The 140,839-nt window shown below is 56.6% G+C and overlaps 4 pseudogenes; 2 read left to right on the top strand and 2 right to left on the bottom strand.

Annotated features, from left to right (window-relative positions):
* Window positions 1-20,269: 20,269 nt before the first annotated feature.
* Window positions 20,270-24,525, top strand: LOC135325546 (class I histocompatibility antigen, F10 alpha chain-like; annotated as a pseudogene).
* A 9,573-nt stretch (window positions 24,526-34,098) lies between these two features.
* Window positions 34,099-116,357, bottom strand: LOC135325545 (class I histocompatibility antigen, F10 alpha chain-like; annotated as a pseudogene).
* On the bottom strand, window positions 34,768-36,662 carry LOC135325530 (class I histocompatibility antigen, F10 alpha chain-like; annotated as a pseudogene).
* On the top strand, window positions 101,071-103,633 carry LOC135325590 (class I histocompatibility antigen, F10 alpha chain-like; annotated as a pseudogene).
* Window positions 116,358-140,839: the final 24,482 nt, after the last annotated feature.

The raw sequence follows: 140,839 nt of genomic DNA, 5'->3' as shown, positions 1-140,839 counted from the left end.
CGGTGTGGGGCGGCGGCTGTGGCTGGGTTGAGCTGGGCCAAAGCCTTTCTGAGCGCGGAGGGGATTCGTCAGAGCTGGGGGCGACGGCGCGGAACCGGCCCGTTTCTGCCTTGCTCCGCTTCTGCCGTTGCTGTCTCGGCAGCCTGTGCATTTCTGGAAGGCAGGTAAGGCCTGGAGCTCCGCGAGCCCGCGAGGTGCCCGTGGGCAGAGGCCTGTCCTCTTGCCAGGCTGGGGACGGAGGGGCAGTTTTTGCCAGGAGAGGGTCCGGCTTTGCGAGGAGGCTGTGAAAGGACAGGAGTGCTGTTGGCAGAAGGCTGAGGTGTCCTGGTGCTGCTGCTGGGCTCTGGAGAGGCTCTTGGAAATGCCTGTGTTAGAGCTGGATCGTTTGCTTTGCCAGAGCCTGTGATTCCTGCTGCTGAGCTTGGCTTTGTGTTGAGAAGCGCAGTCACGGCCCCTGGTTTCTCGCCCCTGGTTGTGCTGGTGTCTGCAGAGCGGGGAAGAGGCTCTGCTGTCGGAGACGCCTCGGCCTCCTGGCTGGGAGGAAGCCCTTGTGGCAAGCCTTTCTTCTGCCCTTCTTTTGTCTCCAGAGCTCTGGTGGGGCCAGCGGAGGGCTTCTGGTTGGATGTCAGTTAACGTGTCAGCTCTGCAGCTGCCCGCTGTGCAGGTTCTCTTGGGATTGGTGGAGGTGGTGGTGGTGGGTGCTGCCTGTGTCTGCTTGGTTTGGAGCGGGTGGGATGGTGGTGAGCTTGTTGACTTCAGGCAGAGCCCATGTTTTTCTTGCTGCCCAGATGCAGCTAAAGTTTGGGAGAGCGTGTGTGAGTGCTACTGCCAAGCGCTGCTGCTGAACGAGGTGGGGCTCATGTCCTCCTTGTCCCTCCGACCTTGATGAGTGCTGGCTTCTGCTTGCATGCTGCCACTGAGCAGCCTTCTTCCTGCCTGCCTTGGAAAGCAGCAGCCAGGCCCCAGCAGGAGCCTGCAGCTGGCAGTTTTGCCCCAGAGCAAGCTCTCCCTCACCGGAGAGCAGAAGCAAAGCGCAGCTGGAGAAGCCGAGTGTGGGGTTTCTCCTCTGGGGCCCTCTCTAGCTGCTCCTGGCAGGGTGGAACAACCCGCCAGAGATGGTGGCATGCTGTGGAGAGTTTCTGCCAGGTGTGGTCCCTCCTCGGAGGTTCTGAGGCTCCAGGGGTTTTTCCCTGCTTGTGCGTCAACTCTCAGCTGGTGGGAGGTGAAGGAGTGGGAGAGGGGGAGACTGGAGAGTGCAAGGCTCTCCTGCAAAGCGCCCCATCTTGCCCCTTTGGAGATCACCCTTAGTGTGCCCTGACAAGTCTAGTCTTCGTTATTGTGTGTGTGAAAGCCCTGCTTTTGTTCCTTTGTTGCTCTCCTGTTTTCAGCCTGTCCAGCTAGCAGGCGTGGGTAACATGTCCGTTCCGGAAAACTACTTGCGTGATGTGGATAAGAAGAGTTTGCATGTTTGGAGACGAGTGTTTCGGGTGGACAAGGTGTTTCTGCTGGAGAAGAATCTCAGCTCTGAGAAGAGCCCGTGGCCTGGTAAGAAGCGAGATTCAAAGCTGGGCTTGCCCCTGTGTCGTAGCGAGGATCTGCTTCACGATTAGTGAAATACAGCTGCATCTTTGGCAGAACTGCCTCCCACTGCAGAGGCAAGAGCCCAGCACGGGCGCACGGGACGCAGAACAACGTCCCGCTGTGCTCATGCCAACTCCTCCTGCTATCTCCTTGTAGTCTGCTCCCACCGTGTCCAGGCAGCTCCCCCAGGACCAAGGAGGCCGGCAAGCAGCACCCACCTCCTCCAGCCAGGTCCACGGCTGCTCTCGCTGTTCCTGAAGGCTGTTGGAGACTATTGCAGGTACATGCCCTGGGTTGCTGTAATGACTGTGCTGTTGCAAACGGTGCCAAAGCCCCATTGTGCACATACCGACTCTGCCAAGAGCCCTTAAGCACTCTTCCATTTGTTGTCCGAAAAGCGGATTCGTTGCCCGGTGTGCAGTAAGCCAATAATTACACACTCAGGAGAGACATTTGTTTATTTATTTTCAGAGTTGCGCAAGCCTGGGTGCTCGGTGGTTTTCCACAAATCGAGCACACCCCCCCAACTTTTCAAGTAGCATTTATACACACAAATTGCCAGATTTACGACTTTCCCTTTTACACTGATTGGTTAGTGATTTCTTCATTCCCTGGATCCCACCCCTGCTCCTCAAGGTCCTGGTCAATTAACACTGCCCCAGCTGGCTCAGTAGGTGTTATCTGCCAAGGCCCTGAGGAAGAAGACATAATCCAGACCCCTTAATCAGCACTGTTTCAACAGTGAGAGGAAGCTTTGCTTCCCAAGGTCCTGGCGCCCAAACAGGCCTTATTTCTCAGCCTTGGCATCCTCCCTTTCGGAGAGTGGGGCACAGGAATGCAGACTGCTTGTAACTCCCTTATCTTTCCAGCCTGCACCAGCTCTGAGGCCCTTTCTTACCGCACTAGGAGCGCGGCCTAAGGCTTCAGCAAATTTAGCTACTCATGCTAAGCAAGTGTGCGGCTACTCATGTTAAGCAAATTCTGTCTAAGATAGAAGTTATCCAAATCTACCTACTTCAAACATTCTTTCTGAGCTTCTCAGGGTTGTCTTGTAACAGTTCCCCCCTTTGAGACTTATATGATCATTTTCATATTAGTCTCACTCTTTTAAAATCTTTCCCATATTAATTTTGTAAAACACTTAGAAATGCATTGAATCACTACATAAACGCATACAAAAACTACTAGCACCATTCCCTAAATTGTTAAACATTTTTTAACCCATGAACTCACATCAGGGAAACAGGAAGTCAACCATTTCCATGTTTCTTCAAATCCAAAAGAAGTATCATCTTTCTGAACCCCATGTAAGATTTCAGTCTGCTTCCAGATTTCATTTAGATCGGTAGAAATTCTCCTACTTTGATCCACATATACACAGCAACTAGTATTTATTACTGTACATATGCCTCCCTGAGATGCCAATAACATAAAGCTGCAATGGCATCAGAAGTTTTATCACTCACTCCTAATTGTGGAAACAGCTACCTTACAAATGACTGAAACCTAGTAGGTCGATCTGTTAAAGGATTATTGACCCTCTTTTGTCTCCTCATGAATGTTCTTAGCCAGGATTTTTGATACTTATTACTCAATTCTTTTCTTATAGTAACATTAGGGTTATTGCCCCTAAAGTACACGTCCCTGACCAATTAGGAGGTAGCACTTTTCGTGCCTTGTTCCCACACAACCAATACCATCCACTACCTTTCGGAACACGCCACCCATTTAGTTCCTTACTTGGCTACTTACAACCTATTTCAGGTATATGAGAGCAATTTTTATAACCTCCTATCTTAATGGCTCCAGTACAGTTGATCGGTTGCTTTCTATAAAGTACAGTTTTCTCCCACCATCTATTACTATTATTACATCTTCGGATACATTGATAATAATCTCCTGTCACACTCTGGACTTCCCATTCCTGTTTGGTTGTTTCATCATATTTCGTTTGATCACTATCATTTCTTATCTGTTTCATAAATTCCATAAAGGAAAAATTAAGAGGCACTCCAATTAGTGGGAAGCCCTTGTTGGAATGTTCAGGGAAGTGGGTACACACCCAGCAATCCCTCTGGTTAACTATCTTCATAGATTTTGTAATTACTTCCAAATGGAGATTGTGACCCCAAAATCCTTCCTGATTCCCTTTAATTGTTTGGCTCAGGCAACCTAGAAAAGCTAACCACCACATTTCTCCCCTGGTTGTTAAGGAGAACATCATTTTTACACAGATACCATAACAACAATATTAACCCTATTCCTAACAAACAGATTAAAGCAATTCTTCCCTGCGTACAATCTAAATTTAAAACCAATTCGCTTCCAGTACAACTCATATATCTTTATATATTTTTAACTTTAAAGGGTGAACTTGTTCAGCTTTCCACGTCTCTCGAGGTACTGCTTTCACTCGGGTGTAGTGGATCCAGGAATCAATTCCCTGCAGTTTCACAGCAGTATTTGTTGTTAGCAGTACAAGATACGGTCCCCTCCACTTTTCTACCAATGGCTCGTCCTTCCAGGTCCGAAGATACACTTGATCTCCTGGCTGGAATGAATGTACAGGTGAATCTAAAAGTACAGGAGATCTTAACTGGATGTACCTACGGAGAGAAGTAAGAACCTTTGCCATAGACAAGAGATAATCACTTAAAATTTGATCGCCCTTAACGTGCATTTGAATTTCATTTCCAGTTAGATTTACAGTGTAAGGTTTACCATACAGAATCTCAAATGGACTAACTTTCTCTCTAACCCTTGGGGTTATTCTGATTCTTAATAATGCCAGAGGTAAAACATCAGTCCATTTCATCTGAGTCTCCTGACACCATTTTCCTATCTGTCTCTTAATTGTTTGATTCATTCTTTCCACTTTTCCACTGGATTGTGGCCTCCAGGGGGTATGTAAGTCCCATTTAATTTGTAGTATTTTTGAGATTTGCTGTACTATTTCTGCTATAAAATGAGGTCCCCTATCTGAAGAAAACCCTTCTGGTACCCCAAATCTTGGTATGATTTCTTTTAATAACATTTTTACTACTTCCCTGGCTTTATTAGTACGACACGGGAAAGCCTCAGGCCATCCTGAAAAGGTGTCAACAATTACCAATAAATATTTATATCCATTACATTTTGGTAATTCAGAAAAATCAATTTGCCAGTAATCCCCAGGCATGAAGCCCCTTTTTACTTCCCCTGGGGGGGGCTTCTTCTGAATCTTGGGATTATTTCTAAGACAGATTTCACATTTCTGTGTAATACCCTTTGCAATTATTAGCATACTGACTCCCACAGCAAATCTTTTAACTGTTTCAACCAGTGACTCGGCTCCCATGTGGGTGCTATCATGTATTTGCTTCATCAGCTGCTTCATTATCGGCAAAGTTACCACACATTGTCCAGTAGATGTCACCCACCATTCTTCGGGAGTTTTTATGCATTTCAGTATTTCTGCTAATTTATTTTCTTTTACAGTGTATACTGGAATTTCCATTTTTAACATTCTTTCTGGAACTAAGGCTGCCACCGACACGGATAATGCTGCCCTTTTTGCAGCCTCATCGGCCCTTTTGTTCCCTTTAACTATGTCAGTCTGTCTGGACTGGTGCGCTTTGCAATGCATTACTGCTATTTCTTTGGGTTTATTAACTGCTTTGAGTAGTCCCATAATCTCCTTACTGTATTTTATAGGATTCCCTTGAGAAGATAGCAATCCTCTTTCCTTCCAAATTGTGCCATGGGCATGTATAACCCCAAAGGCGTATTTTGAATCTGTAAACACATTAGTCCGTTTTCCCTCTGATAATTCCAGAGCCCGGGTTAAAGCAATCAGTTCTGCTTTCTGGGCGGATGTATTTGCTGGTAGCAATCTTGCTTCGATTTCTCCTTCCAAAGTGACAACAGCGTATCCAGCCCTTCTTTCTCCCTTTATTATAAAACTGCTCCCATCGATAAATAATTCCCAGTCCGGATTCCGCAATATCTCTCAAATCTGGACGGCTGGAATATACCCGCTCAATAGTTTGCAGACAGTCATGAGCCAACCTCCCCTCTTCATGAAGTGGTAATAAAGATGCACCTTACCGGTTTAGCTCCTTGTTTTAATTCCACCTTTACCAGTTCTGCACATCTGGCTCTTCCAGGTTGCTCCGTTGCCCACACAAAAGGGACTACTGCGTCCATTACTTCAGAGGGAATTTCGCTTGGTCCATCCTCCAGCTGTTCGGAATCCAGTGCTTTCTGCAACATATATGCTTGTGCCTTCCAGGCGTTACTTTGTGGAATGTGCACCTTAACTTTGTTTTGATCAAAGGTTATCTGTGCCCCCAGTTTATTCAGTAAATCCCTCCCCATTAGGGGTAATGGGCATTCTGGCATATATAAGAATTCATGTGTTAACACCCTATTTCTTATTTCACATTTAATTGGTTGAAAGAAAGGTTTGACCTCTCGCTTTCCCGTGGCCCCAATTACTGGCATAGAGAATTTACTCATTGGTCCCTTACAGCTATTTAGTACTGAATATGTTGCTCCAGTGTCTACTAAAAATTTAACTGTTTCGTTCCCCAGCTTTACTGAAACCAGGGGTTCGGCTGGGGAATCCAATTCCTCAACCCCCGGTCCCCATCAGTCTGAATCCTCTGTACCAATCATGAGCAAATCTGCCTCTGGAACAGATGCAGACTGAGGTTTCCAATGATCTGTTTGTCTCTTCGGGCACTCATTTTTCCAGTGCCCCTTCCCCCTGCAAATTGCACACTGATCTCTCCTTAGCGGAATTCTATCTCCCAAATTCCCTCTTACTCTATACCCTCTTCCACGTCCTTGTCCTTTCGGAAAGCCCCTTCCCTGAGAGGGAGTTTGTGCCCGGGCAAATGCAGCTGCCAAGATTGCAGCATTTTGCCTCTTATCTTTCAGTTTCTCCTTTTGTTTTTCCTTTCTCTCTACTTCTTCCCTGTTATTGTACACCTTATATGCAATTTCTATTAATTGCGATATCGACATCCCCAACATACCATCTACTTTCTGAAGCTTTCTCCTTATATCTGGTGCTGACTGTCCTACAAATAATGTAGTAAAAGTCATTTTATTTGCTTTGTCCTCGGGATCCAAGTCTGTCCATTTTCGGGCAGTTTCACATAACCGCTCGTAAAATGCAGAGGGATCCTCATTCTTACCCTGTGCGACTTGATATAGTTTTGCAATATTTTTGGGCCTAGGTACTCCATGCTTTACCCCATATAATATTAACTGTTGGTACTGTTTAGTCATTAACCTGCCTGCCCCTGTGTTTTGATCCCAACCCGGTTCCCGGGCCGGCATAAAACGGTCTGGTCCGTCTCTGGCATTTTGTCTTTCATTCTCCTCTTGAGCTTTGTCTCATACCATTCTTTTCTCCTCAGGTGAAAGCAAAGTATTTAAAAGCACCTGTAAATCCTGCCAATCTGGATTATGATTTTCAATTATCATTTTAAAGGATTGATACATCTTTTCTGGATTTTCTCGGTACGACCCGGCAGACTCCTTCCAATTCATTAAATCTGTAGTTGAAAAAGGGACCTTCACATACACAGGCATCCCATCTGGTCCGACTGCTTGACGCAGCGGGGCCTGAATCACGGGATTTTGTTGAGCCCAAGTAGCCCGAGTTCTGCCTGCAATCGGGCTACATGCCTCACTTCCCTCATTTCTGCTATCGACACTGTCTTGATCTCTTTCCGGAGAGACCAATAATTGTACATCCTCTTCCTCATCACCCACTTTTAAACATCTTTTCCCAATGCTACAAGCAGAGCAACACCGAGACATTTTCTCTTTGTTTCCCATCATCATTAACACATTTGAGTCAGAGATCAATAGCTTACATTTTTTTCTAGTTTCATGATCATTTCTCAGAGAGAAGAACAAATCTACATATGGGACCTCATCCCATTTGTTCTGTCTTCTGCAAAACAACATAAGTTGCAAGATTGTATTATAGTTTAGCGTTCCCATTTCTGGCCATTTTTCCTCATCCTCCAGTTTAGACATTGGCCACCACTGAGTACAGTATTCCTTTAGTTTTCTCCTTGTTAAAGGATTCCCACCAAACTTACTCCAATGTTTCAGGATGCATCCTAAAGGAGAACAGGAGGATACCCCCACAGATTGTCCTGTTCCCATATTATTACCCTTAAAAGAACGTTCTTACCAATTACGCTTTCGTACACTCCAGTTGTCACTGTCCAAACGTGTACAAAGCTTACCTTTGGTTACCACAACCAATTACCCTTGTATCATACGCTCTATGCAATGTCTCTTAATAATTACTGCGTTGCACCTTTGAGTCGCTTACCTGTTCCGACCAGGGAGGGTGCTCACGGAGTCCCCGAACAAAACGGTCGGTGTGCGCTGGAGTCCGATGAGCAGCGTCTCCCCGCCGGGAACTGGCAAGACGATCCGGGCAAGGCTTTACAGTGAGAGTCCCACCTGGGTTGCCAGAAAACAGTTGTCCGAAAAGCGGATTCGTTGCCCGGTGTGCAATAAGCCAATAATTACACACTCAGGAGAGACATTTGTTTATTTATTTTCAGAGTTGCGCAAGCCTGGGTGCTCGGTGGTTTTCCACAAATCGAGCACACCCCCCCAACTTTTCAAGTAGCATTTATACACACAAATTGCCAGATTTACGACTTTCCCTTTTACACTGATTGGTTAGTGATTTCTTCATTCCCTGGATCCCACCCCTGCTCCTCAAGGTCCTGGTCAATTAACACTGCCCCAGCTGGCTCAGTAGGTGTTATCTGCCAAGGCCCTGAGGAAGAAGACATAATCCAGACCCCTTAATCAGCACTGTTTCAACAGTGAGAGGAAGCTTTGCTTCCCAAGGTCCTGGCGCCCAAACAGGCCTTATTTCTCAGCCTTGGCATCCTCCCTTTCGGAGTGTGGGGCACAGGAATGCAGACTGCTTGTAACTCCCTTATCTTTCCAGCCTGCACCAGCTCTGAGGCCCTTTCTTACCGCACTAGGAGCGCGGCCTAAGGCTTCAGCAAATTTAGCTACTCATGCTAAGCAAGTGTGCGGCTACTCATGTTAAGCAAATTCTGTCTAAGATAGAAGTTATCCAAATCTACCTACTTCAAACATTCTTTCTGAGCTTCTCAGGGTTGTCTTGTAACACATTGACCATTGCTCTTCCTTCCTTCAGATCTCCTTGTGGGCCAAAGGCCTGCTCTACCTTTCCAGTGTGTCCTTGCCTCCTGTACATGCAGGAAGCAGCCACGGACACTTCCCCAGGGCACTGTTGGCTCTAGCAGCAGGACCTGCTGCATTCTGAGGCTGTGGCAATGCACAGGTCTTTTCTAGACCCTTGGTAGTTGAGATCATTGGTCCTCCCAGACCGCTCAATGGTGTGTGCAGTGAAGGGAGGAGCCGGGCGTAACTTCAGGCCTGCTCACCTTTCCGGAGCCAAACTCTGGTGACAGGCCGGCTGAGGAGAGAGCCCAGGAGTGAGGGTACGACCTGCAGAAAGCCATGCCCTGGCAGCAGCTGAGACTAATCCTGTGTGCTGTGGCGTTTCTGTGGCCCTGCAGGAAAGCGGCGAGCTGTGTGCGCAGTGGGACCGAAGGCAGAGCCTGGGCTCCTTGTACAGAGAGCGGCAGGAACAAGCAGAGGCCGAATGGGCTGCGTGGGAAGCCTGGTGTACAGGGGAGGCTCCAGAGCTGGCTCAGGTACCGGCCCCATTGGACACCCTTCGGAACGACGGCCATCCTCTCCGTCACGGAGCCGAGGGCGGGAGGTCCTCTGGCCTTGGGGGCAGTGTTGCTGCTCAGTCAGTGGGACACTTTGCAACTGCAGCACAACTAATTACCACCCATGGTCTTAGGACTCCCACCCAGCTAGTACTGGATTACAATTGCATCTCCCTTCCCTGCCCAGCACTTAGTGTCTAGGGTGCAGTTTGTTCCCTCCCTACTTCGCACAGCCCCTCCAAGGCTTTTGCGCATAGACTGGTGGAGAGTCTGCTGGCTTTTCCGAGGCTGTCAGCATGAGCTTGGGTCTGCAGCTCAGCCTCACTGCCATGTGTACACATCCACACGCTCACTGTTGGAAGATACCCCCGCTGCAGTTTCCCCTGGCCCCTCCTTTCTTCTTTGGAGTCCTCATGCCTCATTTGCTCTCTTTCTGCAACCAGCTTCTCACCTCCTCTCTACCTGCCTCTCTTGCTCCACGCAGACTCCTGCCAGACAAACAGCGTACACCTCACTGCTTTTTTCCTTCTTGGTCCCAATCGTGCTGCAGTCACCTCAGGCTGCAGATGCTGCGGAAAGCTCTCTTCTCACCTGCCTCCAAAAGGCAGGGCCTCTTTTTGTTCTTTGCCTAACAGTTGGCCCCAGAGAAAGACCTCCACCCCAGGGAAGCTTCTTGCAGCATTTGGGAGGATCCAGAGCTGCCCAGAGCTGCCAGGAGCAGAAGTACAGCTGAGAGCAGAGCACACCTGGTAGGAGCATTTGGGGAAGGAAAGCAGTAGTTCCCGCCCCACTAATGGCTGTGTGAATCCTGCCGGGTGTTTTTCCATGAGTGCTGCAGCAGCCAAAGGCCAAGCAGCAGAGGGGTGTCCTGCTGAGGAAAAGTCACGCTGTTATCAAATCCCCCTTGCTGGGCTGCCGGGGGTTGGGGAAGCAGCCAGTGGGGCAGTGAGGCCTGAAGCTGTGGGTAAAACCTGAGTGCAGAAGGGTTTGGATCGCTTGGTGTGCCCTGCCAAACCTAGGGAGGAGCTCATTGGAAGTTCCTGCCCTGCAAATGGCAATTCCCTCCTCCCCATTTCCCATGCTCTCAGTGATGTCAGCAGGAAAGCAGAGGGCCAGCTGGGAATTGCAGTGAAGCCCTGCTCCCACCCTGCCCTTGCCCTGGGGGCCTGTGGTGGAGAGGTTCCTGGTTGCCCAGCTCCTGCTGCCGGGTGCTTGCCAGAGGGCCTCTGGGAAAGGGCTCCTCTCTTCCCAGTCTGGTTTGCAGACAGTCAGTCGCTCCTTCTTGGCAGAGCTTTGGCCGTAAAGAGACTTGGGCTCCCCACCCTCCCGCCCAGCCCAGGAGAAAGGAGCACAGGCAGAGGTGGAAAAGCCTCCCCCCACCCCGTGGAAGAGAAGAAAGCAGCAGCCAAGCTGGAGACAATCCAGCCCCCCAGTAAGTGTGTGCTGAGCCTAGCCCCAGCCTGGGGCGGTCGAGTGTCCCTGACCCCCACAGGGTGTTATGGCTCCAAATCCCTGGGGCCTGGGGTTGCGGACAACACCCTTGGCATTCTGGTGACATGGGAATGGCCTAGGTTACACCTCCCTCCTCCCAGGTGTTATGGAAATTAGGCTTGTCAGCCACCATAACAGGGCCCGACCCTAGGTTCCCACAGAAAAGTTCAGAGCCAAATCAAAGCAAATTAAATAATTAAATTTTAATGACGCGCATGCAGTCATTACAGCTCGAGCTGGGTGCCTCCGAAGAGGGACCCCGAGCAAAGAAATCCCTGGGCAATTATACTTTCCAATCTAACCTCTCCACCCCTCCCGCGGTAGTTTGGACCAATAGTAATATTTTGGTCTGGGGTCTCCTGCTCCTTATTGGGTCTCATCCCTGTCTCTAGGCAGGCTGTTTATCTTTACTGTTGCGGTTTCTGCTGACAGATGTGTCTTAATTCTTCGGGTCCCGCCCTTGTCTCTTAAGGCCCTGACAGAGAGGTGTTGTTCCAGCAATTAGCACTGCCCCAGCAGTGACAGTAGGTGTTATCTCCCAGGGTCCTGATGAAGGGGATATAATCCAGACCCCAAGATAGTCCAGACCCCCCAAATTAACACTGTTTCAGCAGTGAGAGGAGGCGTTGTTTCCCAGGGTCCTGGCACCCAACGAGGCCTTATTTCAGAGCCTTGACATCCTCCCTTTCGGAGTGTGAAGCACAGGAATGCAGACTGCTTGCAACTCCCTTATCGTTCCAGTTTGAACCAGCTCTCAGGCCCTTTTCTTACTGAACTAGGTAAAAGTTCCTTATTTTATCTAAGTGCGGCCTAAGGCTTCAACAAATCTAGCTACTCATGCTAAGCAAGTTTTAGAGAAGTCGTGCTAAGCAGCTACCTCTAGACAGTTTCAGTTTGCTATTCCTTGACACAAGGATCCTGCCTGGAAAGTACCAAGTGTGATGACATGGCTCTAGGCCTGGCAGGGCAGGTGGGGTTTTTCCTGCATGCTGCCAGTGAGGGGAATGGGCTTGAGCAGCAGTGCTTGGATCCAGCAGGTCAGCCCCTGGGCGTGCAGCTGGTGTTGGCAGCAGGGCTTTGGTTTCCTGAGCGTGGGCCCCTCTTTGTGCATGAAGGCTGGCGTGGAGAGATGGTCCCCACGTGCCCCCGGGGGCAAAAGCAAGAAAAGCCCAAGCCCCGTGAGTAGGAAGAGGTGCACAGGTGAGGGCAGGGCCTGCTTGCCCCGGTGGCCTGGCGGTCCAGCAGCTGGACGTCCCAAAGGCGAGCCAGCAGCGAGGCACCAAGGCTGGGGGGTGTCACGCTTCATCAGGAAGCAGAGTGTGCCCGTGTGCTGCCGTGAGGCTCAAGCCGGTGGCCAAGCTGGTGAGGAGAGCCCAAAAGTCGGCGCCCCTGAGGGGAGAGGAGGATGCACGGAAGAGTGAGGAAGCGATGGTGTGGGAGGGCAAGGCAAAGGTGCAGGGTGATGTGGAGCAAAGAAAGCCTGGAGGGGCCCAGCGCAGTGCGTGCACGCCAACAGGGAAGTGCTTAGAGAGCAGCAGTCTGGAGAAATCAATCTCTGGCACCTTTTGTGGGAAATCTGCAGAGCCGGGCACCTGTCTCAGGGGTCTGTCCGCTAATGCCTGCAGCCTGGGGACCAGACAGGAGCACTTTGCAGTCTGTGTGCAGCTGCGGGCCTGCAGCGTGGCATGCCTGGAGCGCTGCGGTGGATGGCTGCAGCCTCTTTGGGAAGGCCCGTCTGGGAAGGGGCGGAGGGGCAGTTGGCCTTTCTGTGAGCAAGCAGCGGGAATGCAGGAAGCTCTGCCTAGGGCTGGACGGTGAGGCATATGGGTGAGGCTTAGTGGCCCGAGCAAGAGGAGTGGTCTTGCAGTGGCTGGCTGTGTGCTCTAGAGGGCCTGAAGAAGGGCAGCATCTGCACGGTGTAGGAGGCAGAGAGGTGGGGAGAGGAAAATCCCTGCTGCGGCACAGATGGCAGCTCGGAGCTGGGCTCAGAAGCTGGCACCAGAGGCTTGGAGGCAAAGCCGTGGTGCTGGAGGTGCCCCCGGTGAGCAGCAAGGCCTTGTGATGTCGGTCCTAGCACGGTCACCACAAGGCCTTGTGATGCGGGTGCCCTGGTCACAGCAGGAGGTGGTCACGGGGGTCCCCATGGCAACGTGCAGGGCTTTGTGATGGGGGTGGCATCGTGCCCCCAAGGCCATTGTGATGGGGCGGTGCCCGTGGTGACCGAGTCCGTGCTGGGAGCAGAGCCCCTGGGTGTGCCCTCTGAGGAGAGCAGCTCGCTGAGGAGGGAGCAGCTCTCTTGAGGGCCAGAGTGGCAGGTGCGCAGGAGAAGCTCCTGCAGATGGACAAGGGGCGGCAGGCGAATGCCGGCTCCCAGCCCGTGGATGGGCTTTCTGTGAGGCCGAAGCGCAGAAGCAAGGTGAGCGGTGGGGCTGGAGGGAGAGGCAGGCAGCAGGGCCGGGAGCCGCACGGAAAGCGTGAGGACGGTGGGGAAGAGGAGGTGGGGCAAGCGAGCCAGGCCTGATCTTCTCTGGCCAGGGGGTATTTCTTGCTGGTGCTGGGGATTTTCTGGTGCACAAAGCACACCGACCGGGATGCTCCAAGGCCCAAATGGAGCCTGTGAGCTGTGCTGAGGGTCAGAGAGCACCTCTGGGCTTAGCGCAGCTGGGCCGTGCTCGGCCTTGAGCTTCCCTTCGACGTGGGGCCGGGCTTTCCTGTGCCTGAGGGGCCGCTTGTACGAACGCAACCGCCTCCATCATGGGCTTCCTTCTCCCTGCAGGGGGGCCAGCGGGAGCCGCGCGCAGCGCTGCAACGCATCCCGACCCCGACTTCGTCGCACCGAAGGGACAGGCGGCCGTTGCTGCCCGGCCCACAGAGCTTGCAAGGCCTCGAACACCTCATTGCAGAGGTACCGAGCTGAGCAGCGATGGTGGCAAAGCCTCTGCCTGCCTGGCTGCAGCTGCGGAGAAGCAGGCGGGAAGCGGTGGGAGAGACCAGGAGGTCTCAGGCTCCTCAGGGGAACTGCCTTTGCCCCTGTCCTGCGCAGTGCTGATGAGCCCTGTCCCCATGCAGCCTTTGGGAGCAGGGTGGGAGCTGCCTGCGTGGCAGAGCGCTGCCGCTGTTGAGGGCATCAGAGGTGCTGGAAATTGTGGGAAGGATGGAGAGCGGGGGCGGGGGCTGGGGGGGAGGAAAGGGCTGCAATCACTTTCCTATCTCCTGGGCTTGGATTGCAGACGGTGAAGGACACTGCCAGAGATGTTCTCATCGCAGCGTTCAAGAGAGAAACGGAAACACTCCATCTGCCCAGCTTAGCACCTCGTGCACCCAAGGCAGCTAGGCAGCTCCTTGGAGGCCTGGAGGCCTCTGCAGCTAAAATGGCAGGATCTGCCCGTGGAACCAAGCTGCCTGCTCTGGAGACATCCTGCAGATCTTCTGCAAGAGGCAGGGCCAAAGCCAGGGAGCAGCTGCCGCCTCTTAGTGCTGCTGTGATGTGTCTGGAGTGCAGGAAGAGCCTGGCAGAGGAAGGTCTACAGGCAGTGCCTCTTCCTTTGCCTGCCCTTCAACAAGGCAAGCGGGAAGCTGGGGCTCTGCCCCGGGCACTTCAAGCTCCTGTCCGCTGCTTGCCTGAGGCCAGGGCTGGGTCTTCCGCGCTGGGAAAAACAAGGCTGCTGCGAGCTGATGGTGCCAGGACAAGACTTCCTGTGCAAAGCCGGCAGCTGCCAGGAGGCACCTCCTTTGTTGCGGGAGCACAGAGCATTCCTCAAAGGCAGATGCGAGGCATGCCAGCATGCAAGGAGCAGCATGAGCCGTGGCCAGGCTGCCTGACAGAGCCAAGGCTGCCACCGTCGCCGCTGAGGGTGGCTTTTTCGAGAACTGTCGAAGGACTGTGCCAGGAGCTAGGCAGCAAGGTGCTGGCAGCTCCCAGAGATGCCTGTGCGCAGGAGACCAAGGCACAATGGTTGGAGACGATGGCGCACAGGCAGGACTTGGTGCGGAGCAAGGCCTCAGCGTCCCAAGGTGTTGAGCTGCAGCCTGCAGAAGGGCAAGTTTCCCCCGCTGAGAATCCCCAAGGAGAATCAGCCTCTTCTGGCGTGGGGGAGGTCCCACAGTGGGAGACAATGGCCAAAGGTGTTTCACAGCAGGTTGGGCTCAGCAGCCCCCGCTTCGCAGAGGTGCCACCCAGCTCTGCCAAAGCCGTTGCTGGCAGCTGCCCCAGTGACATGGTCACAGCAGAGTCCTCCTGGCCTTCCTGGCCTGAGCCTGCTGGCCTTATTCAGAGCATCCTTGCAGATGCGTGCATGGAATTGAGGGCTGAGAGCCAGAGACTTGCTGCACACAGCCCTGTAGCACCTGCCGCAGCTCTGGAATCCACAGGCCTTGAGCTCGTGTCTGCAGCCTGGAGCTGTGCTGATGACATGAGTCTTGGACGTGACCGGCAGCTGGTGCAGCCTGATGTGGACAAAGGCACAAAGGAGCTCAGTGCAGCCGTGCCACGGAAGATATCGGCACACGCCCTTGGTCCAGCAGCAGTGGCAAAGAGAGCCCAAGAGGAGAGCAGCGAGCATGGCAAAAGCACAGCTGCCACAGCTCTGCAAGGGCCTGATGCCCACACTCGTGATGGCAAAAGGAAGGTCACAGGGGCCGGTGCACCAGCTTCCCCGGGCAGGGGCCATGGACTGGTCACACTAGGATGGCAACTTGCAGTGCAGAGGCCCAAACAGCAGCCTCTGGGCATCATCTGTCGCCTTCGAGGCACGCCGCTGCACATACACCCCGACAACCCCGCGCAGTATCTCGCCGTGCTCTCAATCAAAACAGAGACGCTGGAGGAGCTCGACAGGAGCTGCGTGGCACGCACCGGGCAGAGCTTGGCTCAGCTGCGAGAAGCCTGTCTGGAGAGGAAGGAGCCGAGGCCGAAGGAGAGGGAGGTCGAGGAAGAGGAGGGCAAGGGGAAACGTTTCTCCCTGACAGCATCGGGATGCCTCAATGTTCGCCCCAAGGAGGTGAGTGCAAAGGGTGGGCCGGGGCAGATGGTGACCCTCCGTGTGCTGGGGCCAGCCGCTGCGCCCTGCTGCAACAGCGTGATGGTGGCAGTGCTGGCAGGGCTGCGGGGGGCATTGCTGGTGGGAAAAGCAGCTGCCTTCACAAATCTCCCTCTCTGGCTTCAGCTCTGTGCCAGAAACTCCTTCTATAACCTGTGGCAACCGGAGGTGACGCGAGTGGAGCTCCTGAAGGACGCCAGGTCCAAGTGGGAGGTGCAGGAGCGGCTGTACGCCCATGCGCCCAGGAGGGAGCTGGGAGCTGGGAAGAGAGTCCGGGGAGTGCCAGAGGATGCTGGCGTGGAGTGGAACGATGAGGAAGAGGACGCTGATGAAGAGCCTTTGCAATGGGAGGAGCTGGAGAAAAACACGGCCTTGGTCATGAGCTGGGTCAGACCGAGCCTCAGGAGCCTCTTGGCAGACCCAGAGCCGTGCCCTGAGGAGGTGCCCTGCTCACCCGTTGTGAAGGGCAGAGATGCTGCCAGGGAGGCAGCTGGTGACCTGCAGAGCACGCCTCTGGCCCCAGCAGTGCCCCGAGGAGCCGAGGCAGCGGCATCTCCTTTGGCAGGAGGCTCCCAGGATGCGGGGGACAGTGTGCCTCTGTCCCCATCGGCCAGCACAGAGACAAAGGCGGAGGCCTCCCCCGCAGCCAGAGACCCTGAGGATGCAGGGGAAAATGCTCCTCTGCCTCCATTGCTTCCCGCAGAGGCTGCGCCAGAGGCCTCCCACTTGTGCGGAGGCCCTTGTGGGGAGAGCAACAGCCTGCCTCTCCAACCACCGTTCCCTGAAGAAAGTGCAGCAGAAGGCTCTGCCCTGGCCGCAGGCCTTCCTCACCAGGTGAGCAAGGAGCATGGCGTCGGCACCCACCACCCAAGGGAGGTGCGGTGTGAGCAGTGTCTGGGGTGTGCAGGGTGGGTGAGAAGAGCTGCCCCATCGCATGGGTCCCCCGCGGCCGTGGTGAAAAGCTGTCCCCCCAGCCCTTTGCCCTCTGCACTCTCTGCCCTGGGGAAGATGCCTGGTGCTCTGCGTTTCCAAGTGCCAGAGGCCCAGGGCTGACGTGCCCTCCCCGGCCTGCACAGCACCCAGCCCTGGGGCATGGATGCTGAGCGAGGAGGGCAGGGGCAGCCCCAGCAGCAGCCGCCTCCCACAGCCAGCGAGCCAGCCCCCTTGTGCCACGCACCCGGCCACCTCCATCCCCCGCTGCCCGCTGTGGCCCCCGGCCCAGCCCTGCTGCTATGGCCCCAAGACAAGCCTTGTGCCACTGCCCAGCCAGCTGCATGTGCCTCCCCTTGGGGCTCGCGGCCACTCACAGCATCCCCCCACCCCAGACCCTTTCCCCCCTCACATATCCCAGGGCACCAGGATGCTGAGCATGGCCAGCTGATACCACACAGGGGTGTGTTGCTGCTCTCCCCATGCAGGTTGCCTGTGAGCCCAAAGAGGAGCACAAGTCGTCGTCTTCCCTCCGGCCCACGCCAGAGGTGGACTCAGGTAGGTACCCAAGTCGAGAGCCGCTCTGGGGACGGCACAGCGAGCGGCACTGAGGCTGGCAGCAGGAAGCACCCAGGGGCTGGCCATGCCGAGGCCAGGAGCCCTCGGGAAAGCCCTTGGTGCCAGGGACAGGCGGGTGCTTGCCCTGCGCCTGCCCAGCCCCTCGCCCACGGCTCTCCTTCCTCCACAGGCATCACCGCCCTCCCGCATGCTGCGGCTTCCAGGCGATGGCCATCGCGGCTCAGGGCAGCGCTTCGGGCTCTGCGCAGAGCTTTTAGCTGCCGCTGTGTCTCAGGGCAGTGAGAGGAACAGCGCGAGGATGCAGCTGCCAGACAGGTCGCCCGAGATGGGGCATGGCGCACAGCAAAGAGGCAGAGCGACGGAGGCTCTCTCCTGGCTGCTACAGCAATGCTGCCGCATCGTGTCCCACTGCACATGTTCTGCTCCAAATAAACCCTCGGCAGCTGTTCCCGCCGTGTTACTTGGTGTCAGGGAACTGTCAGGAGAAAGACTAGTGCAGGCGCTGCCAAGGAAGGCAGTCAGGGCTGCAGAGAAAGCCCTACAAGCAGTCACAGAGTGAGAGAGCAGCTGGGGTGGGAAGGGTCTTCCGGAGGTGTCTGCTGCAACCTCCTGCTGCAAGTGGAGGCAAGAAGAGGAGGTTTCGCAGGCCCTGTCAGGGTCGAGCTCTGACCGTCTCTGGCGATGGATTCCCGCACGGCCCTGGCACCCTGCTCCAGTGTTGCACCACCATTCGGCTTCCAAGGCCATTTGCAGTCTCTGAGGGGAATTTTCCCTGCCGCAAGCTGTGCCGTTGCCCCTCGTCCTGTCCCCAGGCCCCTCAGGACGTCTCTGGCTCCATGCTCTCTGCACGCTCCCGTTAGGCTCTTGCAGGCAGCAGTGAGATTCCCCCTACGCCTTCTCTTCCGCCAGCTGCACAAAGCCAGCACCCTTGGCCTCTGCTCCTGTGTGCTGTGCTGCAGCTGCCAGGCAGCTTGGGGGCCTGCGCTGGGCTTGCTGCAGTGTGGCCCCATCTGCGTGGGGCAGGGGGCTGGGGATATGGTGCAATGGGGCGGGGGCCTGGGGATATGGGTGCAATAGGGCGGGGGCCTGGGGATGTGAGTGCAATGGGGCAGAGGGCTGGGGATATGGGTGCAATGGGGCAGGGGTGCTGGGGATATGGGTGCAATGGGGCGGGGGGCTGGGGAGGTGGGTGCAATGGGGCAGGGGGCTGGGACCATGGGTGCAATGGGGCGGGGAGGCTTGGGATATGGGCGCAATGGGGCAGAAGCCTGGGGACGTGGGCGCAATGGGGCAGGGGGCTGGGACCATGGGTGCAATGGGGTGGGGGGCCTGGGTCCATGGGTGGTGGTGGGTGTTGATGTGACCTCACGCCTGCGTCCATTGGTGGTGGTGGGTGTTGATGTGACCTCATGCCTGAGTCCAGGGGTGCAATGGGGGTGGACACCTGGGTCCATGGGTGGTGGTGGGTGCTGATGGGGTGGCCACCGGGGCCCATGGGTGACAACACGGGTGCAATGGGGCTGGACACCTGGGTCCATGGGTGGCGGACGGTGCTGATGGGGTTGGACAGCTGGCTCCATGGATGGGTGTGGGTGCTGATGGGACTGGATGCCTGGCTCCAGGGGTGCAACGGGGCTGGATGCCTGGGTCCCCGGGCAGCTCCTCACCCATGGGTGCCACCTTGGGCAGGTTTCCACATCTTCCAGTAGACCTATGGGTGCCGGGGGTGGGCCGGGGGCCACCTACCAGCACTCGGCCTTCGATGGGCGCCACTCCCTGAGCTCCCACTGCTGGCCCCGTGTCCCCATCACCATGTCCCCGTGGTCTCCTGTCCCTATCCCTGCCCCCGTCCCTGCATCCTCGGGTCCCCATCTCCACCGCTGGGTCCCCGTCCCTTGGCCGAGCCAAACTCCATCCCCGGAGCTGACCCCTGTCCCCACCGTGTCCCCCCGTCCCTGTGACAGAGCCAACTCCATCAGCATCCCCACAGCATCCCCGTCCCCAGGGTGTCCCCATCCCCACAGCATCCCCATTCGCCTGCCGTCCTCGTCCTCACCATGTCCCCATCCCCGTGGTGTCCCCGTCCCCCTGCCCCTGCGACAGAGCCAACTCCATCTCCAGCCCCACGGCGTCCCCGTCCCCACGGTGTCCCTGTCCCCACCACGTCCCCCTGCCCGTGACAGAGCCAACTCCATCCCATCCCAATGGTGTCCCCGTCCACACATCGTCCCCAACCCCACATCATCCCCATCCCCAGTGTCCCCCTGCCCCTGTGACAGAGCCAACTCCATCTCCATCCCCACATCGTCCCCATCCCCACGGCATCCCATCCCCACATCGTCTCCATGCCCATGGCGTCCCATCCCCACATCGTCCCCACTTCCACATCATCCCCATCCCCACATCATCCCCATCCCCCCAGTGTCCCATCCCCACATCATCCCCATCCCCACATCATCCCCGTCCCCCCAGTGTCCCCGTCCCCACATCATCTCCATCCCCACATCGTCCTCGTCCTCCCACATGGCCTCCGCGCTCCCGCCCACCACGCGCTCCGCGGAGATCAGCCCGGCGCCCGGTGGCGTCACCACTGCCGCGCCGCGCCATTGGCGGGCGGCCGCCGGCGGGGCCAATGGCTGCGCGACAAGGCGGGGCGGGAGCCGCGGCTCGGCCCTGTGCAGCGCCCTCCGCGCGCACCCTCGCTGTCGCTTCTCCCAACCTGCCGCACCGGGATCTGCCCAGCGCCTGGTGACGCCTGGGTCGACACGAGCCGCTATTGGCGGGTGGGACAGAGCGCAGCCAATGGCGGTGCGCCGCAGCGGAGCCAATGGCGGTGTGGGGGCGTGGCCCCCGTGAGCTTCGGCGCTGCGTGAGGGCGACGGCGATGGCAGCGAGGAGGCGGTAGCGGGGCGGGCGATGGGGCCGGGGCTGCTGCTGCTGCTGCTGGGGGGGGCGGTGGGGCGGCGGCGAGTGGTGAGTGCGGGCGGGGACCCCAGCCCCCCTCTGCCCTCCCCCGCCGCCGGGCTCCCCGTCAGCGGCCCCACGGACCGGCCTGCAACCGTCCCCGGGAGGTGCTGCCCCCCCGACCTGCCCCCCGGGACGTGCTACCCCCCTGGACCCACCCAGGATGTGCTGCCCCCCCGGAGCCCCCCAACCTGCCCCCCCCGGGACGTGCTGCCCCCCCGACCTGAACCCTGGGACATGCTGCCCCCCCGACCCGCCCGTCTTGTCCCCCCGGGACATCTTGATCCCCCGGATGCCCCCCAATGTGCCCCCCCCAGCCCCTCACCACACCCCATGTCCCTGCAGGCCCCCACTCCCTGCGCTACTTCAACACCGCCGTGACGGAGCCCAGCCCGGGGCTGCCCGCCTTCGTCTCCGTGGGCTACGTGGACGGAGAGCTCATCGATCGCTACGACAGCGAGACGCAGAGAGTGGTGCCGGGCGCGGCCTGGATGGAGCAGGAGGGTCAGGACCACTGGGACGAGGAGACCCGGATCAATCAGGACTGTCAGGAGACTTTCCGTGTGTACCTGGACACGCTGCAGAAGTGCTACAACCAGAGCGGGGGTGAGCACGGGCCGGGGCTCCCGGCGGCAGCTGCTCGCCATCAGCGCTGGGGGCTGCGGGGCTGGGGTGCCCCCGGCCCTGCACTGGGTGCCGGGTCCGAGCCCCTCTGCTGCCCCTGAGCCCCCGTCTCCCTGCTTGTGTCTCAGGGTATCACACAGTGCAGCGCACGTACGGCTGTGACCTCCTGGAGGATGGCGGGACCCGGGGGTTTATGCAGCTTGGCTACGACGGGAAGGACTTCATCGCCTTCGACAAGGACACGCTGACATTCGTCACGGCGGATGCTGCTGCGCTAATCACGAAGAGGAAGTGGGAGGCTGAGAATGAGCCTGAGCGCTGGAAGCACTACCTGGAGAACAGCTGCATCGAGGCGCTGCGGAGATACGTGGAGTGCGGGAGGGCCGCGCTGGAGAGGAGAGGTGAGGGCGAGGTGGGACCCCCCGGACACGGGGACGGGCCCCGGGCTCGGCGCTGGGCCCAGGCGCCCGACGGCGCTGCTGGCGGCACAGTGCGGCGTCTGCATCCGGGCCTGGGCGCGAGCTGCCTGACCTCCCTCCCTCGCGCCGTCTCCCCAGAGAGCCCTGCGGTGAGAGTGTCGGCCAAGGAGAGCCACGGCTTCGTGACCCTGTTGTGCCAGGCTCACGGCTTCTACCCGCGGCCCATCAGCATCAGCTGGCTGAAAAAGGGCCGCGTCCAAGCCCAGGAGACCAAGCAGGGCAGTGTCACGCCCAACAGTGATGGCACCTCCCCGCCTGGGCCAGCTTTGAGGCCCTCCCCACAGAGAAGCACGAGTACCAGTGCCGTGTGGAGCACGCCAGCCTGCCGGAGCCTGGCCTCTTCTCCTGGGGTGAGCGCAGGCGGCCAGAGCTCGTGGAGTGCCCGCTGGGGGCAGCTCCCAGCCCCTGCTCCCGGCCCCGCTCTCTTCCAGAGCCACTGAGCTCCCTGCTGCCCGTTGTCCTCGGGGCGGTCGTCGCTGTGGTGGTTGTCATCGCAGTGATCGCCGGCTTTGTGGTCTGGAAGAGCAGATGGGGTAAAGCACGGGGGCTGAGGAGGCGGGGGGAGGGAGGCTGGGAGGAGAAGGGGCCCGAGCCGGAGCCCTGGGGCCGGAGCAGAGCCGGGCCGTGAGGGGCCGCGTGGCCTGATGCCTCTTTCTTCCCTCAGGGAGGAAGGAGCAGGGGTATGTGATCGCCAAAGGTGAGTGCCGGGGCCGCTCCGTCCCAGGCCGCGCCTGGCAGCGGGGCAGCATTTGCTCTCTGGTTTCTGGCGGCTGCGGGGCTGGCGCGTCCCGTCCCCCGCCTGCCCCCATCTCCCCTCTTCCGTGCCCCACAGCTTTTCCCCGGCTGCAGGGCAGGGAAAGGGTTGGCGTCCCGCCGCTGGAGGCTGAGGCGCCCGGGCGCTGCCCTCTGCTCCTGGTGCCTGTGAGGCGGCTCCAGGGCCGGGTCCTGGCCCAGCGGGCTCTGCCCTGGCCCGGCTTTGCCCGCGGCTGGTGCGGGGCCTGCAGTGCCACTGGCACGGGGCCAGGGCTCACTGCCGCTCCTCTCTCACAGGCCACGACGGGGCATCCAGCAGCTCCAGAATGGGTCAGAGCTGGTGCTGGGAGCGGGGCGGGGGGCCCTGGCCTGGCGTGATACCAGGCTGGCACCCGCCATGGGGCTGCCGGCTGGCCGGGTGCTGCGGCTGGGTTCCTGGGGGCTTCTGCCTGCTCCCCTGGCTCTGGGAGGGGGGATTTAGCCCCGCAGCGCAGCTCCCATGGGGGACGGCGATGTGGGGCTGGGACCTGCAGGACAGGGCGCGCACGGGGGTGCGGGGGTACCCCCTGCCCCCCACACCTCTGCCTTTATTGATTTTTTCCTCTCTTGTCTTTGCAGGAAGCAATGCCGCCATTTAAGCGCTCCATCCTGGTAAGCAAGGAGCCGCGGCCGGACCCGGCAGCGTGGGCAGCGGGGGCCCAGCCCGCCCGAGCGCCTGCCGTCTCCTCGCTGCAGCTTCCGGGACGCCGCCAAGTCCCCTCGGCTCCCACAGCCCGGGAGCAGCAGCACCCAACGCCCCGCTCGAGGCTAAACCCGCCCCGTTTGGGTGCTCGGGCGCTGCAGGGTGCAGGTGGGCACCCGGGGGCAGGTTGGGGGGCTCAGGCTTTTGTCTCACTGTGCCTTGGATCTGCTCCCTGGCTCCGACGTGCTGCAAAAAGCTGTGAAGGTGGCGTGAAGCCCCCAGAGAAGAGGAGCGCTCGGAGCCTGCTCCTGCCGTGGTCCCAGCTCTGAGCTGGGGTAAAACCAGTTTTATCAGTGTGCGAGGCAGGGTTTCCATCTGCCAGTTGCCTGGGAAATAGAGAATTTGCTGGATTTTTTCAGCACTTGTCCTGGTGGCTCTCTTCGAACAAGAATGCTGTTTCTGTGGTGGGCCTCTTCAAACAAGAATGCTGTTTCTGTGGTGGGCCTCTGAACAAGAACGCTGTTTTTTTGGTGCGTCTCGTAGCACAGGAACGTTGTGTTTTTAGGTGTGTCTGTTAGGACAACAATGCTGTTTTCTGACTGTACTGTTATGGAAATTAGGCTTGTCGGCCCCCATAACAGGGCCCGACCCTAGGTTCCCGCAAGTAAAATTCAGAGCCAAATCAAAGCAAATTAAATAATTAAATTTTAGTTACACGTGTGCAGTAATTACAGCTCGAGCTGGGTGCCTCCGAAGACAGACCCCGAGCAAAGAAATCCCTGGGCAATTATAGTTTTTTCAACTTAAATTTCTCACCCTTCATGCAGTAGTTAGACCAATAGTAATTTTTAGGTCTGGGGTCTCCTGCTCCTCATTGGATCTCATTGTTGTTCCTAGGCAGGCTCTTTTTCTTCCTCATCTTTACTGTTGTGGTTTCTGCCGACGGTTGTACCTTCGTTTCTTGCTGGGTCTTACTGTTGTCTCTCAAGGTCCTGAGGAGGAGGAGGAGGTGATTCTGAATCATAACAATGAACACTGCCCCAGCAGTGAGCTAAGGCTTTGCCCCTCAAGGTCCTAATGCCCTGCACTGGTCTTATTTCAAAGCCTTGACACCCTCCCTTTGGGAGTGTGAGACGCAGGAATGCAGACTGCTTGTAACTCCCTTATCTTCCCAGCTGGAACCAGCTCTGAGGCCCTTTTCTTACTGGGCTAAGTAAAAGTTCATTATTTTCTCTAAGTGCGGCCTAAGGCTTCAGCAAATGTAGCTCCTCATGCTAAGCAAGTTTTAGAGAAGTTGTGCTAAGCGGCTACCTCTAGACAGTTTCAGTTTGCTATTCTTTAACACAAGTGGCCGTGTCCCTCCTGAGGTGCCAAGAATCCCAGTCCCTGAGCCATGGGGCTGGATACGACCTCCTTGGCTTATTCATGACATGGGCTCATGACACACACCCCAGAGTCAAATAAATTTCTGTGGGAGAATGGGAGGAAGAAAGTAGAAATGAATCAAAGGAGGGGGAATACAGGCAAGGAGGCCCACCGGTAAACATCTCCAAATACAGGTGGATTTTGCCCCCACTCTGGCAAGGGCGTTCTTCCACAACCAGCAGCACCTGGGGGACGGAGGGTCTTTTCCTGATAGCCCTCATGGCACACAGGGCATCAGGATTTGAGACAGCCCTTCCAGCCAAGGGGCAATTTCTGGGGATCCATGGGATCTCTTCTTGCTTTCTCCGCAGGTCTCATTACTGATTACTTGCAGAAGAGATGGCTTTGGAGGGATCCCAGGGCAGCCTTCCAATGGCTACGAGGAGGTCATCAAGAAGATGGTGCCCGGCTCTTCACCAGGGTGCATGGGGGGAGGACAAGAGACAATGGGCATAAGTTGAGAGAAGAGACATTCGTGCAGGACATAAGGAAAAGGTTTCCACTGCAAGGATGGTCAAACATTGGAAATGGTTGCCCAGAGAGGCGGTACGGTCTCCTCCCTTGGAGGTTTCCAAGACCAGACTGGATGAAGGCCAGAGCAACCTGGTGTGACCCCAGAGCTGACCCTGCTGTGAGCAAGGAGACTGGGCTAGAGACCTCCTGAGGTCCCTTCCACCCTGAAGGAGTCCGTGATTCATCCCACTCTCGATCTTCTCTTGTTGATGTCAGGGAAACATGCAGGTTCCCTGTGACGGTGGAAGTAGGCCAGCTTTCTTGTGCTCCTCCAGGCAGAATTGTTCAGATGCAGGGCTTCTTGGCAGGAATCCCCAAGACAGCCATGACCAATCCTTTGCTTCGCTTTTAATTTCCTTGTTTTTTTCTTTTCCCCCTTCTAAGTGTGTCTCTCTTACCATCCTAATCCCTTCCCCTACAGTCAGCCCACTCCTGATTACCCTTAACTCTTTGGTGCTGGGGATTTCTTTTTTTTTATTTTGGTGTGTGGGGGGTGTTTTTTTGTTTTGACACAGAGGAGCTTTTGTCCAGAAGGATCTTGAGAAACTTGGGTGATTCGGACAACAGATACCCTGTGAAGATTTACAAGAGAAGTGTCAAGTCCTGTGCCTAGGCAGGAATGACCCTGTCCATGAGTAGAGGTTCAGGGACCTGGGCTTCTTTAGCCTGCTGACGTGGAGGCAAAGGGCAGTAGAGTAGGAGCCTGTGACTGCTTGAAGGGTGGTTTCAGAGATGATGGAGCTTTTCTTGGTAGTGGGGAACAGCATGAGAAGGAGAAAGAGCCACAAACAGCAGCTTGTAGAGTTTAGATGTGACATTAAGAAAAGAAAATGTCACTCGTAGGGCAGTGCTGTGGTGCAACAGGACACCCAGAGGGAGTCTGAGTTCAGCCCCTGGCTTTGTGTTTTAAGGAAAAGCAAGTGAGGACAGGAAGACATCAGGAGATGTTGGGAGATCCCAGGGTGAGAACAAGGTGGGGAAGCAGGTTGGGTGTCTACATTCTGCAAGGAAACAGACACAGGCATGGGAAAGCATAGGACAGCCTGAGGTGAAGATGGCCAAAGGCACTGCCAGGGTTGAAAGCTTCTAACAGAACTAGGTCTTTGTTGTCTTGGTGATACCTGGGTGCCTCTGCCACTGAGGCCCACAAGATGTCATTCCTTAAAGCACTGTGGCCTTGCTGCCTCCTTGTCCCCTGGGAGCCCAGGAGGTGCCGTATCATGGTCCTGCACTCAGCATTGTGCACCCCCACCCGCACACTGCCCCCAGGAAGAGCCCTGAGCAATGCATGATGGAAAGGATCACTCTACCCAGGGGCTGGCTGTCAGTGCCTGGCTGCTCTGCTTGATAACACACATCCAGGTTGACTTGGCCTCAGAGCCACCTGCACATTGCCTTTGCCTACCTGCAATCAGGGCCTCCAACTTTCTGCTTTAATCAGCCCCCGGGGAGGCTTTGTTGTTAATGACCCTCAGTGAGACCTGTTAACTCTCCAAGAAACTTGGAATTTTCTTCTGTATTTAACTTCTTGAGAGGTTTGTTCAGTCTCCTCTCAGCATCTGCGGTTTGCAGGCTGAGCACCAAATACAGCTGAGGGGTCATTAAAATGCAAAAACACCTAAGGAACCATGCATCTTTCCATAATTTTCCTCATTTTGTCAATTCTTGTGTGGCTAATTGGGAAACTTTCAGGAGAGTATTGAAATTAGGCAGATTTCAATGAACACCTGAAAAAGACAGATGTCTGCTTCTGAAGCTTTCTTTATTCTTCAGTTTTCAGAATAAGCGATACTCATATTCCCCAATTCACACTGACCCACTGGGTCTCCAGATGAAGTCTGGACATGTAGGACAAGCAGTATTTTTGATAGGAGACATGTATGGACAACCTTCTCTCCCAGCTCCCCAGCCCTGCCATTTCTCTCATCAGCCACTGGGGACTTAGATCACTCTTGTTAAAATCTAACCTTTTTCCACTCAAGGCTGTAGCTGAATGCTACAGCTCCTGTGCACCAGTTCCCATCTGCTTTCCTTAGAGAACTAGCTGCAAGCAGACACAGAAGGATTTGTCTTAATTGTGATCAAACGAAAATAAACATCATCCAGTTTCATAAGAAATAAAATACAGTCCTCAACTTTATGTCAACTCCACGTTGCCTGTACTGATGTCTAGAGTCTACAAGGAAATGTTCTTGACAAATAGATAGGAAAGGCTGGATAGACACACAGTGAAGGAGTTTGTTTAAGAGACAATGAGCCTGCTGAAAGACGAGGCAAGCTTCAGACGCCCAGAAGCTCTGAGCAGCAACTGGAGAGTTGAGAGCTATCTGAATGACAAAGAGCAAGGGGAGGAGGAAAATTGGGAAACTATGGAAAGTGCATATGTCCAGATCATCTGATGAAAAGATGCCTTTAGAAATGATCAGTTTAATCAGGATGTTACGGAAGTTAGGCCTGTCAGCCACCATAACAGGGCTCGACCCTAGGTTCCCGCAGAAAAGTTCAGAGTTTCCCCAAGTGCATCTATTATCAATTGGTGATCTTTTTCATTCATTTTTTCCCACTGAGGTAATATCTCGGATGAAAGCCATTGGTTAGTTCCTAATGCTAATAAAGAAGACCTCAATGGATGTTTTAATCTGTATAAGTCACTTGTTGTGCTCAGTTTATTTACGAGTACTTCAGCATCTATACTGTTTAGGACTCCCAATCCTGTTCCTATGATACCGGTCACATCTCTCCTTGTTCGTTTTGGAGAGGTGAGAGTTCGCCTATGTAACCACGCTGTCCATCCCACATAGGACGTACCTAAGAATGGTGAACAGGTCGGTTTGATTGTAGAGATATTAATTTGCATTAATAGCTCTACTCGTTTGAGAGACCATGATGTATTAAATAATACTCGTTGTTGGCCTGTATTTCTAATCACATACGGTCCAATTTCAAAAATTTGTGGGGATAAGGTTTTCTTACTCTTCATGGTAACAGAGTTATTTATATTGGTGGAAATAATTGTAGTCGGGGTAGGTATTGCTGTGCTGGGCTCAATAATGTCTATTTTAAATTTAAATGATAGTCCCACATTGTGGTGAGCCCACAGACAAACTGTTAAAACAAGCTGTTCTAAGGTAAAATTGTACCAACAATCCAGGTTTTCAGTGGCACCAATTTTCCTTTCTTTTTCATTTGATTTGATTTTAGTGAGAGAGATTTGAGTCGCCTTCTCATGGGTGGACCCGTTGATCATTCGACACCCTATCTTTATTTCCTTTCCTGTCCCTCCCAGGAGTTGGGGAAGTTGATTAGTATTATCCCAGCTCCATTCATTTTCTGAGTATACTTCAGTTCCGTGCATGACCAGGGTTGAGAGGTTTAAGTTTTTAGTAGAATTTAATCCCATACTTCCGGTATACTTAACACGGGCCTGGGACCATGGCCACTCTAAGGTTCTTTGACCACAGGTTAGGGAAAGTAGCATTGCCAGGGTTTGAAACAGCAACATCAGCACGGCACTTCTGCCTGCCATCCTGCACGGTGCAGTAAAGGGAAAGAGATTTGTGTTAGTGAGGCGAGTCCGAACAGATTACCCTGGGGAAGTTGTGTATCCCATTGAGCTTTACGTGGTTGTTTTCACTGTTCTGCTGCAACCTCTGCTGTGCTTGCTTCTTGGACTGTCACTCGTTTTCCTAGAATTTTAACAGCGCAGTAAGAACTTTACAATACAGTACAGGGTCCTTCCCATTTTGGTTCTAATTTTGTTTTTCGCGAGAATACCTTTATCAGCAGTTTATCTCCAGGCTGTATATCATGTGCCTGAATGTCTGATGGCACCGGCTGAAACCACTGAGCCTGATTTTGCAAGGCCTTAAACCGTTCTTGTAAGGCTAGTACATATTGTGTTACTCGTTCACCTCCATCTAATAGGCTGGTCTTAGCAGGGATATAAGTCCCTGGTATCACCAAATGTCTCCCAAAAAGAATTCCTGCTGGTGTTAGTCCTATGGGTTGCCGTGGAGAATTTTGAACATCCCATAGAGCTAAGTTTAATGCCTCTGGCCATTTTAGGCTAGCATGTGTGCATATTCTTGCTATTTTCTCTTTTAATGTTCTATTCATTCTTTCTACTTGTCCTGAAGATCGTGGGTGATAAGGAGTATGTAGGTTTCTTTTTATTCCTAACGATTTACATAACTGATTGATTATGCTTGCTGTAAAATGGGCACCCCTATCTGAATCAATGGCTTCTGGGACCCCATACCTGGGTATGATTTCTTTCAGTAAGGCTTTTACCACTCCCCCTGTGTCGGCCTTTCTTGTTGGGAAAGCTTCTACCCAGCCTGATAACTGATCTACTATCACTAACAAGTGTTTGTATCCATCGACAGATGGCATATGCGCATAATCTATTTGCAGCTTCTGGAAAGGGACGTAAGCCCATGGTCGTCCCCCTAACTCTGAGCTTGATTTGCTACTTGAAAAATTCTGGCAGGTCGGGCAGCTATTTGTTATTCTTTTAGCAGCTGCATAAATTCCTGGAGCAGCCCATACTTTCTGTACCTGCTTAGCTATTGCCTCGGCTCCCCCATGAGCTTTATTGTGAAACCACCTAGCTATAGTAATTAAATATTTTTTGGGTAGAATTGGTTTTTCCCCAATTATCCATATTCCATCATTATTTTGTTTTGCTTCCTACTGTTCCCATTGTTTTTTCTCTTCCACTGAGCACTCTTTTTCATACATAGTTTTGGGGTCTATTAAGTTTGGCCACTCACTCTGGTCCATCCTTGGAACTGCCCCCATACATTCTCTCAGAGGTTGTCAAGCTGCAGCCTTCACAGCTGCGTCGGCTAAAGCATTTCCTCTGCTAATTTCTGTAGTGTCTTTAGTATGGGCTGGGCAGTGTAATACCGCAATTACTTTGGGCAGTTGAACTGCTTCCAGCAAATTATGTATTTCTTCTCCATTAGCTAATTTCTTTCCTGATGACGAAAAGAATCCTCGTTCTTTCTATAACATCCCTGTTGCGTGACACACTCCAAATGCATATTTAGAATTGGTATAGATATTTACCCGCAAGCTCTTACCTATTTTTGCTGCTTGGGTCAATGCTATTAATTCTGCTCCTTGAACACTTACTGATGGAGACAAAGGATTGGCCTCGAGCACCTCAAAGACGTTAGTGACAGCATAGCCGGAGTGGTGCCTTCCGTCCAAATAATAGGATGACCCATCTGTAAACAGAACTAAGTCTGGGTTCTCCAAAGGTTCATCTTTAAGGTCCTCCCGGGGCTTGCTCGAGCTGACGACCACCTGCTCACAGGAATGATGTGGCTCTCCGTCCTCCGGCAGAGGCAATAGTGTTGCTGGATTCAAAATCTCGCATCTCTTTAAAGTCACATTATCTGCATGCAGTATTATCAGTTCATAGTGGTGAGCTCTCTGTGGGGATAGTGCTTGAGTCGCGTATTGTTTCATTAACAGTTCTACTTCATGTGGCACATACACAGTCAATGAATGACCCAAAGCTGCAGGTTATGTTTTTTTCAAGAAGAGCTGCAGTAGCTGCTATTGCTCTGATGCATCCTGGAGTGCCTTTAGCTACCTCATCTAGTTGCGTGGAGTAATAGGCCACTGGTCTACGGTGAGGGCCTAGTTTTTGGGTGAGTACCCCACTTGCTACTCCCTGTCGTTCATGGACAAATAATTCAAATAGTTTGCTATAATCTGGTAACCCTAGAGCAGGGGCTGAAACCAATGCTTTTTTCACAGATGTAAAAGCTTTCTCCCTCTCTGGGTCCCAGGCCAAAGGCTCTATCTCCTCCTTTTTTGTTGCCTGTACCAGAGGCTTAGTAAGTTCTGCTAACCCAGGAATCCACGGTCGGCATAATCCCACAGCTCATAAAAATCCCCTAAGTTGTTTTTTTGTTACAGGACGAGGCATATTAAGAATTGTCTTTACTCATTCTGAATCAACTAACCTGTGTCCTTCTTTCAAGATAAAACCCAAATATTTTACCTCTCTTTGACACAGCTGAAGTTTAGACAGAGATGCCCGATGCCCTTTTTCTGCAAGAGCGTTACATAGAGAAACAGTATCTTTCAAACATGTCTCATAATCTTTACTTGCTAATAACAAATCATCTACATATTGTATTAATACAGAATGTCCTGGAAGTTCGATATCTGAGCGGTCATTTTTAAGTATACGCGAAAAAATAGTCGGAGACCCAGTAAATCCCTGTGGCAGCCTTGTCCAAGTTAATTGTTGTCCCTTCCAAGTGAAAGCAAAGAGATCTTGTCTACCTTCAGCTATCGGTATACTAAAAAAGGCTGCTGTTAGGTCAATCACAGTAAAATAAGTTGCACAATGAGGTATTTGTAGTAAAATGGTTGAGGGGTCGGGGACTACTGGATGTGGAGCAACTACATGTTGGTTTATAGCCCTTAAGTCTTGTACAAACTGATACTCCGAATCGACATCAGAATCTTGCCTATTCTTTTTAACTGGCAGAATTGGGGTGTTGTACGGGGATTCACAGACTCTAAGGATACCCAGTTTCAGATAATGATCAATTTGTTTTTGGATACTCTTCTCTGCTTTCTTTGGGATAGGATATTGTTTAACTGCAGGAGGCAATCCCCCCTTTGTTTTTATCGAGACTGGACTAGCTGATTTCAGTAGTCCCGCATCCATTCCTGAAGAGCTCCATAATTTTTTAGAAACTGATTCTAAACCTGTTGGAATTTGCAGATTAGTTGACTCTGGTTCTGGTGTCTTAGCCAGAACACATGAACCCGTAATTATTAGCTTTATCCCTTCCGGCTGTAAGCAGATCTGAGTATCCAAGGCTTGCAGGAGATCTCTCCCTAAAAGGCACATGGGCGCATCTGTGGAAATTATAAAATGTCCCCACACTGTTTTACCCTCAATAGTGAGTAATAAGGTCTTAGATAACATTCGTTCGCCTTTTCCCATCACTCCTTGCATCACTATTTTATCTGATGACTTGCATCCTTTAGGCTCAAAATTTAAAAGGGAAAGGGTGGCTCTGGTATCTACTAGAAAGGGAACTTCTAAACCTTCTATATTTGCCATTACGTGACCCTCAAAATCCAAATCTACATCCCATAAATTTACTCCAATTTCCACAGTATTTTCTGAGTCTCCTATCTCCTGTCATTGTGGACTGCCTGGGAATTGCCTGGTCTCCTTCTCAGTATTTGATTGCCTCATGCTGGCCCCTCTATTCCTAAATACATGGGGCCTCACTGGGCATTCCTGCTTCCAGTGCCCTTGTTCCCCGCAACAATGACAAACATCATTAACTCTTAATTGTACACCACGTTCACTTTGATTCCATCTATCTCCCCTGGTTCTTCCGCGCCCCCTCCCCTTGCCAGCCTGGCATATGCTCTTTAAAATACTTTGGTGTATCAGGGGCTGCTTGATCTATAAAAACAGTAATTGCAAGGAATGCAGACTGCTTGTGACTCCCTTATCTTCCCAGCTGGACCCAGCTCTGAGGCCCTTTTCTTACTGGACTAAGTAAAAGTTCATTATTTTCTCTAAGTGCGGCCTAAGGCTTCAGCAAATTTAGCTCCTCATGCCAAGCAAGATTTATAGAAGTTGTGCTAAGCAGCTACCTCTAGACAGTTTCAGTTCGCTATTCTTTAACAGCTGCTCCGTATGGGCACCAAGGATCCTGCCTGGAAAGTACCAAGTGTGATGACATGGCTCTAGGCCTGGCAGGGCAGGTGGGGTTTTTCCTGCATGCTGCCAGTGAGGGGCATGGGCTTGAGCAGCAGTGCTTGGATCCAGCAGGTCAGCCCCTGGGTGTGCAGCTGGTGCTGGCAGTGTTAAAGAATAGCAAACTGAAACTCTCTAGAGGTAGCCGCTTAGCACAACTTCTCTAAAACTTGCTTAGCATGAGGAGCTAAATTTGATGAAGCCTTAGGCCGCACTTAGAGAAAATAATGAACTTTTACTTAGTCCAGTAAGAAAAGGGCCTCAGAGCCGGTTCCAGCTGGGAAGATAAGGGAGTTACAAGCAGTCTGCATTCCTGCGTCTCACACTTGGACAGGGAGGGTGTCTAGGCTTTGAAATAAGACCAGTGCAGGGCATTAGGACCTTGAGGGGCAAAGCCTTAGTTCACTGCTAGGGCAGTGTTCATTGTTATGATTTAGAATCACCTCCTCCTCCTCCTCAGGACCTTGAGAGACAACAGTAAGACCCAGCAAGAAACGAAGGTACAACCTCAGCAGAAACCACAACAGTAAAGATAAGGAAGAAAAAGAGCCTGCCTAGGAACAATGATGAGATCCAATGAGGAGCAGGAGACCCCAGACCAAAAAAATTACTATTGGCCTAACTACTGCGTGAAGGGTGGGAAATTTAAGTTGAAAAAACTGTAATTGCCCAGGATTTTTTTTTGTTGGGGTCTATCTTTGGAGGCACCCAGCTCGAGCTGTAATTACTGCACGCGTGTAACTAAAATTTAATTAATTAATTTGCTTTGATTTGGCTCTGAATTTTACTTGCGGGAAGCTAGGGTCGGGCCCTGTTATGGTGGCCGACAAGCCTAATTTCCATAACAGTACAGTCAGAAAACAGCATTGTTGTCCTAACAGACACACCTAAAAACAACGTTCCTGTGCTACGAGACGCACTAAAAAAACAGCATTCTTGTTCAGAGGCCCACCACAGAAACAGCATTCTTGTTCGAAGAGAGCCACTGCAAAAACAGGGTTCTTGTTCAGAGAGCCACTGCAAAAACAGCGTTCTTGTTCAGAGAGCCACTGCAAAAACAGCGTTCTTGTTCGAAGAGAGCCACCAGGACAAGTGCTGAAAAAATCCAGCAAATTCTCTATTTCCCAGGCAACCGGCAGATGGAAACCCTGCCTCGCACACTGATAAAACTGGTCTTACCCCAGCTCAGAGCTGGGACCACGGCAGGAGCAGGCTCCGAGCACTCCTCTTCTCTGGGGGCTTCACGCCACCTTCACAGCTTTTTGCAGCACGTCAGAGCCAGGGAGCAGATCCAAGGCACAGTGAGACAAAAGCCTGAGCCCCCCGACCTGCCCCCGGGTGCCCACCTGCACCCCGCAGCGCCCAAGCGCCCAAACGGGGCGGGTTTAGCCTCGAGCGGGGCGTCGGGTGCTGCTGCTCCCGGGCTGTGGGAGCCAAGGGGGCTTGGCGGCGTCCCGGAAGCTGCAGCGAGGAGACGGCAGGCACTCGGGCGGGCTGGGCCCCCGCTGCCCACGCTGCCGGGTCCGGCCGCGGCTCCTCGTTTACCAGGATGGAGCGCTTAAATGGCGGCATTGCTTCCTGCAAAGACAAGAGAAAAAAAATTAATAAAGGCAGAGGTGTGGGGGGCGGGGGTACCCCCGCACCCCCGTGCGCGCCCTGTCCTGCAGGCCCCGGCCCCACGTCGCCTTCCCCCATGGGAGCTGCGCTGCGGGGCTAAATCCCCCCTCCCAGAGCCAGGGGAGCAGGCAGAAGCCCCCGAGGACCCAGCCGCAGCACCCGGCCAGCCGGCAGCCCCATGGCGGGTGCCAGCCTGGTATCGCGCCAGGCCAGGGTCCCCCGCCCCGCTCCCAGCACCAGCTCTGACCCATTCTGGAGCTGCTGGATGCCCCGTCGTGGCCTGTGAGAGAGGAGCGGCAGTGAGCCCCGGCCCCGTGCCAGTGGCACTGCAGGTCCCGCACCAGCCGCGGGCAAAGCCGGGCCAGGGCAGAGCCCGCTGGGCCGGGACCCGGCCCTGGAGCCGCCTCACAGGCGCCAGGAGCAGAGGGCAGCGCCCGGGCGCCTCAGCCTCCAGCGGCGGGACGCCAACCCTTTCCCTGCCCTGCAGCCAGGGAAAAGCTGTGGGGCACGGAAGAGGGGAGATGGGGGCAGGCGGGGGACGGGACGCGCCAGCCCCGCGGCCGCCAGAAACCAGAGAGCAAATGCTGCCCCGCTGCCAGGCACGGCCTGGGACGGAGCGGCCCCGGCACTCACCTTTGGCGATCACATACCCCTGCTCCTTCCTCCCTGCGGGAAGAAAGGCATCAGGCCACGTGGCACCTCACGGCCTGGCTCTGCTCCGGCCCCAGGGCTCCGGCTCAAGCCCCTTCTCCTCCCGGCCTCCCTCCCCCCGCCTCCCCAGCCCTGGCGCTTTACCCCATCTGCTCTTCTAGACCACAAAGCCGGCGATCGCCGTGATGACGACAACCACAGCGATGACCGCCCCGAGGACAACGGGCAGCAGGGAGCTCGGTGGCTCTGGAAGAGAGTGGGGCCGGGAGCGGGGGCCGGGAGCTGCCTCCAGCGGGCACACCACGAGCTCTGGCCACCCGCTCTCACCCCAGGAGAAGAGGCCGGGCTCCGGCAGGCTGGCGTGCCCCACGCGGCACTGGTACTCGTGCTTCTCTGTGGGGAGGGCCTCAGTGCTGGCCCAGGCAGGGAGGTGCCATCGCTGTTGGGTGTGACGCTGCCCCGCTTAGTCTCCTGGGCTTGGACACGGCCCTTTTTCAGCCAGCTGATGCTGATGGGCCGCGGGTAGAAGCCGTGAGCCTGGCACAACAGGGTCACGAAGCCGTGGCTCTCCTTGGCCGACACTCTCACCGCGGGGCGCTCTGGGGAGACGGCGCGAGGGAGGGAGGTCAGGCAGCTCGCGCCCAGGCCTGGATGCACACGCCGCACCGTGCCGCCAGCAGCGCCCTCGGGCGCCTGGGCCCAGCGCCGAGCCCGGGGCCCGTCCCCGTGTCCGGGGGGTCCCGCCTCGCCCTCACCTCTCCTCTCCAGCGCGGCCCTCCCATACTCCACGTATGTCCGCAGCCCCTCGATGCAGCTGTTCTCCAGGTAGTGCTTCCAGCGCTCAGGCTCATTCTCAGCCTCCCACTTCCTCTTCGTGATTAGCGCAGCAGCATCCGCCGTGACGAATGTCAGCGTGTCCTTGTCAAAGGCGATGAAGTCCTTCCCGTCGTAGCCAAGCTGCATAAACCCCCGGGTCCCGCCATCCTCCAGGAGGTCACAGCCGTACGTGCGCTGCACTGTGTGATACCCTGAGACACAAGCAGGGAGACGGGGGCTCAGGGACAGCACAGAGGCTCGGACCCGGCACCCAGCGCAGGGCCGGGGGCACCCCAGCCCCGCAGCCCCCAGCGCTGATGGCGAGCGGCTGCCGCCGGGAGCCCCGGCCCGGCCCCTGGAGCCCCGGCCCGTGCTCACCCCCGCTCTGGTTGTAGCGCTTCTGCAGCATGTCCAGGTACACACGGAAAGTCTCCTGACAGTCCTGATTGATCCGGGTCTCCTCGTCCCAGTGGTCCTGACCCTCCTGCTCCATCCAGGCCGCACCCAGCACCACTCTCTGCGTCTCGCTGTCGTAGCGATCGATGAGCTCTCCGTCCACGTAGCCCACGGAGACGAAGGCGGGCAGCCCCGGGCTGGGCTCCGTCACGGCAGTGTTGAAGTAGAGCAGGGAGTGGGGGCCTGTGGGGACACGGGGTGCAGTGAGGGGCCGGGGGGGCACATTGGGGGGCATCCGGGGGATCAAGATGTCCCGGGGGGACAGGACGGGCAGGTCGGGGGGGCAGCATGTCCCAGGGTTCAGGTTGGGGGGGCAGCACATCCTGGGGGGGCAGGTTGGGGGGCTCCGGGGGGGCAGCACATCCTGGGTGGGTCCAGGGGGGCAGCACGTCCCGGGGGGCAGGTCAGGGGGGGCAGCACCTCCCGGGGGCGGTTGCAGGCCGGTCCGTGGGGCTGCTGACAGGGAGCCCAGCGGCGGGGGGGGCAGAGGGGGGACCAGGGTCCCCGCCCGCACTCACCACTCGCCGCCGCCCCACCGCCCCCCAGCAGCAGCGCCAACGCCAGCAGCAGCCCCGGCCCCATCGCCTGCCCCACTCCGGCCTCCTCGCTGCCAGCGCCATCGCCCTCACACAGCACCGAAGCCCACGGGGGCCACGCCCCCGCACCGCCATTGGCTCCGCTGCGATGCACCGCCATTGGCTGCGCTCTGTCCCACCCGCCAATAGCGGCTCGCGTCGACCCAGGCGTCACCAGGCGCTGGGCAGATCCCGGCGCGGCAGGTTGGGAGAAGTGAAAGCGAGGGCGCGCACGGAGGGCGCTGCGCAGGGCCGAGCTGCGGATCCCGCCCCACCTTGTCGCGCAGCCATTGGCCCCGCCGGCAGCCGCCCGCCAATGGCGCGGCGCTGCAGTGGTGACGCCACCGGGCGCCGGGCAGATCTCCGCGGAGCGCGTGGTGGGCGGGAGCGCAGAGGCGATGTGGGAGGACGAGGACGATGTGGGGATGGGGACGCCGTGGGGCTGGAGATGGAGTTGGCTCTGTCGCAGGGGCAGGGGGACGGGGACACCACAGGGATGGGGACATGGTGAGGACGAGGACGGCAGGCGAATGGGGATGCTGTGGGGATGGGGACACCGTGGGGACGGGGATGCTGTGGGGACGCTGATGGAGTTGGCTCTGTCACAGGGACGGGGGGACACGGTGGGGACAGGGGTCAGCTCCGGGGATGGAGTTTGGCTCGGCCAAGGGATGGGGACCCGGCGGTGGAGATGGGGACACGAGGATGCAGGGACGGGGGCAGGGATAGGGACAGGAGACCACGGGGACATGGCAATGGGGACACGGGGCCAGCAGTGGGAGCTCAGGGAGTGGCGCCCATCGAAGGCCGAGTGCTGGTAGGTGGCCCCGGCCCACCCCCTGCACCCATAGGTCTACTGGAAGATGTGGAAACCTGCCCAAGGTGGCACCCATAGGTGAGGAGCTGCCCGGGGACCCAGGCGTCCAGCCCCGTTGCACCCCTGGAGCCAGGCATCCAGTCCCATCAGCACCCACACCCATCCATGGAGCCAGCTGTCCAACCCCATCAGCACCGTCCGCCACCCATGGACCCAGGTGTCCAGCCCCATTGCACCCGTGTTGTCACCCATGGGCCCAGGTGGCCACCCATCAGCACCTGCGACCACCCATGGACCCAGGTGTCCGGCCCCATTGCACCCGTGTTGTCACCCATGGGCCCAGGTGGCCACCCCATCAGCACCCACCACCACCCATGGACCCAGGTGTCCAGCCCCATTGCACCCGTGTTGTCACCCATGGGCCCAGGTGGCCACCCCATCAGCACCCACCACCACCCATGGACCCAGGTGTCCACCCCCATTGCACCCCTGGACTCAGGCATGAGGTCACATCAACACCCACCACCACCCATGGACCCAGGCCCCCCACCCCATTGCACCCATGTCCCCAGGCCCCTGCCCCATTGCACCCACGTCCCCAGGCACCTGCCCCATTGCACCCATATCCCCAGCCCCCTGCCCTATTGCACCCATGTCCCCAGCCCCCCTGCCCCATTGCACCCATATCCCCAGCCCCCTGCCCCATTGCACCATATCCCCAGCCCCCTGCCCCACGCAGACGGGGCCACACTGCAGCAAGCCCAGCGCAGGCCCCCAAGCTGCCTGGCAGCTGCAGCACAGCACACAGGAGCAGAGGCCAAGGGTGCTGGCTTTGTGCAGCCGGCGGAAGAGAAGGCATAGGGGGATCTCGCTGCTGCCTGCAAGAGCCTAACGGGAGCTTGCAGAGAGCATGGAGCCAGAGACGTCCTGAGGGGCCTGGGGACAGGACAAGGGCAACGGCACAGCTTGCGGCAGGGAAAATTCCCCTCAGAGACTGCAAATGGCCTTGGAAGCCAAATGGTGGTGCAACACTGGAGCAGGGTGCCAGGGCTGTGCGGGAATCCATCGCCAGAGACGGTCAGAGCTCGACCCTGACAGGCCCTGCGAAACCTCCTCCGCTTGCCTCCACTTGCAGCAGGAGGTTGCAGCAGACACCTCCGGAAGACCCTTCCCACCCCAGCTGCTCTCTCACTCTGCGACTGCTTGTAGGGCTTTCTCTGCAGCCCTGACTGCCTTCCTTGGCAGCGCCTGCACTAGTCTTTCTCCTGACAGTTCCCTGACACCAAGTAACACGGCGGGAACAGCTGCCGAGGGTTTATTTGGAGCAGAACATGGGCTCTGGGACACGATGCGGCAGCATTGCTGTAGCAGCCAGGAGAGAGCCTCCGTCGCTCTGCCTCTTTGCTGTGCGCCATGCCCCATCTCGGGCGACCTGTCTGGCAGCTGCATCCTCGCGCTGTTCCTCTCACTGCCCTGAGACACAGCGGCAGCTAAAAGCTCTGCGCAGAGCCCGAAGCGCTGCCCTGAGCCGCGACGGCCATCGCCTGGAAGGCGCAGCATGCGGGAGGGCGGCGATGCCTGTGGAGGAAGGAGAGCCGTGGGCGAGGGGCTGGGCAGGCGCAGGGCAAGCACCCGCCTGTCCCTGGCACCAAGGGCTTTCCTGAGGGCTCCTGGCCTCGGCATGGCCAGCCCCTGGGTGCTTCCTGCTGCCAACCTCAGTGCCGCTCGCTGTGCCGTCCCCAGAGCGGCTCTCGACTTGGGTACCTACCTGAGTCCACCTCTGGCGTGGGCCGGAGGGAAGACGACGACTTGTGCTCCTCTTTGGGCTCCCAGGCAACCTGCATGGGGAGAGCAGCAACACACCCCTGTGTGGTATCAGCTGGCCATGCTCAGCATCCTGGTGCCCTGGGATATGTGAGGGGGGAAAGGGTCTGGGGTGGGGGGATGCTGTGAGTGGCCGCGAGCCCCAAGGGGAGGCACATGCAGCTGGCTGGGCAGTGGCACAAGGCTTGTCTTGGGGCCGTAGCAGCAGGGCTGGGCCGGGGGCCACGACGGGCAGCGGGGGATGGAGGTGGCCGGGTGCGGGGCACAAGGGGGCTGGCTCGCTGGCTGTGGGAGGCGGCTGCTGCTGGGGCTGCCCCTGCCCTCCTCGCTCAGCATCCATGCCCCAGGGCTGGGTGCTGTGCAGGCCGGGCAGGGCACGTCAGCCCTGGGCCTCTGGCACTTGGAAACGCAGAGCACCAGGCATCTTCCCCAGGGCAGAGAGTGCAGAGGGCAAAGGGTTGGGGGGACAGCTTCTCACCACGGCCGGGGAGGACCCATGCGATGGGGCAGCTCTTCTCACCCACCCTGCACACCCCAGACACTGCTCACACCGCACCTCCCTTGGGTGGTGGGTGCCGACGCCATGCTCCTTGCTCACCTGGTGAGGAAGGCCTGCGGCCAGGGCAGAGCCTTCTGCTGCGCTTTCTTCGGGGAACGGTTGTTGGAGAGGCAGGCTGTTGCTCTCCCCACAAGGGCCTCCGCACAAGTGGGAGGCCTCTGGCGCAGCCTCTGCGGGAAGCAATGGAGGCAGAGGAGCATTTTCCCCTGCATCCTCAGGGTCTCTGGCTGTGGGGGATGCCTCCGCCTTTGTCCCTGTGCTGGCCGATGAGGACAGAGGCACACTGTCCCCCGCATCCTGGGAGCCTCCTGCCAAAGGAGATGCCGCTGCCTCGGCTCCTCGGGGCACTGCTGGGGCCAGAGGCGTGCTCTGCAGGTCACCAGCTGCCTCCCTGGCAGCATCTCTGCCCTTCACAACGGGGGAGCAGGGCACCTCCTCAGGGCACGGCTCTGGGTCTGCCAAGAGGCTCCTGAGGCTCGGTCTGACCCAGCTCATGACCAAGGCCGTGTTTTTCTCCAGCTCCTCCCATTGCAAAGGCTCTTCATCAACGTCCTCTTCCTCATCACTCCACTCCATGCCAGCATCCTCCGGCGCTCCCCGGCCTCTCTTCCCAGCTCCCAGTTCCCTCCTGGGCGCATGGGCGTACAGCCGCTCCTGCACCTCCCACTTGGACCTGGCGTCCTTGAGGAGCTCCACTCGCGTCACCTCCGGTTGCCACAGATTATAGAAGGAGTTTCTGGCACAGAGCTGAAGCCAGAGAGGGAGATTTGTGAAGGCAGCTGCTTTTCCCACCAGCAATGCCCCCCGCAGCCCTGCCAGCACTGCCACCATCACGCTGTTGCAGCAGGGCGCAGCGGCTGGCCCCAGCACACGGAGGGTCACCATCTGCCCCGGCCCACCCTTTGCACTCACCTCCTTGGGGCGAACATTGAGGCATCCCGATGCTGTCAGGGAGAAACGTTTCCCCTTGCCCTCCTCTTCCTCGACCTCCCTCTCCTTCGGCCTCGGCTCCTTCCTCTCCAGACAGGCTTCTCGCAGCTGGGCCAAGCTCTGCCCGGTGCGCGCCACGCAGCTCCTGTCGAGCTCCTCCAGCGTCTCTGTTTTGATTGAGAGCACGGCGAGATACTGCGCGGGGTTGTCGGGGTGTATGTGCAGCGGCGTGCCTCGAAGGCGACAGATGATGCCCAGAGGCTGCTGTTTGGGCCTCTGCACTGCAAGCTGCCATCCTAGTGTGACCAGTCCATGGCCACTGCCCGGGGAAGCTGGTGCACCGGCCCCCGTGACCTTCCTTTTGCCATCACGAGTGTGGGCATCAGGCCCTTGCAGAGCTGTGGCAGCTGTGCTTTTGCCATGCTCGCTGCTCTCCTCTTGGGCTCTCTTTGCCACTGCTGCTGGACCAAGGGCGTGTGCCGATATCTTCCGTGGCACGGCTGCACTGAGCTCCTTTGTGCCTTTGTCCACATCAGGCTGCACCAGCTGCCGGTCACGTCCAAGACTCATGTCATCAGCACAGCTCCAGGCTGCAGACACGAGCTCAAGGCCTGTGGATTCCAGAGCTGCGGCAGGTGCTACAGGGCTGTGTGCAGCAAGTCTCTGGCTCTCAGCCCTCAATTCCATGCACGCATCTGCAAGGATGCTCTGAATAAGGCCAGCAGGCTCAGGCCAGGAAGGCCAGGAGGACTCTGCTGTGACCATTTCACTGGGGCAGCTGCCAGCAACGGCTTTGGCAGAGCTGGGTGGCACCCCTGCGAAGCGGGGGCTGCTGAGCCCAACCTGCTGTGAAACACCTTTGGCCATTGTCTCCCACTGCGGGACCTCCCCCACGCCAGAAGAGGCTGATTCTCCTTGGGGATTCTCAGCGGGGGAAACTTGCCCTTCTGCAGGCTGCACCTCAACACCTTGGGACGCTGAGGCCTTGCTCCGCACCAAGTCCTGCCTGTGCGCCATCGTCTCCAACCATTGTGCCTTGGTCTCCTGCGCACAGGCATCTCTGGGAGCTGCCAGCACCTTGCTGCCTAGCTCCTGGCACAGTCCTTTGACAGTTCTCGAAAAAGCCACCCTCAGCAGCGACGGTGGCAGCCTTAGCTCTGTCAGGCAGCCTGGCCATGGCTCATGCTGCTCCTTGCATGCTGGCATGCCTCGCATCTGCCTTTGAGGAATGCTCTGTGCTCCCGTGACAAAGGAGGTGCCTCCTGGCAGCTGCCGGCTTTGCACAGGAAGACTTGTCCTGGCACCATCAGCTCGCAGCAGCCTTGTTTTTCCCAGCGCGGAAGACCCAGCCCTGGCCTCAGGCAAGCAGCGGACAGGAGCTTGAAGTGCCCGGGGCAGAGCCCCAGCTTCCCGCTTGCCTTGTTGAAGGGCAGGCAAAGGAAGACGCACTGCCTGTAGACCTTCCTCTGCCAGGCTCTTCCTGCACTCCAGACACATCACAGCAGCACTAAGAGGCGGCAGCTGCTCCCTGGCTTTGGCCCTGCCTCTTGCAGAAGATCTGCAGGATGTCTCCAGAGCAGGCAGCTTGGTTCCACGGGCAGATCCTGCCGTTTTAGCTGCAGAGGCCTCCAGGCCTCCAAGGAGCTGCCTAGCTGCCTTGGGTGCACGAGGTGCTAAGCTGGGCAGATGGAGTGTTTCCGTTTCTCTCTTGAACGCTGCGATGAGAACATCTCTGGCAGTGTCCTTCACCGTCTGCAATCCAAGCCCAGGAGGCAGGAAAGTGATTGCAGCCCTTTCCTCCCCCCCAGCCCCCGCCCCCACTCTCCATCCTTCCCACAATTTCCAGCACCTCTGATGCCCTCCACAGCGGCAGCGCTCTGCCACGCAGGTGGCTCCCACCCTGCTCCCAAAGGCTGCATGGGGACAGGGCTCATCAGCACTGCGCAGGACAGGGGCAAAGGCAGTTCCCCTGAGGAGCCTGAGACCTCCTGGTCTCTCCCACCGCTTCCCGCCTGCTTCTCCGCAGCTGCAGCCAGGCAGGCAGAGGCTTTGCCGCCATCGCTGCTCAGCTCGGTACCTCTGCAATGAGGTGTTCGAGGCCTTGCAAGCTCTGTGGGCCGGGCAGCAACGGCCGCCTGTCCCTTCGGTGCGACGAAGTCGGGGTCGGGATGCGTTGCAGCGCTGCGCGCGGCTCCCGCTGGCCCCCCTGCAGGGAGAAGGAAGCCCATGATGGAGGCGGTTGCGTTCGTACAAGCTGCCCCTCAGGCACAGGAAAGCCCAGCCCCATGTCGAAGGGAAGCTCAAGGCCAAGCACGGCCCAGCTGCGCTAAGCCCAGAGGTGCTCTCTGACCCTCAGCACAGCTCACAGGCTCCATTTGGGCCTTGGAGCACCCCGATCGGTGTGCTTTGTGCACCAGAAAATCCCCAGCACCAGCAAGAAATACCCCCTGGCCAGAGAAGATCAGGCCCGGCTCGCTTGCCCCACCTCCTCTTCCCCACCGTCCTCATGCTTTCCGTGCGGCTCCTGGCCCTGCTGCCTGCCTCTCCCTCCAGCCCCACCGCTCACCTTGCTTCTGCGCTTCGGCCTCACAGAAAGCCCATCCACGGGCTGGGAGCCGGCATTCGCCTGCCGCCCCTTGTCCATCTGCAGGAGCTTCTCCTGCGCACCTGCCACTCTGGCCCTCAAGAGAGCTGCTCCCTCCTCAGCGAGCTGCTCTCCTCAGAGGGCACACCCAGGGGCTCTGCTCCCAGCACGGACTCGGTCACCACGGGCACCGCCCCATCACAACGGCCTTGGGGGCACGATGCCACCCCCATCACAAAGCCCTGCACGTTGCCATGGGGACCCCCGTGACCACCTCCTGCTGTGACCAGGGCACCCGCATCACAAGGCCTTGTGGTGACCGTGCTAGGACCGACATCACAAGGCCTTGCTGCTCACCGGGGGCACCTCCAGCACCACGGCTTTGCCTCCAAGCCTCTGGTGCCAGCTTCTGAGCCCAGCTCCGAGCTGCCATCTGTGCCGCAGCAGGGATTTTCCTCTCCCCACCTCTCTGCCTCCCAGACCGTGCAGATGCTGCCCTTCTTCAGGCCCTCTAGAGCACACAGCCACTGCAAGACCACTCCTCTTGCTCGGGCCACGAAGCCTCACCCATATGCCTCACCGTCCAGCCCTAGGCAGAGCGTCCTGCATTCCCGCTGCTTGCTCACAGAAAGGCCAACTGCCCCTCCGCCCCTTCCCAGACGGGCCTTCCCAAAGAGGCTGCAGCCATCCACCGCAGCGCTCCAGGCATGCCACGCTGCAGGCCCGCAGCTGCACACAGACTGCAAAGTGCTCCTGTCTGGTCCCCAGGCTGCAGGCATTAGCGGACGGACCCCTGAAACAGGTGCCTGGCTCTGCAGATTTCCCACAAAAGCTGTCAGAGATTGATTTCTCCAGACTGCTGCTCTCTAAGCACTTCCCTGTTGGCGTGCACGCACTGCGCTGGGCCCCTCCAGGCTTTCTTTGCTCCACATCACCCTGCACCTTTGCCTTGCCCTCCCATACCCTCCCTTCCTCACTCTTCCATGCATCCTCCTCTCCCCTCAGGGGTGCCGACTTTTGGGCTCTCCTCACCACCTTGGCCACCGGCTTGAGCCTCACCGCAGCACACGGGCACACTCTCCTCCTGATGAAGCGTGACACCCCCCAGCCTTGGTGCCTCGCTGCTGGCTCGCCTTCGGGACGTCCAGCTGCTGGACCGCCAGGCCACCGGGGCAAGCAGGCCCTGCCCTCACCTGTGCACCTCTTCCTACTCACGGGGCTTGGGCTTTGCTTGCTTTTGCCCCCGGGGGCACGTGGGGACCATCTCTCCACGCCAGCCTTCATGCACAAAGAGGGGCCCACGCTCAGGAAACCAAAGCCCTGCTGCCAGCACCAGCTGCACGCCCAGGGGCTGACCTGCTGGATCCAAGCACTGCTGCTCAAGCCCATTCCCCTCACTGGCAGCATGCAGGAAAAACCCCACCTGCCCTGCCAGGCCTAGAGCCATGTCATCACACTTGGTACTTTCCAGGCAGGATCCTTGTGTCAAGGAATAGCAAACTGAAACTGTCTAGAGGTAGCCGCTTAGCACGACTTCTCTAAAACTTGCTTAGCATGAGGAGCTAAATTTGTTGAAGCCTTAGGCCGCACTTAGATAAAATAATGAACTTTTACCTAGTTCAGTAAGAAAAGGGCCTCAGAGCTGGTTCAAACTGGAACGATAAGGGAGTTGCAAGCAGTCTGCATTCCTGTGCTTCACACTCCGAAAGGGAGGATGTCAAGGCTCTGAAATAAGGCCTCCTTGGGTGCCAGGACCCTGGGAAACAAAGCCTCCTCTCACTGCTGAAACAGTGTTCATTTGGGGGGTCTGGACTATCTTGGGGTCTGGATTATATCCCCTTCGTCAGGACCTTGGGAGATAACACCTACTGTCACTGCTGGGGCAGTGCTAATTGCTGGAACAACACCTCTCTGTCAGGGCCTTGAGAGACAAGGGCGGGACCCGAACAATTAAGACACATCTGTCAGCAGAAACCTCAGCAGTAAAGATAAACAGCCTACCTAGAGACAGGGATGAGACCCAATAAGGAGCAGGAGACCCCAGACCAAAATATTACTATTGGTTCAAACTACCGCATGAAGGGTGGAGAGCTCAGATTGGAAAGTATAATTGCCCAGGGATTTCTTTGCTCGAAGTCCCTCGTCGGAGGCACCCAGCTCGAGCTGTAATTCGAACGGAGTCAGCAGAACATCATCGGACTCGGAGTCGTGGTAGCTAGCTTCTTCTCTTCTTTTCCAGCTTTCGCTGTCTTCTCCCCTTACCCTCTTTCCCCTCCCCCCTTCACCTCCCCTTCGCCTTTCCCCACCTTTTCTCCCCACTTTGTGGAAAGTAAAGTTAAAAGGTTGTACGATATTTGACCGGTGTTAGCGTCTTAATCTCATCCTTGGGATCGTAACGAAACCCTCCCGATACTGGATCGGGACATGACCCCGATCCATTCTTTGGTTTCATTCCTTCAAACAGCAGAGATAATATCATGCCTCGGAGGAGAACGTATGCTAAAGCCCTGCTCAGAACTAGGTCTTCCAAGAAGCCGCAGCTGCTGCTTCCTCCCTAGGCAGAGGGCAAGAGTCAGTTCAAATACCAGATCAGCTCATACAAAGAGGGTTTTGCCTTGCAAACTCTTCTACTTGGGAGAAGTAGAACGGAGAGTGAAAGCACCTTCTCAGCTTCTTCTAGTTGCTTTCATAAAAAGACTAGGAAGCACCGTCACGGCTCTTAAGGCTTTCTTCAACAAAAGCAGGTCTTCTCAACTCTTGGGCTCCCAATCCCAGTTGCTGCTATCACCACTGCACTATCTCCCTTTCGTGTCAGGGCCACAAAAAGTCCCTACGACCTCATGGAGAGCCTTAACTTCACCTTCCAGAGACCACAGGCAAGACTTGCTGTTCAGATACTACTAAAGTCAAGCAGAAGGTATTGGGTGGGGGTAGGAGATGGTAAACGCAAATATATTCCTATCAAAATAGATGCTCATTCAGCAGAGTCGGCTAGTTCAGAAGGTAAAACTCAAGGAGGCAAAACATTGCTGTGTCCTCCAGTTCAGCTTTCAGCAAGACATAAGCTTCAGTCGAGATGGCTTCACTCACACCTTGCCACCATCAGCCTGCCAGCAGAGACAAAGTACAATGCAACCTTCCCCATGGCACGTTCAGAGAGAACTACAGCTTCGGTCCCGGGCGATGGTAACAACACCTGCTCTAAAACACAAGCACATCTTGCCACAGCTCCAGAGAAGGCTGGGCCCATTCGTGCCCATCCTTTCCCTTCCCTCCTCAGCAACGCCAGGAGAAGAGGAAGCTCTCAAAAAAGCGCTACAACTCCACCTGGACTCCCACACCTTCAGGCCTTCTTCTTTTCAAAGCCCTTTTTCTCCACGGCAGCGGTGATGGCAGCTGTGCAGGGCTCATCATTTTACGCTGCCAAGCCGAGACCGAGTCCCGTTCTCATCGCTTAAGCGAAACCTTTGAGAACGGCCCTTCCGCGCTGCACTACAACAGCAGCTAATGCCCATCGAATTCCCCGGCAGCTCCACCACCCTCACCCAGAAACAGACTAAAGTACAGTGTCCTTTTCCCACGAGAGGAGGAAACACAGCCTGGTGTGGCATCAGCTGGGGGGGATTCCCTGGCCGCAGGAAACGCGCCAGCTGCCCATGCCTGGGAGAAGGAAACTTCTCCTTGGGCACGGAGTGGAGTGCAGCCTGCAGAGCTCCTCAGCTGAGCCCAGGAGACATGTGTGATCCGCAGAGCTGTGTCTCTGCCTGGGCTCCACCACTGTATTTACGAGAGCTCCCTTCCTTTGGTGGCTTAGACACATGTCTGCGCCTGTGTTGTGGGCCCGTAAGGTGATTTGGGGCAGATACTCGATGTCGTGGCCTAAGCCTGCTGCTCCGGGGCCCCGTGAGATGCCGGGGTTGTCCAGCAGAAGCACCTACGGCTGGCAGGGACAGCAGGGGAGCTGCGAGTGGATGCTGCACAGACAGCGCGGGGCATCTGCAATGGATTTGGGGCCTGGTGCCACCAGCTGAGTCCCACCACAGCACCGAGCACAGACCGTGCTGGCTACACGCAGGGCTGCTGCAGGAGCGTCATAGGGGACATCCCGTGTGATGTCCTCTGCTGCGCGGCCCCGGCCCCTGCCCACGCGTCCCGGTGAGGCCGCGCCAGCCCAGGTGCCGGGGCTGCTCTTGGCCAACTCTGATGCCGGGAGGCCCCGAGCCCCGAGCAGGAGCTGCCAGGGGAGGCCGGGGCAGCGCTGGGGACAGGGATGGAGCTCCAGGACGCCGGCCCACCCAGAGCAGGACGTTTCTTTGCCTTGCTTTGCAGTGGCTGTGCCCATCTGGGCTGCTGTGTGCGACCACGTTCTGGAGAAGCTGGTGCTGAACAAGGTGGGTGGGCCATCCTCTTCCTCCCCTCCAGCCCCGGCGGCTGCAGCAGCCCTGACCCCTCTGTGCCATTGGGTGCAATGGTCCTGCCCCTCCTCTGACAGCAAAGGAAGCCCCCCTGGAGAAGCATGCTGCAAAGGACAGCTGTGCCCCGGACCAAGTTCTCCCCAAAGGGAGATGGCAAATGTCCAGTGCAGGGGCAGTTGCAGAAGTGTGGGAGGCTTTCTGGGCCTTCTCTGGTGCCCCCTGGCAGAGTGCAAGGCCAAAGCGAGAGCCTGGCACATTTCTCCAAGGTCAATGGGCCTTCTTGGAAACCCTTTGATGGATCTGCTGGAGGTGAGGCAGGCTTGCCTTGTAAGGCTGAGAGGGGGAGGAGGAGGGGGAGGGAACGATCTGCAATGTTCTTCTCAAGGACTTCTCCAAGGCTTCTCCCAAGCTCTCCAGAAGGCTCCATCTTGCCCCTTTGTACACCGGGTGTGGGCAGGGCACGTAGCACCATGGCCATGCTCGGAGAAGTCTTGGCTCTGTTCGTCCATCTGCCATGCTCCTAATGCTTCTCTCCTCTTCTCCTCTGGCTGCAGGACGTGAGAATTCCTCCCCTGGGCACCTTCAGTGTTGTTGCAGAACAACTCGTTGCTGGCAAGAAGGGTCTTCTGACTGTTCGTAGACCCACGTTTCGCCTCTGCAGCAACCTTGTGGATCTGCACGGCCTCACCCATGATAAGGCCACTGTTGGGGGTAAGAAGGGAGAGTGAAACTTCTGCTTCCCCTGGGGACATGGGTGGGGTGTGTCATGGGCCACGTCCTTCCAACTGCTGCTCCCTGTTTATGCCACAGCAGCCCTTGGAAGGGGAAAGAGCAGCGTTGTTGCTGGCTCTTGCAAGCTGCCTGTGCTTCGAAGTGGCTCCAAGCCATCTGCAGCTGCAGTGTGTGGCTGGGGATGGCTGTGGGGCAGCAGGAGCTCGGAGCTGTGTCTGGAGGGGGCCTTTCCTTTCCGATGACTCCGTCTTCTCTGTGCTGGGAACATCAGCCTGGGAAGGAAGCACTACTGTAGCCTTGGGCCAGGAGGTGGCAAAGTGCTTTGAATTTCTGCGGGGGAGGGAGGACATGAGCCTCCTTGATGGGCTTTGGCAGGGGGTTGAAGAAGACAGCTCTGTAGGCCTGTGCTGCTGGAAGGCCTTCGAGCTCCCAGCACTGGGTTGGAGGCTGCTGAAGTGCTCTGTCCGTGACGGTGCTGCTCTTTCGTTGCTGCCTAGGGCACAAGCAAGCTGCGACCCTGAAATATCCTCACGTAGCCGTGGCCATCTCCGTTCCTTGGAAAACAGTGGCAGCTTGTGAAGAGAAGACCATGTACCTTCTCTCCTGCTGCCTTGCGAATGGGCAGAATGTGGCCCTTGTTTTGGAGGGCGTTGGCATGCTTATCATCAAAGGCAAAGAGGTGAAGATGCGATTTCACAAAGGCCTTCTGCGCAGGCTGAACGGCTCTCCACAGCTGCTAGAAGCTCTTCTTGCCGTAAGTTTCCCATTTTGGCAGCGCTCCTTCTCACTCCTTGAAACCCTAGCCAAGTGGCAACGAAGAGCTTTCTCTTGGCCTGCCACAAGCTGTCTGGGTACGTGGACAGTGCTATCTAGCCTCAAGGAACGCTAGCTCCCTGCCCAGTTCTTCTTCTGTGTTTTTCCCTGCTAGGCTCCCTCCAGAAGTATTGCCCCGCAGCTGCTCTTCTGCAGAATTGAGGAGCCGCTGTGAGGAAGAGCGAGGCTTGTTTCCAAGTTTCGGAGAAGCAGCTTCTTCTCTGTCTTCCCCTGTGTCTCTGCCCTTTGCAGATGCCAGAGATGAGGGATTCGGTCCTCTCGGGCACCAAGACAGCTTCTTCCCAGATCCGTTCTGGCTCTGTCATTGTCTTTCCACTGTGAGTACTTTGGCTGGCTTCTTTGCGTCTTAGCCCCTGGCTCACCAAGGCAGCAGCTGCTCACCACAGGTTTGGTAAGGGCTGCCTTGCCAGGGCGTGTGCAGGCTGCTCAGGAAGTGCTTTGGGAGCAAGTCTTCCCAAGGGCTGGTTCCCAGTGCCCTGTGGGCATGCTCTTCCCTCCTATAGCCCTGGGTGTGTGTGTGGGGGGGTTCTGCCGAGCTCTGTGCTGGCTCCCACCTTGCTGAGGGCTTTGTTGCATTAAGGGCCTGGGGATGGAGGCTGTTCTTTGCACAGGCACCGCCCTGCGCGTGGGAGGGACTGCAAGGGCTGTGGAGGAATTTCCCCTGGTGGTGCAAAGCTGGAGGGAAGGAGCCTCCTCTGTTGTGCCTGGACATGAGCATGCACAGGGCTGGCAGACAGGCTCCAGTGGTGACCTGGAGGGTTTGTCTTGGAAAGCTGCAAAGGAGCTTTCCAACGAGAGGGAGGGGAAGCCCTGGAGCAGCGTGAGGAGGAAGCTTGTGGCCCTGCAGGCAGGCCTGTTGGGTCCCTGGGCTTCCTAAGAGAGTCCTGCAGGAGCTGGCCTATTCCGCACATTCCCCTTTGGGAAAGGGTCGGCTTCCGAGCAGCTCTGACATGTGTCTGTGTGCCCAGAATTGGCTTCAGTGGCAAAGGGCATGTGGAGCCCTTGCTTGCGAGTGGTGTCTTTCGTTGCTTCCAGGTACGTGCTGGAGACGGCCCCTGGGAAACCAGCTGTGCGAGCTGTGAAGCCCACCCGTGAGGAGGAGAAGGGGCAAGATGTGGGCAGCAGCAAGAAAGGTAATGGAGTGGCTGGCTGCTGGCAGGGCTTTGTGCCTTCTCCTTCGGTCCTCCTTGGCAGGGCATCGGAGCCCAGGCTGCAGCACCATGGCTCGGCTAGCATGAGGCAACAGACTGTGGAGGCAACAAGAGCTCAGGGCAGCTCAAGATTCCCAACAGCCCTTGGTCCTGCCAAGCTCCCCTTGGCCACAGGACCCCGTGCCCTAGTGTACACTGCAAAGTACTCCTCCATTTGAGGAGTTGGAGAAGAAGGGAGTGCAACTGGAGGACAGTCCTTGTGACTCATCACGTCTGCCCAGAGCAGAATGCAAAAGGAAGGAGGGCCCTCTCTCCTGGAATCCAGGGACTTTCCTCTCATGGGAAAAGTCCCCTAGAGTAGAGGGTCCAAAGTCTGCTCACACGTGCAGAGACTTCCTTGGGTTTTCAAAGCAGGCAGTTCTAGCCTTTTCTTGTGAGTTTCTCAGACACATTCCCAAAAGCGCTGCCCTTGGGTTGACTCTGTCACCAGAGGTAACGTAGGCCTGTGACATGTGTCAAAGGATCTGCACGCCACTCTGGTTCCAAGGGTCACTGTGATGCTGCTCTGAAGTGTGTTCTTGTCTCCTGCTTGCAGAGAAAGTGTCTGGCCAGTGGCTGCTGCTGCGAGAGAGGCAGCCGGCACCCAGGGTAGCGTTTGTGCCTATGGAGGAAGACGAGGGGGTGAAGGACAAGGGGAAAGAGCCTCCTGGCAGGTGAGAGCCTTGGAGCAAGGGAGGAGGGTGACCCTGTAGCCCTGCGTGTCTTGGAGGGAGAGGTTTCCCTTGGACCCAACGTCCCTCGGAGCTCTGGATGCCTTTGAAGCTGTGCCGTGCCGCAAGGACTAGGCATCCCTCGCTGGAATTCTGGGACCTGGGAGCCCTTTCCTTCCCAGGAAATCTCGTCTGGTGGCTGGCACAAGCAGGGTGTGGTTACACCCTGCTAGCAGGAGCCTTTCTGCGTCCCCAAAGGAGTGCCAAAAACTTGTGCAAAGTTGGTGGAAGAGGTGGAAGAGAGGGCTGCAAGTCAAGGAATGGTGTTGGAGGGGAGGAGCGCCTTGGGTGACTATCTGCCCAAAGGAGTGATGTTTCCCCTTGGGCAATGCCCTTCCTTTGCCTTCCATCAGCAACGCGCAAGGAGGGTCTTCTCCAGGCCGCCGTCAGGCGGTGTTGAGCAGCAGGTTTGAGAGGTGTGCCCTTGCCGCAGGCAGTCCTTAGAGGCCAGGGCTGGTTGTTTTGTCACTTGGAAGAGGATGTAACTGTGGGACATAAGAGCCTGAAGACTGAAGGAGTGCAAGCGACCGAGCAGTTATTCCCGTTTCAGTTTCCGAAGCTTCCAAGAAACCTGGCCATGGAGGAATGGCTAACAGAGTTGGCAGGATAGCAAGTAATGGTGTTTTTTGGAGCTGCTCCTTATAGATGGCCCTGCAGCTCTTCTTGTAGCATGGACAGACAGTCTGTCTGTGGGCACCCAGAGCTCTCATTCACGCATGTCGTGCAGCACTGCGTGTTTTGGCGGGGGGTGATCTCCGCATCCATTGATGTGACCCCAGTCAGTGGAACCCACATGCTTCTGCTGCAGAAGCAGGTGCCCAGCCTGCGAGCACAGCTTGGAGACCCTCCTCCCCCTGTGCTCATCCCACCTCCCCATGATGTGTGTATTTGCAGCATGCTCCCAGCAATCCAAGCGTGCTCTGCCAAGGATGAAGCACCCAGCAGGAGGAAGCAATCTCTAGACCCTAGAGCACGAGCTGCATGGGCTGTGAATGAAGGCCATGAGAAGGCAGGAGAGGTAGGTGCTGCAGACAGAGGTGCTTCTTGTGCCAGCCTGCATTCTGCAAAAGCATTGTGCTATGGGCGCTGGCTGTACAAGAGCTCTTCCAAAGACCACGGTCAGAGGAGAGGGTGAGCAATAAGCTCCCTAGGAAAAGAGACCTGCCTCAGCCCCCACTGCCCCCTCCCACACTCCCAGGCAGGATTGCACTGCAGATTGCCCTAGATTGTAGTGAGCTGCCTTCCCCTGTGCTTGCCTCCCTTGCCTTCTCCATTAGGCAAGAACTGGTGTGCTGGCTGAGCCTCTTGGCCTTTGCCCTTGCCAAAAACCCGCGAGGGCTTTTAGCCATCCTCCTGTATTGCCCTGCAGCTGCTGCTCTGTAGAATTGAGGAGCTGCTGTGGGAAACAGCGAGGGTTGTTTCCGAGTCTCTGAGAAGCAGCTGCTTTTCTGAACAGTGGAAATGTTGGGTGCCCTTGTGAGCAGCGAGACCTTTTTCTTGGTAGCATCTCACCTGTGCTTCTCACCTTTGCAGATGCTACCAGACTGGAATTCTACCTTCACAGCCAGCAAAAAACCTAGAACTGAGGCCCCTGCTCCTCCTGCTCATCCCGATATGTTTCTACCGTGAGTGTATTTGTTTGCTTCTTCACCCCTGGCTGACGAAGGGAGCATCTTCTCAGCACAGGTCTGATAGGGCTGCCTTGCCAGGGCTTGCGCAGGCTGCTCAGAAGTGCTTTGGGAGCAAGTCTTCCCAGCGGCTGCTTCCCAGGCACCTGCAGGCACGCTGTGCCTTCATAAGGGCTCTGTGGGGGGGAGGTTCTGCTGAGCTCTGTGCTGGCTCCCACCTTGCAAGTGGTTTGTGCTTTACTGCCTTGATCCTTTCCTCCTCCTTCGACACAGGGTGCCCAGCAACAGTCCCTTGTCTTTGGGGCCACCGAGCAGTGGCTAATGGACTTCGCAGGGCAGTGGGTAATGGTGTGTCTTGCGGGTCCTTGTAGATGACCCTGCTGCTCTCCTTGCGGCATGGACAGAAAGTCTGGCTGTGGGCAAGCCCGGAGCTCCCTTCGGACATGTTGTGCAGCCCTGGGTGTTTCATTGGGGGGTGATCTCCATGTACAGTGATGTGACTCAACTCAGTGGAACGCATGTGCTTCTGCTGCAGTCCTGCCTTCTGCTGCAGGAGCAGGTGCCCACCTTGTGAGGATGAGCGGAAGACCCAACTCCCCCTGTGCTCATCCCACCTCCCCACGACATGCGATCGCAGCCCATTGCCAGTCATCCCGGAGTGCTCTGCACAGAAGGCAGCACCAGCGGGAAGGAAGCAGCCTCCAAGAGCCTGAGCACGTGCTGCACGCCCTGCCAACGCCGGCTGTCGGAGGACAGGCCTGGTAAGTGCTCCAGATCGACGTCCTTCTTGAGCCAGCCTGCGTTCTGCAAAAGCATCATGCTATGGGCGGTGGCTGTTGAGCTGTGTGATTATTTAGCTGCTTGGTCCAAACAAGTAAGGGCTGTTCAGCCTTGCTGGGCTTCCCTTTCCGGCAAAAGGGTGCTGCCAGGAAGGCTCAGGGCAAGGGGCAGAGGAGACGGTGAGAAGTAACCTTCCCTTGCGGGAAAGCAGACCAGCTGTCTCCCCCAGATTTCAAGCTCTGCAAGTAGCAATTCCCTCCACTTTTTTTCTGACAGCAAGAGAAATCAGAGACTGAGCCCATGGGAAAGAGAGGGAAGCCTGCGCAGGCTGAGAGCTAGCCTGGGGCGTGTTGCAGTCCCCTCGCTGTTCTGCAGCTGGGGCTGCAGCATGGCTGCCTGGGGCAGCAGTTGTCATGCGGGGTGCCTGAGGGCAGGCCGGAGCCGGGGGGCTGGTGACTGCCCAGGTCCTGCAGGCACTGGGTGCTGGCGAGGTGCATGTTGCGAGCAGCTGAGTGGACTTGGAAGTGGGGCACAAAGGGGTGTGGAATTGTCTGGCAGGTGCGGCGGGCTGATGAGAAGCTGCCTGAAGAAAAGCTAACTATTCGGAATGTCATGAAGTACCAGCTGGGAGAAGATAAGGAGGTGATCCTGAACATTTACTTCTCGCGCCTGGAGGAAGAGGCCAAAAGGCTGGCGGCTGAAGCGGGGCCTCCCCCGCAGAGCAGGTATGTGGCAGCTCCAGGAGAAGCCTGGCAGAGCTGAGGGGCAGTGAGGCAGCGAGGGGTGCCCCTCCCAGTGCCAGAGCCCCTGGGTTGCCTAGAGCATGCTGTGACCTTTCCTGAGAGGGGCGTGAGGTGGCTGGAAGCCTGACACTAAGCAGCGCTCTGCAGCCCCAAGCAAATGGCCCGCACTGCTGTGGAGCTGAAGGGCTGTGGCTGCAACTGGGAGCAGGGTGGAGGGGCTGTGGGAGGAGAGGAGCAGGAGGGGTCCGAGGCAGAGTGAGAGAGAGGAGGTGTCAGTGCTGCTGCAGCCCCATTGCCCCCGGAGCAAGCCACAGGGCTGGCCTTGGCTCAGCCTTGCCTTCCATCCAAGGGGTAGCTGTTGGGTGCTCAGAACCGGCTTCAATGGTGGCACCTAGCAGTTGTGAGCAGCTGAGCGCAGAGGGATCCTTGCAATGCTTGTGTGCCCCTTTGCAAAGCTCTCACTGACTGCTGAAGCCAAGACACACGTTCCCCACCTCCACCAGTCTCGGTGCCAGAAAAATCAGGCACAGGCTGCTGAGCTGCACGCAGGACCTTGTTTGGACCCAGGGGCCTGTGTCCCATGCCGGTGAGCATGGCACCACCAGCAGAAGCCCCTGCAAACAGCGCTGGCCTCAACTAGTCAGCAGTATTTCTCGGCCTTTCTGCCCAGGCAGAACACAGCCTCTTCCTTTCTCCCTCCTTCTGCAGGGGGAAGAGGAGCCGTTGGCGGAGGCCGAAGAAGCAGCAGCAGTGACTGCAAGGCATGCGGGCACACAGGAAGCTTTTTTCGGTTGAATTAAACCACCTGCCCCAAGTGGTGTGGCTCTTTGCTGGGTGTGCTGTGACCTCTGTCGCTTGCAGCATGGGAGCATTGGGGAGGCCTGAAGAGGGCAGCTGCGGAGTCAGGGCTTGGATGTCGGTGGCTGCTTCCAGGGCAGCTCTCTGCCAAGGTGCTGCTGTAGCTCTTTGGCTGCAGCTGTGGTTGTGGCGTAGGGGTGTGCTGCATGTTGTTGGTGCCTGCGAGAGGCGTGGAGAGGGCTGTGCCCTGGGCAGCCCATGCCCTGGGGCCAAGGGGTGTGTGGGGAGAGAGCTGGTTTAGGCCTCTGAGGCAGAGAAGGGCTTGAGCCTCCCTTACTGGTGCCCAGTGCTGGCTGGTGGGAGGGAGCTTTCACCTCGTGTCTGTGTGTGTGTGTGTGTGTGTGTGTGTGTGTGTGTACACACGTGTTGGGTGCCCTTGAGTGGGGGCTTTTACGGGTGTGAGGGGCCTAAGGAGGGTGCCAAGGGCCAGAAGGGGAAGCTGCCACCCAGGAGGTTTGGTGCCAGCAGAGTCCATGGCCACCTTGGCAGTAGCATCCATGAACTACGGGAGTTGCAGAGCCTGAGGGGAGCGAGGAAGGAGAGCAGCAGAGCACAGAGCCTGGCCTTGAGGCGAGCAGACTTCCCCCTCTGCAGGGACCTGCTAGGACAAAGGAGCTTGGGAGATCTGGCAGGTCTTTAAGGTCTTTAGGGACAGCCTCCTCCAAGTGCTGCAGTGCTCCACCTTGCTACTGGAGCAAGGAAGCAGCCAAGTCTGTTCTGCCCGTTCTGTGCACCTCCAGGTCTGCATTTCTTTCAGTGAGCAGTGGCGAGGTGTTTCTCGCTGTGGCGTCTCCAGGACCAAGCCTGCACCCCATCTCTTCCTCTCCCAGGCCACAACTTCTGTGTTGTGGACTCCAAGCCAAGAACTACCTGCTACTGCGAGCAAGATCAAACTAGCGTCATAGCACTCAAAGAGAAACAAAACCCATGAGCCATATGAACGTGGTGCAAGAGAGAAATTGCTCTCACAGCTAAACCAAGTGAAAGCAAGCTGCAGGCAGGTCTCCCAGAGGTCAGTGACAGCAAGCCTGACAAGCCTCAGGCCTGAGGCCTTGCCAAGTCAGTGCAAAGCTTACAGCCCATCACTAGGAATGGCAGATTCCATAGGACAGGGCTTCATCCTTACATCTGGTAAGTGCACATCTGCAAATGCAGGAGCTTTGCTTGCGAGCCCGCTCATGAAAACATTCATAAGCATTTCACGAGGATCAAGTGCCCTTCTCCCTGCAAAGTGACAAGCTTAGGGGAAGAACGTGCACCTCAGACAAGTTTCCAGCCTCTTCATCCTCTACAGCTTTTCACTAACCCCCCCCAGCAGGCGCTGCGAGAGAAAGCCCACACCAATTCTTGCAACTGCCTTGGCAAAGCCAGAGGAGGGCCTGCAGAAGTCCAGGACGTCTGCTGTGGCAGATGTCCTACACGGACACTGAGGTTCTGCTTGCACACTGCAGCTCCCTAAATGCTTGTTCCAGGGCTGTGAGAGCTGCAGGCTGCTGTGGCAGGAGAGGCCTTGGCTGTGCTTGGGTTCATTCCTCAGCTGCTTGATGGGCTGTGCTAGGCCTCGGTTTTCCGGCAGATTCCTCTCTTGCCCCTGTCACCACTGATGGGAAAACACGTGGAAACAACCCTGCCCTTCCAAGGTAGCACTCTGAAAGACAAAACCAGGCTGCTGTTGCAAACTTTGCGGCAACCAGAGGAAGCCAGGGCTCCTGTGCTCGGAAACACTAGGCATACGGCAAAGCTCAACCTAAGGGGGCCTCCCTCGATGGCTTTGCCACTGATGCCGAGGGAGTGAAGAGTCTTAGGCCAAGAGTTTTGCAGAGCAGGAGCAGAGGGGCCGCTGGGTCCAACGCAATGTTGCTTCAGCCTGGGCCTGCAGGGAATAGCCTCTGGCACGTCATTGCCCAGCCATTCCGTGTGCTTCCATCCTTCCGTAGCTCCTGCTGAGGGCTTATAATACGGAGAGGAATGAGTTGGTTTGGGTTTTGTTTTGTGTTAAGAGCCAATCCCTGCCCAAAAGACATCTTGGGCCGGCTTTTTCCTCCACAGCTGTGCTCTTCATAGCGTGGAGTCGCCTGTATGTGAGCACGACGTGGATGTGAAGTGGAGGCCCACTGCCGAACGGGGCAGGCAAAGGATCCCGAAAAGGCTGAGCTGCTGACTGCCATCTTTGCCTCAGTCTTTACTGCTAAGCCTGGCCCTCAGGAGTCCCCGGCCCTGCAGACCACAGAGGAAGGCTGCAGAGAGCACGTCTTTCCCTTGCTGCGGGAGGACTGGGTTAGGGGTCACTTCAGCAAAGCGGACATACATCATGGCACTCTGGAAGAAAGCAAATGTCTCCTCAGTCTTCCAAGAGGGCAAGAAGAAGGACCCAGGGCACGACAGGCCGGTGAGCCTCACCTCGAGCCCTGCAAAGCTGCAGGGGCAGCTCATCCCGCACACCATTGCCAAGGTGATCAGGAGCAGTCAGCACGGCTTCGCCAAGGGGAAATCACGCTTCAGTGACCTGAGAGCCCTCCATGATGGAGGGACTGGCTGGGCAGATGAGGGGAGAGCAGTGGACGTTGTCTGCCTTGACTCCAGGACGGCCTCCAACGCTGTCTCCCATGACATCCTCAACGCTGGCTCCAATCCTCAACGTGTTCATCGGTGGCCTGCATGATGATCCAAACCTGGGAGGGGCAGCCGATACCCAGAGGGCTGTGCTGCCATCCCGAGGGACCTCGACAGGCTGGAGACGAGCGGAGGGGAACTTCATGAAGGTCAATAAAGACAAGTGCAAAGTCCAGCACTTAGCACAGGTTACTAAGGTCAGGAAGGGAGCGGAGCATCTCTCCTAGGTGGAAAGGCGGAGAGAGCTGGGCCTGTTCAGCCCGGAGAAGAGACGGCTGAGGGAGGATCTCATCAACGTGTGTAAGTGTCTGAAGGGAGGGTGCCGAGAGGATGGAGCCAGGCTCTTCTCAGTGGTGCCCAGCAATAGGACAAGAGGCAACGGGCACAACCTGAAACCCAGGAAGGTCCATCTGAACAGAAGGACAAACTTCTTCCCTCGCAGGGTGACTGAGCACTGGAACAGGTTGCCCTGAGAGGCTGTGGAGTCTCCATCCTTGGAGCGAGTGAGAAGCCATCTGGCCAGGGTCCTGGGCAAGCTGCTCCAGGTGACCCTGCCTGAGCAGGCCGGGTGGACTACAGGACCTCCAGAGGTCCCGTTCAACCTCAACCCTGCTGAGCTTCTGTGGTTCCGGGAGTGGAGGCCAGCTCCCAGGCTACTTGTGGGTGGGCAGGGCCAAGCCCCCGCGGGGCCAGGCCTCGAGGAGCCCCCCCGGGGCTGCTGTCGTCATGCCGGGTCTGCCCGAGTCCTGCCGTGGCCCCCGGCATCGCTGCGGCCTCCGCTCGCACGCCGCTGTGCTGTCCGGGATGGAGAGCGGAGGGAGCCTTCGCCCGGTCTATGTGCGGGCGTCTGGGCCGGGCGATGGCCTGGCCAGGTCCCTGTGTCCTCGGGGCCTCCCCGGAACGGCAACGCCGCAGCTCTCCATGCTTTCAGCCACGAGACCAACCGCTCTGGAAACACCTCCTGCGAGAAGACCTCCAGGGACGTGACGCTACGTGCGTGCGTGTCCCCACCGCCTCATTCTTCAACCCCTTCTGCAGTTGGCCTGGGAGAAGAGCGAAGCTTTTGGGTGCTGCAAGGAGATGACCATGCCAGCGCTGTCACCCCGGAGAAGGGCGGAGCAGGGGGATGTGGGTCTCCCCAGCGCACGCCATTGCTTATCGCGGCACGCTCCCTGCCGTCATTGAACATCTGCATTTGTCATCCCACCACTGCAGATGTGGGCAGCAATCCGAGGCTGCTGGGACACAGCAAGTCCCTCCCAGCTGCCGAGAAGGAAGAACATCTGTCCCGAGGGGAAGAGTGAGCTCAGGAAACCTCTTCCAGCTACGAATTGGCAGTGCCTGACGGGCAGGAGCAGTCCCATGGTGTCCATGCTGCTTGTGAGGTCACTTCTGCGCCAGGACCTGATAGGCCAGCAGCAGGCCCATGACTTCGAAGCTGACCGTGAGGTCCCTTGTGCCTAAAATGACGTCAATGCTGCCTGTGAGGTTATTCCAGCCTCCCTGCGAAGCCAGGAGGAGGCACATGGCTGCTGCTTCTGCTCGTGAGGTCACTTGTGCCTCAGCACCGGAGAGGCCAGCAGCGGGCACATGGCTGCCGTTCGTGCTCAGGAGGCAGCAACCTGCCTGGGGAGGCAGCAGGAGCGTCGCCGAGCTCGGTGCAGGAGGGGAGAGAGAGGCCACTGGGTCCAACCAAATGTTTCTGCAGCCTGGGCCTCTCCCGTTGTGTCTTTGTAGAAACACTGATGAAGTATGAGCTGGATAAGAGGCCAGGGAGGTGGACCAAAACCTGGCTGAGCTGCAAGGAGCTTTGCAGAGAAGCACCCGGTGGGCACCAAGTTGACGGTGAACCAGCAACGTGCTCTGGTGGCCACAAAGACCCATGGCATCCTGGGCTGCATCAGGAGCAGCGTTGCCAGCAGGTCGAGGGAGGAGATGCTTCCCCTCTCCTCAGTGCTGGTGAGGCCACACCTGGAGGGCTTGGTCCACCAGTACAACATGGACCTAGTGGAGCAAGTGCAACCACCGAGATGACTAAGGGCCTGGAGCTGCTCCCATACAAGGAGAGACTGAGAGAGCCAAGACCGTTCAGCCTGGAGGGGAGAAGACTCAGGGGGATCTTATCATTGTCTAGAAACGCCCGATGGGGACAGGGGGTAAAGAAGACGGACACAGATTCTTCTCAGTGACAGCCAGGGACAGGACAAGAGGCAACAGGAACATACAGAAATACAAGAAATCCCATTAAACATAAGATTTTTTACTGTGAGGGTGATGGAAACACTGGACCAGGTTGCCCAGGGGGGTTGTGGAGTCTCCATTCTTGGAGATATTCCAAACCTGACCACACATGGTCCTGGGCAACCTGTTCTAGGTGACCTTGCTATAAGAAAGGGGGTGGGGGTAGGTGATCTCCAGAGGTGCTTTCTGACCTCAGCAAGGCGTTGATCCTGCGGTGACGCTGCCATTGGTGAGGTCACTTGTGAGCTGCCTAGAGGGACTTTGCTCCTCCACGGAAGACCGTATTGAGGAGCATCATTGGTTACTTCTCAAGATCTTCGACGAGGTGTGGGTGCTTCTCCTTCAGGGCCTTGCACCAGGGAGTCCAGCTCGGCATCAGCTTGAACAGCTCGCGCATCCTGCTGTGGGACGTTTTCTCCGCCAGGATCCTTTGGTATTGCTCGAAGTCCAGAACATCCCCAAGCAGGAGGTCCAGGACGCCCTTCACTTCGACGACGCGGTTGATCAGCTCCACTCGGTGCAGATCCAGGAAGTGCTTCTCTGCGGAGGCCACAAGCGAACTCAGCGGACTAGCCCGAAGCGGAGGCCTGTGAGAAGGTCCCATCCGACCCGGGGCCGTGCCGAGGTCGATGGTGGGGTTCAGGGCGGGCATTTCACCCCCAAAGGTCTCACCTGTCGTCGTCGCGGAGGCTCCTGGGATCTGTCCTCTGTCTGCCCAGCCTGTGGGAGAGCAAGACGGAGCAGACACGAGAGGGTGAGCGATGGCGGCGCCCAACGAGGGATCTCCAACCCCGCGTGGTCAACGGGGCGCTGGAGGACGCAGGGACGGAGCAGACGCACTTCCACGGGAAGCTCCGTCCTGCAGGAGCACCCAGCCTCCCAGGCCACCTCCCGACCTTGGCTTGGTGACCTTTTCCCACGGCTTCGCCTCCTACCTGGCCGGCTGCGCCGCGATCTGGGGGGCCGGCAACCGGCGTGCGGTGCATCTGCGCCCGCCCCGCTGGGTGCGATGTCTCCTGGAAGAGGACAGGAACCAAGGTTGGATTCCTCCACCCTAGGGCTGCTCCTGTTCCCGGCCAGCTGGTGCCATCACGTGGCAGCACAGCTAATTACAGCCCTCTCAGAGCCCACCACCACTCTCACATTGGCCGTGGGAGCTGCTGGAGCTACGGGTGATGTTTGATGGGCACCTCTGACAGGGAGGTGAGATCCCATCACCTGGTTCAACATGTATGTCTTGCTGGGAACTCACTGCAGTGGAGTTTTAACCTAATTTCAGACACCGTCACGGCAAATACGTACGATCGAGCTCGTCACCCTCGGTTTCTTCTGCAGCCAGCAGAAAAAGAGACGTTTTGGGGGTTCTGCTTCTGCCTGAAAAGACTCGGGCACCAGACTTGCCTCCTTGGGACATCTCACAGCTTCACCATGCTGGAGGGGAAAGGATGCGAGACACCTACCTCTTCGCAGCACCGCGTGCCACACGCACTTGTCCCTCTCTTCATCTTTCAAGCTGAGTTTGACTTCCTCTACCATGACACTAAGGTAGATTTCACTGAAGATCTGCTGCTTTTCTGCCCCTCTGAGATGGAAGTCCAGGATCTGGTGGAAAGGCAGGAATTGCTCTCAGGAGCTGCTCTTTCATAGCCAGAACAGCAGAAGAAACCAACCCTGTGACCATCCATCATGGTCAAGCTCATCCGCTTGATGGAGGAGCACAAGAAACCAACCCCATGACCATCCGCCATGGTCAAGCTCATCCACTCAATGGAGGAGCAGAAGAAAGCAACTCCATGACTGTCCATCGTGGTCAAGCTCATCTTAGAAGAGTATGAATGAGATGGAAGAGTAGAAGAAACCTTGTCTTAGCATACGTCCCCAAAATTTGGATATTTCATGGAAACAAATAGCTTAGGCTCCAGGCAGCAACTCTTGCCCCAACCTTAGACACCAATACTGGAATGGGATAAACTACATTTTGACAGAAACTGATCTCCTTGGTTGTGGAGCAACCTGAGATGGTTCTTCCACCTGAGACAGATGCATTTTTAGCGACAGAAGTTGGAGAACCATCACACTCTACCAACCTAAAGGGATCATAGGAAGGAATTGGAGACACAGGCCATTTTCTAGAGGTCACAGCTCATGTTGAGGACGTTTATATAGAAGTTGAGGCTTGCTAACAGCGCAAGAACCGTCGCTCTGCCACGTGATTGGGCTTATTCCACCCGTAAAACGCTCGGCTCTACCACGTGAAGTACCACCGGCCTCAGCTCTTCCCCAAATCCCAGTTACCTTGGGTTGTACGGCTGCGGGTGCGGAGCCAGAAACAACGCAGGACCTCCCGCAGTTGAGACGCTTGGTCAACGGCGGTTTATCCACCCGGTAGGACATGGACGACTTCTCCCTCTCCGATCGCCTGCAGAAAGTCAAACATGGTCAGCGCCGGGAGAGAAAGATGAGCAAACACGGACGTACATGTAGATCCGGACTCATCAGGCGCCGCCCAGCCTTGGAGGAGTGGTGACGATTCCACAGTGCGGCACATGCTTGCTGGGATCTCACCTGCTTTATGGAGCGGTCATCGGGGATCAAGTAGAGATGGAGGGTGACAGGTTCGTTCCTGGTGGCGTGGTAGATCAGCACAAGGGAGTGGAGAGGCAAATGGAGAAGCAAAGCCACCTTCCTCCAAAGCACCTCCAGAAAGGAGAAGCTGGCGTCTTCCAGCACCGCGTGGAACGGCTGCACCTCCACCGGCATCTCCCGGACCAGCTTCCCATCCGCGAAGTGGCCAATTCGCATCTTGGAAGTGTCATCTTGGCCTGCCGGGAGGAAACGAGGTCTCCTTCGGCCTCCAGAGGCTCCCACCGAGGGTTTAACCTGTGAGCCCAGAGTGGGGACTCCTGGACCTCGGCTTTGGAGGAAGAGGAGGACAGAGAAGGAGGTGCGGGACACCACAAAGCCAGGGCAAAGCCGTGGCCCGGCTGCTCCACCTCCGAGGCACACGAAGTGTGGCAAGTAGACGGCACCCACGGCGCCAGCCGGCTCCGCCTGGATGTTGAACAACGGGCCGACGAAGGTCTATCTCTCCACGTCGGCTCCCTGCAGGTGCTGCTGCCAGAAGCCGTACTCGTAGCTCAGGGTAACCACCGCCTTCACGTCGAAGCACAGATAGGTCTCAGCGCACCGAAACGAGCTGGCACCAGGGAGGGAAACTCTGCGCGGCAAAGAGGAGAGCTGGATCAGGGAACGGTCAGCAGGTCTAGCTTGGACCCATGATGGAGTTAACATCCTGCACGAGCAGCGCTTAAAACCTGCCTCCTAGAGAGGCCAAAAGCTCTCAGATAACAGCAGCCGCTTGGTAGACACCATAAATTCAAGCAGGCTGCTCCTACCTCAGTCCCGCCAAGCATTCGGCCATGTTCCCTGAGACGCCCCCAATTTGGAGCCACCACCTCTCACCTGTAGGCTTTCTTGCCGCCCTCATCTCAAATGATCTCTGGCACAGTCGCTTCTGGGAGACACTGGAGAGAGGAACGAGGTGCCGTGGGAGAAGAGCTTGGTAGTTTTGGAGCCAAGGAGGTGAGAGGGACCAAAGACCAGCCTCGTGGTTTGCATCCTTGCGGGAGTATCACGCACACGGAGATGATCCCCAGAATTCAGCGCAAGGAAGGAAAGGCAGAGCAGACGGAGAAGATGCATCACACCGTTCTCCATCACCAGCTCAGCAAATGGGCAGGAAAAATTAAAAAGTGGGCAGAAAAAATGAAAAAACCCATCTCAAGCCCATCCCAGCAGGTCCCCAGAGACCCAAGGTGGATGTACGTCTCTCCCACCATGCGGCCAGGGCTGCCCAGGTATCTAACCCTGGGCGAGGTGACTCTTGGGGACAACGGAGAGGGACACCGGAGATAAGGAGCTCCCACCTTGTCCCTCTGACAGTGGCCACAGCCATCCTCCTCCCTGCGTCAGGCCATCAGGGAAACATCTGTCACGGAAATAGCAGAAGAAATAAATCCCAGATGGCTTTCAAGGCTCTTCAGGGTGTTGCGAGGCGACGGTAACCACATGCGAGAGCAGCTGTGCTCTCGCCGTGTGTGACGCTACAGCGTGATCCCGTTTGACCTCGTTTCAACCAAGATCAGACCTGGACCATCCTCCTCCCCCCGGCTGAAGGTTGGGTGAGTTGCGTCCCGCCGTTGGTCCCACCAGGGCTGAGCCTCGGTGAAAGGCAGCTCCCCGTTTCAGCAAAATTAAGTGCGCCGGCAACGGGACACGAAGCCCCCGAAACGCCCGTGAAACCTCCCTGCGGACAAGCTCAGCACCATTCACCGGGATCAGATGAGTCCTCCTCGGAGCTGGATGAAAAGCCAAACCTGGACATCACTGAAGAGACACGAGAATAGGTTAAAAGACACAAAAGAAAGACAATGAGCAGCACAGAGCCTCAGCGGAGGTCAGAAACATAACCTCGCTCACCCGTCAGCGCAGCATCTTGCTGCACCCAGGACACAACTTCAGCTCATCTGTGGGTTTCTGGAGGAGAAAGAGAGGGAAAAGTCCTCAAAATCTGGAGCCCAGATCAGCTCTCCGCTAAACTGCCGGCTGCAGGCAGGAGCCAGGCTGCCCCATTCCCCGTCGCAAGCGGGAGGGACTTTGTGCCATCTCAGAAGGGTTCAGGACCCAGCTGGATCAAGCCCTGCTTCGAGCAGGTTGGGCCAGAGACCTCCCAAGGTCCCGGCCGAGTTGGATTGTCCCCGCGTTCCCACAACGCTATGGCTGAAACCACCACAACACCCCGTCCCCAAGCGGATGAAAATGGGACCGACCTGCTTCTCTTGCTGCCACCAGAGAAAAGCCACGATTGTTGCTTCTGCTCATTTCTGGAAGGAGACGCAGAGAGGAAACCGGTGGGAAACCCGTTACAGCAGCGCGACGTGGGACGAGGACCCCAACCCAAGAGGACACCCTTAACCCCCCTCCAACCTCCGTCCCAGGGAGGGGGTGCAAGGAAAGAGGACCAGGTTTCACACCCATTATTTCTGCCCCGCTTTCGGCTTGGGAAGTCCCAGCTCCTTCTCCAAGTGACCTAGGTCAAACCGAGCCGCGGCTCCAGGGCGTTTCATTCCTCGGAAAACGCACGTGCAAGGAGGTGGACGTCACTTGTTGGGACACGGCCAGGAGGAGAAAGGTAGCTGCTCCAACTAGGAGAGTCCAAGCAGCTCTTCCGCACCCTCAGGAGTCAAAAAGAACCAAAAACGGGGCCAGACTGAGCACCAGAAGAAGTAAAAACATGATCTTGGAGCAACTCAGCTGGTAGATCACATCCTTGTTGGCTGAGAGTCCATAGAGACGCATTGAAGTGACAACGTGTTGGAGGCTTCATGTGTCCAAGGGACCACGTGTCCGAGGGACCACACGTACTTCGGAAACGGAGGAGCCCACCAAGACCCGACAGAGATGACTGAGTGGAAGGGGAAGGACGAGGCAGTACTGGGAGCTGGAAGGAGTTCTGGTGTCTAAAGCTGGGGCTGAATCCCACCGCAAGGGTTGGAGGGGCCAAATCCCACCACGAGCGCTGGAGGAGCTGAATCTCCCCTGGGAAGCGGGAGGAGATAAAACCTACCCAGAAACTTGGAGAGGGTAAATCCTACCTGAAGAGTTGAAGAAGATAAACGTCACCTAAAAAATCAAGTATGAATCCCACCAGGAGAATTGGAGAGGAATCCCACCTGGAGAACTGGAAGAGAAGGAAAATCTCACCTGAGAAATCAAATATGAATCCTACCAGGAGGATTAGAAAAGGCAAATCCTACCTGGAGAGTTGGAGGAGGAGATAAATCCCACCTGGAAGAACAGGTGTGAATCCCACCAGGAGAGCTGAAGAAGCCAAATCCCACCTGGAGAGCCAGAGGAGAAGGAAGATCTCACCTGGAAAGACAGAGGAGGTTGGATGAGGTCAATCCCACTCCAAAAGTTGCATGAGGTCAATCCCACCACAAGGGTTGGATGATATCAATCCCACCCTGAAAGCCGGACAAGCTGAATCCCACCAAGAACACTGGAAAAGCTGAATCCCCCCAGGCAAGTCGGAGAAGGTCAATCCCACCCAGAAAACAGGACAAGGACAATCCAACCAGGAAAATCAGGAGGAGTCAATCCCAACTGGAGAGCTGCAGGAGCTGAAACTCACCCAGAAGGCCGGAAAAGGTCGATCCCACCACAAAAGCTGGCCGAGATCAATCCCACCTGGCAAATTAGAAAAGCTCAGTCCCGGCCCAAAAGCTGGATGGGATCAAGCCCACCTAGAAGGCTGGATGGGATCAAGCCCACCTAGAAGGCTGGAGAAGGTCAACCCCACCCCAAAAGTCGATGAAGTCAGTGTCACCAGGGAGACGGAAAAGGCCGTTCCCACCCCAAAAGCTGGGGGAGGTCGGGGCCACCAGGGAGATCAAACGAGGCCATTTCCACCCAAATGCTGAAGAGGTCAGTGCATTGCTTGCACAACCCTGGCCCTCGCACCCCCGTCCCTCACACACCCCATTCCTCGCACACCCTGTCCCTAGTGTACGCCAATCACTCGTGCACCCCTGTCCCTCACACACCCGTCCCTCGCACAACCTATCCTTCGCACACCCTGTCCCTCACACACCCTGTCCCTAGTGTACCCCAATCCCCCTCACACCCCGTCCTTCACACCCCCATCCCTCGGGCACCATGTCACCCCGGTCCCTCTCACTCCCATCCCTCGCACCCCTGTCACCTGGTGCCTTGCACCCCCGGTCCCTCGCACCCCCGTCACCTCATCCCTCACACACCCATCCCTCGCACACCCTCAACCCCGTCCCTTGCACCCCTGTCCCTTGGGCACCATGTCACCCCGTCCCTCACACACCCATCACCCTGTCCCTCGCACCCCCGTCACCCCACCCCTCGCACCCCCGTCGCACCCTCGTCGTTGTCGTTGTCGCCGCCACCGCCGCCACCGCCGCCGCCCCGGAGCCGCTTTCGCTTGGAGCTGCTTTCGCTTTTGCTCCTGCCGGAACTGGAACCCGGCGGCCGCTCGGGGTGGGGGGTTGCATGGTGCTGCCCCATGGCTGCCCCACGGCTGCCCCATGGCAGCCCCACATCAGCCCCACAGCACTGCCCCACGCACACGCCAGCCCCACGGCAGGGCCCCATGGCAGCCCCACGGCACTGCACCACGTGCACACCAGCCCCACAGCAGCCCCACGGGAGCCGCGTGGCAGCCCCACGGCCACCCCATGGCCACCCCACGGCATCCCCACATCAGCCCCACGGCGCTGGCCCACATGCACACCAGTCCCTCAGCAGCCCCACAGCAGAGCCCCACGGCACTGCCCCCCTGCACACGCCAGCCCCACACACATACCGGCCCCACAGCGCTGCCCCACGGCAGCCCCACGGCCCTGCCCCACGCACAGGCCAGCCCCACGGCAGCCCAAGGCAGGGCCTCATGGCAGCCCCACAGCAGGGCCCCACAGCAGCCCCCCGCACACGCCAGCCCCACGGCAGGACCCCACAGCAGCCCCATGCACACAGCAGCCCCACGGCGCTGCCCCACGGCCACCCCACGCACACACCAGCCCCACAGCAGGGCCCCACAGCAGCCCCCTGCACACACCAGCCCCATGGCAGGACCCCACAGCAGCCCCACGCACACGGCTGCCCCACACACACACCAGCCCCACAGCAGGGCCCCATGGCAGCCCGGCGGCACACGTGTGTGCAAGGCAGCCGCACGGCGATGCCGGGGGGGGGGGGGCACACGTGTGTGGGGGGGGTGGGGGCCAGCGGGGCCATGTGTCCCCCGTCCCCTCCCCCCAGGGACCCAGGCGTCCAGGACCCCCCTCCCCCAGGTGCCATGGGGATCCCCACCCAGGGGACCCGACCCCGATCCCCTCCCCCCCCAGGGACCCAGGTGTCCGGGACCCCCCCCCGCCAGGTGCCAGGGGGATTCCCCCCCCAGGACCCAGGCGTCCGGGGCCCCCCCGTCAGGTGCCCAGGGGATCCCCATCCCCCCGCAGGGACCTAGGCGTCCGGGACCCCCCCAGGGGCCCAGGCGTCCGAGCACCTCCCCTCCCCCCACACGGGGCGCCCGGCCGTTACCTCAGGGCCGGCTCAGACGCCTGGGTCCCCCCCGCCGGGAACTACAACTCCCAGCAGGCCGTGCGGCCGCTGCGCCCCCCCCTTCCCGGCGTCCCGCGCGGGTGCTGAGGCGGCGGCGCGTCTGCGGGGAGGGGGCGGGCGCTGGGGCGGCGGCGGCAGGGGCGCGGGGCAGCTGCCGCCGCCGCCGCCGCCACCCTACGCGGCCTGGGCCCCCGCCGAGCTGCAGGCCACACTGGCCGACATCGGCGCCCCCGCGCAGCGTCTGGGGGGGGGATGGGACTGGGACGGGGGGGGCAGGGATGGGGGGTGTTTGGGCACAGGGAGGGGGGGGTAGGGACAGACCCTGGGGGCTACTTGGGGACGGGGGGGGACAGGGATAGGGATGGGAGGGGACAGGGATGGGGGGGAATTTGGGGACAGGGATGGGGGGGTTGGGGATAGGGATGGAGGGGAATTTGGGGACAATTATGGGAGGGGATAGGGATGGGGGGGTTAGGAACAGGCCCTGGGGGCTATTTGGGAACAGGGATGGAGGGATGGGGGGGGTTTGGGGACGGGGGGTAGGGATGGGCCCTGGGGGCTATTTGGGGACGGGGGGGGGACAGGGATAGGGAGGTTTGGGGGATGGGGGGTATTTGGGGATTAGGGGTTTGGGGACAGGGATGAGGGGATATTTGGGGGTGGGAGGGGGTTAGGGACAAGTCCTGGGGGCTATTTGGGGACAGGGAGGGGGGGTTGGGGACAGGCATGGGGGGGACAGGGATGAAGGGGCTATTTGGGGAGGAGGGGGGTTAGGGACAGGCCCTGGGGGCTATTTGGGGATGGGGGGGGGACAGGGGGTTGGGGACAGGGAGGGGGAGCTATTTAGGGACTGTGGTGGATTGATTCACGGACTCCGATGTGCTGGATCACAATCAACTTTATTCAAGCAAGCAAGCCCTTTACATGAGCTCTAGCCCGGATCGGTACTTTCCCGAAGGTCACATTCCCATCATCACTCCTTACTCCGCGTGGCTACTACCTTATCTACATACTGCTATTTATTCCTCCCAAGGCTTTCGGCTCCTTAACTCTTATCTTGTCCAATCCTTCGATGTCTGCCCCTACATCTCCCCCTTTTTTATTTTCTAAACTAAATATTGCCAGTGCAGTGTGTATTTGTACAACAAGTACTTGATGCAAAGTCCTTCGAGTCGTTCTCTGCACAAGGCTTATTAAGCAGGGGAGATAGCAAGGGCTAGAAATCTTAGCAAGATTACCAGTCCACACGCCAGTACCTTCTTAACCCATGACCCCAAACCTAACGTCCAGTCCTGTCCCTCAAAAGGGTTCCACTCTGATTCTATCTACAACTTATTAGTAAGGTCGCGTAGTCGCGGTAAGCTTTTACGAGTTGATATTGACCCTGCACGAGGCAGGCAGGTATTGCCAGAAAATGTCCCGAAATGGGCTCATCTTAACTGGCTCTCAGTCCTCATTTGGTGTTTTGAGGGATGCGTCAACAGGTCGAATCAGCCGTGCAGGCATTCAACGAGGCCCATTACCTGTGGAGACACAAGCATAACCTTTCCCCCACGTTATTAAGTCTACTGGTTCACTCCATTGACCTGTTTCCAGGTTCTTGTAGTGAACCTGAGGCTGTCCTCGCCACGTTGGGCATGAGAAATGCTTATTAACTGCACTTTGGTCTGTATAACAGTTTAAGAGGTTGAGAACATATAAGGCTTTCCAGAGCTGCTCTTGTGGGGAGGCACCGGGGCTATTCCCCCTTTTTAGAGTACGATGGGTACGTTCCACTATTGCCTGGCCAGTTGGGGAATAGGGAATTCCGGTCACGTGAGTGACCCCCAGGTTTGAGGAAATGCCCGCGTTCGTTGTATGCGGGACCATTGTCAGTTTTAATTTGAGTGGGAACCCCCATTGTGGCGAAACAGGCAAGCCAGTGACGACATACATCACGGCTTTTTTTCCCCAGCATGGGCAATAGCGACAACGTAATGGGAAAAGGTATCTACAGAGACATGGACATATTTCAATTTTCTGAATAAGGGATAATGGGTAACGTCTGTCTGTCAAATACTGCAGGGTTGCAGGCCTCGAGGGTTGGTCCCTAAGTATGGTGGTAACAGGGATACATTTTGGCAATCAGGGCAACTTTGAATAAAGTTTTGGGCCTAGTCCCTTGTGATATGATAAGTTTTTTGTGGCACTTTTGCATTTTAGTGGAAAAAAAACATCGTGGGACAATTTAGCCTGCTGATCCAAAGTCCCTTGCTGGGTTCTGCTGAGTTTTCCTCCTTTGTCAGGAATGGGCAATCCTCCTGACATAGTTGGACCAACCTTTTCTTTTTTTTTTTTTCTTTTTCCTTTAATCACACACTCTCTTTCTCTCACTCTCTGGGAACCGCACTCCAACCCCCCGAGTCTTTAACTGCTAGGACTGCTGTCCCTTCGCAGCGGGCGGCTTCCTCAGCTGACGGGTGCCCCGATCGGTTCCCAGGCTATACGCACTCACACACACAGTACTGTTTACACTCACACCAGTCACAGTGACTCTAGACTTCTGTCTTACAGTCTTGCAGTGCGCCTTATGCTGATCAGGCTGCGCACCCCTTCTCCGGCCAGACCGAGCTGGGACTTAAAACCCACTCTAACCCTGGGGATGGGACTCGCACCCGTCCCCCTGGTACGCCTGACGGTGGCCAGCCCACATACCCCCCTGCCTGGTACGCCTTACAGTGATCAGCCCGCATACCCCTTACAGTGCACTGTTCCCAGACCAGGATTTAGAATTTAGGCGGGAGTTTAAGACTCACCTTTTCGGTGCCTCTCGGTGCCAAAGATCCCAGGTGAACTCACCCGATGGCGCCAGATGATCGTTTGGAGATGAGAGGCCCTGACAGTGGTTGCCTAGGGTCCCATCTGGGGTGCCAAAATTGTTATGGAAACTAGGCTTGTCGGCCACTATAACGGGGCCCTAACATGAACTGTCCTACAGTAAGAAGAACTATGCCCTAAATCTGACTAAGAATAACTATAACTAATAACTAGGACTAATGCTCCTAATGGTGCCGAATAGCTCTAACCAATAACTATGACCAATGCTACTTAGGATGCCTATAAGAAATAATTGACCTAAGGGGAACTAAAGAACTCTATCCTACACTTAGCCAAATACCTACGAACTTAGACCCCGCCCCTGCAACTGCTCTAAGAATTCTCTACGTAACTGCCTAAGAACCCACTAAGACTACAATAACTATACCTACACTATCTTCATACTACTTATCTTCCTAATCCTAAAATACTAATAATCCTAACTAACTTATCGCCTGAAGAGAGCTGTGGTAGGGTGGTGGGAGCCGTTCCTGGGTGCTGTCTCCATCCTGCAGCGGAGGTGGAGGGGAGTCCTGGCAGGGAGGTGGCCCCGTGGTTGGCCCTGCCTCTGCTGGGCAGATGTTGGTGCCCGGCAGTCAGGGGCGGGCCAGGAGGTGCCGCGCAGCCCGGCGCTCCTCAGCCTCCAAGGCCGGCGCCTTGGGCTCGGCTCCCCCAGGCTGAGTGCCAGCCACAGCCTGGTCTTGCTGGGTGGCCGTGCCCTTGCTTGTGGGCAGCGGGGGCCTTCTGCCGGGCTAGCACCGCCTCCTCCTCTTTGGCCCCTGGGGCAGGTCCAGGGGCTGCCTCCTCCTCCTCTTTGGCCCCTGGGGCAGGTCCAGGGGCTGCGGGGCGGGCTGCCCCTCCACAGGCTCCACCTGCATGGGCTCCTCCTCCTCCTCCGCGCGCTCCACCTCCACGGGCTCCGGGGCGGCTGCGGCACTCGGCAGGAGGGCGGCGCGGCGGTCCCAAACGGTCGGGCCCACTTTCCTCCTGATGCGCAGCGCCGCCTTCCTCCTCATCCACAGCCGCTCCGGCTGGCTCATGGCGGGCAGGAACGGAGAGCACCTTCCTGGCCCTTCTCCCACCAACGGTCTCCCAACAGCTCTGGAACAGCGGTGCTGAGGTCACTGATGATGACATAGGTGGGCCGTGGTGACGGCATGCCTGGTTCCATCCCCACCTGTGGGGGCCCTGCCGGGCTCTGCCCCGCAGGGGGATCCTGGGGGCTGGAGGGGGCCCCCATGGGCAGGGCCTTGGTGAATGTGTGTGTGTGTGTGTGTGTGAGACAACTGGGAAACCAGGGGATCCAGGGCCAACGACAGGACCGACTGAGTGTCTAAGGGCAGTTCTTGGAGGGAGCCACAGTGCGGGTGTGTGCGCGTGTGCGTGTGTGTGTGTGTGTGAGTGAGGGCCGTGCTGGGCACAGATGGCTCAGTTTGGGAGCAGGGCTCTGCAGGAGGCCCTGTGTGCGAGGAGACCACGAGCTGCCCTGGGCCAGGCTCAGCCACTTCCAGCCAACTCTGCCACAGACGACAACAGCCCATTGCGCAGCAGGACTTCAGGCAGACAGAGGAGCCCATGGTGCCTCTGCTCAAACGTCCTGAAGAACGGGCAGGCGACGCTGCAGGCAGGAGACACAGGAGGAGGCACATGGGAGGAGATACAGGAGACATGAGAGGCCCCCGTGAGGAGAACTGTGATGAACCATGTTTGGAGAAACAAAAGGCAGGAGCTACGTGGCAGGGGACATTGTCAGGCAAATGGCTGGAGTTGCACTCTTGCAAGGAGGTGCTCCATGCTGGAGCTGGTCCTCCTCTGAGGGCACCGTGGCCCGGGGAGGAGCCACGCTGCAGCAGGGACAGCCCCGAGGGACCACCGCCCGGGGAGGACCCACGCTGGAGCAGGCACATGCCTGAGGGACAGCTGCCTTGGTGGGAACCCGTGCTGGGGCAGAGGAGTGGCTGCTTCCTGTAATGTGACTAGTAGCCTGTGGAAAGCCAGAAACAGAAGAGAACCCTATTCTTTAAACAAACTGTTTCAAGAGTGCTACATGTATGAAAAATAACAGGGTTGTCCAAGGGGAACATTCACTCTTTTACTCCACTCTAGTCCCTGATTCTTTTCACACACTTTCTGGCCATCTTGTGCAAGCTGAAAGCCTCCAGGTTCACAAGCCTTACTCAGGTCCAGGGCAACAACCTCCACTGCTCTCCCCTCAGGCACCAAGCTAGTCATCTCCACGGAGAAGCCTATCAGGCCACCTTTAAGCACAAATACTTAGAGAAGCCGACCCTCCAAGGGATCTTTTCCCATGGCAATGCGCTCCCTCGCCTGCCTTGCAAACTGCTCTTTCCTTGGAGGAGTCTGAAAGTGCCAAAACGTCCTTTCCTTTGGACTCAGGAAAACTGGATGGCCGCTGCAGACACCTTTACCCCTGGCGCAAGTAGGGATGCCTGGCATCCTTGCTCGTAGAGTCACTGAGACACAGGTCCCAAGGGCTTTCCCTTGTCAGAAAGGGAATCGCCCTTTGCTGCACCTCCTCCTTCAAGGGGGGCCTCCTCCACCCGCAATAACTGCCATGCATCTGGAGGCAGCAACAGGCAGAAAGGGGTGGGCAAAGAGCCTCCTGCCAGGGGAGAGTCTGGGCCAGGGAAAAGGGGGGGCCGTGTGCTCCATGGGGGAGCGAGGTGATTCCCACGGACACAACAGCTGTGTGACCTGGGAATAGCGATGGACACCTGGGCCAGGGAGGTGCGTCTCCTTGGGAGGGGCAAGCGCGTGCCAGGGTTTGGGGAGACTCTGCCATCGGTTGCGTTTTTCTCCTGACGAGGAATTAGAGCCTCCTCTTGTGCCTCTGTCTCTCTCCCCCTCGCTTTGTGGATTTCAACGCCTGCAGTCGCATCTACCTCCCTCTCCTGCAGGACCACCTGCTGCTGCGCAGGCAGGCGCACAGCTCGGCAGCAGGGCACAGAGACCAAACCCCTCTGGTGCTCACACCAGCTCACCCGGCGTGTGCAGTCACGGGCAGCTTCCAGCAGCTGCCTTCTGGAGCTCCCCATCAGCGATGCAGGGGACTCCCTGCTTTGACTGCCCACTTCCACTTCGCTTTGGAAGTCTCACGAAAAGCATCCAGGCCCCGCAGCTCTCCCTCCCCAGGCCCTCGGGGATCCTCTCCGGCAGAGACACGGGAAGGTCTCTCCGGGGCAGCTGCTGCCCCCGCGGCAGCACCTCAGCAGCCCCCCCCACGCCTCGCCCAGGCCCCAGGCCGCGCACGCGCAGCTGCTGCTGCCTCCCCAGCGCCTGCGGCCTCCGCGCATGCGCGCAGCCCCGCCCCTCGCCCGCCCTGCCCGGGGCGCTCTGCCGCGGGGCCCCGCACTGCGCACGCGCACGCCCACTGCCTCGCCCCGCCCCTGCCCTGCTCGCCCTGCCCCTCCCCTGCCCTCCCCTGCCCTCCCCTCCCGCCTGTGCAGCCCCGGCAGGCCACGCGCCACCGCAGCCAATGGGGAGCGCGCAGCAGGGAGGGGCGGGGGGCGGAGCGTCGAGGCGGGAGGCCTCACTCGCATTGGGGGCGGGCAGGTGGGGCGTGTGGGGCAGTGGGTGCCGGTGTGGGGCGGCAGCTGTGGCTGGGTTGAGCTGGGCCAAAGCCTTTCTGAGCGCGGAGGGGATTCGTCAGAGCTGGGGGTGACGGCGCGGAACCGGCCCGTTTCTGCCTTGCTCCGCTTCTGCCGTCGCTGTCTCGGCAGCCTGTGCATTTCCGGAAGGCAGGTAAGGCCTGGAGCTCCGCGAGCCCGCGAGGTGCCCGTGGGCAGAGGCCTGTCCTCTTGCCAGGCTGGGGACGGAGGGGCAGTTTTTGCCAGGAGAGGGTCTGGCTTTGCGAGGAGGCTGTGAAAGGACAGGAGTGCTGTTGGCAGAAGGCTGAGGTGTCCTGGTGCTGCTGCTGGGCTCTGGAGAGGCTCTTGGAAACGCCCGTGTTAGAGCTGGATCGTTTGCTTGCCAGAGCCTGTGATTCCTGCTGCTGAGCTTGGCTTTGTGTTGGGAAGCGCAGTCACGGCCCCTGGTTTCTCGCCCCTGGTTCTGCTGGTGCCTGCAGAGCGGGGAAGAGGCTCTGCCGTCGGAGACGCCTTGGTCTCCTGGCTGGGAGGAAGCCCTTGTGGCAAGCCTTTCTTCTGCCCTTCTTTTGTCTCCAGAGCTCTGGTGGGGCCAGCGGAGGGCTTCTGGTTGGATGTCAGTTAACGTGTCAGCTCTGCAGCTGCCCGCTGTGCAGGTTCTCTTGGGATTGGTGGAGGTGGTGGTGGTGGGTGCTGCCTGTGTCTGCTTGGTTTGGAGCGGGTGGGATGGTGGTGAGCTTGTTGACTTCAGGCAGAGCCCATGTTTTTCTTGCTGCCCAGATGCAGCTAAAGTTTGGGAGAGCGTGTGTGAGTGCTACTGCCAAGCGCTGCTGCTGAAGGAGGTGGGGCTCATGTCCTCATTGTCCCTCCGACCTTGATGAGTGCTGGCTTCTGCTTGCATGCTGCCACTGAGCAGCCTTCTTCCTGCCTGCCTTGGAAAGCAGCAGCCAGGCCCCAGCAGGAGCCTGCAGCTGGCAGTTTTGCCCCAGAGCAAGCTCTCCCTCAGCGGAGAGCAGAAGCAAAGCGCAGCTGGAGAAGCCGAGTGTGGGGTTTCTCCTCTGGGGCCCTCTCTAGCTGCTCCTGGCAGGGTGGAACAACCCGCCAGAGATGGTGGCATGCTGTGGAGAGTTTCTGCCAGGTGTGGTCCCTCCTCGGAGGTTCTGAGGCTCCAGGGGTTTTTCCCTGCTTGTGCGTCAACTCTCAGCTGGTGGGAGGTGAAGGAGTGGGAGAGGGGGAGACTGGAGAGTGCAAGGCTCTCCTGCAAAGCGCCCCATCTTGCCCCTTTGGAGATCACCCTTAGTGTGCCCTGACAAGTCTAGTCTTCGTTATTGTGTGTGTGAAAGCCCTGCTTTTGTTCCTTTGTTGCTCTCCTGTTTTCAGCCTGTCCAGCTAGCAGGCGTGGGTAACATGTCCGTTCCGGAAAACTACTTGCGTGATGTGGATAAGAAGAGTTTGCATGTTTGGAGACGAGTGTTTCGGGTGGACAAGGTGTTTCTGCTGGAGAAGAATCTCAGCTCTGAGAAGAGCCCGTGGCCTGGTAAGAAGCGAGATTCAAAGCTGGGCTTGCCCCTGTGTCGTAGCGAGGATCTGCTTCACGATTAGTGAAATACAGCTGCATCTTTGGCAGAACTGCCTCCCACTGCAGAGGCAGGAGCCCAGCACGGGCGCACGGGACGCAGAACAACGTCCCGCTGTGCTCATGCCAACTCCTCCTGCTGTCTCCTTGTAGTCTGCTCCCACCGTGTCCAGGCAGCTCCCCCAGGACCAAGGAGGCCGGCAAGCAGCACCCACCTCCTCCAGCCAGGTCCACGGCTGCTCTCGCTGTTCCTGAAGGCTGTTGGAGACTATTGCAGGTACATGCCCTGGGTTGCTGTAATGACTGTGCTGTTGCAAACGGTGCCAAAGCCCCATTGTGCACATACCGACTCTGCCAAGAGCCCTTAAGCACTCTTCCATTTGTTGTCCGAAAAGCGGATTCGTTGCCCGGTGTGCAGTAAGCCAATAATTACACACTCAGGAGAGACATTTGTTTATTTATTTTCAGAGTTGCGCAAGCCTGGGTGCTCGGTGGTTTTCCACAAATCGAGCACACCCCCCCAACTTTTCAAGTAGCATTTATACAATCAAATTGCCAGATTTACGACTTTCCCTTTTACACTGATTGGTTAGTGATTTCTTCATTCCCTGGATCCCACCCCTGCTCCTCAAGGTCCTGGTCAATTAACACTGCCCCAGCTGGCTCAGTAGGTGTTATCTCCCAAGGCCCTGAGGAAGAAGACATAATCCAGACCCCTTAATCAGCACTGTTTCAACAGTGAGAGGAAGCTTTGCTTCCCAAGGTCCTGGCGCCCAAACAGGCCTTATTTCTCAGCCTTGGCATCCTCCCTTTCGGAGAGTGGGGCACAGGAATGCAGACTGCTTGTAACTCCCTTATCTTTCCAGCCTGCACCAGCTCTGAGGCCCTTTCTTACCGCACTAGGAGCGCGGCCTAAGGCTTCAGCAAATTTAGCTACTCATGCTAAGCAAGTGTGCGGCTACTCATGTTAAGCAAATTCTGTCTAAGATAGAAGTTATCCAAATCTACCTACTTCAAACATTCTTTCTGAGCTTCTCAGGGTTGTCTTGTAACAGTTCCCCCCTTTGAGACTTATATGATCATTTTCATATTAGTCTCACTCTTTTAAAATCTTTCCCATATTAATTTTGTAAAACACTTAGAAATGCATTGAATCACTACATAAACGCATACAAAAACTACTAGCACCATTCCCTAAATTGTTAAACATTTTTTAACCCATGAACTCACATCAGGGAACCAGGAAGTCAACCATTTCCATGTTTCTTCAAATCCAAAAGAAGTATCATCTTTCTGAACCCCATGTAAGATTTCAGTCTGCTTCCAGATTTCATTTAGATCGGTAGAAATTCTCCTACTTTGATCCACATATACACAGCAACTAGTATTTATTACTGTACATATGCCTCCCTGAGATGCCAATAACATAAAGCTGCAATGGCATCAGAGGTTTTATCACTCACTCCTAATTGTGGAAACAGCTACCTTACAAATGACTGAAACCTAGTAGGTCGATCTGTTAAAGGATTATTGACCCTCTTTTGTCTCCTCATGAATGTTCTTAGCCAGGATTTTTTATATTTATTACTCAATTCTTTTCTTATAGTAACATTAGGGATTATTGCCCCTAAAGTACACGTCCCTGACCAATTAGGAGGTAGCACTTTTCGTGCCTTGTTTCCACACAACCAATACCATCCACTACCTTTCGGAACACGCCACCCATTTAGTTCCTTACTTGGCTACTTACAACCTATTTCAGGTATATGAGAGCAATTTTTATAACCTCCTATCTTAATGGCTCCAGTACAGTTGATCGGTTGCTTTCTATAAAGTACAGTTTTCTCCCACCATTTATTACTATTATTACATCTTCGGATACATTGATAATAATCTCCTGTCACACTCTGGACTTCCCATTCCTGTTTGGTTGTTTCATCATATTTCGTTTGATCACTATCATTTCTTATCTGTTTCATAAATTCCATAAAGGAAAAATTAAGAGGCACTCCAATTAGTGGGAAGCCCTTGTTGGAATGTTCAGGGAAGTGGGTACACACCCAGCAATCCCTCTGGTTAACTATCTTCATAGATTTTGTAATTACTTCCAAATGGAGATTGTGACCCCAAAATCCTTCCTGATTCCCTTTAATTGTTTGGCTCAGGCAACCTAGAAAAGCTAACCACCACATTTCTCCCCTGGTTGTTAAGGAGAACATCATTTTTACACAGATACCATAACAACAATATTAACCCTATTCCTAACAAACAGATTAAAGCAATTCTTCCCTGCGTACAATCTAAATTTAAAACCGATTCGCTTCCAGTACAACTCATATATCTTTATATATTTTTAACTTTAAAGGGTGAACTTGTTCAGCTTTCCACGTCTCTCGAGGTACTGCTTTCACTCGGGTGTAGTGGATCCAGGAATCAATTCCCTGCAGTTTCACAGCAGTATTTGTTGTTAGCAGTACAAGATACGGTCCCCTCCACTTTTCTACCAATGGCTCGTCCTTCCAGGTCCGAAGATACACTTGATCTCCCGGCTGGAATGAATGTACAGGTGAATCTAAAAGTACAGGAGATCTTAACTGGATGTACCTACGGAGAGAAGTAAGAACCTTTGCCATAGACAAGAGATAATCACTTAAAATTTGATCGCCCTTAACGTGCATTTGAATTTCATTTCCAGTTAGATTTACAGTGTAAGGTTTACCATACAGAATCTCAAATGGACTAACTTTCTCTCTAACCCTTGGGGTTATTCTGATTCTTAATAATGCCAGAGGTAAAACATCAGTCCATTTCATCTGAGTCTCCTGACACCATTTTCCTATCTGTCTCTTAATTGTTTGATTCATTCTTTCCACTTTTCCACTGGATTGTGGCCTCCAGGGGGTATGTAAGTCCCATTTAATTTGTAGTATTTTTGAGATTTGCTGTACTATTTCTGCTATAAAATGAGGTCCCCTATCTGAAGAAAACCCTTCTGGTACCCCAAATCTTGGTATGATTTCTTTTAATAACATTTTTACTACTTCCCTGGCTTTATTGGTACGACACGGGAAAGCCTCAGGCCATCCTGAAAAGGTGTCAACAATTACCAATAAATATTTATATCCATTACATTTTGGTAATTCAGAAAAATCAATTTGCCAGTAATCCCCAGGCATGAAGCCCCTTTTTACTTCCCCTGGGGGGGGCTTCTTCTGAATCTTGGGATTATTTCTAAGACAGATTTCACATTTCTGTGTAATACCCTTTGCAATTATTAGCATACTGACTCCCACAGCAAATCTTTTAACTGTTTCAACCAGTGCCTCGGCTCCCATGTGGGTACTATCATGTATTTGCTTCATCAGCTGCTTCATTATCAGCAAAGTTACCACACATTGTCCAGTAGAAGTCACCCACCATCCTTCGGGAGTTTTTATGCATTTCAGTATTTCTGCTAATTTATTTTCTTTTTCAGTGTATACTGGAATTTCCATTTTTAACATTCTTTCTGGAACTAAGGCTGCCACCGACACGGATAATGCTGCCCTTTTTGCAGCCTCATCGGCCCTTTTGTTCCCTTTAACTATGTCAGTCTGTCTGGACTGGTGCGCTTTGCAATGCATTACTGCTATTTCTTTGGGTTTATTAACTGCTTTGAGTAGTCCCATAATCTCCTTACTGTATTTTATAGGATTCCCTTGAGAAGATAGCAATCCTCTTTCCTTCCAAATTGTGCCATGGGCATGTATAACCCCAAAGGCGTATTTTGAATCTGTAAACACATTAGTCCGTTTTCCCTCTGATAATTCCAGAGCCCGGGTTAAAGCAATCAGTTCTGCTTTCTGGGCGGATGTATTTGCTGGTAGCAATCTTGCTTCGATTTCTCCTTCCAAAGTGACAACAGCGTATCCAGCCCTTCTTTCTCCCTTTATTATAAAACTGCTCCCATCGATAAATAATTCCCAGTCCGGATTCCGCAATATCTCTCAAATCTGGACGGCTGGAATATACCCGCTCAATAGTTTGCAGACAGTCATGAGCCAACCTCCCCTCTTCATGAAGTGGTAATAAAGATGCACCTTACCGGTTTAGCTCCTTGTTTTAATTCCACCTTTACCAGTTCTGCACATCTGGCTCTTCCAGGTTGCTCCGTTGCCCAGACAAAAGGGACTACTGCGTCCATTACTTCAGAGGGAATTTCGCTTGGTCCATCCTCCAGCTGTTCGGAATCCAGTGCTTTCTGCAACATATATGCTTGTGCCTTCCAGGCGTTACTTTGTGGAATGTGCACCTTAACTTTGTTTTGATCAAAGGTTATCTGTGCCCCCAGTTTATTCAGTAAATCCCTCCCCATTAGGGGTAATGGGCATTCTGGCATATATAAGAATTCATGTGTTAACACCCTATTTCTTATTTCACATTTAATTGGTTGAAAGAAAGGTTTGACCTCTCGCTTTCCCGTGGCCCCAATTACTGGCATAGAGAATTTACTCATTGGTCCCTTACAGCTATTTAGTACTGAATATGTTGCTCCAGTGTCTACTAAAAATTTAACTGTTTCGTTCCCCAGCTTTACTGAAACCAGGGGTTTGGCTGGGGAATCCAATTCCTCAACCCCCGGTCCCCATCAGTCTGAATCCTCTGTACCAATCATGAGCAAATCTGCCTCTGGAACAGATGCAGACTGAGGTTTCCAATGATCTGTTTGTCTCTTCGGGCACTCATTTTTCCAGTGCCCCTTCCCCCTGCAAATTGCACACTGATCTCTCCTTAGCGGAATTCTATCTCCCAAATTCCCTCTTACTCTATACCCTCTTCCACGTCCTTGTCCTTTCGGAAAGCCCCTTCCCTGAGAGGGAGTTTGTGCCCGGGCACATGCAGCTGCCAAGATTGCAGCATTTTGCCTCTTATCTTTCAGTTTCTCCTTTTGTTTTTCCTTTCTCTCCACTTCTTCCCTGTTATTGTACACCTTATATGCAATTTCTATTAATTGCGATATTGACATCCCCGACATACCATCTACTTTCTGAAGCTTTCTCCTTATATCTGGTGCTGACTGTCCTACAAATAATGTAGTAAAAGTCATTTTATTTGCTTCGTCCTCAGGATCCAAGTCTGTCCATTTTCGGGCAGTTTCACATAACCGCTCGTAAAATGCAGAGGGATCCTCATTCTTACCCTGTGCGACTTGATATAGTTTTGCAATATTTTTGGGCCTAGGTACTCCATGCTTTACCCCATATAATATTAACTGTTGGTACTGTTTAGTCATTAACCTGCCTGCCCCTGTGTTTTGATCCCAACCCGGTTCCCGGGCCGGCATAAAACGGTCTGGTCCGTCTCTGGCATTTTGTCTTTCATTCTCCTCTTGAGCTTTGTCTCATACCATTCTTTTCTCCTCAGGTGAAAGCAAAGTATTTAAAAGCACCTGTAAATCCTGCCAATCTGGATTATGATTTTCAATTATCATTTTAAAGGATTGATACATCTTTTCTGGATTTTCTCGGTACGACCCGGCAGACTCCTTCCAATTCATTAAATCTGTAGTTGAAAAAGGGACCTTCACATACACAGGCATCCCATCTGGTCCGACTGCTTGACGCAGCGGGGCCTGAATCACGGGATTTTGTTGAGCCCAAGTAGCCCGAGTTCTGCCTGCAATCGGGCTACATGCCTCACTTCCCTCATTTCTGCTATCGACACTGTCTTGATCTCTTTCCGGAGAGACCAATAATTGTACATCCTCTTCCTCATCACCCACTTTTAAACATCTTTTCCCAATGCTACAAGCAGAGCAACACCGAGACATTTTCTCTTTGTTTCCCATCATCATTAACACATTTGAGTCAGAGATCAATAGCTTACATTTTTTTCTAGTTTCATGATCATTTCTCAGAGAGAAGAACAAATCTACATATGGGACCTCATCCCATTTGTTCTGTCTTCTGCAAAACAACATAAGTTGCAAGATTGTATTATAGTTTAGCGTTCCCATTTCTGGCCATTTTTCCTCATCCTCCAGTTTAGACATTGGCCACCACTGAGTACAGTATTCCTTTAATTTTCTCCTTGTTAAAGGATTCCCACCAAACTTACTCCAATGTTTCAGGATGCATCCTAAAGGAGAACAGGAGGGTACCCCCACAGATTGTCCTGTTCCCATATTATTACCCTTAAAAGAACGTTCTTACCAATTACGCTTTCGTACACTCCAGTTGTCACTGTCCAAACGTGTACAAAGCTTACCTTTGGTTACCACAACCAATTACCCTTGTATCATACCCTCTATGCAATGTCTCTTAATAATTACTGCGTTGCACCTTTGAGTCGCTTACCTGTTCCGACCAGGGAGGGTGCTCACGGAGTCCCCGAACAAAACGGTCGGTGTGCGCTGGAGTCCAATGAGCAGCGTCTCCCCGCCGGGAACTGGCAAGACGATCCGGGCAAGGCTTTACAGCAAGAGTCCCACCTGGGTCGCCAGAAAACAGTTGTCCGAAAAGCGGATTTGTTGCCCGGTGTGCAATAAGCCAATAATTACACACTCAGGAGAGACATTTGTTTATTTATTTTCAGAGTTGCGCAAGCCTGGGTGCTCGGTGGTTTTCCACAAATCGAGCACACCCCCCCAACTTTTCAAGTAGCATTTATACAATCAAATTGCCAGATTTACGACTTTCCCTTTTACACTGATTGGTTAGTGATTTCTTCATTCCCTGGATCCCACCCCTGCTCCTCAAGGTCCTGGTCAATTAACACTGCCCCAGCTGGCTCAGTAGGTGTTATCTCCCAAGGCCCTGAGGAAGAAGACATAATCCAGACCCCTTAATCAGCACTGTTTCAACAGTGAGAGGAAGCTTTGCTTCCCAAGGTCCTGGCGCCCAAACAGGCCTTATTTCTCAGCCTTGGCATCCTCCCTTTCGGAGAGTGGGGCACAGGAATGCAGACTGCTTGTAACTCCCTTATCTTCCCTGCCTGCACCAGCTCTGAGGCCCTTTCTTACCGCACTAGGAGCGCGGCCTAAGGCTTCAGCAAATTTAGCTACTCATGCTAAGCAAGTGTGCGGCTACTCATGTTAAGCAAATTCTGTCTAAGATAGAAGTTATCCAAATCTACCTACTTCAAACATTCTTTCTGAGCTTCTCAGGGTTGTCTTGTAACAGTTCCCCCCTTTGAGACTTATATGATCATTTTCATATTAGTCTCACTCTTTTAAAATCTTTCCCATATTAATTTTGTAAAACACTTAGAAATGCATTGAATCACTACATAAACGCATACAAAAACTACTAGCACCATTCCCTAAATTGTTAAACATTTTTTAACCCATGAACTCACATCAGGGAACCAGGAAGTCAACCATTTCCATGTTTCTTCAAATCCAAAAGAAGTATCATCTTTCTGAACCCCATGTAAGATTTCAGTCTGCTTCCAGATTTCATTTAGATCGGTAGAAATTCTCCTACTTTGATCCACATATACACAGCAACTAGTATTTATTACTGTACATATGCCTCCCTGAGATGCCAATAACATAAAGCTGCAATGGCATCAGAGGTTTTATCACTCACTCCTAATTGTGGAAACAGCTACCTTACAAATGACTGAAACCTAGTAGGTCGATCTGTTAAAGGATTATTGACCCTCTTTTGTCTCCTCATGAATGTTCTTAGCCAGGATTTTTTATATTTATTACTCAATTCTTTTCTTATAGTAACATTAGGGATTATTGCCCCTAAAGTACACGTCCCTGACCAATTAGGAGGTAGCACTTTTCGTGCCTTGTTTCCACACAACCAATACCATCCACTACCTTTCGGAACACGCCACCCATTTAGTTCCTTACTTGGCTACTTACAACCTATTTCAGGTATATGAGAGCAATTTTTATAACCTCCTATCTTAATGGCTCCAGTACAGTTGATCGGTTGCTTTCTATAAAGTACAGTTTTCTCCCACCATTTATTACTATTATTACATCTTCGGATACATTGATAATAATCTCCTGTCACACTCTGGACTTCCCATTCCTGTTTGGTTGTTTCATCATATTTCGTTTGATCACTATCATTTCTTATCTGTTTCATAAATTCCATAAAGGAAAAATTAAGAGGCACTCCAATTAGTGGGAAGCCCTTGTTGGAATGTTCAGGGAAGTGGGTACACACCCAGCAATCCCTCTGGTTAACTATCTTCATAGATTTTGTAATTACTTCCAAATGGAGATTGTGACCCCAAAATCCTTCCTGATTCCCTTTAATTGTTTGGCTCAGGCAACCTAGAAAAGCTAACCACCACATTTCTCCCCTGGTTGTTAAGGAGAACATCATTTTTACACAGATACCATAACAACAATATTAACCCTATTCCTAACAAACAGATTAAAGCAATTCTTCCCTGCGTACAATCTAAATTTAAAACCGATTCGCTTCCAGTACAACTCATATATCTTTATATATTTTTAACTTTAAAGGGTGAACTTGTTCAGCTTTCCACGTCTCTCGAGGTACTGCTTTCACTCGGGTGTAGTGGATCCAGGAATCAATTCCCTGCAGTTTCACAGCAGTATTTGTTGTTAGCAGTACAAGATACGGTCCCCTCCACTTTTCTACCAATGGCTCGTCCTTCCAGGTCCGAAGATACACTTGATCTCCCGGCTGGAATGAATGTACAGGTGAATCTAAAAGTACAGGAGATCTTAACTGGATGTACCTACGGAGAGAAGTAAGAACCTTTGCCATAGACAAGAGATAATCACTTAAAATTTGATCGCCCTTAACGTGCATTTGAATTTCATTTCCAGTTAGATTTACAGTGTAAGGTTTACCATACAGAATCTCAAATGGACTAACTTTCTCTCTAACCCTTGGGGTTATTCTGATTCTTAATAATGCCAGAGGTTAAACATCAGTCCATTTCATCTGAGTCTCCTGACACCATTTTCCTATCTGTCTCTTAATTGTTTGATTCATTCTTTCCACTTTTCCACTGGATTGTGGCCTCCAGGGGGTATGTAAGTCCCATTTAATTTGTAGTATTTTTGAGATTTGCTGTACTATTTCTGCTATAAAATGAGGTCCCCTATCTGAAGAAAACCCTTCTGGTACCCCAAATCTTGGTATGATTTCTTTTAATAACATTTTTACTACTTCCCTGGCTTTATTGGTACGACACGGGAAAGCCTCAGGCCATCCTGAAAAGGTGTCAACAATTACCAATAAATATTTATATCCATTACATTTTGGTAATTCAGAAAAATCAATTTGCCAGTAATCCCCAGGCATGAAGCCCCTTTTTACTTCCCCTGGGGGGGGCTTCTTCTGAATCTTGGGATTATTTCTAAGACAGATTTCACATTTCTGTGTAATACCCTTTGCAATTATTAGCATACTGACTCCCACAGCAAATCTTTTAACTGTTTCAACCAGTGCCTCGGCTCCCATGTGGGTACTATCATGTATTTGCTTCATCAGCTGCTTCATTATCAGCAAAGTTACCACACATTGTCCAGTAGAAGTCACCCACCATCCTTCGGGAGTTTTTATGCATTTCAGTATTTCTGCTAATTTATTTTCTTTTTCAGTGTATACTGGAATTTCCATTTTTAACATTCTTTCTGGAACTAAGGCTGCCACCGACACGGATAATGCTGCCCTTTTTGCAGCCTCATCGGCCCTTTTGTTCCCTTTAACTATGTCAGTCTGTCTGGACTGGTGCGCTTTGCAATGCATTACTGCTATTTCTTTGGGTTTATTAACTGCTTTGAGTAGTCCCATAATCTCCTTACTGTATTTTATAGGATTCCCTTGAGAAGATAGCAATCCTCTTTCCTTCCAAATTGTGCCATGGGCATGTATAACCCCAAAGGCGTATTTTGAATCTGTAAACACATTAGTCCGTTTTCCCTCTGATAATTCCAGAGCCCGGGTTAAAGCAATCAGTTCTGCTTTCTGGGCGGATGTATTTGCTGGTAGCAATCTTGCTTCGATTTCTCCTTCCAAAGTGACAACAGCGTATCCAGCCCTTCTTTCTCCCTTTATTATAAAACTGCTCCCATCGATAAATAATTCCCAGTCCGGATTCCGCAATATCTCTCAAATCTGGACGGCTGGAATATACCCGCTCAATAGTTTGCAGACAGTCATGAGCCAACCTCCCCTCTTCATGAAGTGGTAATAAAGATGCACCTTACCGGTTTAGCTCCTTGTTTTAATTCCACCTTTACCAGTTCTGCACATCTGGCTCTTCCAGGTTGCTCCGTTGCCCAGACAAAAGGGACTACTGCGTCCATTACTTCAGAGGGAATTTCGCTTGGTCCATCCTCCAGCTGTTCGGAATCCAGTGCTTTCTGCAACATATATGCTTGTGCCTTCCAGGCGTTACTTTGTGGAATGTGCACCTTAACTTTGTTTTGATCAAAGGTTATCTGTGCCCCCAGTTTATTCAGTAAATCCCTCCCCATTAGGGGTAATGGGCATTCTGGCATATATAAGAATTCATGTGTTAACACCCTATTTCTTATTTCACATTTAATTGGTTGAAAGAAAGGTTTGACCTCTCGCTTTCCCGTGGCCCCAATTACTGGCATAGAGAATTTACTCATTGGTCCCTTACAGCTATTTAGTACTGAATATGTTGCTCCAGTGTCTACTAAAAATTTAACTGTTTCGTTCCCCAGCTTTACTGAAACCAGGGGTTTGGCTGGGGAATCCAATTCCTCAACCCCCGGTCCCCATCAGTCTGAATCCTCTGTACCAATCATGAGCAAATCTGCCTCTGGAACAGATGCAGACTGAGGTTTCCAATGATCTGTTTGTCTCTTCGGGCACTCATTTTTCCAGTGCCCCTTCCCCCTGCAAATTGCACACTGATCTCTCCTTAGCGGAATTCTATCTCCCAAATTCCCTCTTACTCTATACCCTCTTCCACGTCCTTGTCCTTTCGGAAAGCCCCTTCCCTGAGAGGGAGTTTGTGCCCGGGCACATGCAGCTGCCAAGATTGCAGCATTTTGCCTCTTATCTTTCAGTTTCTCCTTTTGTTTTTCCTTTCTCTCCACTTCTTCCCTGTTATTGTACACCTTATATGCAATTTCTATTAATTGCGATATTGACATCCCCGACATACCATCTACTTTCTGAAGCTTTCTCCTTATATCTGGTGCTGACTGTCCTACAAATAATGTAGTAAAAGTCATTTTATTTGCTTCGTCCTCAGGATCCAAGTCTGTCCATTTTCGGGCAGTTTCACATAACCGCTCGTAAAATGCAGAGGGATCCTCATTCTTACCCTGTGCGACTTGATATAGTTTTGCAATATTTTTGGGCCTAGGTACTCCATGCTTTACCCCATATAATATTAACTGTTGGTACTGTTTAGTCATTAACCTGCCTGCCCCTGTGTTTTGATCCCAACCCGGTTCCCGGGCCGGCATAAAACGGTCTGGTCCGTCTCTGGCATTTTGTCTTTCATTCTCCTCTTGAGCTTTGTCTCATACCATTCTTTTCTCCTCAGGTGAAAGCAAAGTATTTAAAAGCACCTGTAAATCCTGCCAATCTGGATTATGATTTTCAATTATCATTTTAAAGGATTGATACATCTTTTCTGGATTTTCTCGGTACGACCCGGCAGACTCCTTCCAATTCATTAAATCTGTAGTTGAAAAAGGGACCTTCACATACACAGGCATCCCATCTGGTCCGACTGCTTGACGCAGCGGGGCCTGAATCACGGGATTTTGTTGAGCCCAAGTAGCCCGAGTTCTGCCTGCAATCGGGCTACATGCCTCACTTCCCTCATTTCTGCTATCGACACTGTCTTGATCTCTTTCCGGAGAGACCAATAATTGTACATCCTCTTCCTCATCACCCACTTTTAAACATCTTTTCCCAATGCTACAAGCAGAGCAACACCGAGACATTTTCTCTTTGTTTCCCATCATCATTAACACATTTGAGTCAGAGATCAATAGCTTACATTTTTTTCTAGTTTCATGATCATTTCTCAGAGAGAAGAACAAATCTACATATGGGACCTCATCCCATTTGTTCTGTCTTCTGCAAAACAACATAAGTTGCAAGATTGTATTATAGTTTAGCGTTCCCATTTCTGGCCATTTTTCCTCATCCTCCAGTTTAGACATTGGCCACCACTGAGTACAGTATTCCTTTAATTTTCTCCTTGTTAAAGGATTCCCACCAAACTTACTCCAATGTTTCAGGATGCATCCTAAAGGAGAACAGGAGGGTACCCCCACAGATTGTCCTGTTCCCATATTATTACCCTTAAAAGAACGTTCTTACCAATTACGCTTTCGTACACTCCAGTTGTCACTGTCCAAACGTGTACAAAGCTTACCTTTGGTTACCACAACCAATTACCCTTGTATCATACCCTCTATGCAATGTCTCTTAATAATTACTGCGTTGCACCTTTGAGTCGCTTACCTGTTCCGACCAGGGAGGGTGCTCACGGAGTCCCCGAACAAAACGGTCGGTGTGCGCTGGAGTCCAATGAGCAGCGTCTCCCCGCCGGGAACTGGCAAGACGATCCGGGCAAGGCTTTACAGCAAGAGTCCCACCTGGGTCGCCAGAAAACAGTTGTCCGAAAAGCGGATTTGTTGCCCGGTGTGCAATAAGCCAATAATTACACACTCAGGAGAGACATTTGTTTATTTATTTTCAGAGTTGCGCAAGCCTGGGTGCTCGGTGGTTTTCCACAAATCGAGCACACCCCCCCAACTTTTCAAGTAGCATTTATACAATCAAATTGCCAGATTTACGACTTTCCCTTTTACACTGATTGGTTAGTGATTTCTTCATTCCCTGGATCCCACCCCTGCTCCTCAAGGTCCTGGTCAATTAACACTGCCCCAGCTGGCTCAGTAGGTGTTATCTCCCAAGGCCCTGAGGAAGAAGACATAATCCAGACCCCTTAATCAGCACTGTTTCAACAGTGAGAGGAAGCTTTGCTTCCCAAGGTCCTGGCGCCCAAACAGGCCTTATTTCTCAGCCTTGGCATCCTCCCTTTCGGAGAGTGGGGCACAGGAATGCAGACTGCTTGTAACTCCCTTATCTTCCCTGCCTGCACCAGCTCTGAGGCCCTTTCTTACCGCACTAGGAGCGCGGCCTAAGGCTTCAGCAAATTTAGCTACTCATGCTAAGCAAGTGTGCGGCTACTCATGCTAAGCAAATTCTGTCTAAGATAGAAGTTATCCAAATCTACCTACTTCAAACATTCTTTCTGAGCTTCTCAGGGTTGTCTTGTAACACATTGACCATTGCTCTTCCTTCCTTCAGATCTCCTTGTGGGCCAAAGGCCTGCTCTACCTTTCCAGTGTGTCCTTGCCTCCTGTACATGCAGGAAGCAGCCACGGACACTTCCCCAGGGCACTGTTGGCTCTAGCAGCAGGACCTGCTGCATTCTGAGGCTGTGGCAATGCACAGGTCTTTTCTAGACCCTTGGTAGTTGAGATCATTGGTCCTCCCAGACCGCTCAATGGTGTGTGCAGTGAAGGGAGGAGCCGGGCGTAACTTCAGGCCTGCTCACCTTTCCGGAGCCAAACTCTGGCGACAGGCCGGCTGAGGAGAGAGCCCAGGAGTGAGGGTACGACCTGCAGAAAGCCATGCCCTGGCAGCAGCTGAGACTAATCCTGTGTGCTGTGGCGTTTCTGTGGCCCTGCAGGAAAGCGGCGAGCTGTGTGCGCAGTGGGACCGAAGGCAGAGCCTGGGCTCCTTGTACAGAGAGCGGCAGGAACAAGCAGAGGCCGAATGGGCTGCGTGGGAAGCCTGGTGTACAGGGGAGGCTCCAGAGCCGGCTCAGGTACCGGCCCCATTGGACACCCTTCGGAACAACTGCCATCCTCTCCGTCACGGAGCCGAGGGCGGGAGGTCCTCTGGCCTTGGGGGCAGTGTTGCTGCTCAGTCAATGGGACACTTTGCAACTGCAGCACAACTAATTACCACCCATGGTCTTAGGACTCCCACCCAGCTAGTACTGGATTACAATTGCATCTCCCTTCCCTGCCCAGCACTTAGTGTCTAGGGTGCAGTTTGTTCCCTCCCTACTTCGCACAGCCCCTCCAAGGCTTTTGCGCATAGACTGGTGGAGAGTCTGCTGGCTTTTCCGAGGCTGTCAGCATGAGCTTGGGTCTGCAGCTCAGCCTCACTGCCATGTGTACACATCCACACGCTCACTGTTGGAAGATACCCCCGCTGCAGTTTCCCCCGGCCCCTCCTTTCTTCTTTGGAGTCCTCATGCCTCATTTGCTCTCTTTCTGCAACCAGCTTCTCACCTCCTCTCTACCTGCCTCTCTTGCTCCACGCAGACTCCTGCCAGACAAACAGCATACACCTCACTGCTTTTTTCCTTCTTGGTCCCAATCGTGCTGCAGTCACCTCAGGCTGCAGATGCTGCGGAAAGCTCTCTTCTCACCTGCCTCCAAAAGGCAGGGCCTCTTTTTGTTCTTTGCCTAACAGTTGGCCCCAGAGAAAGACCTCCACCCCAGGGAAGCTTCTTGCAGCATTTGGGAGGATCCAGAGCTGCCCAGAGCTGCCAGGAGCAGAAGTACAGCTGAGAGCAGAGCACACCTGGTAGGAGCATTTGGGGAAGGAAAGCAGTAGTTCCCGCCCCACTAATGGCTGTGTGAATCCTGCCGGGTGTTTTTCCGTGAGTGCTGCAGCAGCCAAAGGCCAAGCAGCAGAGGGGTGTCCTGCTGAGGAAAAGTCACGGTGTTATCAAATCCCCCTTGCTGGGCTGCCAGGGGTTGGGGAAGCAGCCAGTGGGGCAGTGAGGCCTGAAGCTGTGGGTAAAACCTGAGTCCAGAAGGGTTTGGATCGCTTGGTGTGCCCTGCCAAACCTAGGGAGGAGCTCATTGGAAGTTCCTGCCCTGCAAATGGCAGTTCCCTTCTCCCCATTTCCCATGCTCTCAGTGATGTCAGCAGGAAAGCAGAGGGCCAGCTGGGAATTGCAGTGAAGCCCTGCTCCCACCCTGCCCTTGCCCTGGGGGCCTGTGGTGGAGAGGTTCCTGGTTGCCCAGCTCCTGCTGCCGGGTGCTTGCCAGAGGGCCTTTGGGAAAGGGCTCCTCTCTTCCCGGTCTGGTTTGCAGACAGTCAGTCGCTCCTTCTTGGCAGGGCTTTGGCCGTAAAGAGACTTGGGCTTCCCACCCTCCCGCCCAGCCGAGGAGAAAAGAGCACAGGCAGAGGTGGAAAAGCCTCCCCCCAGCCCGTGGAAGAGAAGAAAGCAGCAGCCAAGCTGGAGACAATCCAGCCCCAGTAAGTGTGTGCTGAGCCTAGCCCCAGCCTGGGGCGGTCGAGTGTCCCTGACCCCCACAGGGTGTTATGGCTCCAAATCCCTGGGGCCTGGGGTTGCGGACAACACCCTTGGCATTCTGGTGACACGGGAATGGCCTAGGTTACACCTCCCTCCTCCCAGGTGTTATGGAAATTAGGCTTGTCAGCCACCATAACAGGGCCCGACCCTAGGTTCCCACAGAAAAGTTCAGAGCCAAATCAAAGCAAATTAAATAATTAAATTTTAATGACGCGCATGCAGTAAATACAGCTCGAGCTGGGTGCCTCCAAAGAGGGACCCCGAGCAAAGAAATCCCTGGCAATTATACCTTCCAATCTAACCTCTCCACCCCTCACACAGTAGTTTGGACCAATAATAATATTTAGGTCTGGGGTCTCCTGCTCCTTATTGGGTCTCATCCCTGTCTCTAGGTAGGCTGTTTATCTTTACTGTTGAGGTTTCTGCTGACAGATGTGTCTTAATTCTTCAGGTCCCGCCCTTGTCTCTCAAGGCCCTGACAGAGAGGTGTTGTTCCAGCAATTAGCACTGCCCCAGCAGTGACAGTAGGTGTTATCTCCCAAGGTCCTGATGAAGGGGATATAATCCAGACCCCAAGATAGTCCAGACCCCGTAATTAACACTGTTTCAGCAGTGAGAGGAGGCTTTGTTCCCCAGGGTCCTGGCGCCCAAGCAGGCCTTATTTGAGAGCCTTGACATCCTCCCTTTCGGAGTGTGAAGCACAGGAATGCAGACTGCTTGCAACTCCCTTATCATTCCAGTTTCAACCAGCTCTGAGGCCCTTTTCTTACTGAACTAGGTAAAAGTTCACTATTTTATCTAAGTGCGGCCTAAGGCTTCAACAAATTTAGCTACTCATGCTAAGCAAGTTTTAGAGAACTTGTGCTAAGCGGCTACCTCTAGACAGTTTCAGTTTGCTATTCCTTGACACAAGGATCCTGCCTGGAAAGTACCAAGTGTGATGACATGGCTCTAGGCCTGGCAGGGCAGGTGGGGTTTTTCCTGCATGCTGCCAGTGAGGGGAATGGGCTTGAGCAGCAGTGCTTGGATCCAGCAGGTCAGCCCCTGGGCGTGCAGCTGGTGTTGGCAGCAGGGCTTTGGTTTCCTGAGTGTGGGCCCCTCTTTGTGCATGAAGGCTGGCGTGGAGAGATGGTCCCCACGTGCCCCCGGGGGCAAAAGCAAGAAAAGCCCAAGCCCCGTGAGTAGGAAGAGGTGCACAGGTGAGGGCAGGGCCTGCTTGCCCCGGTGGCCTGGCGGTCCAGCAGCTGGACGTCCCGAAGGCGAGCCAGCAGCGAGGCACCAAGGCTGGGGGGTGTCACGCTTCATCAGGAAGCAGAGTGTGCCCGTGTGCTGCCGTGAGGCTCAAGCCGGTGGCCAAGGTGGTGAGGAGAGCCCAAAAGTCGGCGCCCCTGAGGGGAGAGGAGGATGCACGGAAGAGTGAGGAAGGGATGGTGTGGGAGGGCAAGGCAAAGGTGCAGGGTGATGTGGAGCAAAGAAAGCCTGGAGGGGCCCAGCGCAGTGCGTGCACGCCAATAGGGAAGTGCTTAGAGAGCAACAGTCTGGAGAAATCAATCTCTGGCACCTTTTGTGGGAAATCTGCAGAGCCGGGCACCTGTCTCGGGGGTCTGTCCGCTAATGCCTGCAGCCTGGGGACCAGACAGGAGCACTTTGCAGTCTGTGTGCAGCTGCGGGCCTGCAGCGTGGCATGCCTGGAGCGCTGCGGTGGATGGCTGCAGCCTCTTTGGGAAGGCCCGTCTGGGAAGGTGCGGAGGGGCAGTTGGCCTTTCTGTGAGAAAGCAGCGGGAATGCAGGACGCTCTGCCTAGGGCTGGACGGTGAGGCATATGGGTGAGGCTTAGTGGCCCAAGCAAGAGGAGTGGTCTTGCAGTGGCTGGCTGTGTGCTCTAGAGGGCCTGAAGAAGGGCAGCATCTGCACGGTCTGGGAGGCAGAGAGGTGGGGAGAGGAAAATCCCTGCTGCGGCACAGATGGCAGCTCGGAGCTGGGCTCAGAAGCTGGCAGCAGAGGCTTGGAGGCAAAGCCGTGGTGCTGGAGGTGCCCCCGGTGAGCAGCAAGGCCTTGTGATGTTGGTCCTAGCACGGTCACCACAAGGCCTTGTGATGCGGGTGCCCTGGTCACAGCAGGAGGTGGTCACGGGGGTCCCCATGGCAACGTGCAGGGCTTTGTGATGGGGGTGGCATCGTGCCCCCAAGGCCATTGTGATGGGGCGGTGCCCGTGGTGACCGAGTCCGTGCTGGGAGCAGAGCCCCTGGGTGTGCCCTCTGAGGAGAGCAGCTCGCTGAGGAGGGAGCAGCTCTCTTGAGGGCCAGAGTGGCAGGTGCGCAGGAGAAGCTCCTGCAGATGGACAAGGGGCGGCAGGCGAATGCCGGCTCCCAGCCCGTGGATGGGCTTTCTGTGAGGCCGAAGCGCAGAAGCAAGGTGAGCGGTGGGGCTGGAGGGAGAGGCAGGCAGCAGGGCTGGGAGCCGCACGGAAAGCGTGAGGACGGTGGGGAAGAGGAGGTGGGGCAAGCGAGCCAGGCCTGATCTTCTCTGGCCAGGGGGTATTTCTTGCTGGTGCTGGGGATTTTCTGGTGCACAAAGCACACCGACCGGGGTGCTCCAAGGCCCAAATGGAGCCTGTGAGCTGTGCTGAGGGTCAGAGAGCACCTCTGGGCTTAGCGCAGCTGGGCCGTGCTCGGCCTTGAGCTTCCCTTCAACATGGGGCTGGGCTTTCCTGTGCCTGAGGGGCAGCTTGTAGAACACAACCGCCTCCATCATGGGCTTCCTTCTCCCTGCAGGGGGGCCAGCGGGAGCTGCGCGCAGCGCTGCAACGCATCCCGACCCTGACTTCGTCGCACCGAAGGGACAGGCGGCCGTTGCTGCCCAGCCCACAGAGCTTGCAAGGCCTCGAACACCTCATTGCAGAGGTACCGAGCTGAGCAGCGATGGTGGCAAAGCCTCTGCCTGCCTGGCTGCAGCTGCGGAGAAGCAGGCGGGAAGCGGTGGGAGAGACCAGGAGGTCTCAGGGTCCTCAGGGGAACTGCCTTTGCCCCTGTCCTGCGCAGTGCTGATGAGCCCTGTCCCCATGCAGCCTTTGGGAGCAGGGTGGGAGCCGCCTGCGTGGCAGAGTGCTGCCGCTGTGGAGGGCATCAGAGGTGCTGGAAATTGTGGGAAGGATGGAGAGTGGGGGCGGGGGCTGGGGGGGAGGAAAGGGCTGCAATCACTTTCCTATCTCCTGGGCTTGGATTGCAGACGGTGAAGGACACTGCCAGAGATGTTCTCATCGCAGCGTTCAAGAGAGAAACGGAAACACTCCATCTGCCCAGCTTAGCACCTCGTGCACCCAAGGCAGCTAGGCAGCTCCTTGGAGGCCTGGAGGCCTCTGCAGCTAAAACGGCAGGATCTGCCCGTGGAACCAAGCTGCCTGCTCTGGAGACATCCTGCAGATCTTCTGCAAGAGGCAGGGCCAAAGCCAGGGAGCAGCTGCCGCCTCTTAGTGCTGCTGTGATGTGTCTGGAGTGCAGGAAGAGCCTGGCAGAGGAAGGTCTACAGGCAGTGCATCTTCCTTTGCCTGCCCTTCAACAAGGCAAGCGGGAGGCTGGGGCTCTGCCCCGGGCACTTCAAGCTCCTGTCCGCTGCTTGCCTGAGGCCAGGGCTGGGTCTTCCGCGCTGGGAAAAACAAGGCTGCTGCGAGCTGATGGTGCCAGGACAAGTCTTCCTGTGCAAAGCCGGCAGCTGCCAGGAGGCACCTCCTTTGTCACGGGAGCACAGAGCATTCCTCAAAGGCAGATGCGAGGCATGCCAGCATGCAAGGAGCAGGATGAGCCGTGGCCAGGCTGCCTGACAGAGCCAAGGCTGCCACCGTTGCTGCTGAGGGTGGCTTTTTCGAGAACTGTCGAAGGACTGTGCCAGGAGCTAGGCAGCAAGGTGCTGGCAGCTCCCAGAGATGCCTGTGCGCAGGAGACCAAGGCACAACGGTTGGAGACGATGGCGCACAGGCAGGACTTGGTGCGGAGCAAGGCCTCAGCGTCCCAAGGTGTTGAGGTGCAGCCTGCAGAAGGGCAAGTTTCCCCCGCTGAGAATCCCCAAGGAGAATCAGCCTCTTCTGGCGTGGGGGAGGTCCCGCAGTGGGAGACAATGGCCAAAGGTGTTTCACAGCAGGTTGGGCTCAGCAGCCCCCGCTTCGCAGAGGTGCCACCCAGCTCTGCCAAAGCTGTTGCTGGCAGCTGCCCCAGTGAAACGGTCACAGCAGAGTCCTCCTGGCCTTCCTGGCCTGAGCCTGCTGGCCTTATTCAGAGCATCCTTGCAGATGCGTGCATGGAATTGAGGGCTGAGAGCCAGAGACTTGCTGCACACAGCCCTGTAGCACCTGCCGCAGCTCTGGAATCCACAGGCCTTGAGCTCGTGTCTGCAGCCTGGAGCTGTGCTGATGACATGAGTCTTGGACGTGACCGGCAGCTGGTGCAGCCTGATGTGGACAAAGGCACAAAGGAGCTCAGTGCAGCCGTGCCACGGAAGATATCGGCACACGCCCTTGGTCTAGCAGCAGTGGCAAAGAGAGCCCAAGAGGAGAGCAGCGAGCATGGCAAAAGCACAGCTGCCACAGCTCTGCAAGGGCCTGATGCCCACACTCGTGATGGCAAAAGGAAGGTCACGGGGGCCGGTGCACCAGCTTCCCTGGGCAGTGGCCATGGACTGGTCACACTAGGATGGCAGCTTGCAGTGCAGAGGCCCAAACAGCAGCCTCTGGGCATCATCTGTCGCCTTCGAGGCACGCCGCTGCACATACACCCCGACAACCCCGCGCAGTATCTCGCCGTGCTCTCAATCAAAACAGAGACGCTGGAGGAGCTCGACAGGAGCTGCGTGGCGCGCACCGGGCAGAGCTTGGCCCAGCTGCGAGAAGCCTGTCTGGAGAGGAAGGAGCCGAGGCCGAAGGAGAGGGAGGGCAAGGAGCGGAAGGGCAAGGGGAAACGTTTCTCCCTGACAGCATCGGGATGCCTCAATGTTCGCCCCAAGGAGGTGAGTGCAAAGGGTGGGCCGGGGCAGATGGTGACCCTCCGTGTGCTGGGGCCAGCCGCTGCGCCCTGCTGCAACAGCGTGATGGTGGCAGTGCTGGCAGGGCTGCGGGGGGCATTGCTGGTGGGAAAAGCAGCTGCCTTCACAAATCTCCCTCTCTGGCTTCAGCTCTGTGCCAGAAACTCCTTCTATAACCTGTGGCAACCGGAGGTGACGCGAGTGGAGCTCCTCAAGGACGCGAGGTCCAAGTGGGAGGTGCAGGAGCGGCTGTACGCCCATGCGCCCAGGAGGGAGCTGGGAGCTGGGAAGAGAGTCCGGGGAGCGCCGGAGGATGCTGGCGTGGAGTGGAGCGATGAGGAAGAGGACGTTGATGAAGAGCCTTTGCAATGGGAGGAGCTGGAGAAAAACACGGCCTTGGTCATGAGCTGAGTCAGACCGAGCCTCAGGAGCCTCTTGGCAGACCCACAGCCGTGTCCTGAGGAGGTGCCCTGCTCCCCCGTTGTGAAGGGCAGAGATGCTGCCAGGGAGGCAGCTGGTGACCTGCAGAGCACGCCTCTGGCCCCAGCAGTGCCCCGAGGAGCCGAGGCAGCGACATCTCCTTTGGCAGGAGGCTGCCAGGATGCGGGGGACAGTGTGCCTCTGTCCCCATCGGCCAGCACAGGGACAAAGGCGGAGGCCTCCCCCGCAGCCAGAGGCCCTGAGGATGCAGGGGAAAATGCTCCTCTGCCTCCATCGCTTCCCGCAGAGGCTGCGCCAGAGGCCTCCCACTTGTGCGGAGGCCCTTGTGGGGAGAGCAACAGCCTGCCTCTCCAACCACCGTTCCCCGAAGAAAGCGCAGCAGAAGGCTCTGCCCTGGCCGCAGGCCTTCCTCACCAGGTGAGCAAGGAGCATGGCGTCGGCACCCACCACCCAAGGGAGGTGCGGTGTGAGCAGCGTCTGGGGTGTGCAGGGTGGGTGAGAAGAGCTGCCCCATCGCATGGGTCCCCTGCGGCCATGGTGAGAAGCTGTCCCCCCAGCCCTTTGCCCTCTGCACTCTCTGCCCTGGGGAAGATGCCTGGTGCTCTGCGTTTCCAAGTGCCAGAGGCCCAGGGCTGACGTGCCCTCCCCGGCCTGCACAGCACCCAGCCCTGGGGCATGGATGCTGAGCGAGGAGGGCAGGGGCAGCCCCAGCAGCATCCGCCTCCCACAGCCAGCGAGCCAGCCCCCTTGTGCCCCGCACCCGGCCACCTCCATCCCCCGCTGCCCGTCGTGGCCCCCGGCCCAGCCCTGCTGCTACGGCCCCAAGACAAGCCTTGTGCCACTGCCCAGCCAGCTGCATGTGCCTCCCCTTGGGGCTCGCGGCCACTCACAGCATCCCCCCACCCCAGACCCTTTCCCCCCTCACATATCCCAGGGCACCAGGATGCTGAGCATGGCCAGCTGATACCACACAGGGGTGTGTTGCTGCTCTCCCCATGCAGGTTGCCTGTGAGCCCAGAGAGGAGCACAAGTCGTCGTCTTCCCTCCGGCCCACGCCAGAGGTGGACTCAGGTAGGTACCCAAGTCGAGAGCCGTTCTGGGGACGGCACAGCGAGCGGCACTGAGGCTGGCAGCAGGAAGCACCCAGGGGCTGGCCATGCCGAGGCCGTGAGCCCTCGGGAAAGCCCTTGGTGCCAGGGACAGGCGGGTGCTTGCCCTGCGCCTGCCCAGCCCCTCGCCCACGGCTCTCCTTCCTCCACAGGCATCGCCGCCCTCCCGCATGCTGCGCCTTCCAGGCGATGGCCATCGCAGCTCAGGACAGCGCTTCGGGCTCTGCGCAGAGCTTTTAGCTGCCGCTGCGTCTCAGGGCAGTGAGAGGAACAGCGCGAGGATGCAGCTGCCAGACAGGTCGCCCGAGATGGGGCATGGCGCAGAGCAAAGAGGCAGAGCGACGGAGGCTCTCTCCTGGCTGCTACAGCAATGCTGCCGCGTCGTGTCCCAGAGCCCATGTTCTGCTCCAAATAAACCCTCAGCAGCTGTTCCCGCCGTGTTACTTGGTGTCAGGGAACTGTCAGGAGAAAGACTAGTGCAGGCGCTGCCAAGGAAGGCAGTCAGGGCTGCAGAGAAAGCCCTACAAGCAGTCGCAGAGTGAGGGAGCAGCTGGGGTGGGAAGGGTCTTCCGGAGGTGTCTGCTGCAACCTCCTGCTGCAAGTGGAGGCAAGCAGAGGAGGTTTCGCAGGGCCTGTCAGGGTCGAGCTCTGACCGTCTCTGGCGATGGATTCCCGCACAGCCCTGGCACCCTGCTCCAGTGTTGCACCACCATTCGGCTTCCAAGGCCATTTGCAGTCTCTGAGGGGACTTTTCCCTGCCGCAAGCTGTGCCGTTGCCCTCAACCTGTCCCCAGGCCCCTCAGGACGTCTCTGGCTCCATGCTCTCTGCACGCTCCCGTTAGGCTCTTGCAGGCAGCAGTGAGATCCCCCTACGCCTTCTCTTCCGCCGGCTGCACCAAGCCAGCACCCTTGGCCTCTGCTCCTGTGTGCTGTGCTGCAGCTGCCAGGCAGCTTGGGGGCCTGTGCTGGGCTTGCTGCAGTGTGGCCCCATCTGCGTGGGGCAGGGGGCTGGGGATATGGGTGCAATGGGGCGGGGGCCTGGGGATATGGGTGCAATAGGATGGGGGCCTGGGGATGTGGGTGCAATGGGGCAGAGGGCTGGGGATATGGGTGCAATGGGGCGGGGGGCTGGGGAGGTGGGTGCAATTGGGCAGGGGCCTGGGGACATGGGTGCAATGGGGCAGGGGCCTGGGGACATGGGCACAATTGGGCAGGGGTCTGGGGACATGGGTGCAATGGGGCAGGGGGCTGGGACCATGGGTGCAATGGGATGGGGGGCCTGGGTCCATGGGTGGTGGTGGGTGTTGATGTGACCTCACGCCTGCGTCCATGGGTGGTGGTGGGTGTTGATGTGACCTCACGCCTCAGTCCAGTGGTGCAATGGGGGTGGACGCCGGGGTCCATGGGTGGTGGTGGGTGCAGATGGGTGGCCACCTGGGCCCATGGGTGACAACACGGGTGCAATGGGGCTGGACACCTGGGTCCATGGGTGGCGGACGGTGCTGATGGGGTTGGACAGCTGGCTCCATGGATGGGTGTGGGTGCTGATGGGACTGGATGCCTGGCTCCAGGGGTGCAACGGGGCTGGACGCCTGGGTCTCCGGGCAGCTCCTCATCCATGGGTGCCACCTTGGGCAGGTTTCCACATCTTCCAGTAGACCTATGGGTGCAGGGAGTGGGCCGGGGGCCACCTACCAGCACTCGGCCTTCGATGGGCGCCACTCCCTGAGCTCCCACTGCTGGCCCCGTGTCCCCATCGCCATGTCCCCGTGGTCTCCTGTCCCTATCCCTGCCCCCGTCCCTGCATCCTCGGGTCCCCATCTCCACCGCCGGGTCCCCGTCCCTTGGCTGAGCCAAACTCCATCCCCGGAGCTGACCCCTGTCCCCACCGTGTCCCCCCGTCCCTGTGACAGAGCCAACTCCATCACCATCCCCACAGCATCCCCATCCCCACGGTGTCCCCATCCCCACAGCATCCCCATTCGCCTGCTGTCCTCGTCCTCACCACGTCCCCATCCCCGTGGTGTCCCCGTCCCCCTGCCCCTGTGACAGAGCCAACTCCATCTCCAGCCCCACAGCGTCCCCATCCCCACGGTGTCCCTGTCCCCACCACGTCCCCCTGCCCGTGACAGAGCCAACTCCATCCCATCCCAATGGTGTCCCCGTCCACACATCATCCCCAACCCCACATCTTCCCCATCCCCACACTGTCCCCCTGCCCCTGTGACAGAGCCAACTCCATCCCCATATCGTCCCCATCCCCACGGCATCCCATCCCCACATCGTCCCCATCTCCACATCATCTCCATCCCCCCAGTGTCCCATCCCCACATCATCCCCATCCCCACATCATCCCCATCCCCCCAGTGTCCCATCCCCACATCATCCCCATCCCCACATCATCCCTGTCCCCCCAGTGTCCCCGTCCCCACATCATCTCCGTCCCCACATCGTCCTTGTCCTCCCACATCGCCTCTGCGCTCCCACCCACCACGCGCTCCGCGGAGATCTGCCCGGCGCCCGGTGGCGTCACCACTTCTGCGCCGCGCCATTGGCGGGCGGCCGCCGGCGCGGCCAATGGCTGCGCCACAAGGCAGGGCGGGAGCCGCAGATCGGCCCTGCGCAGCGCCCTCCGCGCGCGCCCTCGCTGTCGCTTCTCCCAACCTGCCGCGCCGGGATCTGCCCAGCGCCTGGTGACGCCTGGGTTGACGCGAGCCACTATTGGCGGGTGGGACAGAGCGCAGCCAATGGCGGTGCACAGCAGCGGAGCCAATGGCGGCGCGGGGGCGTGGCCCCCGTGGGCTTCGGCGCTGCGTGAGGGCGACGGCGATGGCAGCGAGGAGGCGGTAGCGGGGCTGGTGATGGGGCCGGGGCTGCTGCTGCTGCTGGCGCTGGCGCTGCTGCTGGGGGGCAGTGGGGCGGCGGTGAGTGGTGAGTGCGGGCGGGGACCCCAGCCCCCCTCTGCCCTCCCCCGCCGCCGGGCTCCCCGTCAGCGGCCCCACGGACCGGCCTGCAACCGCCCCCGGGAGGTGCTGCCCCCCCGACCTGCCCCCCGGGACGTGCTACCCCCCTGGACCCCCTCGGGCTGTGCTGCCCCCCCGGAGCCCCCCAACCTGCCCCCCCAGGACGTGCTGCCCCCCCGACCTGAACCCTGGGACATGCTGCCCCCCCGACCCGCCCGTCGTGTCCCCCCGGGACATCTTGATCCCTCAGATGCCCCCCAATGTGCCCCCCCCAGCCCCTCACCACACCCCATGTCCCCGCAGGCCCCCACTCCCTGCGCTACTTCAACACCGCCGTGACAAAGCCCAGCCCGGGGCTGCCCGCCTTCGTCTCCGTGGGCTACGTGGACGGAGAGCTCATCGATCGCTACGACAGCGAGACGCAGAGAGCGGTGCCGGGCGCGGCCTGGATGGAGCAGGAGGGTCAGGACCACTGGGACGAGGAGACCCGGATCAAGCAGGACTGTCAGGAGACTTTCCGTGTGTACCTGGACATGCTGCAGGAGTGCTACAACCAGAGCAGGGGTGAGCACGGGCCGGGGCTCCAGGGGCCGGGCTGGGGCTCCCGGCGGCAGCCGCTCGCCATCAGCGCTGGGGGCTGCGGGGCTGGGGTGCCCCCAGCCCTGCGCTGGGTGCTGGGTCTGAGCCCCTCTGGTGCCCCTGAGCCCCCGTCTCCCTGCTTGTGTCTCAGGGTATCACACAGTGCAGCGCACGTACGGCTGTGACCTCCTGGAGGATGGCGGGACCCGGGGGTTTATGCAGCTTGGCTACGACGGGAAGGACTTCATCGCCTTCGACAAGGACACGCTGACATTCGTCACGGCGGATGCTGCTGTGCTAATCACGAAGAGGAAGTGGGAGGCTGAGAATGAGCCTGAGCGCTGGAAGCACTACCTGGAGAACAGCTGCATCGAGGGGCTGCGGAGATACGTGGAGTACGGAAGGCCGCGCTGGTGAGGGCGAGGCGGGACCCCCCGGACACGGGGACGGGCCCCGGGCTTGGCGCTGGGCCCAGGCGCCCGAGGGCGCTGCTGGCGGTGCAGTGCGGCGTGTGCATCCGGGCCTGGGCGTGAGCTGCCTGACCGCCCTCCCTCACACCGTCTCCCCAGAGCGCCCCGCAGTGAGAGTGTCGGCCAAGGAGAGCCACGGCTTCGTGACCCTGTCGTGTCAGGCTCATGGCTTCTACCCGTGGCCCATCAGCATCAGCTGGCTGAAAAAGGGCCGCATCCAAGCCCAGGAGACCAAGCGGGGCAGCGTCACACCCAACAGCGATGGCACCTCCCCGCCTGGGCCAGCACTGAGGCCCTCCCCACAGAGAAGCACGAGTACCAGTGCCGCGTGGAGCACGCCAGCCTGCCGGAGCCCGGCCTCTTCTCCTGGGGTGAGCGCGGGCGGCCGGAGCTCGTGGAGCGCCCGCTGGGGCCAGCTCCCGGCCCCTGCTCCCGGCCCCACTCTCTTCCAGAGCCACCAAGCTCCCTGCTGCCCATTGTCCTTGGGGCGGTCGTCGCTGTGGTGGTTGTCATCGCAGCGATCGCCGGCTTTGTGGTCTAGAAGAGCAGATGGGGTAAAGCGCCAGGGCTGGGGAGGCGGGGGGAGGGAGGCCGGGAGGAGAAGGGGCCCGAGCTGGCGCCCCGGGGCCAGAGCAGAGCCGGGCTGCGAGGGGCCGCGTGGCCTGATGCCTCTTTCTTCCCGCAGGGAGGAAGGAGCAGGGGTACGCGATCGCCAAAGGTGAGTGCCGGGGCCGCTCTGTCCCAGGCCACGCCCGGCAGTGGGGCAGCATTTGCTCTCTGGTTTCTGGCGGCCGCGGGGCTGGCGCGTCCCGTCCCCCGCCTGCCCCTATCTCCTCTCTTCCGCGCCCCGCAGCTTTTCCCCGGCTGCAGGGCAGGGAAAGGGTTGGCGTCCCGCCGCTGGAGGCTGAGGCGCCCGGGCGCTGCCCTCTGCTCCTGGCGCCTGTGAAGCGGCTCCAGGGCCGGGTCCCGGCCCAGCGGGCTCTGCCCTGGCCCGGCTTTGCCCGCGGCTGGTGCGGGACCTGCAGTGCCACTGGCACGGGGCCGGGGCTCACTGCCGCTCCTCTCTCACAGGCCATGACAGGGCATCCAGCAGCTCCAGAATGGGTCAGAGCTGGTGCTGGGAGCGGGGCGGGAGGCCCCGGCCCAGCGCGATGCCAGGCTGGCACCCGCCATGGGGCTGCCGGCTGGCCGGGCACTGCGGCTGGGTCCTCGGGGGCTTCTGCCTGCTCCCCTGGCTCTGGGAGGGGGGATTTAGCCCCGCAGCGCAGCTCCCGTGGGGGACGGCGACGTGGGGCTGGGACCTGCAGGACAGGGCGTGCACGGGGGTGCAGGGGTACCCCCCGCCCCCCACACCTCTGCCTTTAATGATTTTTTCCTCTCTTGTCTTTGCAGGAAGCAATGCCGCCATTTAAGCGCTCCGTCCTGGTAAGCGAGGGGCCGCGGCCGGACCCAGCGGTGCGGGCAGTGGGGCCCAGCCTGTCCGAGTGCCTGCCGTCTCCTCGCTGCAGCTCCTGGGACGCCGCCAAGTCCCCTCGGCTCCCACAGCCCTGGAGCAGCAGCACCCAACGCCCCGCTCGAGGCTAAACCCGCCCCGTTTGGGCGCTTGGGCGCTGCGGGGTGCAGGTGGGCACCCGGGGGCAGGTCGGGGGGCTCAGGCTTTTGTCTCGCCACGCCTTGGATCTGCTCCCTGGCTCCAATGTGCTGCAAAAAGCTGTGAAGGTGGCAGGAAGCCCCCAGAGAAGAGGAGCACTCGGAGCCTGCTCCTGCCGTGGTCCCAGCTCTGAGCTGGGGTAAAACTCATCTGTTTTATCAGTGTGCGAGGCAGGGTTTCCATCTGCCAGTTGCCTGGGAAATAGAGAATTTGCTGGATTTTTTCAGCACTTGTCCTGGTGGCTCTCTTCGAACAAGAACGCTGTTTCTGCGGTGGGCCTCTGAACAAGAACGCTATTTTTTTAGTGCGTCTCGTAGCACAGGAACGTTGTTTTTAGGTGTGTCTGTTACGACAACAATGCTGTTTTCTGACTGTATTGTTATGGAAATTAGGCTTGTCGGCCACCATAACAGGGCCCGACCCAAGGTTCCCGCAAGTAAAATTCAGAGCCAAATCAAAGCAAATTAAATAATTAAATTTTAGTTACACGCGTGCAGTAATTACAGCTCGAGCTGGGTGCCTCCAAAGAGAGACCCCAACAAAAAAAAATCCTGGGCAATTACAGTTTTTTCAACTTAAGTTTCCCACCCTTCACACAGTAGTTAGACCAATAGTAATTTTTTTGGTCTGGGGTCTCCTGCTCCTCATTGGATCTCATCATTGTTCCTAGGCAGGCTCTTTTTCTTCCTTATCTTTACTGTTGTGGTTTCTGCTGAGGTTGTACCTTCGTTTCTTGCTGGGTCTTACTGTTGTCTCTCAAGGTCCAGAGGGGGAGGAGGAGGTGATTCTAAATCATAACAATTAACACTGCCCTAGCAGTGAACTAAGGCTTTGCCCCTCAAGGTCCTAATGCCCTGCACTGGTCTTATTTCAAAGCCTTGACACCCTCCCTTTGGGAGTGTGAGACGCAGGAATGCAGACTGCTTGTAACTCCCTTATCTTCCCAGCTGGAACCAGCTCTGAGGCCCTTTTCTTACTGGACTAAGTAAAAGTTCATTATTTTCTCTAAGTGCGGCCTAAGGCTTCATCAAATTTAGCTACTCATGCTAAGCAAGTTTTATACAAGGTGTGCTAAGCGGCTACCTCTAGACAGTTTCAGTTTGCTATTCTTTAACACTGCCAGCAGCAGCTGCACACCCAGGGGCTGACCTGCTGGATCCAAGCACTGCTGCTCAAGCCCATGCCCCTCACTGGCAGCATGCAGGAAAAACCCCACCTGCCCTGCCAGGCCTAGAGCCATGTCATCACACTTGGTACTTTCCAGGCAGGATCCTTGGTGCCCATACGGAGCAGCTGTTAAAGAATAGCGAACTGAAACTGTCTAGAGGTAGCCGCTTAGCACAACTTCTATAAATCTTGCTTGGCATGAGGAGCTAAATTTGCTGAAGCCTTAGGCTGCACTTAGAGAAAATAGTGAACTTTTACCTAGTCCAGTAAGAAAAGGGCCTCAGAGCTGGTTCCAGCTGGGAAGATAAGGGAGTTACAAGCAGTCTGCATTCCTGCGTCTCACACTCCCAAAGGGAGGGTGTCAAGGCTTTGAAATAAGACCAGTGCAGGGCATTAGGACCTTGAGGGGCAAAGCCTTAGTTCACTGCTAGGGCAGTGTTAATTGTTATGATTTAGAATCACCTCCTCCTCCCCCTCTGGACCTTGAGAGACAACAGTAAGACCCAGCAAGAAACGAAGGTACAACCTCAGCAGAAACCACAACAGTAAAGATAAGGAAGGAAAAGAGCCTGCCTAGGAACAATGATGAGATCCAATGAGGAGCAGGAGACCCCAGACCTAAAAATTACTATTGGTCTAACTACCGCGTGAGGGGTGGGAAATGTAAGTTGAAAAAACTATAATTGCCCAGGATTTTTTTTTGTTGGGGTCTCTCTTTGGAGGCACCCAGCTCAAGCTGTAATTACTGCACGCATGTAACTAAAATTTAATTATTTAATTTGCTTTGATTTGGCTCTGAATTTTACTTGCGGGAACCTAGGATCGGGCCCTGTTATGGTGGCCGACAAGCCTAATTTCCATAACAGTACAGTCAGAAAACAGCATTGTTGTCGTAACAGACACACCTAAAAACAACGTTCCTGTGCTACGAGACACACCAAAAAAACAGCGTTCTTGTTCAGAGGCCCACCACAGAAACAGCATTCTTGTTTGAAGAGGCCCACCACAGAAACAGCATTCTTGTTCGAAGAGAGCCACCAGGACAAGTGCTGAAAAAATCCAGCAAATTCTCTATTTCCCAGGCAACTGGCAGATGGAAACCCTGCCTCGCACACTGATAAAACTGGTTTTACCCCAGCTCAGCGCTGGGACTGTTGTCCGAAAAGCGGATTCGTTGCCCGGTGTGCAATAAGCCAATAATTACACACTCAGGAGAGACATTTATTTATTTATTTCAGAGTTGCGCAAGCCTGGGTGCTCGGTGGTTTCCCACAAATCAAGCACACCCCCCCAACTTTCCAAGTAGCATTTATACACACAAATTGCCAGATTTACGACTTTCCCTTTTACACTGATTGGTTAGTGATTTCTTCATTCCCTGGATCCCACCCCTGCTCCTCAAGGTCCTGGTCAATTAACACTGCCCCAGCTGGGTCAGTAGGTGTTATCTCCCAAGGCCCTGAGGAAGAAGACATAATCCAGACCCCTTAATCAGCACTGTTTCAACAGTGAGAGGAAGCTTCGCTTCCCAAGGTCCTGGTGCCCAAACAGGCCTTATTTCTCAGCCTTGGCATCCTCCCTTTCGGAGAGTGGGGCACAGGAATGCAGACTGCTTGTAACTCCCTTATCTTTCCAGCCTGCACCAGCTCTGAGGCCCTTTCTTACCGAACTAGGAGCGCGGCCTAAGGCTTCAGCAAATTTAGCTACTCATGCTAAGCAAGTGTGCGGCTACTCATGCTAAGCAAATTCTGCCTAAGATAGAAGTTATCCAAATCTACCTACTTCAAACATTCTTTCTGAGCTTCTCAGGGTTGTCTTGTAACAATTCCCCCCTTTGAGACTTATATGATCATTTTCATATTAGTCTCACTCTTTTAAAATCTTTCCCATATTAGTTTCATATAACACTTAGAAATACTATGAATCACTACATAAACGCATACAAAAACTACTAGCACCAATCCTAGAATTGTTAAACATTTTTTAACCCATGAGCTCACATCAGGGAACCAGGAAGTCAACCATTTCCATGTTTCTTCAAATCCAAAAGAAGTATCATCTTTCTGAACCCCATGTAAGATTTCAGTCTGCTTCCAGATTTCATTTAGATCGGTAGAAATTCTCCCGCTTTGATCCACATATACACAGCAACTAGTGTTTATTACTGTACATACTCCTCCCTGAGATGCCAATAACATATCTAGAGCCATCCTGTTTTGGGTACTTACTTTAGCAATTTCTGAAACCTCCTCTTGTAAAGCTGCAATGGCATCAGAGGTTTTATTCCCTATTTTCTCCATAACTGCTGAAATATTTACTATTGCTTTTTCAAGTTCACTCACTCCCAATTGTGGAAACAGCTACCTTACAAATGACTGAAACCTAGTAGGTCGATCTATTAAAGGATTATTGACCCTCTTTTGTCTCCTCATGAATGTTCTTAGCCAGGATTTTTGATATTTATTACTCAGTTCTTTTCTTATAGTAACATTAGGGATTATTGCCCCTAAAGTACATGTCCCTGACCAATTAGGAGGTAGCACTTTTCGTGCCTTGTTCCCACACAACCAATACCATCCACTACCTTTCGGAACATGCTACCCATTTAGTTCCTTACTTGGCCACTTACAACCTATTTCAGGTATATGAGAGCAATTTTTATAACCTCCTACCTTAATGGCTCCAGTACAGTTGATCAGTTGCTTTCCATAAAGTACAGTTTTCTCCCACCATCTATTACTATTATTACATCTTCGGATACATTGGTAATAATCTCCTGTCACACTCTGGACTTCCCATTCCTGCTCGGTTGTTTCATCATATTTCGTTTGATCACTATCATTTCTTATCTGTTTCATAAACTCCATAAAGGAAAAATTAAGAGGCACTCCAATTAGGGGGAAGCCCTTGTTGGAATGTTCAGGGAAGTGGGTACACACCCAGCAATCCCTCTGGTTAACTATCTTCATAGATTTCGTAATTACTTCCAAATGGAGATTGTGACCCCAAAATCCTTCCTGATTCCCTTTAATTGTTTGGCTCAGGCAACCTAGAAAAGCTAACCACCACATTTCTCCCCTGGTTATTAAGGAGAACATCATTTTTACACAGATACCGTAACAACAATATTAACCCTATTCCTAACAAACAGATTAAAGCAATTCTTCCCTGAATACAATCTAAATTTAAAACCGATTCGCTTCCAATACAACTCATATATCTTTATATATTTTCAACTTTAAAGGTTGAACTTGTTCAGCTTTCCACGTCTCTCGAGGTACTGCTTTCACTCGGGTGTAGTGGATCCAGGAATCAATTCCCTGCAGTTTCACAGCAGTATTTGTTGTTAGCAGTACAAGATACGGTCCTCTCCACTTTTCTACCAATGGCTCATCCTTCCAGGTCCGAAGATACACTTGATCTCCCGGCTGGAATGAATGTACAGGTGAATCTAAAAGTACAGGAGATCTTAACTGGATGTACCTACGGAGAGAAGTAAGAACCTTTGCCATAGACAAGAGATAATCACTTAAAATTTGATCGCCCTTAACGTGCATTTGAATTTCATTTCCAGTTAGATTTACAGTGTAAGGTTTACCATACAGAATCTCAAATGGACTAACTTTCTCTCTAACCCTTGGGGTTATTCTGATTCTTAATAATGCCAGAGGTAAAACATCAGTCCATTTCATCTGAGTCTCCTGACACCATTTTCCTATCTGTCTCTTAATTGTTTGATTCATTCTTTCCACTTTTCCACTGGATTGTGGCCTCCAGGGGGTATGTAAGTCCCATTTAATTTGTAGTATTTTTGAGATTTGCTGTACTATTTCTGCTATAAAATGAGGTCCCCTATCTGAAGAAAACCCTTCTGGTACCCCAAATCTTGGTATAATTTCTTTTAATAACATTTTCACTACTTCCCTGGCTTTATTGGTACGACACGGGAAAGCTTCAGGCCATCCTGAAAAGGTGTCAACAATTACCAACAAATATTTATATCTATTACATTTTGGTAATTCAGAAAAATCAATTTGCCAGTAATCCCCAGGCATGAAGCCCCTTTTTACTTCCCCTGGAGGGGGCTTCTTCTGAATCTTGGGATTATTTCTAAGACAGATTTCACATTTTTGTGTAATACCCTTTGCAATTATTAGCATACTGACTCCCACAGCAAATCTTTTAACTGTTTCAACCAGTGACTCGGCTCCCATGTGGGTGCTGTCATGTATTTGCTTCATCAGCTTCTTCATTATCGGCAAAGTTACCACACATTGTCCAGTAGATGTCACCCACCATCCTTCGGGAGTTTTTATGCATTTCAGTATTTCTGCTAATTTATTTTCTTTTTCAGTGTATACTGGAATTTCCATTTTTAACATTCTTTCTGGAACTAAGGCTGCCACCGACACGGATAATGCTGCCCTTTGTGCAGCCTCATCGGCCCTTTTGTTCCCTTTAACTATGTCAGTCTGTCCGGACTGGTGCGCTTTGCAATGCATTACTGCTATTTCTTTGGGTTTATTAACTGCTTTGAGTAGTCCCATAATCTCCTTACTGTATTTTATAGGATTCCCTTGAGAAGATAGCAATCCTCTTTCCTTCCAAATTGCGCCATGGGCATGTATAACCCCAAAGGCGTATTTTGAATCTGTAAACACATTAGTCCGTTTTCCCTCTGATAATTCCAGAGCCCGGGTTAAAGCAATCAGTTCTGCTTTCTGGGCGGATGTATTTGCTGGTAGTGATCTTGCTTCGATTTCTCCTTCCAAAGTGACAACAGCGTATCCAGCCCTTCTTTCTCCCTTTACTATAAAACTGCTCCCATCGGTAAATAATTCCCAGTCTGGATTCTGCAATGGAACATCTCTCAAATCTGGACGGCTGGAATATACTCGCTCAATAGTTTGCAGACAGTCATGAGCCAACCTCCCCTCTTCATGAAGTGGTAATAGAGATGCCGGATTAAGGGTATTAGACACCTTCATGGTTACATCTTCTTGCTCAAGTATCACTGCCTGGTACTGCACCATCCTACTTGGGGATAACCAGTGATGCCCTTTTTGTTCTAAAACTGCTGCAACAGCATGTGGCACATAAACAGTCACTTTTTGTCCCAACGTCAATTTTCGTGCCTCTTGTATTAACAGCACAGCAGCTGCAACTGCTCTGAGGCATCCTGGCCACCCTGCACCCACTTTATCCAGCTGTCTTGAAAAGTAAGCCACAGGTCTTTTCCAATTTCCTAAAGTCTGTACAAGCACTCCCAAAGCCTGGTGCCCTCTCTCATGTACATAAAGGTTTTTTTATAGGCAGGATTGGAGTATTGTACTCGGATTGACATTCTCGCAACAGTCCATACTTTAAGAAATTATTAATCATAGGCTCCAGTCCAACACGGGCCTCTAAGTTCATGGGATACTGTTTTCGCCTTACTGGTTTAGCTCCTTGTTTTAATTCCACCTTTACCGGTTCTGCACATCTGGCTCTTCCAGGTTTCTCCGTTGCCCACACAAAAGGGATTACTGCGTCCATTACTTCAGAGGGAATTTCGCTTGGTCCATCCTCCACCTGTTCGGAATCCAGTGCTTTCTGCAACATATATGCTTGTGCCTTCCAGGCGTTACTTTGTGGAATGTGCACCTTAACTTTGTTTTGATCAAAGGTTATCTGTGCCCCCAGTTTATTCAGTAAATCCCTCCCCATTAGGGGTAATGGGCATTCTGGCATGTACAAGAATTCATGTGTTAACACCTTATTTCCTATTTCACATTTAATTGGTTGACAGAAAGGTTTGACCTCTCGCTTTCCCGTGGCCCCAATTACTGGCATAGAGAATTTACTCATTGGTCCCTTACAGCTATTTAGTACTGAGTATGCTGCTCCAGTGTCTACTAAAAATTTAACTGTTTCGTTCCCCAGCTTTACTGAAACCAGGGGTTCGGCTGGGGAATCCAATTCCTCAACCCCCGGTCCCCGTCAGTCTGAATCCTCTGTACCAATCATGAGCAAATCTGCCTCTGGAACAGATGCAGACTGAGGTTTCCAATGATCTGTTTGTCTCTTCGGGCACTCATTTTTCCAGTGCCCCTTCCCCCTGCAAATTGCACACTGATCTCTCCTTAGCGGAATTCTATTTCCCAAATTCCCTCCTACTCTATGCCCTCTTCCACGTCCTTGTCCTTTCAGAAAACCCCTTCCCTGAGAGGGAGTTTGTGCCTGGGCAAATGCAGCTGCCAAGATTGCAGCATTTTGCCTCTTATCTTTCAGTTTCTCCTTTTGTTTTTCCTTTCTCTCTACTTCTTCCCTGTTATTGTACACCTTATATGCAATTTCTATTAATTGCGATATCGACATCCCCAACATACCATCTACTTTCTGAAGCTTTCTCCTTATATCTGGTGCTGATTGTCCTACAAATAATGTAGTAAAAGTCATTTTATTTGCTTCGTCCTCGGGATCCAAGTCTGTCCATTTTCGGGCAGTTTCACATAACCGCTCGTAAAATGCAGAGGGATCCTCAGTCTTACCCTGTGCGACTTGATATAGTTTCGCAATCTGCCAATCTGGATTATGATTCTCAATTATCATTTTAAAGGATTGATACATCTTCTCTGGATTTTCTCGGTACGACCCGGCAGACTCCTTCCAATTCATTAAATCTGTAGTTGAAAAAGGGACCTTCACATACACAGGCATCCCGTCTGGTCCGACTGCTTGACGCAGCGGGGCCTGAATCGCGGGATTTTGTTGAGCCCGAGTGGCCCGAGTTCTGCCTGCAATCGGGCTACATGCCTCACTTCCCTTATTTCTGCTATCGACACTATCTTGATCTCTTTCCGGAGAGACCAATAATTGTACATCCTCTTCCTCATCACCCACTTTTAAACATCTTTTCCCAATGCTACAAGCAGAGCAACACCGAGGCATTTTCTCTTTGTTTCCCATCATCATTAACACATTTGAATCAGAAATCAACAGCTTACATTTTTTTCTAGTTTCATGATCATTTCTCAGAGAGAAGAACAAATCTACATATGGGACCTCATCCCATTTGTTCTGTCTTCTGCAAAACAACATAAGTTGCAAGATTGTATTATAGTTTAGCGTTCCCATTTCTGGCCATTTTTCCTCATCCTCCAGTTTATACATTGGCCACCACTGAGTACAGTATTCCTTTAATTTTCTCCTTGTTAAAGGATTCCCACCAAACTTACTCCAATGTTTCAGGATGCATCCTAAAGGAGAACAGGAGGATACCCCCACAGATTGTCCTGTTCCCATATTATTACCCTTAAAAGAACGTTCTTACCAATTACGCTTTCGTACACTCCAGTCGTCACTGTCCAAACGTGTACAAAGCTTACCTTTGGTTACCACAACCAATTACCCTTGTATCATACCCTTTATGCAATGTCTCTTAATAATTACTGCGTTGCACCTTTGAGTCGCTTACCTGTTCTGACCAGGGAGGGTGCTCACGGAGTCCCCGAACAAAACGGTCGGTGCGCGCTGGAGTCCGATGAGCAGCGTCTCCCCGCCGGAACTGGCAAGACGATCCGGGCAAGGCTTTACAGCGAGGGTCCCATCTGGGTCGCCAGAAAACTGTTGTCCGAAAAGCGGATTCGTTGCCCGGTGTGCAATAAGCCAATAATTACACACTCAGGAGAGACATTTATTTATTTATTTCAGAGTTGCGCAAGCCTGGGTGCTCGGTGGTTTCCCACAAATCAAGCACACCCCCCCAACTTTCCAAGTAGCATTTATACACACAAATTGCCAGATTTACGACTTTCCCTTTTACACTGATTGGTTAGTGATTTCTTCATTCCCTGGATCCCACCCCTGCTCCTCAAGGTCCTGGTCAATTAACACTGCCCCAGCTGGGTCAGTAGGTGTTATCTCCCAAGGCCCTGAGGAAGAAGACATAATCCAGACCCCTTAATCAGCACTGTTTCAACAGTGAGAGGAAGCTTCGCTTCCCAAGGTCCTGGTGCCCAAACAGGCCTTATTTCTCAGCCTTGGCATCCTCCCTTTCGGAGAGTGGGGCACAGGAATGCAGACTGCTTGTAACTCCCTTATCTTTCCAGCCTGCACCAGCTCTGAGGCCCTTTCTTACCGAACTAGGAGCGCGGCCTAAGGCTTCAGCAAATTTAGCTACTCATGCTAAGCAAGTGTGCGGCTACTCATGCTAAGCAAATTCTGCCTAAGATAGAAGTTATCCAAATCTACCTACTTCAAACATTCTTTCTGAGCTTCTCAGGGTTGTCTTGTAACAGGACCACGGCAGGAGCAGGCTCCGAGCGCTCCTCTTCTCTGGGGGCTTCCCACCACCTTCACAGCTTTCTGCAGCACGTCGGAGCCAGGGAGCAGATCCAAGGCACAGTGAGACAAAAGCCTGAGCCCCCTGACCTGCCCCCGGGTGCCCACCTGCACCCCGCAGCACCCAAGCACCCAAACGGGGCGGGTTTAGCCTCGAGCGGGGCGTTGGGTGCTGCTGCTCCCGGGCTGTGGGAGCCGAGGGGGCTTGGCGGTGTCCCGGGAGCTGCAGCGAGGAGACGGCGAGCGCTCGGGGGGGCTGGGCCCCCGCTGCCCGCACCGCTGGGTCCGGCTGCGGCCCCTCGCTTACCAGGACGGAGCGCTTAAATGGCGGCATTGCTTCCTGCAAAGACAAGAGAGGAAAAAATCAATAAAGGCAGAGGTGTGGGGGGCAGGGAGTACCCCTGCACCCCTGTGCGCGCCCTGTCCTGCAGGTCCCGGCCCCACATCGCCGTCCCCCATGGGAGCTGCGCTGCAGGGCTAAATCCCCCCTCCCAGAGCCAGGGGAGCAGGCAGAAGCCCCCGAGGACCCAGCCGCAGCGCCCGGCCGGCCAGCAGCCCCGTGGCGGGTGCCAGCCTGGCATCGCGCTGGGCTGGGGCCCCCCGCCCTGCTCCCAGCACCAGCTCTGACCCATTCCGGAGCTGCTGGATGTCCCGTCGTGGCCTGTGAGAGAGGAGCGGCAGTGAGCCCCGGCCCCGTGCCAGTGGCACTGCAGGTCCCGCACCAGCCGCGGGCAAAGCCGGATCAGGGCAGAGCCCGCTGGGCCGGGACCCGGCCCTGGAGCTGCCTCACAGGCGCCAGGAGCAGAGGGCAGCACCCGGGCGCCTCAGCCTCCAGCGGCGGGACGCCAACCCTTTCCCTGCCCTGCAGCCGGGGAAAAGCTGCAGGGCGCGGAAGAGAGGAGATGGGGGCAGGTGGGGGACAGGACGCACCAGCCCCGCGGCCGCCAGAAACCAGAGAGCAAATGCTGCCCCGCTGCCAGGCGCGGCCTGGGACGGAGCGGCCCCGGCACTCACCTTTGGCGATCGCGTACCCCTTCTCCTTCCTCCCTGCGGGAAGAGAAGGCATCAGGCCACGTGGCCCCTTGCAGCCCGGCTCTGCTCCGGTCCCGGGGCGCCAGCTCGGGCCCCTTCTCCTCCCGGCCTCCCTCCCCCCGCCTCCCCAGCCCTGGCGCTTTACCCCATCTGCTCTTCCAGACCACAAAGCTGGTGATCACCGCAATGACGACAACCACAGCAACGACCGCCCCAAGGACAACGGGCAGCAGGGAGCTCAGTGGCTCTGGAAGAGAGCGGGGCCGGGAGCAGGGGCCGGGAGCTGCCCCCAGCGGGCACTCCATGAGCTCTGGCCGCCCTCGCTCACCCCAGGAGAAGAGGCCGGGCTCCGGCAGGCTGGCGTGCTCCACATGGCACTGGTACTCGTGCTTCTCTGCGGGGAGGCCCTCAAAGCTGGCCCAGGCGGGGAGGTGCCATCACTGTTGGGCGTGACACTGTCCCGCTTGGTCTCCTGGGCTTGGACGCGGCCCTTTTTCAGCCAGCTGATGCTGATGGGCCGCGGGTAGAAGCCGTGAGCCCGGCACGACAGGGTCACAAAGCCGTGGCTCTCCTTGGCCGACACTCTCACCGTGGGGCGCTCTGGGGAGACGGCGCGAGGGAGGGAGGTCAGGCAGCTCGCGCCCAGGCCCGGATGCACACGCCGCACCATGCCGCCAGCAGCGCCCTCGGGCGCCTGGGCCCAGCGCCGAGCCCGGGGCCCGTCCCCGTGTCCGGGGGGTCCCGCCTCGCCCTCACCTCTCCTCTCCAGCGCGGCCCTCCGTACTCCACGTATCTCCGCAGCCCCTCGATGCAGCTGTTCTCCAGGTAGTGCTTCCAGCACTCAGGCTCATTCTCAGCCTCCCACTTCCTCTTCGTGATTAGCGCAGCAGCATCCGCCGTGACGAATGTCAGCGTGTCCTTGTCAAAGGCGATGAAGTCCTTCCCGTCGTAGCCAAGCTGCATAAACCCCCGGGTCCCGCCATCCTCCAGGAGGTCACAGCCGTACGTGCGCTGCACTGTGTGATACCCTGAGACACAAGCAGGGAGACGGGGGCTCAGCGGCAGCAGAGAGGCTCAGACCCGGCACCCAGTGCAGGGCCGGGGGCACCCCAGCCCCGCAGCCCCCAGCGCTGATGGCGAGTGGCTGCTGCCGGGAGCCCCGGCCTGGCCCCTGGAGCCCCGGCCCGTGCTCACCCCCGCTCTGGTTGTAGCACTCCTGCAGCATGTCCAGGTACACACGGAAAGTCTCCTGACAGTCCTGATTGATCCGGATCTCCTCGTCCCAGTGGTCCTGACCCTCCTGCTCCATCCAGGCCGCGCCCGGCACCGCTCTCTGCATCTCGCTGTCGTAGCGATCGATGAGCTCTCCGTCCACGTAACCCACGGAGATGAAGGCAGGCAGCCCCGGGCTGGGCTCCGTCACGGCGCTGTTGAAGTAGCGCAGGGAGTGGGGGCCTGCGGGGACATGGGGTGTGGTGAGGGGCCGGGGGGGCACATTGGGGGGCATCCGGGGGTTCAAGATATCCTGGGGGGACACGACGGGCGGGGGTCGGGGGGGCAGCATGTCCCAGGGTTCAGGTCGGGGGGGCAGCACGTCCTGGGGGGGCAGGTTGGGGGGCTCCGGGAGGGCAGCACATCCCGGGGGGGTCCAGGGGGGTAGCACGTCCCGGGGGGCAGGTCGGGGGGGCAGCACCTCCCGGGGGCGGTTGCAGGCCGGTCCGTGGGGCCGCTGACAGGGAGCCCGGCAGCGGGGGAGGGCAGAGGGGGGCCGGGGTCCCTGCCCGCACTCACCACTCGCCGCCGCCCCCCAGCAGCAGCAGCAGCAGCAGCAGCAGCAGCCCCGGCCCCCCCGCCCGCCCCGCTACCACCTCCTCGCTGCCATTGCTGCCGCCCTCATGCAGCCCCGAAGCCCACGGGGGCCACGCCCCCGCGCCACCATTGGCTCCGCTGCGATGCACCGCCATTGGCTGCGCTCTGTCCCACCCGCCAATAGTGGCTCGCGTCAACCCAGGCGTCACCAGGCGCTGGGCAGATCCCGGCGCGGCAGGTTGGGAGAAGCAAAAGCGAGGGCGCGCACGGAGGGCGCTGCGCAGGGCCGAGCTGCGGATCCCGCCCCGCCTTGTCGCGCAGCCATTGGCCCCGCCAGCAGCCGCCCGCCAATGGCGCAGCGCGGCAGTGGTGACGCCACCGGGCGCCGGGCTGATCTCCGCGGAGCGCGTGGTGGGCGGGAGCGCGGAGGCGATGTGGGAGGATGAGGACGATGTGGGGACGGAGATGATGTGGGGACGGGGACACTGGGGGGACGGGGATGATGTGGGGATGGGGATGATGTGGGGATGGGACACTGGGGGGACGGGGATGATGTGGGGATGGGGATGATGTGGTGATGGGGATGATGTGGAAGTGGGGACGATGTGGGGATGGAGTTGGCTCTGTCACAGGAGCAGGGGGACACTGTGGGGATGGGGATGATGTGGGGTTGGGGATGATGTGTGGAGGGGGACACCACTGGGATGGGATGGAGTTGGCTCTGTCACGGGCAGGGGGACGTGGTGGGGACAGGGACACCGTGGGGCTGGGGATGCCCTGGGGCTGGAGATGGAGTTGGCTCTGTCGCAGGGGCAGGGGGATGGGGACACCACGGGGATGGGGATGTGGTAAGGACAAGGATGGCAGGCGAATGGGGATGCTGTGGGGATGGGGACACCATGGGGACGGGGATGCTGTGGGGATGCTGATGGAGTTGGCTCTGTCACAGGGACAGGGGGACACGGTGGGGACAGGGGTCAGCTCCGGGGATGGAGTTTGGCTCAGCCAAGGGATGGGGACCCGGCGGTGGAGATGGGGACCCGAGGATGCAGGGACGGGGGCAGGGATAGGGACAGGAGACCACGGGGACATGGCGATGGGGACACGGGGCCAGCAGTGGGAGCTCAGGGAGTGGCGCCCATCAAAGGCCGAGTGCTGGTAGGTGGCCCCCGGCCCACCCCCGGCACCCATAGGTCTACTGGAAGATGTGGAAACCTGCCCAAGGTGGCACCCATGGATGAGGAGCTGCCCGGGGACCCAGGCGTCCAGCCCCGTTGCACCCCTGGAGCCAGGCATCCAGTCCCATCAGCACCCACACCCATCCATGGAGCCAGGTGTCCAACCCCATCAGCACCGTACGCCACCCATGGACCCAGGTGTCCAGCCCCATTGCACCTGTGTTGTCACCCATGGGCCCAGGTGGCCACCCATCAGCACCTGAGACCACCCATGGACCCAGGTGTCCGGCCCCATTGCACCTGTGTTGTCACCCATGGGCCCAGGTGGCCACCCATCAACACCCACCACCACCCATGGACCCAGGCGTCCACTCCCATTGCACCCCTGGACTGAGGCGTGAGGTCACATCAACACCCACCACCACCCATGGACCCAGGCCCCCCATCCCATTGCACCCATGGTCCCAGCCCCCTGCCCCATTGCACCCATGTCCCCAGACCCCTGCCCAATTGTGCCCACGTCCCCAGGCCCCTGCCCCATTGTGCCCATATCCCAAGCCTCCCCGCCCCATTGCACCCATATCCCCAGCCCCTGCCCCATTGCACCCATGTCCCCAGCCCCCTGCCCCATTGCACCCACCTCCCCAGCCCCCCGCCCCATTGCACCCGTATCCCCAGCCCCCTGCCCCACGCAGATGGGGCCACACTGCAGCAAGCCCAGCGCAGGCCCCCAAGCTGCCTGGCAGCTGCAGCACAGCACACAGGAGCAGAGGCCAAGGGTGCTGGCTTGGTGCAGCCGGCGGAAGAGAAGGCGTAGGGGGATCTCACTGCTGCCTGCAAGAGCCTAACGGGAGCGTGCAGAGAGCATGGAGCCAGAGACGTCCTGAGGGGCCTGGGGACAGGTTGAGGGCAACGGCACAGCTTGCAGCAGGGAAAATTCCCCTCAGAGACTGCAAATGGCCTTGGAAGCCGAATGGTGGTGCAACACTGGAGCAGGGTGCCAGGGCCGTGCGGGAATCCATCGCCAGAGACGGTCAGAGCTCGACCCTGACAGGCCCTGCGAAACCTCCTCTGCTTGCCTCCACTTGCAGCGGGAGGTTGCAGCAGACACCTCCGGAAGACCCTTCCCACCCCAGCTGCTCTCTCACTCTGCGACTGCTTGTAGGGCTTTCTCTGCAGCCCTGACTGCCTTCCTTGGCAGCGCCTGCACTAGTCTTTCTCCTGACATTTCCCTGACACCAAGTAACACGGCGGGAACAGCTGCCGAGGGTTTATTTGGAGCAGAACATGTGCAGTGGGACACGATGCGGCAGCATTGCTGTAGCAGCCAGGAGAGAGCCTCCGTCGCTCTGCCTCTTTGCTCTGCGCCATCCCCCATCTCGGGCGACCTGTCTGGCAGCTGCATCCTCGCGCTGTTCCTCTCACTGCCCTGAGACACAGCGGCAGCTAAAAGCTCTGCGCAGAGCCCGAAGCGCTGTCCTGAGCCGCGATGGCCATCGCCTGGAAGGCGCAGCACGCGGGAGGGCGGCGATGCCTGTGGAGGAAGGAGAGCCGTGGGCGAGGGGCTGGGCAGGCGCAGGGCAAGCACCCGCCTGTCCCTGGCACCAAGGGCTTTCCCGAGGGCTCCTGGCCTCGGCATGGCCAGCCCCTGGGTGCTTCCTGCTGCCAGCCTCAGTGCCGCTCGCTGTGCCGTCCCCAGAACGGCTCTCGACTTGGGTACCTACCTGAGTCCACCTCTGGCGTGGGCCGGAGGGAAGACGACGACTTGTGCTCCTCTTTGGGCTCACAGGCAACCTGCATGGGGAGAGCAGGAACACACCCCTGTGTGGTATCAGCTGGCCATGCTCAGCATCCTGGTGCCCTGGGATATGTGAGGGGGCAAAGGGTCTGGGGTGGGGGGATGCTGTGAGTGGCCGCGAGCCCCAAGGGGAGGCACATGCAGCTGGCTGGGCAGTGGCACAAGGATTGTCTTGGGGCCGTAGCAGCAGGGCTGGGCCGGGGGCCATGGCGGGCAGCGGGGGATGGAGGTGGCCGGGTGCGGGGCACAAGGGGGCTGGCTCGCTGGCTGTGGGAGGCGGCTGCTGCTGGGGCTGCCCCTGCCCTCCTCGCTCAGCATCCATGCCCCAGGGCTGGATGCTGTGCAGGCCGGGGAGGGCACGTCAGCCCTGGGCCTCTGGCACTTGGAAACGCAGAGCACCAGGCATCTTCCCCAGGGCAGAGAGTGCAGAGGGCAAAGGGCTGAGGGGGACAGCTTCTCACCACGGCCGCGGGGGACCCATGCGATGGGGGCAGCTCTTCTCACCCACCCTGCACACCCCAGACACTGCTCACACCGCACCTCCCTTGGGTGGTGGGTGCCGATGCCATGCTCCTTGCTCACCTGGTGAGGAAGGCCTGCGGCCAGGGCAGAGCCTTCTGCTGCGCTTTCTTCGGGGAACGGTGGTTGGAGAGGCAGGCTGTTGCTCTCCCCACAAGGGCCTCCGCACAAGTGGGAGGCCTCTGGCGCAGCCTCTGCGGGAAGCGATGGAGGCAGAGGAGCATTTTCCCCTACATCCTCAGGGCCTCTGGCTGCGGGGGAGGCCTCCGCCTTTGTCCCTGTGCTGGCCGATGGGGCCAGAGGCACACTGTCCCCCGCATCCTGGCAGCCTCCTGCCAAAGGAGATGCCGCTGCCTCGGCTCCTCGGGGCACTGCTGGGGCCAGAGGCGTGCTCTGCAGGTCACCAGCTGCCTCCCTGGCAGCATCTCTGCCCTTCACAACGGGGGAGCAGGGCACCTCCTCAGGACACGGCTCTGGGTCTGCCAAGAGGCTCCTGAGGCTCGGTCTGACCCAGCTCATGACCAAGGCTGTGTTTTTCTCCAGCTCCTCCCATTGCAAAGGCTCTTCATCAACGTCCTCTTCCTCATCACTCCACTCCACGCCAGCATCCTCCGGCGCTCCCCGGACTCTCTTCCCAGCTCCCAGCTCCCTCCTGGGCGCATGGGCGTACAGCCGCTCCTGCACCTCCCACTTGGACCTGGCGTCCTTGAGGAGCTCCACTCGCGTCACCTCCGGTTGCCACAGGTTATAGAAGGAGTTTCTGGCACAGAGCTGAAGCCAGAGAGGGAGATTTGTGAAGGCAGCTGCTTTTCCCACCAGCAATGCCCCCCGCAGCCCTGCCAGCACTGCCACCATCACGCTGTTGCAGCAGGGCGCAGCGGCTGGCCCCAGCACACGGAGGGTCACCATCTGCCCCGGCCCACCCTTTGCACTCACCTCCTTGGGGCGAACATTGAGGCATCCCGATGCTGTCAGGGAGAAACGTTTCCCCTTGCCCTTCCGCTCCTTGCCCTCCCTCTCCTTTGGCCTCGGCTCCTTCCTCTCCAGACAGGCTTCTCGCAGCTGGGCCAAGCTCTGCCCGGTGCGCGCCACGCAGCTCCTGTCGAGCTCCTCCAGCGTCTCTGTTTTGATTGAGAGCACGGCGAGATACTGCGCGGGGTTGTCGGGGTGTATGCTCAGCGGCGTGCCTCGAAGGTGACAGATGATGCCCAGAGGCTGCTGTTTGGGCCTCTGCACTGCAAGCTGCCATCCTAGTGTGACCAGTCCATGGCCACTGCCCAGGGAAGCTGGTGCACCGGCCCCCGTGACCTTCCTTTTGCCGTCACGAGTGTGGGCATCAGGCTCTTGCAGAGCTGTGGCAGCTGTGCTTTTGCCATGCTCGCTGCCCTCCTCTTGGGCTCTCTTTGCCACTGCTGCTAGACCAAGGGCATGTGCCGATATCTTCCGTGGCACGGCTGCACTGAGCTCCTTTGTGCCTTTGTCCACATCAGGCTGCACCAGCTGCCGGTCATGTCCAAGACTCATGTCATCAGCACAGCTCCAGGCTGCAGACACGAGCTCAAGGCCTGTGGATTCCAGAGCTGCGGCAGGTGCTACAGGGCTGTGTGCAGCAAGTCTCTGGCTCTCAGCCCTCAATTCCATGCACGCATCTGCAAGGATGCTCTGAATAAGGCCAGCAGGCTCAGGCCAGGAAGGCCAGGAGGACTCTGCTGTGACCATTTCACTGGGGCAACTGCCAGCAACGGCTTTGGCAGAGCTGGGTGGCACCTCTGCGAAGTGGGGGCTGCTGAGCCCCACCTGCTGTGAAGCATCTTTGGCCATTGTCTCCCACTGCGGGACCTCCCCCACGCCAGAAGAGGCTGATTCTCCTTGGGGGTTCTCAGCGGGGGAAACTTGCCCTTCTGCAGGCTGCAGCTCAACACCTTGGGACGCTGAGGCCTTGCTCCGCACCAAGTCCTGCCTGTGCGCCATCGTCTCCAACCATTGTGCCTTGGTCTCCTGCGCACAGGCATCTCTGGGAGCTGCCAGCACCTTGCTACCTAGCTCCTGGCACAGTCCTTCGACAGTTCTCGAAAAAGCCACCCTCAGCAGCAACGGTGGCAGCCTTGGCTCTGTCAGGCAGCCTGGCCACGGCTCATCCTGCTCCTTGCATGCTGGCATGCCTCGCATCTGCCTTTGAGGAATGCTCTGTGCTCCCGCAACAAAGGAGGTGCCTCCTGGCAGCTGCCGGCTTTGCACAGGAAGTCTTGTCCTGGCACCATCAGCTCGCAGCAGCCTTGTTTTTCCCAGCGCGGAAGACCCAGCCCTGGCCTCAGGCAAGCAGCGGACAGGAGCTTGAAGTGCCTGGGGCAGAGCCCCAGCTTCCCGCTTGCCTTGTTGAAGGGCAGGCAAAGGAAGACGCACTGCCTGTAGACCTTCCTCTGCCAGGCTCTTCCTGCACTCCAGACACATCACAGCAGCACTAAGAGGCGGCAGCTGCTCCCTGGCTTTGGCCCTGCCTCTTGCAGAAGATCTGCAGGATGTCTCCAGAGCAGGCAGCTTGCTTCCACGGGCAGATCCTGCCGTTTTAGCTGCAGAGGCCTCCAGGCCTCCAAGGAGCTGCCTAGCTGCCTTGGGTGCACGAGGTGCTAAGCTGGGCAGATGGAGTGTTTCCGTTTCTCTCTTGAACGCTGCGATGAGAACATCTCTGGCAGTGTCCTTCACCGTCTGCAATCCAAGCCCAGGAGATAGGAACGTGATTGCAGCCCTTTCCTCCCCCCCAGCCCCCGCCCCCACTCTCCATCCTTCCCACAATTTCCAGCACCTCTGATGCCCTCAACAGCGGCAGCGCTCTGCCACGCAGGCGGCTCCCACCCTGCTCCCAAAGGCTGCATGGGGACAGGGCTCATCAGCACTGCGCAGGACAGGGGCAAAGGCAGTTCCCCTGAGGAGCCTGAGACCTCCTGGTCTCTCCCACCGCTTCCCGCCTGCTTCTCCGCAGCTGCAGCCAGGCAGGCAGAGGCTTTGCCACTATCGCTGCTCAGCTCGGTACCTCTGCAATGAGGTGTTCGAGGCCTTGCAAACTCTGTGGGCCGGGCAGCAACGGCCGCCTGTCCCTTCGGTGCGACGAAGTCGGGGTTGGGATGCGTTGCGTCACTGCATGCGGCTCCCACTGGCCCCCCTGCAGGGAGAAGGAAGCACATGATGGAGGCGGTTGCGTTGGTACAAGCGGCCCCTCAGGCACAGGAAAGCCCAGCCCCACATCGAAGGGAAGCTCAAGGCCAAGCACGGCCCAGCTGCGCTAAGCCCAGAGGTGCTCTCTGACCCTCAGCACAGCTCACAGGCTCCATTTGGGCCTTGGAGCACCCCGGTCGGTGTGCTTTGTGCACCAGAAAATCCCCAGCACCAGCAAGAAATACCCCCTGGCCAGAGAAGATCAGGCCTGGCTCGCTTGCCCCACCTCCTCTTCCCCACCGTCCTCACGCTTTCCGTGCGGCTCCCGGCCCTGCTGCCTGCCTCTCCCTCCAGCCCCACCGCTCACCTTGCTTCTGCGCTTCGGCCTCACAGAAAGCCCATCCACGGGCTGGGAGCCGGCATTCACCCGCCGCCCCTTGTCCATCTGCAGGAGCTTCTCCTGCGCACCTGCCACTCTGGCCCTCAAGAGAGCTGCTCCCTCCTCAGCGAGCTGCTCTCCTCAGAGGGCACACCCAGGGGCTCTGCTCCCAGCACGGACTCGGTCACCACGGGCACCGCCCCATCACAATGGCCTTGGGGGCACGATGCCACCCCCATCACAAAGCCCTGCACGTTGCCATGGGGACCCCCGTGACCACCTCCTGCTGTGACCAGGGCACCCGCATCACAAGGCCTTGCTGGTGACCGTGCTAGCACCGACATCACAAGGCCTTGCTGTTCACTGGGGGCACCTCCAGCACCAGGGCTTTGCCTCCAAGCCTCTGGTGCCAGCTTCTGAGCCCAGCTCGGAGCTGCCATCTGTGCCGCAGCAGGGATTTTCCTCTCCCCACCTCTCTGCCTCCCAGACCGTGCAGAGGCTGCCCTTCTTCAGGCCCTCTAGAGCACACAGCCACTGCAAGACCACTCCTCTTGCTGGGGCCACTAAGCCTCACCCATATGCCTCACCGTCCAGCCCTAGGCAGAGCTTCCTGCATTCCCGCTGCTTTCTCACAGAAAGGCCAACTGCCCCTCCGCCCCTTCCCAGACGGGCCTTCCCAAAGAGGCTGCAGCCATCCACCGCAGCGCTCCAGGCATGCCATGCTGCAGGCCCGGAGCTGCACACAGACTGCAAAGTGCTCCTGTCTGGTCCCCAGGCTGCAGGCATTAGCGGACAGACCCCCGAGACAGGTGCCCGGCTCTGCAGATTTCCCACAAAAGGTGCCAGAGATTGATTTCTCCAGACTGTTGCTCTCTAAGCACTTCCCTATTGGCGTGCACGCACTGCGCTGGGCCCCTCCAGGCTTTCTTTGCTCCACATCACCCTGCACCTTTGCCTTGCCCTCCCACACCATCCCTTTCTCACTCTTCCGTGCATCCTCCTCTCCCCTCAGGGGCGCCGACTTTTGGGCTCTCCTCACCAGCTTGGCCACCGGCTTGAGCCTCACGGCAGCACACGGGCACACTCTGCTTCCTGATGAAGCGTGACACCCCCCAGCCTTGGTGCCTCGCTGCTGGCTCGCCTTCGGGACGTCCAGCTGCTGGACCGCCAGGCCACCGGGGCAAGCAGGCCCTGCCCTCACCTGTGCACCTCTTCCTACTCACGGGGCTTGGGCTTTGCTTGCTTTTGCCCCCGGGGGCACGTGGGGACCATCTCTCCACGCCAGCCTTCATGCACAAAGAGGGGCCCACGCTCAGGAAACCAAAGCCCTGCTGCCAGCACCAGCGGCACGCCCAGGGCCTGACCTGCTGGATCCAAGCACTGCTGCTCAAGCCCATTCCCCTCACTGGCAGCATGCAGGAAAAACCCCACCTGCCCTGCCAGGCCTAGAGCCGTGTCATCACACTTGGTACTTTCCAGGCAGGATCCTTGTGTCAAGGAATAGCAAACTGAAACTGTCTAGAGGTAGCCGCTTAGCACGACTTCTCTAAAACTTGCTTAGCATGAGGAGCTAAATTTGTTGAAGCCTTAGGCCGCATTTAGATAAAATAATGAACTTTTACCTAGTTCAGTAAGAAAAGGGCCTGAGAGCTGGTTCAAACTGGAACGATAAGGGAGTTGCAAGCAGTCTGCATTCCTGTGCTTCACACTCCGAAAGGGAGGATGTCAAGGCTCTCAAATAAGGCCTCGTTGGGTGCCAGCACCCTGGGAAACAAAGCCTCCTCTCACTGCTGAAACAGTGTTAATTTGGGGGGGTCTGGACTATCTTGGGGTCTGGATTATATCCCCTTCATCAGGACCTTGGGAGATAACACCTACTGTCACTGCTGGGGCAGTGCTAATTGCTGGAACAACACCTCTCTGTCAGGGCCTTGAGAGACAAGGGCGGGACCTGAAGAATTAAGACACATCTGTCAGCAGAAACCTCAACAGTAAAGATAAACAGCCTACCTAGAGACAGGGATGAGACCCAATAAGGAGCAGGAGACCCCAGACCTAAATATTATTATTGGTCCAAACTACTGTGTGAGGGGTGGAGAGGTTAGATTGGAAGGTATAATTGCCAGGGATTTCTTTGCTCGGGGTCCCTCTTTGGAGGCACCCAGCTCGAGCTGTATTTACTGCATGCGCGTCATTAAAATTTAATTATTTAATTTGCTTTGATTTGGCTCTGAACTTTTCTGTGGGAACCTAGGGTCGGGCCCTGTTATGGTGGCTGACAAGCCTAATTTCCATAACACCTGGGAGGAGGGAGGTGTAACCTAGGCCATTCCCGTGTCACCAGAATGCCAAGGGTGTTGTCCGCAACCCCAGGCCCCAGGGATTTGGAGCCATAACACCCTGTGGGGGTCAGGGACACTCGACCGCCCCAGGCTGGGGCTAGGCTCAGCACACACTTACTGGGGCTGGATTGTCTCCAGCTTGGCTGCTGCTTTCTTCTCTTCCACGGGCTGGGGGGAGGCTTTTCCACCTCTGCCTGTGCTCCTTTCTCCTGGGCTGGGCGGGAGGGTGGGGAGCCCAAGTCTCTTTACGGCCAAAGCCCTGCCAAGAAGGAGCGACTGACTGTCTGCAAACCAGACCGGGAAGAGAGGAGCCCTTTCCCAGAGGCCCTCTGGCAAGCACCCGGCAGCAGGAGCTGGGCAACCAGGAACCTCTCCACCACAGGCCCCCAGGGCAAGGGCAGGGTGGGAGCAGGGCTTCACTGCAATTCCCAGCTGGCCCTCTGCTTTGCTGCTGACATCACTGAGAGCATGGGAAATGGGGAGGAGGGAATTGCCATTTGCAGGGCAGGAACTTCCAATGAGCTCCTCCCTAGGTTTGGCAGGGCACACCAAGCGATCCAAACCCTTCTGCACTCAGGTTTTACCCACAGCTTCAGGCCTCACTGCCCCACTGGCTGCTTCCCCAACCCCCGGCAGCCCAGCAAGGGGGATTTGATAACACTGTGACTTTTCCTCAGCAGGACACCCCTCTGCTGCTTGGCCTTTGGCTGCTGCAGCACTCACGGAAAAACACCCGGCAGGATTCACACAGCCATTAGTGGGGCGGGAACTACTGCTTTCCTTCCCCAAATGCTCCTACCAGGTGTGCTCTGCTCTCAGCTGTACTTCTGCTCCTGGCAGCTCTGGGCAGCTCTGGATCCTCCCAAATGCTGCAAGAAGCTTCCCTGGGGTGGAGGTCTTTCTCTGGGGCCAACTGTTAGGCAAAGAACAAAAAGAGGCCCTGCCTTTTGGAGGCAGCTGAGAAGAGAGCTTTTCACAGCATCTGCAGCCTGAGGTGACTGCAGCACGATTGGGACCAAGAAGGAAAAAAGCAGTGAGGTGTACGCTGTTTGTCTGGCAGGAGTCTGCGTGGAGCAAGAGAGGCAGGTAGAGAGGAGGTGGGAAGCTGGTTGCAGAAAGAGAGCAAATGAGGCATGAGGACTCCAAAGAAGAAAGGAGGGGCCGGGGGAAACTGCAGTGGGGGTATCTTCCAACAGTGAGCGTGTGGATGTGTACACATGGCAGTGAGGCTGAGCTGCAGACCCAAGCTCATGCTGACAGCCTCGGAAAAGCCAGCAGACTCTCCACCAGTCTATGCGCAAAAGCCTTGGAGGGGCTGTGCGAAGTAGGGAGGGAACAAGTTGCACCCTAGACACTAAGTGCTGGGCAGGGAAGGGAGATGCAATTGTAATCCAGTACTAGCTGGGTGGGAGTCCTAAGACCATGGGTGGTAATTAGTTGTGCTGCAGTTGCAAAGTGTCCCATTGACTGAGCAGCAACACTGCCCCCAAGGCCAGAGGACCTCCCACCCTCGGCTCCGTGACGGAGAGGATGGCTGTTGTTCCGAAGGGTGTCCAATGGGGCCGGTACCTGAGCCGGCTCTGGAGCCTCCCCTGTACACCAGGCTTCCCACGCAGCCCATTCGGCCTCTGCTTGTTCCTGCCACTCTCTGTACAAGGAGCCCAGGCTCTGCCTTCGGTCCCACTGCGCACACAGCTCGCCGCTTTCCTGCAGGGCCACAGAAACGCCACAGCACACAGGATTAGTCTCAGCTGCTGCCAGGACACGGCTTTCTGCAGGTCGTACCCTCACTCCTGGGCTCTCTCCTCAGCCGGCCTGTCGCCAGAGTTTGGCTCCGGAAAGGTGAGCAGGCCTGAAGTTACGCCCGGCTCCTCCCTTCACTGCACACACCATTGAGCGGTCTGGGAGGACCAATGATCTCAACTACCAAGGGTCTAGAAAAGACCTGTGCATTACCACAGCCTCAGAATGCAGCAGGTCCTGCTACTAGAGCCAACAGTGCCCTGGGGAAGTGTCCGTGGCTGCTTCCTGCAAGTACAGGAGGCAAGGACACACTGGAAAGGTAGAGCAGGCCTTTGGCCCACAAGGAGATCTGAAGGAAGGAAGAGCAATGGTCAACGGAAGAGTGCTTAAGGGCTCTTGGCAGAGTCGGTATGTGCACAATGGGGCTTTGGCACCGTTTGCAACAGCACAGTCATTACAGCAACCCAGGGCATGTACCTGCAATAGTCTCCAACAGCCTTCAGGAACAGCGAGAGCAGCCGTGGACCTGGCTGGAGGAGGTGGGTGCTGCTTGCCGGCCTCCTTGGTCCTGGGGGAGCTGCCTGGACACAGTGGGAGCAGACTACAAGGAGATAGCAGGAAGAGTTGGCATGAGCACAGCGGGACGTTGTTCTGTGTCCCGTGCGCCCGTGCTGGGCTCCTGCCTCTTCAGTGGGAGGCAGTTCTGCCAAAGATGCAGCTGTATTTCACTAATCGTGAAGCAGATCCTCGCTACGACACAGGGGCAAGCCCAGCTTTGAATCTCGCTTCTTACCAGGCCACGGGCTCTTCTCAGAGCTGAGATTCTTCTCCAGCAGAAACACCTTGTCCACCCGAAACACTCGTCTCCAAACATGCAAACTCTTCTCCACATCACGCAAGTAGTTTTCCGGAACGGACATGTTACCCACGCCTGCTAGCTGGACAGGCTGAAAACAGGAGAGCAACAAAGGAACAAAAGCAGGGCTTTCACACACACAATAACGAAGACTAGACTTGTCAGGGCACACTAAGGGTGATCTCCAAAGGGGCAAGATGGGGCGCTTTGCAGGAGAGCCTTGCACTCTCCAGTCTCCCCCTCTCCCACTCCTTCACCTCCCACCAGCTGAGAGTTGACGCACAAGCAGGGAAAAACCCCTGGAGCCTCAGAACCTCCGAGGAGGGACCACACCTGGCAGAAACTCTCCACAGCATGCCACCATCTCTGGCGGGTTGTTCCACCCTGCCAGGAGCAGCTAGAGAGGGCCCCAGAGGAGAAACCCCACACTCGGCTTCTCCAGCTGCGCTTTGCTTCTGCTCTCCGCTGAGGGAGAGCTTGCTCTGGGGCAAAACTGCCAGCTGCAGGCTCCTGCTGGGGCCTGGCTGCTGCTTTCCAAGGCAGGCAGGAAGAAGGCTGCTCAGTGGCAGCATGCAAGCAGAAGCCAGCACTCATCAAGGTCGGAGGGACAATGAGGACATGAGCCCCACCTCCTTCAGCAGCAGCGCTTGGCAGTAGCACTCACACACGCTCTCCCAAACTTTAGCTGCATCTGGGCAGCAAGAAAAACATGGGCTCTGCCTGAAGTCAACAAGCTCACCACCATCCCACCCGCTCCAAACCAAGCAGACACAGGCAGCACCCACCACCACCACCTCCACCAATCCCAAGAGAACCTGCACAGCGGGCAGCTGCAGAGCTGACACGTTAACTGACTTCCAGCCAGAAGCCCTCCGCTGGCCCCACCAGAGCTCTGGAGACAAAAGAAGGGCAGAAGAAAGGCTTGCCACAAGGGCTTCCTCCCAGCCAGGAGACCAAGGCGTCTCCGATGGCAGAGCCTCTTCCCCGCTCTGCAGGCACCAGCACAACCAGGGGCGAGAAACCAGGGGCCGTGACTGCGCTTCTCAACACAAAGCCAAGCTCAGCAGCGGGAATCACAGGCTCTGGCAAAGCAAACGATCCAGCTCTCACACGGGCGTTTCCAAGAGCCTCTCCAGAGCCCAGCAGCAGCACCAGGACACCTCAGCCTTCTGCCAACAGCACTCCTGTCCTTTCACAGCCTCCTCGCAAAGCCGGGCCCTCTCCTGGCAAAAACTGCCCCTCCGTCCCCAGCCCGGCAAGAGGACAGGCCTCTGCCCACGGGCACCTCGCGGGCTCGCGGAGCTCCAGGCCTTACCTGCCTTCCAGAAACGCACAGGCTGCCGAGACCGCAACGGCAGAAGCGGAGCAAGGCAGAAACGGGCCGGTTCCGCGCCGTCGCCCCCAGCTCTGACGAATCCCCTCCGCGCTCAGAAAGGCTTTGGCCCAGCTCAACCCAGCCACAGCTGCCACCCCACACCGGCACCCACTGCCCCACACCCCCCACCTGCCCGCCCCCAATGCGAGTGAGGCCTCCCGCCTCGACGCTCCGCCCCCCGCCCCTCCCTGCTGCGCGCTCCCCATTGGCTGAGGCGGCGCGTGGCCTGCCGGGGCTGCACAGGCGGGAGGGGAGGGCAGGGGAGGGCAGGGGAGGGGCAGGGCGAGCAGGGCAGGGGCGGGGCGAGGCAGTGGGCGTGCGCGTGCGCAGTGCGGGGCCCCGCGGCAGAGCGCCCCGGGCAGGGCGGGCGAGGGGCGGGGCTGCGCGCATGCGCGGAGGCCGCAGGCGCTGGGGAGGCAGCAGCAGCTGCGCGTGCGCGGCCTGGGGCCTGGGCGAGGCGTGGGGGGCGCTGCTGAGGTGCTGCCGCGGGGGCAGCAGCCGCCCCGGAGAGACCTTCCCGTGTCTCTGCCGGAGAGGATCCCCGAGGGCCTGGGGAGGGAGAGCTGCGCGGCCTGGATGCTTTTTGTGAGACTTCCAAAGCCAAGTGGAAGTGGGCAGTCAAAGCAGGGAGTCCCCTGCATCGCTGATGGGGAGCTCCAGAAGGCAGCTGCTGGAAGCTGCCCGTGACTGCACACGCCGGGTGAGCTGGTGTGAGCACCAGAGGGGTTTGGTCTCTGTGCCCTGCTGCCGAGCTGTGCGCCTGCCTGCGCAGCAGCAGGTGGTCCTGCAGGAGAGGGAGGTAGATGCGACTGCAGGCGTTGAAATCCACAAAGCGAGGGGGAGAGAGACAGAGGCACAAGAGGAGGCTCTAATTCCTCGTCAGGAGAAAAACGCAACCGATGGCAGAGTCTCCCCAAACCCTGGCACGCGCTTGCCCCTCCCAAGGAGACGCACCTCCCTGGGCCAGGTGTCCATCACTATTCCCAGGTCACACAGCTGTTGTGTCCGTGGGAATCACCTCACTCCCCCATGGAGCACACGGCCCCCCTTTTCCCTGGCCCAGAGTCTCCCCTGGCAGGAGGCTCTTTGCCCACCCCTTTCTGCCTGTTGCTGCCTCCAGATGCATGGCAGTTATTGCGGGTGGAGGAGGCCCCCCCTTGAAGGAGGAGGTGCAGCAAAGGGCGATTCCCTTTCTGACAAGTGAAAGCCCTTGGGACCTGTGTCTCAGTGACTCTACGAGCAAGGATGCCAGGCATCCCTACTTGCGCCAGGGGAAAAGGTGTCTGCAGCGGCCATCCAGTTTTCCTGAGTCCAAAGGAAAGGACGTTTTGGCACTTTCAGACGCCTCCAAGGAAAGAGCAGTTTGCAAGGCAGGCGAGGGAGCGCATTGCCATGGGAAAAGATCCCTTGGAGGGTCGGCTTCTCTAAGTATTTGTGCTTAAAGGTGGCCTGATAGGCTTCTCCGTGGAGATGATTAGCTTGGTGCCTGAGGGGAGAGCAGTGGAGGTTGTTGCCCTGGACCTGAGTAAGGCTTGTGAACCCGGAGGCTTTCAGCTTGCACAAGATGGCCAGAAAGTGTGTGAAGAGAATCAGGGACCAGAGTGGAGTAAAAGAGTGACTGTTCCCCTTGGACAACCCTGTTATTTTTCATACATGTAGCACTCTTGAAACGGTTTGTTTAAAGAACAGGGTTCTCTTCTGTTTCTTGCTTTCCACAGGCTACTAGTCACATTACAGGAAGCAGCCACTCCTCTGCCCCAGCGCGGGTTCCCACCAAGGCAGCTGTCCCTCAGGCATGTGCCTGCTCCAGCGTGGGTCCTCCCCGGGCGGTGGTCCCTCGGAGCTGTCCCTGCTGCAGCGTGGGTCCTCCCCGGGCCACGGTGCCCTCAGAGGAGGACCAGCTCCAGCATGGAGCACCTCCTTGCAAGAGTGCAACTCCAGCCATTTGCCTGACAATGTCCCCTGCCACCTAGCTCCTGCCTTTTTTTTCTCCAAACATGGTTCATCACAGTTCTCCTCACGGGGGCCTCTCATGTCTCCTGTATCTCCTCCCATGTGCCTCCTCCTGTGTCTCCTGCCTGCAGCGTCTCCTGCCCGTTCTTCAGCACGTTGCAGCAGAGGCACCATGGGCTCCTCTGACTGCCTGAAGTCCTGGTGCGCAATGGGCTCTTGTCGTCTGTTGCAGAGTTGGCTGGAAGGGGCTGAGCCTCGCCTAGGGCAGCTCGTGGTCTCCTCGCACACAGGGCCCCTGCAGAGCCCTGCTCCCAAACTGAGCCATCTGTGCCCAGCACGGCCCTCACTCACACACACACACACACGCACACGCACATGCACACACACCCGCACTGTGGCTCCCTCCAAGAACTGCCCTTAGACACTCAGTCGGTCCTCTCGTTGGCCCTGGATCCCCTGGTTTCCCAGTTGTCTCACGCGCGCGCACACACACACACACACACACACACACACACACACACACACACACACATTCACCAAGGCCCTGCCCATGGGGGCCCCCTCCAGCCCCCAGGATCCTCCCGCAGGGCAGAGCCCAGCAGGGCCCCCACAGGTGGGGACGGAACCAGGCATGCCGTCACCACGGCCCACCTATGTCATCATCAGTGACCTCAGCACCGCTGTTCCAGAGCCGTTGGGAGACCGTTGGTGGGAGAAGGGCCAGGAAGGTGCTCTCCGTTCCTGCCCGCCATGAGCCAGCCGGAGCGGCTGTGGATGAGGAGGAAGGCGGCGCTGCGCATCAGGAGGAAGGTGGGCCCGACCGTTTGGGACCGCCGCGCCGCCCTCCTGCCGAGTGCCGCAGCCGCCCTGAAGCCCGTGGAGGTGGAGCGCGCGGAGGAGGAGGAGGAGCCCATGCAGGTGGACCCTGTGGAGGGGCAGCCCGCCCCGCAGCCCCTGGACCTGCCCCAGGGGCCAAAGAGGAGGAGGAGGCGCTAGCCCGGCAGAAGGCCCCCGCTGCCCACAAGCCAGGGCACGGCCCCCCAGCAAGACCAGGCTGGGGCTGGCACTCAGCCCGGGGGAGCCGAGCCCAAGGCGCCGGGCTTGGAGGCTGAGGAGCGCCGGGCTGCGCGGCACCTCCTGGCCCGCCCCTGACTGCCGGGCACCAACATCTGCCCGGCAGAGGCAGGGCCGACCACGGGGCCACCTCCCTGCCAGGACTCCGCTCCACCTCCGCTGCAGGATGGAGACAGCACCAAGGAACGGCTCCCACCACCCTACCACAGCTCTCTTCAGGCGATAAGTTAGTTAGGATTATTAGTATTTTAGGATTAGGAAGAGAAGTAGTATGAAGATAGTGTAGGTATAGTTATTGTAGTCTTAGTGGGTTCTTAGGCAGTTACTTAGAGAATTCTTAGAGCAGTTGCGGGGCGGGGGTCTAAGTTCGTAGGTATTTGGCTAAGTGTAGGATAGAGTTCTTATTTTTAGTTCCCCTTGGGTCAAGTATTTCTTATAGGCATCCTAAGTAGCATTGGTCATAGTTATTGGTTAGAGCTATTCGGCACCATTAGGAGCATTAGTCCTAGTTATTAGTTATAGTTATTCTTAGTCAGATTTAGGGCATAGTTCTTCTTACTGTAGGACAGTTCATGTTAGGGCCCTGTTATGGTGGCCGACAAGCCTAGTTTCCATAACAATTTTGGCACCCCCGATGGGACCCTAGGCAACCACTGTCAGGGCCTCTCATCTCCAAACGATCATCTGGTGCCATCGGGTGAGTTCACCTGGGATCTTTGGCACCGAGAGGCACCGAAAAGGTGAGTCTTAAATTCCTGCCTAAATTCTAAATTCTGGTCTGGGAACAGTGCACTGTAAGGGGTATGAGGGCTGATCACCATAAGGCGTACCAGGCAGGGGGTACGCGGGCTGGCCACCGTAAGGCGTACCAGGGGGACGGGTGCGAGTCCCATCCCCAGGGTTAGAGTGGGTTTTAAGTCCCAGCTCGGTCCGGCCGGAGAAGGGGTGCGCAGCCTGATCAGCATAAGGCGCACTGCAAAACTGTAAGACAGAAATCTAGAGTCACTGTGACTGGTGTGAGCGTGAACAGTGCTCTGTGTGTGAGTGCGTATAGCCTGGGAACCGATCGGGGCACCCATTGGCTGAGGAAGCCGCCCGCTGCGAAGGGACAGCAGTCCTCGCAGTTAAAGACTCGGGGGGTGGGAGTGTGGTTCCCAGAGAGTGAGAGAAAGAGAGTATGTGATTAAAGGAAAAAAAAAAAAAGAGTTGGTCCAACTATGTCAGGAGGATTGCCCATTCCTGACAAAGGAGGAAAACTCAGCAGAACCCAGCAAGGGACTTTGGATCAGCAGGCTAAATTGTCCCACGATGTTTTTTTTTCCACTAAAATGCAAAAGCGCCACAAAAAAATTATCATATCACAAGGGACTAGGCCCAAAACTTTATTCAAAGTTGCCCTGATTGCCAAAATGTATCCCTGTTACCACCCTACTTAGGGACCAACCCTCGAGGCCTGCAACCCTGCAGTATTTGGCAGACAGACGTTACCCATTATCCCTTATTCAGAAATTTGAAGTATGTCCATGTCTCTGTAGATACCTTTTCCCATTACGTTGTCGCTATTGCCCATGCTGGGGAAAAAAGCCATGATGTATATCGTCACTGGCTTGCCTGTTTCGCCACAATGGGGATTCCCACTCAAATTAAAACTGACAATGGTCCCGCATACAACGAACGCGGGCATTTCCTCAAACCTGGGGGTCACTCACGTGACCGGAATTCCCTATTCCCCAACTGGCCAGGCAATAGTGGAACGTACCCATCGTACTCTAAAAGGGGAATAGCCCCAGTGCCTCCCCACAAGAGCAGCTCTGGAAAGCCTTATATGTTTTCAACCTCTTAAACAGTTATACAGACCAAAGTGCAGTTAATAAGCATTTCTCATGCCCAACGTGGCGAGGACAGCCTCAGGTTCACTACAAGAACCTGGAAACAGGTCAATGGAGCGAACCAGTAGACTTAATAACACGGGGGAAAGGTTATGCTTGTGTCTCCACAGGTAACGGACCTCGTTGGATGCCTGCACGGCTGATTCGACCTGTTGACGCATCCCTCGAAACACCAAACGAGGACTGAGAGCCAGTTAAGATGAGCCCATTTCAGGACATTTTCTGGCAATACCTGCCTGCCTCGTGCAGGGTCAATATCAACTCGTAAAAGCTTACCGCGACTACACGACCTTACTAATAGAGGTGCACTATCACTGCAGATAGAATCAGAGTGGAACCCTTTTGAGGGACAGGACTGGACGTTAGGTTTGGGGTCGTGAGTTAAGAAGGTACTGGCGTGTGGATTGGTAATCTTGCTAAGATTTCCAGCCCTTGCTATCTATCTCCCCTGCTTAATAAGCCTTATGCAGAGAATGACTCAAAGGGCTTTGCATCAAGTACTTGTTGTACAAATACACACTGCACTGGCAATATTTAGTTTAGAAAATAAAAAAGGGGGAGATGTAGGGGCAGACAGCGAGGGATTGGACAAGATAGAGTTAAGGAGCTGAAAGCCTTGGGAGGAATAAATAGCAGTATGTAGATAAGGTAGTAGCCGCGCGGAGTAAGGAGTGATGATGGGAACGTGACCTTCGGGGAAAGTACCGATCCGGGCTAGAGCTCATGTAAAGGGCTTGCTTGCTTGAATAAAGTTGATTGTGATCCAGCACATCGGAGTCCGTGAATCAATCCACCACAGTCCCTAAATAGCTCCCCCTCCCTGTCCCCAACCCCCTGTCCCCCCCCCATCCCCAAATAGCCCCCAGGGCCTGTCCCTAACCCCCCTCCTCCCCAAATAGCCCCCTCATCCCTGTCCCCCCCATGCCTGTCCCCAACCCCCCTCCCTGTCCCCAAATAGCCCCCAGGACTTGTCCCTAACCCCCTCCCATCCCCAAATATCCCCTCATCCCTGTCCCCAAACCCCTAATCCCCAAATACCCCCCCATCCCCCAAACCTCCCTATCCCTGTCCCCCCACCCCATCCCCAAATAGCCCCCAGGGCCTATCCCTACCCCCCATCCCCAAAACCCCCCCATCCCTCCATCCCTGTTCCCAAATGGCCCCCAGGGCCTGTTCCTAACCCCCCCCCATCCCTATCCCCTCCCATAATTGTCCCCAAATTCCCCTCCATCCCTATCCCCAACCCCCCCATCCCTGTCCCCAAATTCCCCCCCATCCCTGTCCCCTCCCATCCCTATCCCTGTCCCCCCCCCGTCCCCAAGTAGCCCCCAGGGTCTGTCCCTAACCCCCCCTCCCTGTGCCCAAACACCCCCCATCCCTGCCCCCCCGTCCCGGTCCCGTCCCCCCCCCAGACGCTGTGCGGGGGCGCCGATGTCGGCCAGTGTGGCCTGCAGCTCGGCGGGGGCCCAGGCCGCGTAGGGCGGCGGCGGCGGCAGCTCCCCCGCGCCCCCGCCGCCGCCGCCTCAGCGCCCGCCCAATCCGCGGACGCGCCGCCCCAGCGCCCGCCCCCTCCCCGCAGACGCACCGCCGCCTCAGCACCCGCGTGGGACGCCGGGAAGGCGGGGGGCGCGGCGGCCGCATGGCCTGCTGGGAGTTGTAGTTCCCGGCGGGGGGGACCCAGGCGTCCGAGCCGGCCCTGAGGCAACGGCCGGGCGCCCCGTGTGGGGGGAGGGGAGGTGCTCGGACGCCTGGGCCCCTGGGGGGATCCCGGACGCCTAGGTCCCTGCGGGGGGATGGGGATCCCCTGGGCACCTGACGGGGGGGCCCCGGACGCCTGGGTCCCGGGGGGGGAATCCCCATGGCACCTGGCGGGGGGGGGTCCCGGACACCTGGGTCCCTGGGGGGGGAGGGGATCGGGATCGGGTCCCCTGGGTGGGGATCCCCATGGCACCTGGGGGAGGGGGGTCCTGGACGCCTGGGTCCCTGGAGGGAGGGGACGGGGGACACATGGCCCCGCTGGCCCCCGCCCCCCACCACACACGTGTGCCCCCCCCCCCCGGCATCGCCGTGCAGCTGCCTTGCACACACGTGTGCCGCCAGGCTGCCATGGGGCCCTGCTGTGGGGCTGGTGTGTGTGTGGGGCGGCCGTGTGCGTGGGGCTGCTGTGGGGTCCTGCCATGGGGCTGGTGTGTGCAGGGGGCTGCTGTGGGGCCCTGCTGTGGGGCTGGTGTGTGCGTGGGGTGGCCGTGGGGCAGCGCCGTGGGGCTCCTGTGTGCATGGGGCTGCTGTGGGGTCCTGCCGTGGGGCTGGCGTGTGCGGGGGGCTGCTGTGGGGCCCTGCTGTGGGGCTGCCATGGGGCCCTGCCTTGGGCTGCCGTGGGGCTGGCCTGTGCGTGGGGCAGGGCCGTGGGGCTGCCGTGGGGCAGCGCTGTGGGGCCGGTATGTGTGTGGGGCTGGCGTGTGCAGGGGGGCAGTGCCGTGGGGCTCTGCTGTGGGGCTGCTGAGGGACTGGTGTGCATGTGGGCCAGCGCCGTGGGGCTGATGTGGGGATGCCGTGGGGTGGCCATGGGGTGGCCGTGGGGCTGCCACGCGGCTCCCGTGGGGCTGCTGTGGGGCTGGTGTGCACGTGGTGCAGTGCCGTGGGGCTGCCATGGGGCCCTGCCGTGGGGCTGGCGTGTGCGTGGGGCAGTGCTGTGGGGCTGATGTGGGGCTGCCATGGGGCAGCCGTGGGGCAGCCATGGGGCAGCACCATGCACCCCCCCACCCCGAGCGGCCGCCGGGTTCCAGTTCCGGCAGGAGCAAAAGCGAAAGCAGCTCCAAGCGAAAGCGGCTCCGGGGCGGCGGCGGTGGCGGCGACAATGACAACGACGAGGGTGCGACGGGGGTGCGAGGGATGGGGTGACGGGGGTGCGAGGGACAGGGTGATGGGTGTGTGAGGGATGGGGTGACATGGTGCCCAAGGGACAGGGGTGCAAGGGACGGGGTTGAGGGTGTGCGAGGGATGGGTGTGTGAGGGATGAGGTGACGGGGGTGCGAGGGACCGGGGGTGCAAGGGACCAGGTGACAGGGGTGCGAGGGATGGGAGTGAGAGGGACCGGGGTGACATGGTGCCCGAGGGATGGGGGTGTGAAGGACGGGGTGTGAGGGGGATTGGGGGACACTAGGGACAGGGTGTGTGAGGGACAGGGTGTGCGAAGGATAGGTTGTGCGAGGGACAGGGGTGCACGAGTGATTGGCGTACACTAGGGACAGGGTGTGCAAGGAATGGGGTGTGTGAGGGACGGGGGTGCGAGGGCCAGGGTTGTGCAAGCAATGCACTGACCTCTTCAACATTTGGGTGGAAATGGCCTCGTTTGATCTCCCTGGTGGCCCCGACCTCCCCCAGCTTTTGGGGTGGGAACGGCCTTTTCCGTCTCCCTGGTGACAGTGACTCCATCGACTTTTGGGGCGGGCTTGACCTTCTCCAGCCTTCTAGGTGGGCTTGATCCCATCCAGTCTTCTAGGTGGGCTTGACCTCATTCAACCTTCTAGGTGGCCTTGATCTCATCCAGCCTTCTAGGTGGGCTTGATCCCATCCAGCCTTCTAGGTGGGCTTGATCCCATCCAGCTTTTGGGCCGGGACTGAGCTTTTCTAATTTGCCAGGTGGGATTGATCTCGGTGGGCTTTTGTGGTGGGATCGACCTTTTCCAGCCTTCTGGGTGAGTTTCAGCTCCTGCAGCTCTCCAGTTGGGATTGACTCCTTCTGATTTTCCCAGTTGGATTGTCCTTGTCCTGTTTTCTGGGTGGGATTGACCTTCTCCAACTTGCCTGGGAGGATTCAGCTTTTCCAGTGTTCTTGGTGGGATTCAGCTTGTCCAGCTTTCAGGGTGGGATTGATATCATCCAACCTTTGCAGTGGGATTGACCTCATGCAACTTTTGGAGTGGGATTGACCTCATCCAACCTCCTCTGTCTTTCCAGGTGAGATCTTCCTTCTCCTCTGGCTCTCCAGGTGGGATTTGGCTTCTTCAGCTCTCCTGGTGGGATTCACACCTGTTCTTCCAGGTGGGATTTATCTCCTCCTCCAACTCTCCAGGTGGGATTTGCCTTTTCTGACCCTCCTGGTAGGATTCATATTTGATTTCTCAGGTGAGATTTTCCTTCTCTTCCAGTTCTCCAGGTGGGATTCATCTCCAATTCTCCTGGTGTGATTCATACTTGATTTTTTAGGTGACGTTTATCTTCTTCAACTCTTCAGGTAGGATTTACCCTCTCCAAGTTTCTGGGTAGGTTTTATCTCCTCCCGCTTCCCAGGGCAGATTCAGCTCCTCCAGCGCTCGTGGTGGGATTTGGCCCCTCCAACCCTTGTGGTGGGATTCAGCCCCAGCTTTAGACACCAAAACTCCTTCCAGCTCCCAGTACTGCCTCGTCCTTCCCCTTCCACTCAGTCATCTCTGTCGGGTCTTGGTGGGCTCCTCCGTTTCTGAAGTACGTGTGGTCCCTCGGACACGTGGTCCCTTGGACACATGAAGCCTCCAACACGTTGTCCCTTCAATGCGTCTCTATGGACTCTCAGCCAACAAGGATGCGATCTACCAGCTGAGTTGCTCCCAGATCATGTTTTTACTTCTTCTGGTGCTCAGTCTGGCCCCGTTTTTGGTTCTTTTTGACTCCTGAGGGTGCGGAAGAGCTGCTTGGACCCTCCTAGTTGGAGCAGCTACCTTTCTCCTCCTGGCTTTGTCCCAACAAGTGACGTCCACCTCCTTGCACGTGCATTTTCCGAGGAACGAAACGCCCTGGAGCCGCGGCTCGGTTTGACCTAGGTCACTTGGAGAAGGAGCTGGGACTTCCCAAGCCGAAAGCAGGGCAGAAATAATGGGTGTGAAACCTGGTCCTCTTTCCTTGCACCCCCTCCCTGGGGCAGAGGTTGGAGGGGGGTTAAGGGTGTCCTCTTGGGTTGGGGTCCTTGTCCCACGTCGCTCCGCCGGATCGGGTTTCCCACCAGTTTCCTCTCTGCGTCTCATTCCAGAAATGAGCAGAAGCAACAATCGTGGCTTTTCTCTGGTGGCAGCAAAAGAAGCAGGTCGGTCCCGTCTTCATCCGCTTAGGGACGGGGTGTTGTGGTGGTTTCAGCCATAGCGTTGTGGGAACGCGGGGACAATCCAACTCGGCCGGGACCTTGGGAGGTCTCTGGCCCAACCTGCTTGAAGCAGGGCTTGATCCAGCTGGGTCCTGAACCCTTCTGAGATGGCACAAAGTCCCTCCCGCTTGCGACGGGGAATGGGGCAGCCTGGCTCCTGCCCGCAGCCGGCAGTTTAGCGGAGAGCTGATCCGGGCTCCAGATTTTGAGGACTTTTCCCTCTCTTTCTCCTCCAGAAACCCACAGATGAGCTGAAGTTGTGTCCTGGGTGCAGCAAGATGCTGCGCTGATGGGTGAGCAAGGTTATGTTTCCGACCTCCGCCGAGGCTCTGTGTCGCTCATCGTCTTTCTTTTGTGTCTTTTAACCTATTCTCGTGTCTCTTCAGTGATGTCCAGGTTTGGCTTTTCATCCAGCTCCAAGGAGGACTCATCTGATCCCGGTGAGTGGTGCTGAGCTTGTCCGCAGGGAGGTTTCATGGGCGTTTCAGGGGCTTCGTGTCCCGTTGCCGGCGCACTGAATTTTGCTGAAACGGGGAGCTGCCTTTCACCGAGCCTCAGCCCTGGTAGGACCAACGGCGGGACGCAACTCACCCAACCTTCAGCCAGGGAGAGGAGGATGGTCCAGGTCTGATCTTGGTTGAAACGAGGTCAAAGGGGATCACGCTGTAGCGTTGCACACCGCGAGCGAGAGTGCAGCTGCTCTAGCATGCAGTTACCATTGCCTCGCAACACCCTGAAGAGCCTCGAAAGCCGTCTGGGATTTATTTCTTCTGCTATTTCCGTGACAGATGTTTCCCTGGTGGCCTGACGCAGGGAGGAGGACAGCTGTGGCTGCTGTCAGAGGGACAAGGTGGGAGCTCCTTATCTCCGGCATCCCTCTCCGTTGTCCCCAAGAGTCACCTCGCCCAGGGTTAGATGCCTGGGCAGCCCTGGCCCGCATGGTGGGAGAGACGTACATCCACCTTGGGTCTCTGGGGACCTGCTGGGATGGGCTTGAGATGGGTTTTTTCATTTTTTCTGCCTGCTTTTTAATTTTTCCTGCCCATTTGCTGAGCTGGTGATGGAGAATGGTGTGATGCATCTTCTCCGTCTGCTCTGCCTTTCCTTCCTTGCGCTGAATTTTGGGGATCATCTCTGTGCGCGTGATACTCTCGCAAGGATGCAAACCACGAGGCTGGGCTTTGGTCCCTCTCACCTCCTTGACTCCAAAACTACCAAGCTCTTCTCCCACGGCACCTCGCAGAGCTCCTGGGACATCT

This window comes from Dromaius novaehollandiae, unplaced genomic scaffold, assembly GCF_036370855.1.
Source record: "Dromaius novaehollandiae isolate bDroNov1 unplaced genomic scaffold, bDroNov1.hap1 HAP1_SCAFFOLD_31, whole genome shotgun sequence".
Taxonomy (NCBI): Eukaryota; Metazoa; Chordata; class Aves; order Casuariiformes; family Dromaiidae; genus Dromaius; species Dromaius novaehollandiae.
Note: the sequence above shows the minus strand (reverse complement) of the source record. Positions and strands in the feature narration are given on the sequence as shown.